The sequence below is a fragment of the Haliotis cracherodii genome, unplaced genomic scaffold, assembly GCF_022045235.1.
Source record: "Haliotis cracherodii isolate W230 unplaced genomic scaffold, xgHalCrac1.p SCAF_12, whole genome shotgun sequence".
Taxonomy (NCBI): domain Eukaryota; kingdom Metazoa; phylum Mollusca; class Gastropoda; order Lepetellida; family Haliotidae; genus Haliotis; species Haliotis cracherodii.
The window spans coordinates 24,813,708-24,927,777 of NW_027266267.1; the positions used below are offsets into that span (position 1 = coordinate 24,813,708).

Sequence of the window (114,070 nt, forward strand, 5' to 3'; positions counted from 1 at the left end):
AATTACGACAGATGAATTTCTTGAAAGTTACTTTAAAAAAATTCATTAACAAAAGTGAACGGGACAAAGAACAATTTACACAACCTTTGACACATCCCTGAGAGAGCTATATATTCGTTTCAATGCAGAATTCGACTGTATTTTGTTATCTACTTATATACGTTAAGGGCCGGCTATTTAATATTCTTTGGATGGGGGTAGGATCTGTGATATTTCTTAAAGACAGAATATTCCTCTGGTCACTGCTTCGAGATATGTCATTAGTTTCTCTGTAAAGAAGACTCGGGCAGTGTTTCCATGTACATATTCACAACACATTTTGGTCTATATTCAGCATTTTTTTGTCCATAAAACTTGAAACAAAATTATATTCTTCAAATAGTTTCATCCCTCTCCAGAGCATCACATGGTCCTAACCTTCTGGTTCTGTTTGCTGTGAAATGTATATAAATGTATGATGATGATATTATTGTTTTTATTGATACAGCATTATCAACAAATAAACCACGGTAACGTCCTTTCTACATAACGAACCGACATGCCAGCATTATCAATCTAACATAAAATAAATATACATTTTAGTAAACCACCCTCTTGCCATTTATTATCAAGGAAATGTTAAACATGATACAAAAATAGACAATCGAAGAAAACAACAAGCTTTATGAAGAAAATGTCAAATGTGTTTAAATTGGCAAAGTATATATTTACAAATTCATTTTTCATGAATACTTTGTTTTATACTAGATGTTTCCTGTTGAAAGAGTATCCACCTGTTTTTCAATGAGACTTTCGCTTGTAAATTGCACACGTGTTTTATCTAATTGCGAGTAAAACCATTGATATTTTAACAAATCAATTAAATAATAGGAGGAGGTGACCAAATATGCCATGAATGTTTTATCAGATATTACTTTCAATGATCAAACATTTACAAGGAAGGAAACAATTTTGCAACTAAAGGTCAAAATAGTTTGTTTCAGGAACATGAATTTTAAAGTTTTTTAACCAGTAGATGTATAGCGAGTACATGTCACTCTTCCCTATATTCAACGCAAACCTATCGTTGTGTAGCACATGTTTTTTAGATGCTGTTTTTTAGATGATGACATATGCTGTCATTTATCATTGCATGTCTCGTTATCGCAATTCCGTCCTTTTAATATGTCTCTGTTCGATTGCCACGACTGTAACTGTGATAAACTTGGTTTGCTTCTTGTAACGTTTTATTAAATATATTCTTTACAAATGACTTCTTTTTTTTGTGGGAAACCATCGAGGCTCGAAACAATTGTATAATGTATCCATTGGCGGTGGGGTAACTGAGTGGGTCAAGCGTTCGCTCGTCACGCTGAAGATCCGGGTTTGATCCCCACGTGGGTACGATGTGTGAGGCCCACTTTTGGTGTCCCCTGTCGTGATATTGCTGGAATATTGTTTAAAAGCGGCGTAAAACCATCCTCACTCACACACACACACACACACTAGGATCGAGGAAGGACTAAGAGACGTACGTCCGCACGGCGAACTGAATGTGTCCCTCATCCCCCGCCTTGAAATATCTGGAATATTCACTTTGCCACACACAAAAAAGTTTTGTGTCTCATCTTTTGATAATATAAACGATTATAGACCATGACAACAAGCAGAATGGTGTGACAGGGAATGTGAAGGTAGCAAACACCGCACATATAAAATGCTGAACTACTTCAGAAGATATCCGTCACCAGAGTCTTATAGAAAAGTATAGAAAAGCAAGGTCAACATTTAAAACAATAAGAGACCCGTGAAGATTCCGGGATAGGATAGGTCTTCAGCAACCCCTGCTTTCCGTAAAATACGACTATGATCGTCGTAAGAGGCGACTAACAGGATCGGGTGGTCAGGCTCGCTGACTTGGTTTATGCATGTCATCGATCCCAATCCCAATCACTGGATTGTCTGATCCAGACACGATTATTGACAGACCGCCGTCATATAGCTGGAATATTGCTGGGTGCGGCGTTAAACATCAAACCGATTCACAGGCAGGCTTCGCAAATAGGGGTCATAAGAACCCAGCCTTCTTCTTTGAATTCGTTACTGTAAAGAAATAAAATAATATCTCTTCCCATAGCCACAAGAAAAGTAGGGTCGACTGTGTCATGAGCCTGTGTTTTTGAATCAATATCAAATAGTAATGATACCGGGTGTTCGTACCCTGCCCCACCGGTGATACTTGTCACAAATACATGTAAAGGCAAGACAATTAACCTGAACATATCACTGGGTGCAGGACGAAATAAGGAATTACATGGGACATAATTTTGGCCACCGATGCGTCACAAGAGGGTGTCCTCGACATGTCTACCATGCAACGTTTTGAAAGCTTTTTTGAGGCCTTGAATGTTGAAACCTTGATCAAACAACTTTTGACCAAGAGTCTTATGGCGCTCTGGACATAAAGGGAAAGTGGACCGCTGGAAAGTTAAACTGTCATCCCTCTTGTCATACAGTCTTGTGGAGAGTTTTGGTTCACTCTGAATCTTTATGCATAGATCTAAATATGAAACAGATGAGGCGCTCACTGGTCTCCCTTCGTCTTCCTAGTCCTGGTTCAGGTGGGTAAATCAGTGGATGAGGTTTGGCTAGTTCCTGTCATTGGACGATATCAGATACACCTGAAGCTAAAACGTCTTGACCAATCTTATTTTGCTTTTCCCAATTCGAGCAGAAATTCCGATTTATATGCATAAGGAAACACATCAGCAAGAAGGGGAGCACAGTTGGGGACCATGGGGATGCCTACTTCTTACCTAACTTAACCCCCAAATTTTATATAGGCGTTATCAAAGACCAAGTCCAGAATTTCACATGTTTCTCGGTATATTTTAGATGCTGTTTACTTTCATTATTGACAAATTGTCCACAGCCTCTGAGGACAGATATGTAACTGTATCTATGGTCACCCCGTTTTGTAACAAAGCCCCATGGATCAGTGAAAGACGTTTTTCATTAAAGTCCCAGAATTCAGAATGTAAAAAAATCCTCCTTCCCAACAAATTAACAATGCAAGATACATAGATACATGTACAAATACGTTTATTCGCAGTTCAGTGTATAGTTACAAATGTTGCCTGGTTGTTACACCATTCTGCTTGTTGTCACGGTCTTACAACGAGCATAGTCGCCTCTCATGACAAGCATGGGTTGCTGAAGACCTATTCTAACCCGGATCTTCACAGGTTCACAGCATGAGGAAAAAGTCAATTGATTCGTGGATAAGGACATCATATGCAAATTGTAAAATCACAATACAATTAGTTCAGATTGTAAACAGGTGGACAAGTTGCCCATGGTGCTGCACTTCTTTGAGTAGAGTTCCCGCCCTCAGACGAGCTAGAAACCTGAGGTTCAAGGTTTGTCAGGGCAATACCCGTGCTCGTGGGTTTAAACAAAGTTCGGGCTTTCCTCCCACATCAAACTGACACGCCTCGATATCACATATTATATTGTTTAAATTGGCGTTACACCAAGCAAAGCAATAATCCTTGTAACAAAGCAACAAATCCTTTTGATAGTATTACCTTGTGACACACCTGGTTGACGTTGTCATGGTTAGTTGTTATCTATATCAGACACATGCCTAAGCTCACTCAAATAGATCCGTTGTTAGGCTCGGCCATAGCGTGACCTCATACCCTCATAACCCGATCGCGTGGATCGTTGCTCAAATCGAACGTTTGATTGTCAGGTCTATATTCGATTATTTACGGGACGCCTTCATGTTTGTTTGTTGTTTTCTTTCTTTGTTGTTTAACGCCGCATTCAGCAATATTCCAGCTTTTTGACGGCGGTTTGTAAATAATCGAGTCTGGACGGACAATCCAGTGATTGATATCATGAGCATAGATCCACTCAATTGAGATACGATGACATGCATCAACCAAGTCACCTAGCCTGACCACCCGATCCCGTTTGTCGGTTCCTGAAGACCTATTCTTATCCGGATCTTCACGGGTCGCCGTCATAAAGCTGTAATATTTCTTAGCACGGCGTTAAACAACAAACACATATATATCTGCGCTAGTTTCTTCTCTTGCCGCACCTGCATCCCCAACGTATAAACGTGGGTAGAATTTCTCCTGAATACGTACCCATGCTCAATTTGTTGGTCTATGTCCTAACATTGTGATATTCATAATATGCAATTTATTACTACCCACTCCTGTGTCAAAAATTAATGCAACCATTGCCTCGTAGAACCAGCTATATTCGCATAAGTATCCTCGAACAACATACATCCAGTGTTTTTAATGTATTTTTACTCTTATTAATGTATTTACTTGCTATTTGTGCCTCAGGGGCCCTTTTGACTCAGGAAGACACCGTATATTTCCAAATACGACTGTCGTAAGCCTATGTTGAGGTATGGGAGTTACGATCACCTTAGCGCTACGACTGTCGTAAGTCTATGTTGAGGTATGGGAGTTACGATCACCTTAGCGCTACGACTGTCGTAAGTCTATGTTGCGGTATGGGAGTTACGATCATCTTAGCGCTACGACTGTCGTAATTCTATGTTGAGGTATGGGAGTTACGATCATCTTAGCGCTACGACTGTCGTAAGTCTATGTTGCGGTATGGGAGTTACGGTCATCTTAGCGCTACGACTGTCGTAAGTCCATGTTGAGGTATGGGAGTTACGATCACCTTAGCGCTAGGACTGTCGTAAGTCTATGTTGAGGTATGGGAGTAAATATTGATTATGTAAACACCTCTCCAGGTAATAACTTAACAACAGCAGACTGTATACACTATAGTGGTTAATATCCATTTTCAAAGTGCACAAATGAAATACATGAAGGAAATATATTGAAGCCAGTGCTGACACGTGGTTATCTGTAGGCTATCTAGACCTCTGTGTGTCGTCCTGAAAGAAGGTCACACTGATTACACTGACAGGCAAGTGAATCTGAAGAAGTTAGAGCAACATAAATACTCAATATATAAGCGATTATGTGTGCTATAATTGTCACGATTGCTTCCTGGTTGACATGGTAGATAGCCTGGCTCCGGTATTTAGGGCTTAAATATTTGTAACGCAAGGCAAGTATTATATTTTGTCTTTCTATCGATTATGGTATCTTCAACAAAATATTATGACGTTTTGAAGCGATGTGTCAGGCTACATCTGTATCATCACTGTGTCAGGCTACATCTATATCATCACTGTGTCAGGCTACATCCCTATCATCACTGTGTCAGGCTATATCCCTATCATCACTGTGTCAGGCTTCATCTATATCATCACTGTGTCGGGCTTCATCCCTATCATCACTGTGTCAGGCTTCATCCCTATCATCACCTTGTCAGGGTTTGTCCCTATCATCACTGTGTCAGACTCCATCCCTATCATCACTGTGTCAGGCCTCATCACTATCATCACTGTGTCAGACTACATCCCTATCATCGCTGTGTCAGACTACATCCCTGTCATCACTGTGTCGGGCTTCATCCCTATCATCACTGTGTCAGGCTACATCCCTATCATCACTGTGTCAGGCTACATCCCTATCATCACTGTGTCAGGCTTCATCCCTATCATCACTGTGTCAGGCTTCACCACTATCATCACTGTGTCAGGCTACATCCCTATCATCAGTGTGTCAGGCTACATCCCTATCATCACTGTGTCAGGCTTCATCCCTATCATCAGTGTGTCAGGCTTCATCCATATCATCACTGTGTCAGGCTTCACCGCTATCATCACTGTGTCGGGCTTCATCCCTATCATCAGTGTGTCAGGCTACATCCCTATCATCACTGTGTCAGGCTTCATCTATATCATCACTGTGTCAGGCTTCATCCCTATCATCACTGTGTCAGACTCCATCCCTATCATCACTGTGTCAGGCTACATCCCTATCATCACCTTGTCAGGCTTCATCCCTATCATCACTGTGTCAGGCTACATCCCTATCATCACCTTGTCAGGCTTCATCCCTATCATCACCTTGTCAGACTCCATCCTTATCATCACTGTGTCAGGCTACATCCCTATCATCACTGTGTCAGGCTACATCCCTATCATCACCTTGTCAGGCCTCATCCCTATCATCACCTTGTCAGACACCATCCCTATCATCACTGTGTCAGGCTACATCCCTATCATCACTGTGTCAGGCTACATCCCTATCATCACTGTGTCAGACTCCATCCCTATCATCACCTTGTCAGGCTACATCCCTATCATCACCTTGTCAGACTCCATCCCTATCATCACTGTGTCAGGCTACATCCCTATCATCATTGTGTCAGGCTACATCCATATCATCACTGTGTCAGGCTACATCCCTATCATCACTGTGTCAGGCTACATCCCTATCATCACCTTGTCAGGCTTCATTCCTATCATCACCTTGTCAGGCTTCATCCCTATCATCAGTGTGTCAGGCTTCATCCCTATCATCACTGTGTCAGGCTACATCCCTATCATCACTGTGTCAGGCTACATCCCTATCATCACTGTGTCGGGCTTCATCCCTATCATCACTGTGTCAGGCTTCATCCCTATCATCACTGTGTCAGGCTACATCCCTATCATCACTGTGTCAGGCTACATCCCTGTCATCACTGTGTCAGGCTACATTCCTATCATCACTGTGTCAGGCTACATCCCTATCATCACTGTGTCAGGCTACATCCCTATCATCACTGTGTCAGGCTTCATCCCTATCATCACTGTGTCAGGCTTCATCCCTATCATCACCTTGTCAGGGTTTGTCCCTATCATCACTGTGTCAGACTCCATCCCTATCATCACTGTGTCAGGCCTCATCACTATCATCACTGTGTCAGACTACATCCCTATCATCACTGTGTCAGACTACATCCCTGTCATCACTGTGTCCGGCTACATCCCTATCATCACTGTGTCAGGCTACATCCCTATCATCACTGTGTCAGACTTCATCCCTGTCATCACTGTGTCCGGCTACATCCCTATCATCACTGTGTCAGGCTACATCCCTATCATCACTGTGTCAGACTTCATCCCTATCATCACCTTGTCAGGCTTCATCCCTATCATCACTGTGTCAGGCTTCATCCCTATCATCACGGTGTCAGGCTACATCCCTATCATCACTGTGTCAGACTACATCCCTGTCATCACTGTGTCGGGCTTCATCCCTATCATCACTGTGTCAGGCTTCATCCCTATCATCACTGTGTCAGGCTACATCCCTATCATCACCTTGTCAGGCTACATCCCTGTCATCACTGTGTCAGGCTACATTCCTATCATCACTGTGTCAGGCTACATCCCTATCATCACTGTGTCAGGCTACATCCCTATCATCACTGTGTCAGGCTTCATCCCTATCATCACTGTGTCAGGCTACATCCCTATCATCACTGTGTCAGGCTATATCCCTATCATCACTGTGTCAGGCTTCATCTATATCATCACTGTGTCGGGCTTCATCCCTATCATCACTGTGTCAGGCTTCATCCCTATCATCACCTTGTCAGGGTTTGTCCCTATCATCACTGTGTCAGACTCCATCCCTATCATCACTGTGTCAGGCCTCATCACTATCATCACTGTGTCAGACTACATCCCTATCATCGCTGTGTCAGACTACATCCCTGTCATCACTGTGTCCGGCTACATCCCTATCATCACTGTGTCAGGCTACATCCCTATCATCACTGTGTCAGACTTCATCCCTGTCATCACTGTGTCCGGCTACATCCCTATCATCACTGTGTCAGGCTACATCCCTATCATCACTGTGTCAGACTTCATCCCTATCATCACTGTGTCAGGCTACATCCCTATCATCACTGTGTCAGGCTACATTCCTATCATCACGGTGTCAGGCTACATCCCTATCATCACTGTGTCAGACTACATCCCTGTCATCACTGTGTCAGGCTACATCCCTATCATCACTGTGTCAGGCTTCATCCCTATCATCACTGTGTCAGGCTTCATCCCTATCATCACCTTGTCAGGCTCTGTCCCTTTCATCACCTCGTCACGCTTCGTCCCAGATTATCCAAATCAAAGTTTTAAGTGATAAGTGTTAAATATGAATATGAATAATATGTTGAATAATAATTTGAAGAAATATCATTGTAGGTTGAGCGAATGATTCATTTATTCATATTGTTGACTGAATCAGTCAGTTCCGAGAGAACTCATCTAACTGCATATCTCTTCATAAGGTTATGAGGTTAATATATAGCAGTCTCCATTCAGATATATAACTGGTGGTATGCAAGTGTAATAGGCGCCCTCTGGCAGGCTTCCCAGTGACAGGATTGTAATCGGAGAGTACTAAGTTCGAACCCTGTTCATATGATTTCGGACTTTGCGTTGTGTTCTACTGTGATCAGTCATGAACAGTGTACTCTCTCGAGGTTCTATGGTTGGTCAGGTTCTCAACTTTGCCAAAACAAAACTAAGACAAAATCAGAAATTAAATGATTCATTAAACTTAAAAAATGTACAAATTAACAGTAAATCAGAAAAATACAAAAAGAAAACACTCACACACAATTGAACTTTTACTATTACAACTATACTAAATAAATACCTTACAAAACCTACATTTTAACTTTTTTCTTACTCTCCAACCTACCTAAGTCCTTATTTCTACATGTTTTTCCTACAACTACTTTTCCCCCACCCGACTACCACATAAACTAAACCTAAACCTAAAACTAGTCGTAAGGAAAACCTTATTGCCTAGAAGGATGTTCCCACGTAGTGGGTCTTGTGGACCTTCTTGTTGGGATACCCAAAACTTCAGACAACTAATCTCGGTCGTATCAGGCTTTTATACCCACGGAGCTAACCATATTCATAGGTCACGGGTCATACAATCTTCTAAATTTCCCATTGGTCAAATGATAATTCCGAACATAGCGTGCTCGGCGCCACCTAGATCCGGAAACACGCTACGGCAGGAAGACATGTGGACCTCGCAACCGTCATAGGGAATTCCAATGGAATTTTACTGCCAAACGTCAGTAATAAATAGATTAATTGACTACAAGATAACGACTTCCACCAGCCCTGCTAAAGCACTACAAAGCCCTATGATTTACAACCCTTACTGTACATGAAAATTAAACTTGCCGCCATATTACCTGATAAATTACGATCTATTTTTAGCCCAACTACCACATACCTCCCCCCTTAAGATAAAAATTACCCAATTTTGTCCCCAAAATACTGCTTTCTTAACACGCTTTCATTCTTACAGATAAATAACAGATCAACAGAAAAACAGCAAAAAGGAAACATCAACAACAACAGCTTCAGTCTGAGTCCAGGTTGTTGATGGCTTCCAGCTCCTCTTCCTCCCGCTCCTCCCTAGATCTCCTCCTTGACGGCAGCCAGTGTCTCCTGTGCTCTGCAGCTTCATTGAGTGATTTCTGGCTGGCTGACAAACATGCTGCTCCTTGAGATGAAGACGATCCAGAAACGGAGGTCGAGGTTCCTGTTGTCCTTCGCCACGGAAACAACACTGAGCAAGGACTCAAAAAACTAGCATTTGGTAAACGGACTGGCTGTACTTCACCCAAAGAATGTATCTTGAGGTGCCGTCTACAGGAGCTGGATTTATTTAAAACCCTCTTGCAGGTGCTGCACTGGTGGCGGAGGATGTCCTCCTTATGCCGGGCCAACCAGTGGTCTAGATATTCTCCATACTTCGTAAAAACTCTGCTAATGCAGCCTGGGACTTTACAACGCATCCCCTCCTCCGTCCATAATGGCCACTCCTGATCCATAAAGTCCTTCAACTCCTCTGGTTTGACATTGACTTCGAACGTGTCCATCCTAAAACAAGTGGACGATAACTTCCAAGTAATCGATGTCGCCCTACAAACATTCTTTTTATTTCTTATGTTTAAAACCAACACCCAACTTTAAAAAAAACAAATACAACATAAATTAAGAGATATAATTTATTTTGGAAAATAACGAAGCATAACGACAAAACTTATTAAAATCAGACGCGATAATCAGAGATTTTACAAATCTCCTAGCACTACGGGGAAAACATTTTCCTTGGCTTTACAACCCTCCCTACTCTAGTTCTAACTGGTGATGGAGATAGACTACACTCAACACCATCCCCCTCTTCCTGCACAATAGATTCATCTGTTGACTCTGGAGTAGATTCAGTAGACAAAGATAACTCTGTCCTTGGCCTATCAGAATGTAACCAATTCTGGGGTGTATCTGTACCCTGGAAAGGTTTAAGATGATCCACATGCACATTGACAATACGACTACTACTGCTTTTCTGAATTTGGTAGGTTAAGTCTGAAACGTAACCAACTACAAGATAAGGACCATCCCAACCTAATCCCAACTTTTGATTTGCCTTTGGTGGATACCACCACCAGACAAACTCCCCAATTTCAAAAGACCTAGTCTTTAAGCCTTGTTCATAATTCCGTTTTCAAGCTGCAGCCGCAACTCCTAACCATTCAGAGGCAAATTGGAAGACTTTCTGCATGGTTTCCTGTAACCACTTGACATAAGCAACTGAACATTGTTGAACCTGAACTCCAGGTGGATTCTCCACCATGACATCTATCGGTACTCTTATCTCACGACCTAACATCATCAGATTTGGAGAACAATGTGTGCTTTTATGTTCGCTGCAACGGTATGCCATGAGAAGATATGGAAGGTGATCATCCCAATCCAAAGGTTCTTGCTGGACATAAATGGATAGCATTTGCTTAAGCGTACGATTAAAACGTTCTATCATCCCATCAGATTGGGGTCGGTACGGTGTAGTTTTGGTCTTCTCTATTCCCAACAATGCACAGATTTCTGCAAATAGATTGGACTCAAACTCCCTTCCCTGATCGGTATGGACCTGTAAAGGGCAGCCAATACGACAGAATACTTCTGAGACCAGCTTATCAGCAACAGTAACGGCAGTATGGTTTAGGATTGCAAAGGCCTCTTTCCACTTTGTGAAATAATCCCCAACAACCATAATATATTCATTGCCTTGTCGACTGATTGGTAAAGGACCCATAATATCGATGGCAATGCATTCAACGGGAGAGCGAACTTGAAACTGTCTCAATCGAGATTTGCCCTTCCCAGGACCAGGTTTGCATCTAGCGCAAAATAGGCACGCTTTACACCACAATTTGATGTCCTTTGACATGCCTGGCCAATAAAACCTGGACTTGATAGATTGCAGTGTTTTGTCTCTACCAAAATGACCTGCTGACCTATTACTATGCAGATGTTGAAATATGTTATCCCTAACCATGGCTGGAGCAACCAGCTGTACCCGGGGACCAAAGAAGTCAGATTATATTTTGCGGTACAACAGTCCATTTTCAATAACTAGGCTATCCCACTGACCCCAAAGACATTTAGCCTCTGCAGACAAATCTACTATTTCTGTTCTGGAGAGTCTATCTGTACTCGTTTTCAGTAACTCCAAAATTGGACCTATACCCTTGTCAGCTTTCTGTCCTCCTAATAACTCATCTCTTGTCCAGATTGGTAACCAATTAGGAACACTAGCAGAGTTTTCCACAGAGGTATGCGATGGGATATGCCCACCTTCTGCGGAACAATCACTACAAGTAGCCATTGCACTATCGCTAACGGAAAGTGGAGAAATTCTGGTGGAGTCCATGACCTGAGAGTGGGAACCATCATTTTTAGAAATACTGTCCACCATCCCAGTGTGTAACACCTGACATGTACTACTTTTAACTGATGACAGTCATTTGAAGAGCATGAAGCACATTCCGAACATTCCTCAAACCCACACTTTATAACTGGTTTACGTGATAAGCTATCAGCATTTTGATGTTTGGTGCCCGCTCGATTTCAAAACTATATGTCTCAATGATACTTAACCATCTTGCTAGAATTCCTTCAGGATCCCTGAAGTTTTTCAACCATATCAGTGGAGCATGATCTGTTGCTATCAGGAATTTTCGACCATACAAGTAGTGTCGAAATGATTTCAGAAAAGTGACTACTGCTAACAATTCTCGCTTGGTGGTGCAATAATTTCTTTGTGCCGGACCAAGAGTTTTACTAGCATAAGCTAAGACCTTTTCTTTCCCATTCTGCACTTGTTAGAGAACAGCTCCCATACCGTATTCACTAGCATCCATATCAAGTATAAACAGACCTTCATCCTGAGGAAATGCCAGTACTCGAGCATCTAATAAACATTGTTTCAACTGACAAAAAGCACTATCACATTCCTCAGTCCAAATGAAAGGAACACCCTTCCGTGTTAGTCTATTCAAAGGAAAAGCTATCTCCGAGAACTTTGGTACAAAGTGTCGATAATAACCAAAGAGTCCTAGAAAGCTACGGACCTCTGTTCGGTTTTCAGGTTTGCGCCAGGTATTGACTGAACTAGACTTTTCAGGATTACATCTTATCCCTTCTGCTGAAACTATATGTCCAAAAAATGAAACTTCAGTTTGGAAGAGTGTACACTTCTTAGGTTTGAGTTTCAAATTTGCTAACCGTAACTGCGTAAATACCATCTTTAGATTTTCCAAAGCACTACTAAAATCTGGGCCAAAGATGATCACGTCATCCAGATAGCAAAGACATTTCTTCCACCTTAATTTTCCTAACACTCTGTCCATAAGCATTTCAAATGTAGCCGGTGCATTTGTTAACCCAAAAGGCATGACATTGAAATGGTTTAATCCTACATGTGTAGCAAAAGCAGTTTTGTGTTTATCTCTAGGATCCATCTTTACCTGCCAATATCCGCTTGCTAAATCCAAAGTGCTGAACCACTTAGCACCCCCTAAAGTTTCCAATGTTTCATCCATACGAGGTAACGGATAAGCGTCCCTCTTACTGACAGAGTTCAGTTTCCTAAAGTCAACACAAAATCTACAGGAACCATCTTTCTTGGTCACTAAACAAACTGGCGCTGACCATGGACTGTCGCTAGCCTCTATGACACCATGAGCTATCATCTTATCAACTTCTTCTTCAATCACTTGTTTCCTACTTAAAGGTACCCTTCTAGCTGGAAGTTTGATTGGAATCACCCCAGATGTATCTTTTGTGTGGGTAACCACATTTGTTTGTCCTAAAGATCCATCTTCTCCTACAAAAACATCCTCATACTCTAACACTAACTGAGTCAATGCTAGTTTCTGCTCAGCGGTAAGCTCATTAGAACTACTGTCTACCAAAGGCTGCAAATGAGGAGGTAACTACTTTTTGACAGATTTCTGCTGTTGATCTCCACAACACTCAACTACCTGACTGACACTACTAACAGTACCTATTAGTGATGAACTGTTCAAAGAAACTCTCTTATTACTAAGGTTTAAGACTGACACTATGACCTTGTTATCTTTAGGCTTGACTAAACTTTTAGCCACGAAAATGCCTCTACTGTGTAACTGGTCATTTGGCTCAATCAAACCATACTCTGAAGAAAAGGGACCCATTAGCCTACATTCAATGAACTTTTCCGAACCTTCAGGTACAGTGACCTTGTCAGCAATTTGTATGCGAGAACAGTTGTAAGTTTTCTGTTTATGCAACTTCAATTTGCCTTGTGAAGTTTTAAGAATCTTACACCTAATCATAATGTCACAAGCATAGGTCTCCAGGAAATCCAAGCCAATAATACTACTCAAATGTCCTAGGTCTGCAACAACAAACTCTTGCACAAACTGTGCACTACCAACAGTAAACTCAAATGTTGCGCAACCATACACATTCACCAGACTACCAGTAGCTGTGAAAAATTCCTTATCAACCTTGCTGAATGTAACACCTTCTAGGCCTAACCTTAGAGAATCTTGGTATGACAACAATGAAACAGGAGAACCTGTATCTACCAATAGTTTACAAGGTACCTGCCTTAATTCAACATCTAGAAAAAGACAAGATTTCCCATTGGTATCAGCGTGTAACACTACCTGTTCTCGTACATCAGAACTACTAATTTCATGTTGTGAGGATAACACTGTCGTACTTCCTTCAGTTCTACCCCGGCAGAAATCTCAGCCCCGATCCCAGCCTGACTCAGTTTCCCAAGTTAGTCTTAGCCCCTACAGATCCTTTAGATCCCGTGGATACAGAAGATCCAGGTAAACCCAACTTAGCCAAATAAGGACATTTGTCCCTTGGATGTCCAGGATCTTGACAAATGAACCAACTAAATTTCGTAGATTTCTGTGGGACTCTAGTACACTTTTCCAACCGCTGATCTATCAATTTGCTTACTGCATCTACAGTTAAACCTTCGTCAGTACTTGTCTGAGATACTACAGCAACCCTATCGGATGTTTCTGGCTTTTTGCTTCTATTTCCCTCAACTGCATCGTATTCAATACCATGTGCTATATTGCTTCCTCTAAAGTTTGTGGATGAGCGAAAGCAATATGCTTCTTCATAGTGAAGTTTGTCAATCCTGTCAGAAATTGATCAATCACGTGCAACTCCAGTGAGGCAAAGGTGGCTTCCGGATATGCCAAAAGTGCTAATCTGCGTAACTGATACCCAAAGTCAGTTACTGACTCGTCCCTTCCTTGTCTAGGGTTTCTAAACTCAGATCTGAAAGCTACACTTCTTTCCTTTGGATTAAATCTCCTTGTAAGCACACTTTTTATGGCATTGTAATCACTCAACTGCATTAGTGTAAGGCTACTGAGCAACTTTTGTGCACTTCCTCGTAGACACATGGTCAAATTGCTGTGCTTTCTCACCACTAGTCCACCCATTCCATGCAGCAACTTGTTCCAAATGAACTAAAAAATCTTGCCAGTCGCACGTTTTGCCATCAAAAACATCTGGTCTAACTTCCCGACGGATGGGTTTAGTCAAATATGGTTGAACAAACGGAGAACTAGTGCCACTTTAAAAAATTGTATCACCTGCCAAACTGGAATCTAGCAAAGAACCATTACCAGACGGACCAAAAGCAACTCCAGCTGCAGAGGATGACCTCTGCTTGTGCCGGGAAAAATCTACTGGGACCCTTGGTTTGTCTACGTTTTGATTAGGTGTACCAAAATGTACTGAACGATTTTCCTGTCTACTGCCCCCATCGTAAGCAAATCCATGGTTTAATCTATATTTTGTTTCTTCTGGGTTTAGGCCTAACGTTTCAGTACCTATTGGCCAATCAAGAATTGAATGTGTAGTAAGACTATGCAGTGGTGACTGTGAATCAACATTTCCAGTAGTTGGACACGGTGTTGATGTTACAACTCCTGTGGGATGTGTTTCAGACAAATCCATAAGATCAGTATCCAAACCGGATGTTTGCTCACCCTGACTTGCTGATAGGGAAAATAATGCACGAGTTTCCTCAGTCATCATATTTCACAACTAAATCCTGACAGAAGAATAAAGATTTTCCACACAAAAATAACAATATGGCCTTGTTTGTTCAGAAGAAAAAAATCAAATCTACAACAAGTTTATCTGGCAAAAAAACAAAAAAAACTAGACTATTTCATTTCAGCATTGTCAAGATCACATGCCATATCCTGGTCTCGGCACCAAATCTGTAATAGGCGCCCTCTGGCTGGCTGCCCAGTGACAGGATTGTAATTGGAGAGTACTAAGTTCGAACCCTGTTCATATAATTTCGGACTTTGCGTTGTGTTCTGCTGTAATCAGTCATGAACAGTGTACTCTCTTGAGGTTCTATGGTTGGTCAGGTTCTCAACTTTGCCAAAACAAAACTAAGACAAAATCAGAATTTAAATGATTCATTAAACTTAAAAAAATGTACAAATTAACAGTAAATCAGAAAAATACAAAAAGAAAACACTCACACACAATTGAACTTTTACTATTGACCTAAATTTCTTTATCGTTAACTGCCTAATTTACTGCCTATTTTCTCCTACACCTACATCTCCCCCACACCACTATTCCAATAACTATACTAAATAAATACCTTACAAAACCTACATTTTAACTTTTTTCTTACTCTCCAACCTACCTAAGTCCTTATTTCTACATGTTTTTCCTACAACTACTTTTCCCCCACCACTACCACATAAACTAAACCTAAACCTAAAACTAGTCGTAAGGAAAACCTTATTGCCTAGAAGGATGTTCCCACGTAGTGGGTGTTTTGGACTTACTTGTCGGGATACCCAAAACTTCAGACAACTAATCTCGGTCGTATCAGGCTTTTATACCCACGGAGCTAACCATATTCATAGGTCAGGGGTCATACAATCTTCTAAATTTCCCATTGGTCAAATGATAATTCCGAACATAGCGTGGTTGGCGCCACCTAGATCCGGAAACACGCTACGGCAGGAAGACATGTGGACCTCGCAACCGTCATAAGGAATTCCAATGGAATTTTACTGCCAAACGTCAGTAATAAATAGATAAATTGACTACAAGATAACGACTTCCACAAGCCCTGCTGAAGCACTACAAAGCCCTATAATTTACAACCCTTACCGTACATGAAAATCAAACTTGCCGCCATATTACCTGATAAATTACGATCTATTTTTAGCCCAACTACCACACAAGAAAGGCTTCGAGAGTAACGCCATGGCAATGTCAGTTATGCTGGGAGGTTAACGTTATTTGTGACTGAGTAAAAATAAAGATGGGTGTTTTTTGTAACTACAAACACTGTGGTGGCATTATAACTTCGTGATTCCAGACCGGCAGTGACAGTTGGCGGCAGTGGTTGGATGTTCGTTATTTCACAGATATTATGTGAATATGTTTATATGTGAGTATTTGAGCCGTGCTGTGACATTAATACAATGACATGATTAAGATGGAACTTCATCTTCCCGAGTTTAGAGCGTCCACAAGCCTTTTATCAAAGTCTTGTTGCAACATCAAACCCACTTTCCTATGCTAAATATGATTGGGCAATCACTTATATTGATAGTCCAATCAGAAAACGTTTCACAAATCAACATCCACGACTGGTACACCTTCGTATGAAAGTGATTCACCGCTGAATGCATTTTCTGTTATATGTGTTTTCATATTTTAAACATCCAAACGAATGCCTATGTTTTTGTGTCATGGATGAAATCGCGAATGTTTTCGTTATCTGATCCACAAAGTCGTCGCCCATGGTAGTCGCCATCTTTGTGAGCTATACGAGATGAGAACAGTGATCTGATTGGATATCGCGTCTTCATTACAAGGGGCACAACTCGAGCAATCTCGAGCCAAGAAAAGTAGCCTTTGTGTGGCAAGGGTAGAAATTAGGCTCTGATATAGGCTAGTGGACACGCTTGCCTCGGGAAGATGAGGAACCTTAGCTCTGTAATTTAATTTGTGAGGGGGCATTAGTGACCCAGTCGGCTAAGGCGCCGCGATTCGCTGTGCAGAGTTGCGTCCCTTGGGCACGCCAGAAACCTATTATTGTGGGTTCGAATCCCGGTTCGCCCCGATTATGTTTCTAGATTTGTCAGCACCATGCCTGTGCTCGTGGATTTTACCGAAATGGTAAACGTCTGAGATCTGCATCACTTCGGGCTTTTCTCCCACATTAAGCTGACACGCCGCAATATAACTGAAATACTGTTAAAAGCGGCGTTAAACCCAACTCATTCACACTCACATCGTTTCCCAATTGCGTAGATTATAGCTCATGATATCAACCACTGTATTGTCTGTTCCAGACGATTATATACAATAGCCTTCATATCGCTGGAATATTGCTGAGTGCGGCGTTAAACAATAAACCAACCACCCTCATTGCGTCAATCTCTTTATGCAGTCTATATTCTAAATCCCTGATCTGACAGCTGTTGAAACAGTTCCAATCTTTCTTGTTCTATGTTTGCTTATGGGTTTTTGAACTTTACAGGGCCCAAAGTAAACTCCTAATTTCACTACATAATTCAGAAATAAATTATGAACGTACAAATACAATGTATACAAGTGAAGAAGTTTCGACAAACAATGTTGTAAGCACACACGCACACGCACACGCACACGCACACGCACACGCACACGCACACGCAAACCCACACGCACACGCAAACTCAGTTCGGATATTTAAGGGGGTAAACATCCCCACAACACAGGACGCCTTCATGATTCGCTGATTTGTTTCACTGCGTGTAATTAGGATACAAACCTGCTAGAGCGTTTAGCATCTGTATCGAAACGTCGCATTGAAGGAATACAGAATTTAAATTAAATTCTCTTCGTCAACTTTGACTTCGTGTATTGGTTAGCCCTTGTGACCTCTGGTTATTTGATAACAGGTGCGTAGCTTGGGGAAATTAATATGTAAGATCAGATAAGATACGTATACCTCACATGATATTTTCAGGTTACGTGCTTCTGATATGATAAACAATTGTCGTGCATAGGTCGGTTTCTAAGTTGTTTACAACCCTGTGTCTTAGTTGTGCTAGTATGGACAACCGTGAAACCCCCCGGGTAGAGCAAACTGACAAATTCAGTAATTAGATTATAACATCAATAACTAATGTTATGAAATCATATCACAAACACAATAGATGCCATGGAAATATTTCTCACAACACCATACATACTCTTGGTCGTCGTTTATCGTGCAATAGGTGAGGTGAAATTGGCTTTTAACGTCGCGTCCTAGATTATTGGACTTAAATAGTTATTCCACTTATATAGCGATGTGCGTGTGTGTGCGTGTGCGTGTGCGTGTACGTGTGTTGTGTGTGAGTGTGCGTACGTGCGTGCGTGCGTGCGTGCGTGTGTGTGTGTTTGGCTGCTTGAACTAGTCCGGACTGATGCCGATTTATAGGGCTAGCCCACTGAGATACCATGCCGAAGTTTAACACTGAATACCCTACTCAGACACAGTATACTGACTCCGAGCCGACCAGTCCTTGTTTTAGCCCCTTAATGCCTAGCGCCAGACAGGGTAACAATAAGTACCATCTGTTAACGTCTTTTGGTATGACGCGGCCGGGGATCGAACCCCGGACCTTCCTCTCTCCGGGCGGACGCTCTACTCACTAGACCACGGAGGCGGTCTTATCGTACAATAAACTACGAGACACGCAGGACCACGAGTCGGTTATTTCTAATTGGAGATATAATTGATACACGGCCAATATATGTACATAATCTCGTTCGTTGCGACTTTATCGCCTGTGATTCCGAATATGATTCCTAGGTGTTACAAATATCATTAAACTGATTAAGTGAGTCCTTGTTAGCAATATGTCAAACTGATAGAGCTGTCAATGATTGTACTCATTCAACATTCCAAACGTGTCAAGATCAGGGTTCCACATGACGTTTTTAGCCATTGGACTTTACTCACGAGTTTGATTTTTTTCTTTTGGTATTCACTATGTTTCCTTCTTGACGTTGACGACAAAGGTGTGGTCATGACGGTTCAGTCAACAGGATTTGCGGTTGCTGTGTATGCGAGTGTGTGTGTTTGACTGTGTGTGAGTGTGTGTGTTTGATTCTGTGTGTACGTGTGAATGGGTGTTTTGCTTAGCGTACGTGTAAGGGTGCGTGTGTGGGTGTGTGAGTGTGTGTCTGTGTGTGCGAGTGTGTGTTTGACTCTGTGTGTACGTGTGGGTATGTGTGTGTCTGTGTGGGTGTGTGTGTATGTGTCTGTGTGTGCGAGTGTGTGTGTTTGACTGTGTGTGAGTGTGTGTGTTTGACTCTGTGTGTACGTGTGGGTATGTGAGTGTGTGGGTGTGTGTGTATGTGTCTGTGTGTGCAAGTGTGTGTGTTTGACTGTGTGTGAGTGTGTGTGTTTGCCTGTGTGTGAGTGTGTGTGTTTGACTCTGTGTGTACGTGTGAATGGGTGTTTGGCTTAGTGTACGTGTAAGGGTGCGAGTGTGTGTATGCACGCATGTTGTCCTGGTTGTGCGTGCGTGGGCGGATTTCCTTGTGTGTGAGAGTGTGTGTGCGCGCGTGTGTGTGTTGTGGTTACGTGTCTGTACGTGTATGCGTCGAATGGTAGTTGTGTGTGTGTGGTTATGTGAGTGTATTTGTATGGAAAAGATCATTATACAATTGAGAACCACAATAACAAATTTTGAAAAATAAGAAATATTTCGTTTAATTAGAATACTTGTGGAGATAAGAAAATGACACCCCCCTCCCAAAATCTCCAACCCATCCCTTAACTAAATACTGAGACGATCACAACAAATATCAAAACATTCGCAGCCTGGGGCTCACAATAACAACGACTGGTTCTTCCGTTCTCTCCTTCAAACCTCCAGCCAGGACAGAGCCTAGATATTACTGACCGCGATATCGCGAAAGCACTTACAAAGATAACACCCATACAGTGTTTAAATATATATATAGTGTCTATCATTCCATCTGGCTCGTTCTCTTGTGAACTTTGTTTCCCAAGTTCTAGGAAACTTGCGCAGGCTTAATTTGAATGACTGCCTTGTACGGCGTAGCGGGTCACACCTCAACTCTTCAGCTATGCCATCACATCAAGGGTTAAAGCTCAACACGGAAGTATATTCAAGCTCGCTGGTGAATCAGATTAAATCGTTGAGCAAGGTTAGACGACTGTTGGACCTCCATTAATAGAGTCGTGTGGTAGTTGTATATGGATGATTACTTGCGGATTACATAACAATAAGGTAAGCTGCTTTTACTCACGTGCGAGGGTAAACAAAAGTTAAAGACTAAAAATAGTTTTAAACTTTTGTTTATCCGCTACCAGATTTTTACACCAGATTTGTCGTTGGGATCATGTTTTCTTAATGAAGGATGTTTCGTTTAGAATTTAACTACAATGAAAATGTGATCGCGTTTGTACTATTCATGTTAATACTGCATTTAATCAATTAATTCGTTTGTAAGACGTTACACTCAAGATACTAGGCAATACACCAAATGTGAATGTTGACTGTCGTTTTACAACTGACGCACCCATCGTCTGTCTGATCTTACACAGAAAGATCCGGGTTAGAATATGTCTCCAGCAAACCCATAGTTAGCGTGAAAGGTGACTAACGGGATCGGGTGGTCAGGCTCGTATTTGGTTGATGCGTGTCGTCGTATCCCAATTGCGTAGATCGATGCTCATGATGTCAATCACTTGAATATCTGACCCAGACTCTATAATTTACATGTTTATTCATATGCGTGTCATCGAACCCAAACGTCATGGATCGTTTGGTCAAGATATCGATCTCTGGATTGTCTGGTCCAGGATTGCTTACTTACAGGCCGCCGTCATATGGATGTTGTTGTATGTGGCGTAAACAAACAAACAAACAAATAAACAGAATGTGTCGCCTATACAAGATGTTGCGTGAAGTCCTGCTTCCATGCGTAACCTGCACGTCTAGTGTACGCCCTTCCAAACGCGTCGGCATTTGACATTAAATGTCTACCGCGAACATTTCATACAAAACGAGTAATGAAAGTTTCCTCTGGCTATACATTTGCTGTGAGACCCCCGCGGGCATGACATGTTTGCGGGTCTAATCCATTGCTTCAAACAACCGCAGACTCAAGCAGCGACCTTTTCCTTTGTTCACTCTGAATTGTCGAATATAGCCTGGAAGTACAAGTTGTTGGTTTCAAATCGGCTATAGAAGAAAGTGTACTTTGTGGGTGTGGATATGGTGTGGATATAAAGGAGTGGTGAATGTTTCATAGAACGCGACAGTAACTAAGTTGCCGTATTTAAACAGATAAATACTGGTTAACACTTTAACCGTTATGTGCACTATAGACGTTATGTACGCTATACACGTTATGTGCACTATAGACGTTATGTATTCTATACACGTTATGTACGCTTTACCCGTTATGTGCACTATAGACGTTATGTACGCTATACACGTTATGTGCACTATAGACGTTATGTATTCTATACACGTTATGTACGCTTTACCCGTTATGTGCACTATAGACGTTATGTACACATTTGAAGCTTTGAGTAGTACCCGTTATGTGCACTATAGACGTTATGTGCACCATACATGTTTTGTACGCTATACACGTTATGGTTTGGTTTGTTGTTGTTTAACGCCGCACTCAGCAATATTCCAGCTATATGACGGCGGTCTGTAAATAATCGAGTCTGGACCAGACAATCCAGTGATTAATTTCATGAGCATCGATCCACGCAATTGGGACCGATGACATGCATCAACCAAGTCAGCGAGCCTGACCACTCGATCCCGTTAGTCGCCTTTTACGACAAGCATAGTCGCCTTTTACGGCAAGCATGGATTGCTGAAGACTTATTCTACCCCGGATCTTCAGGGGTCTATACACGTTATGTACGCTATACACATTATGTAAGCTATACACGTTATGTACGCTATAAACGTTACGTACGCTATACATGTTATGTACGCTATACATGTTGTGTACGCTATACATATTGTGTACGCTATAAACGTTATGTACGCTATACACGTTATGTACACTACACAGGTTGTGTAAGCTATACACATTATGTTCGCTATACACATTATGTTCGCTATACACATTATGTACGCTACACACGTTATGTACGCTATACACGTTATGTTCGCTATACATGTTATGTACGCTATACACGTTATGTACGCTATACACGTAATGTACGCTATACAGGTTGTGTACGCTATACACGTTATGTACGCTATACATGTTATGTACGCTATACACGTTATGTTCGCTATACACATTACGTACGCTATACACGTTATGCACGCTTTACACGTAATGTACGCTATACACGTTATGTTCGCTATACATGTTATGTACGCTATACCCGTTATGTACGCTGTACATGTTGTGTACGCTATACATGTTGTGTACGCTATACGCGTTATGTACGCTATAAACGTTATGTTCGCTCTACACATTATGTATGCTATATACGTTGTATACGCTATCCACGGTATGTACGCCGTAAACGTTATGAACGCTATACACGTTATGCCCGCTACACACGTTATGTACGCTACACACGTTATGTACGCTATACACGTTGTGTACGCTTTACACGGTATGTACGCCGTAAACGTTATGTACGCTATACACGTTCTGTACGTTATACACGTTGTGTACGCTATACACGGTTTGTACGCTGTAAACGTCATGTACGCTATATACGCAATGAACGCTATACACGTTATGTACGCTATACATATTACTTACACTATATCTTTTTTATGCTATACATGTTGTGTACGCTACACACTTTATGTACTCTGTAAAATTTAGGTACGCTACACACGTTATGTACGCTATACAAGTTATGTGCGCTATACATGTTATGTACGCTATACACGTTATGTACGCTATACACGTTATGTACGCTACACACGTTATGTACGCTATACAAGTTATGTGCGCTATACATGTTATGTACGCTATACACGTTATGTACGCTATACACGTTATGTACGCTATAAACGTTATGTACACTATACACGTTATGTACGCTATACTCGTTATGTACGCTATAAACGTTATGTACGCTATAAACGATATGTACGCTGTAAACGTTATGTACACAATACACTTTATGCCCACTATTCTGCCACCGTATAAGCTCTATTAACGTGACAAGGTTTTGATGTTTTTGACATGATTGACCAGATGTATTTCGTTCATCATTGATTTTATTGATAGCTCTTTGAAAGTTTTATACAGATTCATGTTATTTTTCTTCAATCTACGATTTCAAATTGCTGGAACATTTCAGATCTCTTTAACTCTGATTAGATCTAGATAGATATATATTACCTGGGCAGTGGTATCACAATCGTCTAAGACGCCTCAATACGCTGTAACATTTGTCCAGGTGCCAGTATTCCCTCGGATGTTAAACGGGAGCATTGTATGTGGTGTGTATCGACAGTATATCAAACATCTAATTGATATAAAAATATAGAATCTCACCCGAGTGTCAAATATGTCAACATGAGTTGATAAAAGTGGAAAAACACCGAGGCTTCGGGTGGAATTTTATTTATCATCCAACATTATTCTTCCTACTTTTTTTGTAGACAGTAATAAGCAGAGTCTTAAGTTTAAAAAGTACTGCTGACAGCTTCAGTAGCAGAGCCATTTGTGATGTCGTTTAATTGTGACGTCATGTAACCGATGACGTCACATGTAACCAATTACGTCCAATATCTACAGTGTAGATATCTAGAATACTAAACGAGCTTTTATGAAACGAGTGAATGGTTGTGGTATCTGACGAGCGAAAGCGAGTCAGATACCACGACTATTCACGAGTCAGCCTAGCAGCAAAGTTGCTTGGGTCATCGAGTGTGCATAAGCTCCTCTCAGTGATCTATCATCTCCACAAGCAATGTCGTTGAATAAGCCAAGGGATGTTGAGAGCTTTCCATATTTGTTCGTGAAACGTGTTCCGAGAGTACAAAAGCACGCGTTTTGGTATTCTCTTCACGGGCAAGTAATAAATCGCTTGATCTCACCCACGCGATTTCTCCTTTGGGAGCCAGTTTTGGATGATAAATACATTTGTTCACCTTCCTCAATGCAATCACACAGCTTAAAGCTACTTCTCTTCCTTGTTCATTGACGCATTGTTGTCTGAACAGTAAGCCTTTGAAGAAACATTCTACCTTAATGCAATGTGACTTGATTTTAAATATAAAAAATATTGTGTTGCAAAATTTACAATGGCCACAATGTGCTCCCTGTTTGACACGAACAATGAGAATTGACTTTTGCCTTGTGTTTTATTAAAGAAATAAACGAGTCGTGGTCATTATTTTTTTATAATAAAACACTGCAGGGAAAATACGCCATGAGGGGTGTAGTGTTTTATGGTACGATAAACAACGACCACCAGTTGTTTATTTCTTATTTGAGATATCAAAATTATGTACATCCTCTTTAAGGATGAAAATACACAAGCTTTAAAAATATAAACCCGTATTTTAATAATTTTGACTCCCTCAGTAGAATCCGACCTCGGCAATTTCGAACAAGGCCATTTTATGCAAAGGTGGGTAGTTCCCCGAATATTCTCAAAATCCTCACGGCAATTATCTGTACCTTTTCGTCCAATGCCTATTGTCATATGATATCTCTCATGCTTTGGATGCGATCGTTCGGCCATCCCCCATCACTCATTCACCATCTGACTCATTCACAAGTCACCCCTCTGAAAAATGATGTCGTCCAATATACGACGTCATCAAGTTGCGAGCGCATGTTCGAATCTCCAGAAACAACGTCATGATAGAAAATTGTTTTGTCGTGAAATAAGCCATACTTCGTTCTTCATTGTTCTTTGCAATTTATCGCTTAGCTATCTTCTATATGCAAATACGTCCCAATTGAGTAGATTCCCAGCAACCTATGCTGGTTGTACGTGGCGACTTAATGGATAGGGTGGTCAGACTCGGTGACTTATTGATGCATGTTACTTGTTTCACTAAACATGGTTTTTTTTCAACCACACACAAACACACACACTTTCCCTCACCCACACACATACACACACGCGCACACACACAACACACATCCTTCCCCAACACACACTCATACCTCCACACACACACACACACACACACACACACTAACACACACACACACACACACTAACACACACGCGCACGCACACACACACACTAACACACTAACATACGCAGTATGTCACACTCCTCACACTTCCCCAACACACACTCATATCCCCACACACACCTACACACACGAGCGCACACGCACACACACACCTTCCCACACCCGCACACAAACACTCACACACACACACACACCCTTCCCCATCACATTAATACCTCCGCACACACCTCCACACATAAACACTCTCACACACACACACACACACACACACACACACACACACACCCTTCCCCAACACACACTCATACCTCCACGCACACCTCCACACATAAACACTCTCACACACACACACACACACATACACACACACACACACACACACACACACACACCCTTCCCCAACACACACTCATACCTCCACGCACACACATACACAAACACACACAAACACTTACACACCTACACACACACTCTTCCCCAACACACACTTATACCTCTACACACACACAAACACTCACACCTACACACACACAAACACTCACACACACTAGCACACCCCACAAACACCTTTCCCAGCACACACTGATACCTCCACACACACACACTCACTCTCTCACACACACACACCTCCACACACACAAACACACCTCCACACACACACACACACATCTACACAAACACACACACATCTACACAAACACCTACACACACACCAACACACACATCACGGTTTGGATGTGATATATCGATTCGAGTCTATTGTTAATTATTCGTTTCTCATGATCATATCACTCATGTCTCAGATATTAAGTGCCCAGGGAACAATTGTCGTTCGACAAGGGTGTACAGACTCGTATATTTTGAGTGAAGCTAGATCTCATTCTGCCGTCGTTTCTGGAGATGAGTAAAGGCTGTATGCAGCAGCGATTCACTTCTTCCCATTCACTGTCTCAACACAAACACCAGCTGTTATAACTATACAATACCCATTGCAATATTAATATTGCGGAAACCCTCTATAACTTAGCCCGCACGCTCCCATGTATCATTATTGAAGCCCAGCATGCGTCATTCCATACCCAAATCACATCCTATTCGAACATCTACAAACATCCAGTCAGATTTATCCGCCATCTCAACTCTTAAAACATCCCGTCAAATGTTGAGTAGATTAGTAGTAGTAGTAGCAGCAGCAGCAGCAGCAGCAGCAGTAGTAGTAGCAGCAGCAGCAGCAGTAGTAGTAGCAGCAGCAGCAGTAATAGCAGTAGTAGTAGTAGCAGCAACAGCAGCAGCAGCAGTAGCAGCAGCAGTAGTAGTAGTAGCAGCAGCAGTAGTAGTAGTAGCAGCAGCAGCAGCAGTAGTAGTAGCAGCAGCAGCAGTAGCAGCAGTAGTAGTAGTAGTAGTAGTAGTAGTAGTAGTAGTAGTATTTTTATTATTAGATAAATAACCAGACATTTCGTGAATCGTCATGACTATCTAATAATGCAAATATCGTGTCAAGTGCCGTTATATGACGAGGAAAATACCGTGTCTGGTGTCGTTTAATTACAACGCAAATTTGTGTGACGTCAACGCGAGGAAGTTGAAGTGATGTAAAGGAGGAAGTCGCTGTATACCGATGAGTACCGTAATTTCAATTCAAACGTAGCTACATAACTTTACATCGTGTGATGACAGATGACCACGTTCACGATATTGATCTTTCAGATGGAAATGATTTCCTTGCGAAACAAGGAAAGTTAATATCGACTAAATGATACCAAGGAACGTGTTTACGTTCCATAGATACTTGCATTGTTACTAAATGTCGCGCGAAAAGATCGGAAGTGTGTGTTTTATCTCGCGAATAGTGAGTGAGTGAGTTGGGTTTAACGCCATTTTAACAGTATTCCAGTTATAACGCGGCGTGTCAGCTTAATGTGGGAGGAAAGCCCAAAGTGATGCAGGTCTCAGACGTTTACCACGAAACCCACGAGCAAGGGTATGGTGCTGACAAACCTAGAAACACAATCGGGGTGAACCGGGATTCGAACCCACAGTCATAGGTTTCTGGCGTGCCCAAGGGACGCAACTCTGCACAGCGAATCGCGGCGCCTTAAACGACTGTGCCACCCGTGCCCCCTCTCGCGAATAGAAATGCACTAGTGTCTTTGATAACACATCCAATCTTGTTACTTCCCTGGTCACAACACCCACGAAATTTTGGTTGAGCTCTGAGGGAATTATAAAGATGACACGTAACACGTACGTTATCGAACTTTATGACAATACTTTGTGACATGAAGTTATTTCGTCTGGAATTCATTTTTGGGTCTCGCGAAAATATTTATGAAAACATATTTTGAAATAGTTATAGGACGTCAACGCCCGAAAGTTAAAAGGCTGTGACAAGGGCATGTTTGTTTTATTTGGGAATAGCCAGTCTCGACTGTCCGCCGAAACAGATTCCACTGAGCGTAAAAGACAGTGTAGTTGCAAAATTCATTGGAATGGATCACTGCAAAACAGGGATGACACCAGGGTGAACATATCCTGATATTGCGGTAGCATCCGCAGTTCACACTATTTGCATGAAACAGTAAGCGTTTGCGTAAAAAGTAACTGTTTGCACAAAAATGTGAGTGTTGCATGAAACAATAAGTGTTTGCATGAAAAAGTAAGCGTTTGCATGAAACAGTAAGTGTTTGCATAAAAAGGTATGCGTTTGCATAAAAAGGTATGCGTTTGCATAAAAAGGTATGCGTTTGCATAAAAAAGTAAGCTTTTGCATAAAAAGGTAAGTGTTTGCATAAAAAAGTAAGCGTTGTCATAAAAGTAAGTGTTTGCATAAACAAGTATGCGTTTGCATAAAAAGTAAGCGTTTGCAAAAAGAAGTAAATGTTTTCATAGAAAAGTAAGCGTTTGCATTAAAAGATAAGCGTTTGCATTAAAGGTATGCGTTTGCATAAAAAGTAAGCTTTTGCATAAAAAGGTAAGTGTTTGCATAAAAAAGTAAGCGTTTGAATAAAAAGGTACGTGTTTCATAAAAAATAAATGTTTGCATGAAAAAGAAAGCGTTTGCATGAAAAAGTATAAATAAAACTCAAACTACGTGCTTTCATTGAGAAGACATATTTGTCAAAACGTAACATAAAACATAAAATTATATTACATTAGTTAAATTTACTAGAGTGAATTATTGAGATTTCTTACATACCTATGGATGAGAGACACATTTGAGATAACTTATATTAAATACATGTGTGAGATCGGATTCCAGATCAGGCAGTGAGCCTGACCACCCGATCCCGTTATTCGCCTCCTACGACAAGCATGGGTTTCTGAAAAAAAAAATTCTCACCAGGATCTTCACGGGTCAATACATATATCTGACAGGCGCTTGTGTAGTAATCTCAATTTTACGCCGCGTTTTGATCGTTAATCGTTATGCAGGGCTTAGGGCACTAGCATAGACTTCACACGTTGGACAAAAGCTGGGAATATATATTGCGTGATATTGTCGTAAATTTATTGTTTACATCTGCGTAAAACCTCACTCACAGGAACTGAAAATATTTATCATACAATGGGTAGGTTTCTCGACAGGATAAAGCCAACGGATAAAAACGATATTCGTTTGGGTCATATGCGGATAGAGAAGCAAATATCAGGGGTCAAGTAGGGACTACTTTCACTGTTTCAGTCGCCCTTGTCATTCTGCGATTAAGTCAGAATTAACCATCGGGAATCTGGAGAAACTACTGAGATAATTGATATCAATTGTTGTTTTGCGTATATGTTGTTTCGCCACTGTATAAGAAACAAATTTCATTTGGAACTATATTGGCTACTGTCACTGTCCGACTGACACAGCACTTACCCTGTGACGTAATATATATTAATGCGCACATTCCAGGAATACTTGCAATGTTTCGGTAATGCTTGTGTGAGATGGAAAGCGATTTTCAAGCACAGAATAGAAGAATGGCATTATGTGATCAAGAGGTTATCACGCTTGTTTGTTTGGGGATGGTAGATATCCCGTATTAGGAATAAACAGTATGTATTTAGCTGGCTTGTTTATTCCTAATACAGGATATCTATAATCCCCAAACACACTCGTGTGATAACCTCTATATACATACAATGATTTGGTAAAATGAAAGGTAATTGTGAATGTTTTGGTTTCGCCTGACGCCATGACAGACGCAAAATCACGTTTGGTATTTTCTCTTGGTTACTGATAATTTATGCATGCTTTCTACATGTACTCAAATGTCAGCATGCAATTAAAGGTTGAAAGGATGTTCTTTAGAATGGCATCACATAGTTAATATGTCCTAGTTAGCAGTCATTTAGGAGATAAGCCTACAATGTTTTGAAATTTGATTTAGTCCCAGCAGGAAAAAAGGTTCCTCTTTTTAACAAACCAGAATCAATTATTTTTCAGTGTCATATTAGAATACGTGTATACGTAACAACATATATCTACCAGTGAGGATCCGGGTTGAGATTGGTCTTCAGCAACTCATGCTTGTTGTAAGCGGCGGCTAACGTATCCCATGATTTATGTTCATGATGTTAATCACTGGATTGTCTGGTCCAGACTCGATTTTCTACAGACCGATGGCATATAGCTGGAATATATCTGAGTGCGGCGTTAAACAACAAACAAACAAGGAAACGAAAACATCACTGTCTTTGACCGCGAGACCCATAATGACACGCCATGATGACACCCTGTTTCATCAACCTTTTCCTCACATCCATCCACTGAATTATATTGATCCGATAATCTGTATTTTGTTATTTATCCGCAGTAGTAACGTTAAAGTCTACCTTGGCGTTTGACATTTCAATGATGAGCGGACGCTCTGTATGTTATATCAGTGGGCTAGCACTATAAATCGGCATCAGTTCGGGCTTAGTACAAGCAGCTACACAAACACACACACGTACATGCAGGTCGCTATATAAGTGCAATAATTGTGGACGCGACGTTAAACACCATTTCACCTCACCTCAAACATGGTTGGGGTCATGTGGTTGTAAATTCATTTCTTTTCCCTGACTTCATTGAACCGACTTATTTTACACAAAATTACCCAGCCAAATATCACTTTTTACAAACTGTTGCAGGAATGAGTGGTGATTAAATTGACATAATCAAATTTAACAACGTTATTTTCAATTACAGTAAACTACGGTTATAACAAACTCAAAGGGACCTCTAATTTTTGTTCGTAATAACCGTTGTTCGTTATAAGCACATGTGCAACGTATATACAGCATCAGGCCGGGACAACAACAAAAAGACCAGTTCGTTGTATCCGCCAGTTCGTTATAAGCGTGTTTGTTATAAACGTAGTTTACTGTACATGAACACAAACTCGGTATGCTTTCTTTTGCCCCTCGGTTTATATTTGGCTGACAGCTGTTCGACTAGTTCACGCCATTTACGACACATAGACACGTGGCATCCTATCAGCGCTCTGCCCAAATAATTGAATATGACATCCGTTGTTCATGGCGACACAGGCAGACACTTGACACTTGTGTTCTTATTCTCGCTACTTTATTTTTCGAAGAATCTGGTTAATGGGGAATTCAGTGTGGCTTTGTTCTTCCTGGTTTGATGAACTTGAATAGGTTTGGGTGAGAAATAAACTTGGCATGGGAAGCACTGGTGGCCCAGTGGTCTAAGGCGCCGCAATTCGCTGTGCAGAGTTGCGTCCCTTGGACGTGCCAGAAACCTATGATTGTGGGTTCGAATCCTGGTTCGCACCTATTATGTTGCAAGTTATGCCAGGACGACACCGTGCTGGTGGGTTTCACAGAAGTGGTAAACATCTGAGACTTGCATCATTTCGGGCTTTCCTCCCACATCAATCTGACACGCCGGGATTATAACTAGAATGCTGTTAAAAGCGGTGTTAAACCAATCTCACTCACTCACTCACTCATCATGGAGTGCCAGTCTTCACTACTGGTGCTGAAGTGGTTTCACATGGATCTGTCAACTTTCTTAACCCACTGTTTGGTTACAGAGTCAGTAATACGTAGCATTGCTGAGTAAGCCAGGTCATCTCCTTCATGCGCATGCAGTAACGCATCATCAATGTCACAAGGCACAATCATGCATATATAAATTGTACGTGTTATTTAGACCCGTGAAGATCCGGGTTAGAATAGGACTTCAGCAACCCATGCTTGCCGTAACTAACGGGATCGGCTGGTCAGGCTCGCTGACTTGGTTGATGCATGCCACCGTATCCCAATAGCATGGATCGATGATCATGATGGCAATCACTGGATTGTTTGGTCCTGACTCGATTATTTTCAGACCGCCGTCATATATCTTGAATATTGCTGAGTGCGGCGTCAAACAGACAAACAAACAAACAAACAAACGTGTTATTGTTCATTAATTTTGTTATTGTAAACACATCACATGATCAAGATCAACTAACTTATATACATAATTGGAATCTTCTCGGTAGTTGTTGGATTGAGGAGTTTGTTATCGTTACATGTGAGTCTTCTGAATTCGTAGCTAAATTTTCCACCTTTCACATTGCATGTTTACATATACAATCTCACCCGAGTGTCTTTTGATATCAAATATTTTAACACTCGATGAATAAAGTTTGAGAGCGGAAGGTTCTGGTTTGGATCCCCGACCGCGTCATACCAAGAGACGTTAAAAGATGGTACTTGTTGTTACCCTGTCTGGCGCTCTGCATGAAGGGGCGAAAACAAGGACTGGTCGGCTCGGAGTCAGTATACAGTGTCTGAGTGGGGTTTTCATGTTTAACTGTGGCATGGTATCTCAGTGAGCTAGCACCATAAATCGGCATCAGTCCGGACTAGTACAAGCAGCCACACACACACGCGACGTTAAACCCAATTTCACCTCACCTCACCTCGCTACTGATACTAATACCAGTAATTCACGTGTTTCGAGCGGGATGTATATTGTTTTGTTGAAGCTATGTTGTGATTAATATCGGTATTATAACAATAATAAACAGATAAAGGCCGAGCAAATTCGTAACCAAATATTCGGTACTCAGATAAATAAACTTCCTTAACGCGTAACAAATACGCAAGGGAAGGCGGTGATCACGGAAGTGAATTAGATTCAGGATTGTGAAATATCCCGCGCGGCATGGCGATGTAATGTCATGTCCACAGAAACGTTTCATCAAACAAAGGATGTGACGAGCATCCTGTTTGTCCACGAGTTCCTAAACGCATTAAGTACACGAACGCTAACACTTACCCAACACTCAAAGATATCTCAAAAGGTTCGGAGTATGTACATACTAAAACAGAAAATGCAGCAAAGAGGGTTTGGGTGATCCTGGCACAGTCAAGCTGGTTAGGCTCATCATCAGCTCAGGGCCCTCATGGGACTTCCCAGAACTTTTCGGAGAATGTGTTGGACAGTCTCATTAAATTCATTGCATAATCTACATTTCATATTTTACATTTTGATGCAAAATCACAAATAGACGGTTTCGAGTGGGAAGTGACTGGTACTGAGCAGCAACTAAACTGACGTCCAAAAGAAACTTTACCAACTGAAAATATAAATTTCAGACAAAGTATAAACATTTTTTCGATGAAGTCTATCTAAAACACATAACCTAAATACAACAATAGTGTATGCAGAAAATGTTAATCGTCTGTTACATGTTTGCGAAAAAGTTAAAAACACGTGCACCACGGACAACTGCAAATGCACGTGCGAGTAAGGGTATAAAACGATTGCAACGGCAAATCAGACATCCACAGTGATAAAAAAAAACACAAAAGAAATGCCACGACTCATAGTCGAACAACGTGAACGAGCCTTGCGTATGGTACAGACGGGAGCCACCCACGCCATATTGCACGAACCTTCGGTTGCTCCCATGTTGCCGTTACCAACTTGACAGACAGACAGGGCGGACCGCTGACAGGCCAAGAACAGGCAGACCCAGGGTGACCACGCCCCATGATGACCGGTACTTGCGTACCTTGCACCTCCGAAATCGCTTCCTGACAGTGACGTCATCGGCGACAAATTCCTTAGGTCACAGAGTTAGTCGACAGACAGTGGCCAGGAGACTCAGGGCTCATGGAATCAGGGCTTTTAGACCATACAGAGGACAGCTATTGACAACGCAACATCGTCGTCTGCGATTGAGATGTGAACGGACTGTACGACGTTGGCAACGACGTGACTGGCAGAGGGTTGTCTTCAGTGACGAAAGTCGATTCTGTATGTTTAGGGCTGGTGGAAGACAACGTGTTTACCGCCGAAGGGGTGAACGAACGGCGGCATGTTGCATGCAGGAGGTCGTACCATATGGTGGAGGGAGTGTCATGGTGTGGGGAGGGATCTGTGGGCAGGAGAGGACACCGCTGGTCATCGTTGACGGAAACTTGACAGCTCAGCGTTACATGGATAACATTCTTCGTCCAGTTGTCCTACCATTTCTCCAACAGCAGCCACGTGGTGCCATTTATCAGCATGACAGAGCCCATACTGCCAGAATTGTCACTAACTTCCTCGCAGCCAACAACGTCAACGTCCTGCCGTGGCCTGCACGCTCACCCGACATGTCCCATATAGAACACCTCTGGGACTTGATGGATCGTCGTGTTCGACAACAATCACACTCTCCAGCCAACCGGCAAAAACGGATCTTGGCCCTCCAAGAAGAATGGCGTCAAATCCCACGTGACCTCATCAGACGATTGACTTTTTCCGTGCGTCGAAGAGTTTTTGCGTGAACAGACACACACGCTACTAATGCCTTGTTATTGAACATGAGCGATTGTTTATGTACTCTGCCTATTGTCCATGATTCTGAAAGCTCGAGTTTTGTACCACACCCAACTTTGGGGGGCTCTGACGTCATTCTCGGTCGCGGTATGATTGTCATTTTCAGTGTTGATTATGTTGATATAGTGATCTTCTCAATATACTTTACTTCATGCATGTATGTTTTGTTGTTTTTGAGCAAGAGTGATTTCAAACTCTGGTAAAGTTTCTTTTGGACGTCAGTTTAGAAAGCCTTCAGTTTCACATTGCAGGCCAGTCGACTTCATCCAAGCGAAGGACTCTACAGGGCTGCTGATCTTCTCAACACACTGAACCTAAACTCGATGCAGTGGTCGCTCAGAAAGCCTCTCCCTGAAAAAATGAGTCTGGGCCGACTTGATTTGGCACTTCGCTTGGTTCATACTCATGTCTGTATTTTATTATTATTATTATTATTATTATTATTATTATTATTATTATTATCATCATCATCATCGTCATCATCATCATCATCATCATCATTATTATTATTATTATTATTGTGACATCACCCATCCTTCATTGATGAAGGCTTCCTTCCTGGTCCTACACGTGACTTCATCATCGCCACTTCTATTGAATCGCAGATGTGTGCCGAGACACGTTTCCTCTTCACGTACACTTCGAATATTATGCGAATTTGAACGCCTCTGATGCGGATTTCACAGCTGATATATCTGTCAGTTGCCCGTTTAAACTTCTAACATTCACTGGTCCAAAGGGGCGGTCGGGTAGCCTCGTGGTTAAAGCGTTCGCTCGTCACGCCGAAGACCCGGGTTCGATTCCCGACATGGGTAACAATGCGTGAAGCCCATTTCTGGTGTCCCCCGCTGTGATATTGCTGGAATATTGCTAAAAGCGGCGTAAAACCATACTCACTCACTGGTCCAAATAAACCGGGACACAAATAGACATTCGGTCAAAAAATAGATGAATGTGATGTGAATGCGTAGGAACACAAAACCAAACAAACACACACACACGCTGTCACCGGGTCGTTATTTTCTCGTGTCATGGTCTCGCGATCTCTCCTCTCCCCGGCTTAATTTCCTACACTGATCGGCAAAGTCCGGCGGTCGTCGTTGTTCGACGTCATTACATTCTGTGTTCGGGAATTAGTGGCTCAACTATTTCATTCTTTTGTGATCTAATGGCTCTCTCGTACCATGTAATGACATGGTGTATGTTACCTCTTATAGGCTCGCTACCTTATTCATTGTATTGAAAATGTTTTTGTAACTTTGATTTTCAAACATAAGGGAAACTGCATATGTATAATGAGATATTTCTAATGTATTTATGGTCGTTTTTGCTTCCTCAATAATTGTGAAGAGCTTGTATATCTCTAATGATACCGTTGGATAGCTTATGTTCAGCGCTTTATTTCAATACTTACATCTTCAGGGTGGATATAGTAGTTAGTTTGCTATTCGTGTTTTCCCGGTGTTTTGAAACACAGTGTGGCTGTGCAGGCAACAATTGTTCTCTCTGAGGTCCGCGCGCAGCATATTTATACTTCTGTCAGGATCTTATGTTTTTACCCCCAGGCTTCGTTAAATCGCGTACGATTTACGCTATTGGGGTGGTCACGTTAAAAAAACTCGTTTCGTTAGTAAGTGGTTACGGGACACTGTTCGATCTTGGTTCTGACTTGTTCTTATTGTACTGAACTTAATTTAGTAGCGAGGGTTTGTAATACTCTTTTCTTTCTTGACATCAATGGATATCCAAACTTCCCGTGATTGTGTAGCTACTTAGAAACCCGTGTTTCTAATACTCCGTTTTTCTAGTAAACCGTGGATAACCAACATCAATGGATATCCAAACTTCCCGTGATTGTCTAGCTATTGGGTAATTTTAGTATTATCCTGTTCGGTCAAATGACCGAATGTTTAGTCGATCAGCCTAGTTTGATATTCAGACGTACTCGTCGTGACTGATTTAAAGGGATAGGCCCTCTGTGTATATTTCCTGTTATTTAACCCAGCCGAGGTTATTCACTCATTTCTTTTCATACGCACACAAACACACCCAACCAACGAACACAACCTCATTCTCCCAACCTAATGCGTCCAAATCCACTCTTCCAACCTCAATAACCCCTCCCACACATGCAACCTTCACACACACACACACAGAAACACAACACACACATCTACACACGCACACAAATACACACACACATCTAACACACACACACACAGAGAGAAACACAACACACACCTACACACGCACACAAATACACTCACACATTTAAACCTACGCACCCAACCTACACACCCAACCTACACACACAACACATACACATACACCCAAAACACACACACACACACACACACACACACACACACACACACACACACACACACACACACACACACACACACACACACACACACACACACACACACACACACACACACACAACACACAACACACACACACACAACACACACAAAGACGCCTAGAGACAAGCACACAATCATACACAACCAACACACACATCGCGCAGGCCTAGGGGAGGTAATAAACCTAGTTATAGTATTAATGTTGTTTCAAGCATGCACTGTTGTTTAGTATATGTCACCCGCCCTATACCCCGTGCCAACAGAAGCGCTTTGGCTAAATGCGACACCGCTCCTGTCCAAATTGAACTAGGATGGTATATTAACATGCCTTGAGAAGACAGGAAGTGTTTTCAATGTCTCAACGTTGGTGAAGATAAACGCCATGTCATTTTAAAATATCTGTGCACAGCGTTGAGCGACGTAGTCTCTCAAACAAGTGTCTCGAGTTAAAAGCAAACTTTATCAACATGGGGGATGTACAAAATGGCCTGTATTTCGTCAGATAATATTATATATCTTTTATCGACAAAACATGTAATGATATTTTACACACAAAAAAGGAAAAGCATCATTATATATGCTACACATGTGAATACATTTTCAGGAGAGTCTCTCCTAAATCTGAACGGAGCGGCTTATACATGTATTTTATAAAACTACACGATAAATCGCAAAGAACAATGGATAACAAAGTGAGGTTTATTTCACGATAAAACATTGTTCTATCATGATGTTATTTCTGCAGTTCCGAACATGCGCTCGTAACTTGATGACGTCGTAATTTGGACGACGTTATTATGAGAGGGAAGTGTCTAGCGCCGCTCGTGGTTTATTCTCCCTGCAATGTTTTATTGTAGGATAAACAACACCCACTCGTAGTTTATTTCTTAAACAGCTTTAAAATGATTTGGGACGAGACGGTTATACAAATCTGTCTGTCTGTCTGTCTGTCTGTCACATCAACCGAAAACATCCAACCTTCACATCAAACGCACACACAGACACACACACGCATATCAACCGACAAACCCAACCAACGCATCAAAACATACACACACATGCATCCACAACCAACACACCCAACCTTATCCTTCCAACAGAATACATCCAACCCACACATCCAGCCAACACAAACAACGCACGCATACGCACACGCACACGCACACACACGCAAAAACACACACACATCAAGACAGACACACACACACACACACACACACGCGCACACACACACATCAAGACAAGTCTACACACTCATATCTACTCTCCTGTACACATAACCCATTCACACACCCATGTCCACTTGGTGCTACTCGGCCGAGCTGTGTTAAGTAACAGCATCTAATCTCCCCGTGTCTCTCTCTCCCTGCTTGTGACACACACAATAACCTCCAGCTCTTCTTCCGCTACAGCTGGTTTTACATCCACACAAGCCACGCCAGAGTAGGAGGAAGGTGCTGGCTGAGGAAGGCGAGGAAGAGAACACTTGGACTGTTGACACTGAGGTCGCTCAAGATGACGCACTGGTCATGGGTCTGGCTGCTTACAGCTGTATTCCTACCAGGTAGGTCGTGTCAATGTTCTTGAATTTGTTGTGTCATCAAGGTAAAGCTCCAGACCAGAAATAAACTTGAGAAAATCCGCCATTGCCAAGCGTTTGAGGTGAAAAGGGGTTTCACGTCGCGTCCTATATTTTTGCACTTATGTAGCGTGTTAGTGTGTGTGTGTGTGTTAGTGTGTTAGTGTGTTAGTGTTAGTGTGTTAGTGTGTGTGTGTGTGTGTGTGTGTGTGTGTGTGTGTGTGTGTGTGTGTGTGTGTGTGTGTGTGTGTGTTGCTGCTTGTACATAGTCAGAAGTAATGCCGTTTTATAACGCTAGCCAACAGAGATACTATGTCACAGTTTAACATGACACTCAGACACAGTATACAGACTACGAGCCGACCAGTCCTTGTTTAGCCCCTTAATGCTGATCGCAAGACAGGGTAACAACAAGTTCCATCTTTTAACGTCTTTTCTTTTAAGCAACACTAAGCTTATCACCACAAAGGTGACAATGTTCGGAATCGAAACCGGTCTTCTTCGTGACGGCCAAGCGAGCGTTTAAACCTTTCCGTTACCCCGTGTCTTATGACACCTACTAATGCATGTCAAAATAATTTAGTTAAAAATTAGGTTTATATTTGGTAATCACGGGTGGCCCTGTCATCTAAGGCGTCGCGATTCGCTGTGCAGAGTTGCGTCCCTTGGGCACGCCAGAAACCTATAATTGTGGGTTCGAATCCCGGTTCGCCCCGATTATGTTTCTAGGTTTGTCAGCACCATACCCCTGCTCGTGGGCTTTACCGAAGTAGTAAACGTCTGCAAACAGCATCACTTCTGGCTTTCCTCCCACATTAAGCTGACACGAAGCGATATAACTGGAATACTGTTAAAAGCGGCGTTAAACCCATCTCACTCACTATATTTGTTAATCAATAACAGGAAATGAGATATGATGAGAAGGTTACCCACATACGGAGAAACTGCTCTGGCGCTCATTTCATTTTAAATTGAAATGTTTGATTTTCAATTTAAAATATCTTAAGTTAGTGATATTGTCCAAAAAGATTAACTGTATTGGCATTTATGTGGGCACTCTAAGAATACTTCAGCCAGCTTTTATGTTTCCACATATAATTTGATCTAAGACTTTTAATAAAATACAAAAATAAAAATGCGCATAACACACAAATGTTGATGGCTAACTTAGACATCTTATCTTTGAAAATCGGCATCTTTTTGGCAAAATTTAAATTTGAAACATGGTTGGGGTCTTGTGGTTTCACGTATGCACATGTACCAAGTTTGGGAAGACCACACACAGGGGTATGGTGCTGACAAGCACAGAACGTAATTCGAACCGGGATTCGAAGCTATGATAAGAGGTCCTGGCACACCTAAGGGGCACAACTATGCATCACTGAGTCAATTGGTTTGACGCTGCTTTGGGATCCGAGCATGAGCATGGGATTTTAGCGAACCGGGATTTGCCACTTTTAAGAGTATTCCAGTTGTATCACGGTGTGTCAGCTTGGGAGGAAAGCCCGAAGTGATGCAGGTCTCGGACGTTTACCATTTTGTTGAAAGCACGGGCATGGTGCTGACAAACCTAGAAACACACTTACAACAGAGGTACATGGACAAAACCCGCAGTGTTGTGAGATTTGTATGACAGTACCATTGATAGCACAGTAAACTACGGTTATAACGAATACGCTTATAACGAACTAACGGATATAACGAACTAACTTTTTAGTCCCGACTATATGCTGTAGTTATGCTGCATATATGCTTATAACGAATTACGGTTATAACGAACTAAAATTAGTGGTCCCTTTGAGTTCGTTATAACCGTACTTTACTGTATTGAACTTTCTCGCGTTTGTTTTATGGATATCAATAAAAACATGAAACCATCTCGAATAATGTACCCTAGTGTATTAGTTCGTTTGCAGATGGATAAAAACGAACCATGTACGTGTTTCCATCAATTTCGAATGTACAGTGACATTGATTTGATGACGTCATACGGAGCTTTGACGCACACAGACGTACTTCAGTATTATCACAGCGGATGGTCTGGGTCGGGGAATAGGCCAAAGTGACGTAAGCCCACGACAGCAGCTGACAGAACATGAATAGCAGAGACTAATAATATAATGACACATTTTCTATAGGATTTAAGTCCGGGCTGTAGCTAGGCCAGTCCAAAACGGTCACATTGTTGTCCACAAACCACTGCCGCGCATGTCTTGCGGTGTGTTTGGGGTCATTATCCTGTTGCAAAATCCAAGTATTTCCATAAAAAACATCTGCATTTGGGATCAGGTGAGCTTCCAAAATGTCTGTATACCTTTCACTGGTTAAATTACCCTTAAAGACACACATGGGCGTCGTTCCAAGTGAAGATATCCCTCCCCAAACATGAAACTTCGGACTGTACTTTGGTCTCTGGTACAATGGAACGGAATGACATTTTGTCCACATTTTGGAGCTGGAGAATCAACCTTCTTTTCTCCTCTGCACTCATTTCTGACATATATTAGGAATAGTCGTCTGCTCCAAAATCAAGGGAGATAACTCTATTTGCAACTTCAAAAATTGAAGAAGAGTTGCTTCCCTTTGACAGACCTCAATTCTAAACACTTGTCAATATTGATATTTTATGTATGCTTCCTTGAATATGACATTAAAATTCACAATAATTTTGAACCAGACTATACTTTCTATGATATTATTTAATACAACGTTTTATATATACTCATGTAGTGATGTAAAGCCCATATTCAACACGTATCATACCACAAAATAGCCAGCAACTGAGTCTCAAATGACAGGTACTTTGTTTACCGAAGTCGGTGAAGAAAATCACCATCGATCAATCCTCATTGACATGTCATAACAGTTTACCAAAGAGCAAGAAACATTTTGCATATAACATACTTAACAGGTTAGTAGTCCGGTAATGATGCTGGATAGAATAGGTCTTCAGCAACCCATCCTTGCCGTAAAAGGCGACAATGCTTGTCGTAAAAGTCGACTAACGGAATCGGGTGGTCAGGCTCGCTGACTTGGTTGATACATGTCATCGTTTCCCAATTGCGTGAATCGGTGATCATGGTGTCAATAACTGGATTGTCTGGACCAGACTCGACTATTTACAGACCGTCGTCATATAGCTGGAATATTGCCGAGTGCGGCGTTAAACAACAAACAAACACTAGGTTTGTTTGTTTGTTTGTTTGTAAACTTATTATTACATGAACTATGTGGCTGATTTATTTCATGTGTGTGCGTACTTGGAAATAAAAGTCTTCGAAGAGAATCGCACAACCAGCGCATCCTGACTCAGGGACGTAACCGTGTTTGATATACTTCTTAATACACCATTTAATCTCCTTCTTGGTATACTTTTTAATACGCTTCGATATACTTTTGATGTAATACATTTTGATATATTGTCTAAAATATCTGTTGATATACTTTTTGATATATTTATGATATATGTTTTAAACACAGTTTGACGCAGCATTTGAAATATATTTTGTGATAAACTTCAGCCTTATTTTCTATATAATTTTCAGGATAATTTTGTCCTTCTTTCAGGTAATATTGATGCCGCCACATTAAGCATCAGTGGATCCACGTCCGAGGCAGTAGTTTCAACGAAGGAAATAAGATTAAATTGCAAGTATACACTCTCGACCAATGAAACCGCCACCAAACTGACCTGGGAGGACCCAAGTGGGAAATCTGTTTTGACATGGAACATCCCACTTGCGCCTGCAACAAAATCTCCTTGGACCGCCAACAACACCGGCACAACTGCATCGGCAGTACTGCCCCCGAATCACGTTACCAAGACTTCGGGGGGGGTTTACACATGTCGGTTAAATTCCACATTGGGAACCAAGACTGAATCTAAAAAGGTTATCATCCAGTGTAAGTGGAGTCAGTTGATAAGCTTTTATACGCATCTGATAACTAAATAAAAGGATGTGAAGATGATAGAGAGAGGGTGGAGAGAGGAAGGTGTGGGGCGGGAGGGGTAGAGACAGAGGAAGAGACAGAGCGGTTGTTAATAAGAGGGAGAGTGGTAGAGAGACAGTGGGTACAGGGTGGGTGGAGAGGGTGGTGGGGGTGGTGGGGGGAGGGGGGGTAGAGAGAGAGGAAGAGACAGAGCGGTTGGTAGTAAAAGGGAGAGGGTAGAGAGACAGTGGGTACAGGGTGGGTGGAGATGAGGAGGGGTGGAGAGAGAGGAAGAGACAGAGCCGTTGGTAGTAAAAGGGAGAGGGTAGAGAGACAGTGGGTACAGGGTGGGTGGAGAGGGGGAGGGGTAGAGAGAGAGGAAGAGACAGAGCCGTTGGTAGTAAAAAGGAGAGGGAAGAGAGACAGTGGGTACAGTGTTGGTGGAGAGAGGGAGGGGTAGAGAGAGAGGAAGAGACAGAGCGGTTGGTACTAAGAGGTAGAGGGTAGAGAGAGAGTGGGTACGGGGTGGGTGGAGAGGGGGAGGGGTAGAGAGAGAGGAAGAGACAGAGCCGTTGGTAGTAAAAGGGAGAGGGTAGAGAGAGTGGGTACAGGGTGGGTGGAGAGAGGGAGGGGTAGAGAGAGAGGAAGAGACAGAGCCGTTGGTAGTAAAAGGGAGAGTGGTAGAGAGACAGTGGGTACGGGGTGGGTGGAGAGGGGGAGGGGTAGAGAGAGAGGAAGAGACAGAGCCGTTGGTAGTTAAAGTTAGAGGGTAGAGAGACAGTGGGTACGGGGTGGGTGGAGAGGGGGAGGGGTAGAGAGAGAGGAAGAGACAGAGCGGTTGGTAGTACGAGAGAGAGGGGTAGAGAGAGAGGTGTAGATGGAGAAGGGGAGGGGGAGAGAGAGTGGAAGAGACACAGCGGTTGGTAGTAAGACGGAGAGGGTAGAGAGATAGTGGGTTGGGGATGGGCTGAGAAGGGTGGGGTAGAGAGAGAGTGGGTAGGGTAGGGTGGAGACGGGGAGGGGTAGAGAGAGAGAGAGAGAGAGAGAGAGGAAGAGACAGAGCGGTTGGTAGTAAGAAGGAGAGGAGTAGAGAGACAGTGGGTAGGGGTGGGTGACAGGGGGAAGTGGTAGAGAGAGGGGGGTAGAGAGACAGTGGGTAGGGTGTGGGTGACAGGGGTAAGTGGTAGAGAGAGGGGGGTAGAGAGACAGTGGGTAGGGTTTGGGTGACAGGGGGAAGTGGTAGAGAGACAGTGTGTAGGGTTTGGGTGACAGGGGGAAGTGGTAGAGAGAGAGGGGGGTAGAGAGACAGTGGGTAGGGTTTGGGTGACAGGGGGAAGTGGTAGAGAGAGAGTGGGTAGGGGGTGGGTGACAGGGGTAAGTGGTAGAGAGAGAGGGGGTAGAGAGACAGTGGGTAGAGTGTGGGTGACAGGGGGAAGTGGTAGAGAGAGAGAGGGGGGTAGAGAGACAGTGGGTAGGGTGTGGGTGACTGGGGGAAGTGGTAGAGAGAGAGGGGGGGTAGAGAGACAGTGGGTAGGGTGTGGGTGACAGGGGGAAATGGTAGAGAGAGAGGGGGGTAGAGAGACAGTGGGTAGGGTTTGGGTGACTGGGGGAAGTGGTAGAGAGAGAGGGGGGTAGGGAGACAGTGGGTAGGGTTTGGGTGACAGGGGAAGTGGTAGAGAGAGAGGGGGGTAGAGAGACAGTGGGTAGGGTGTGGGTGACAGGGGGAAGTGGTAGAGAGAGAGGGGGGTAGAGAGACAGTGGGTAGGGTGTGGGTGACAGGGGGAAGTGGTAGAGAGAGAGAGGGGGGTAGAGAGAGAGTGGGTAGGGGGTGGGTGACTGGGGGAAGTGGTAGAGAGAGGGGGGTAGAGAGACAGTGGGTAGGGTGTGGGTGACAGGGGAAGTGGTAGAGAGAGAGGGGGTAGAGAGACAGTGGGTAGGGTGTGGGTGACTGGGGGAAATGGTAGAGAGAGAGGGGGTAGAGAGACAGTGAGTAGGGTGTGGGTGACAGGGGAAGTGGTAGAGAGAGAGAGAGGGGGTAGAGAGACAGTGGGTAGGGTGTGGGTGCCTGGGGGAAGTGGTAGAGAGAGAGGGGGGTAGAGAGACAGTGGGTAGGGTGTGGGTGACTGGGGGAAGTGGTAGAGAGAGAGGGTGGTAGAGAGAGAGTGGGTAGGGGGTGGGTGACAGGGGGAAGTGGTAGAGAGAGAGGGGGGTAGAGAGACAGTGGGTAGGGTGTGGGTGACTGGGGGAAGTGGTAGAGAGAGAGGGGGGAGATCATGTGAGGTGGTAGAGAGGCAGATGAAGGGTGGAGAGGGAACGAGGGGGAAAGGAGAGGAAGATGTATGAAAGGTATTTGAATGAATGACTGATGACACCACGTGTTCGCGAAAAGGGGAAGCATGTCCTGCTCTACCGGTAGCCCCTACCACTCACGCAACTTTCTTTATAAAAGTGTTCTTAGCTGCAAAAACGGCGCACTACTCCAGCCTGATAACCCTGCAATTTGGACGAGATAGACCATTGATTGATAGTGTTAGCAATGATCAACGGAATCTGGTTAAAACGCCCTCTATCAACATCTGTAACAAAACCTCTTTCCCCATGAAACTGTAATAATGCCTACAAAAAGGATATTATTTTATCCACAAGACTACACATGTAGAAGCTACCTTAGATCTGTGGTAACTACATCCAATACGTCTCCACGTTTTCGCCTTTGATATCTTTAGATAAACCAACCGTGAAACTGAATCATGCTGGGAGCTACGACGTCAACGAAGGCACACCCCTGTTGTTGACGTGCTCGGCAACTGCTGTACCGCCGCCATCAATAACGTGGAAGAAAGGGTCTACAAGTCTGAGCGTTTTCTCAGGTAAACTAAGGACCCGACTATTTGGTATTTTGGGGGAAGCTGGGATTTTATAGAAAATAATAAATTGTCTCCTAAAACTCTTGAAAACAATAAATATATCAAGTAGCCGGTCCCTAAAATCTCACAACTTGTCCAATCCACGACCTGTACAACCCACACGGGTCTTTTTGGATTAAATATGAAAATAAAATTTGCAAAGTTAATGTCACTGGAAGATTTTGTCTTGGTCAACAATTCTTTTAATGAAATATACGTTCCTTGGCCATGTCGTGAAAGACGCCGCAATTTGCGCTGAAGAGTTGAGTCCCTTATGCGTGACAGAATCCCATGTGGGTTTGTATCCCAGATTATCATGGATTTTTCACAGGTTTCAACAAATTGGTAAATTCCTGAGACCTGAATCAGTTTGAGCTTTGAACCCATATCAGCATATACGCCGGGAAATAACTGAAATACTGTTCAAGATGTTAAAACTCAGTTCATTCAGTCCTTGATAACGTTTAATAATTGATTATCTTTCGCAGTGAATAAGACCAGAGCTGTACGAGGCGACGTGGGGACGTACACCTGCACGGCTACTAACAACATGATCAGTGGAACAGGAACGGCGACGGCGACAGTAGCCGTAACCATAAACTGTATGTTTGAATAAAATTATGTAAACAAGACAAGAAAATATAAGTAGTATCACCCATATTCAAAGCAAAGCATTATTGCTTAAGTGATAGTCGTAATTCAACGTGACCGTTTCCCGACCGATGCACATAGCGAGAATACTGTGTAGATAAAGCACGAAAATCGCGTATGTATCCCAGGAATGACGCGTAGGAGGTCGTAAGAACTGTGTGAGATTCGCATGGGTATCGCGTTCGCATCGCGAGACAAAATGGACTGAGAGGAATAAGTTAACGTAGTTCGTGTGCTGCGAGAGTGACTGTGTTACACCTTAGCCAGAACAGTATCTATTATATCATGACGGATTAAGCGGCTCGTCAACCAGTGGTTGACAGTGCGGGTGTTAACGTTGATCTTTGCAGTCAGGTATGACGTCACAGTTCATCGCGCGCTCGACACAGAGCAACCTGCTTCAGCTTCTGCACGAATACGATCCACATCAAGCTGTCATAAACGCCAACATTTGCTTATATTTTGAATTAACGTCGTTTCTTACAGTAACTAGTCATATAAGTCGTGTTAGCTTTATGAAGGTGATACATTCAAAGTGGTGGAGGTCATAGACGTTTATTACGTTTGTGAAACCGGCGAACACGTGTATGGAGCCGACAAACCAATATTCAGGATCTAACCGAATAGGGATTCGACGTGCTGCAGTCTCTCTTTGAGTGAGTGAGTGAGTGAGTATGGTTTTACGCCGCTTTTAGCAATATTCCAGCAATATCACGGCGGGGGTCACCAGAAATGGGCTTCACACATTGTACCCATGTCGGGCATCGAACCCGGGTCTTCGGCGTGACGAGCAAACGCTTAAACCACTAGGCTACCCGACCGCCAGTCTCTCTTTGAAGTGTAGACGGTAACTGTCATAGTGAAATAGTGTGCAGTGCAAGCGTGAGTCTCACAACGTTAAGGCAAGTCCAAGGGAGACCACTATGACGTTAAAGTCTGGTTGAATGTTCGGTTGAAATGAGACCATTAAGGCGTTTATGTCTGATCCAAGTGTGAACATTATGGCGTTTTATGTCCGATCCAAGTGTGAACATTGTGGCGATAATGCCCGTTCCAATTGTGAACATTATGGCGATAGTGTCCGATCCAAGTGTGAACATTATAGCGATAACGTCCGGTCCAAGTGTGAACATTATAGTCATTATGTCCGATCCAAGTGTTAAAATTATGGCGTTGATGTCCGGTACAAGTGTGAACATTATGGCGATAACGTCTAGTCTAGGTGTGAACATTATGGCAATAACGTCCGGTCCAAGTGTGAACATTAGCGCGATAATGTCCGGTCCAAGTGTGAACATTATGGTGATTATGTCCGATCCAAGTGTTAACATTATGGCGTTGATGTCCAGTCCAAATGTGAACATTATGGCGATAATGTCTGGTCCAAGTGTGAACATTAAGGCAATAACATCCAGTCCAAGTGTGAACATTATGGCAATAACGTCCGGTCCAAGTGTGAACATTAGCGCGATAATGTCTGGTCCAAGTGTGAACATTGTGGGGATAACGTCCGGTCCAAGTGTGAACATTATGGCGATAACTTCCAGTCCAAGTGTGAACATTGTGGGGATAACGTCCGGTCCAAGTGTGAACATTAGCGCGATAACGTCCAGTCCAAGTGTGAACATTATGGCAATAACGTCCGGTCCAAGTGTGAACATTATGGCGATAACGTCCGGTCCAAGTGTGAACATTATGGGGATAACGTCCGGTCTAAGTGTGAATATTAGCGCGATAACGTCCAGTCCAAGTGTGAACATTGTGGGGATAACGTCCAGTCCAAGTGTGAACATTATGGCGATAACGTCCGGTCCAAGTGTGAACATTAGCGCGATAACGTCCGGTCCAAGTGTGAACATTATGGCAATAACGTCCAGTCCAAGTGTGAACATTGTGGGGATAACGTCCAGTCCAAGTGTGAACATTATGGCGATAACGTCCGGTCCAGGTGTGAACATTTTAGCGATAATGCCCGGTCCAAGTGACATCATTGTGGCAATAACGTCCGGTCCAAGTGTGAACATTATGGCGATAATGCCCAGTCCAAGTGTGAGCATTATGGCGATAACGTCCGGTCCAAGTGTGAACATTAAAGCGAAAATGTCCGGTCCGAGTGTGAACATTATGGCGATAATGTCCGGTCCAAGTTAAACTAATTTTCGGCCCCTATGTGGGAATATTCCGACATTAATATTTGGACCAGGTGCAAACACTATTTTATTATATATTTGTGTTGCGTCCCTTTGGCATGCCAAAAAGCTATGATTGTGGGTTCGAATCCGGTTCTCACGACTATGTTTCTAGGTTTGTCAGCACCATACCCGTGCTCTTGGCTTTCACCAAAATGGTAAACGTCTGGGACCTGCATCACAAGCTGACACGCTGTGATATAACTGGAACAATGTTAAAAGCGCCCTTAAACCCAACTCACTCACTCACTATTTACAGACCAAATGGTGGTTCTATTTTCTTCTCGTCTTGTTCTACAGACCTAGACACCCCTAGTATGTCTATAACCAAGACTACCGTGAAGGAGAACCAATCTATCACCATATCATGCACCGTTAGCAGCGTTCCAATTCCTACACTAACTATCAGCGGACCAGTCTCAAGTCATAACACGACAAAAAACAGCAGATCAGCCAACATCACTTTCAGGGCCGGGTGTTCAGATAAAGGAGCTCACCAGTGTCGTGCAACTAATGCAAAAATTTCGTCACCAAAGAAGACCGAGAAAACACTGCGTGTATTGTGTGAGTATTTAGTTCATAAATATATGGCGGTATGAGTGAGTGATGGTTAGTGGATGAGTGAGTGAGTGAGTCAGTCAGTGTATCAACCGCATCAACAGTTGCGTGATAAACTTGCAGCTTCACGTTTTATCCAGGGCCCACTTGCATGACAGATTAAGAGCTTAGTTTCAGGAGTAATTAAAAATGTGATCAGTACAACATTTGTTTAATGGTGACAAAGGCACTAATTCGGCATTTTCTCATATTCAGTGTATAAACATCTGCATCTCTTTCATGTTACTGATTCCATATCACATTGACAACAGGGAAAATAACTATTGCTCTTGTTAACCTTAAATCCTATTGAAACCAAAGAAAATAGTTATTGTTCGTCTTAACCTTAAATCACATTGACAACAAGGAAACTAAATATTGTTCTTCTTTACCTTAAATCACATGGACAACAAATAAAATAATTATTGCTCTTCTTCGCCTTAAATCACATTGACAACAAGGAAACTAACTATTGCTCTTCTTTACCTTAAATCACATTGACAACAAGGAAAATAACTTTAGTTCTTCTTTACCTTAAAACACATTGACAACAAGGAAACTAACTTTTGTTCTTCTTTACCTTAAATCACATTGACAACAAGGAAACTAACTTTTGTTCTTCTTTACCTTAAATCACATTGACAACAAGGGAAATAACTATTGTTCTTCTTTACCTTAAATCCTTTTGAAACCAAGGAAACTAACTATTGCTCTTCTTTACCTTAAATCACATTGACAACAAGGGAAATAACTATTGTTCTTCTTTACCTTAAATCCTTTTGAAACCAAGGAAAATAACTATTGTTCTTATTCACCCTATATCACACTGACAACAGAGAAAATAACTATTGTTCTTATTCACCCTATACCATACTGACAACAAAGAAAATAACTATTGTTCTTATTTACCGTATATCATACTGACAACAAAGAAAATAACTATTGTTCTTATTCACCCTATATCATACTGACAACAAAGTAAATAACTACTGTTCTTGTTTACAAGGTAAGCCACGTCAGCATTCTAGCAGTGCGAAGACTGTGATAAAGAAGGTGAACGAGTCTGCGTTATTCAGTGCCAGAATAACAGCCGACCCTCTCCCTCAGTTCACGTGGAGCCACAAAGATCTGGATACTGGCCTCGTTACTGAAATACAGAACAGCTCTGGTCATTTTGAAATAATAAACAATGATTTGACGTCATCTTTGAAAGTCACAGTTCAAAACGCTGACGATTACGCCGAGTATAGTCTGGAGGTCAAGAATGGAGAAGGGGAGACTACTCTGAAATATTGGCTAAGATCTCAAAGTAAGAGCATTTCATATATCATTTCTAAAACAATTTCGAAATGAACTTATAAAATCAAGCTGTATGGCAGAAACTTTGAACGAATTCTGAAGTGGACCAGGTTTATCAGTCGACCTGGTCGAGTGAATAAGTGAGTGAGTGAGTTGGGTTAATGCCACTTCCCACAATATTCCTGCCGATCACTGTCATCATGTACAGAAATTGATTTCAATCACTGAACCCGTGTGACGAATCGATGAACTAAATTCCGGCTTCTAATACTCGTGTAACCATCATATGTATTTCAGTATGCCAGCTCAATTGTACTAGCGGGAAGATGTCTTGCATTCTTACGCTGAAACACGATGGAGGGAAATCTCTATTTATCACAAGACACGCATATCACGACCAGCAATTACATTCAAACCGAATCGGACATCCGAACTGACCATTGCAGATGACAAAAGCGTTGATTTGTCGCGTCTTGAACGTACAGGATGATAACGATGACAGCTGCACGGCACATACTCTGGGATATCTTAGGGGTAGATCAGTAGGTGAATTGTTTGCGCGTTTCTAATACTCGTGTAACCATCATATGTATTTCAGTATGCCTGCTCAGTTGAACTAACGAGGAGATTTCTTGCATTCTTACGACTTGAACGTACAGGATGATAACGATGACAGCTGCACGGCACGTACTCTGGGATATCTTAGGAGTAGCTCTGTAGGTGAATTGTTTGCGCGTCCCTCCCAGACTAGGTTCCCCACATGTGATGAGTCTATTCCTGTTATCCCCTTTCTGATAGTATGCACCATTATACTCCCAAGGGAGCTGACCGTGTAACTTATGATGGCACCTGGTCCTGTGCACAGCGCTCTGCTCACAAATCAGGCAAAGTCTAGCAACGTCGTTCGAGAAGAATCCTAGGATGGATGCCCGTATTCGACTTTTGGAAGGTTTCTGGGGCTTCGGTCCTTCCCCGCACATTTAACACGAGTAGTATATTCTTGGAAATACGCATCTGTTCACCCAGCCGTGAATGGGTATCCGCTGGGATCAGATAGTTAACCTCCAAGCGCTTCACTGGCAGCTTCGGTTATATACTCCCCAAAATACCTTGGTTCGATTCCCATCATGTTCGGAGACGATTCCGACCTGTGATATTGCTTGTGAAAACAACACGTACTCTCACACACGCTATAACCAATTTAAAGTGTGGCTGGTAGCTCAGTGATTAAAACATTGGCTTTTCACTCCGAACACCCGGTTCATTCATTGTACAATGTGTGAGGCCTCTTTCTGGTGTCTGCCGACGCTATATGCCTTGAATATTGCTAAAAGCGGTGTAAAACACCACTCACTCACACACTCAAGATTCAAGCTACATGTAAGAAGACTGCATGTACATATATATGAACCCGTGATGATCAGAGGTAGAATAAGTCTTCATCGACCTAAAAAGGCGACTATGCTTGTCGTAAGAGGCGACTAACGAGATCGGGTTGATGCATGTCATCGATCCCAATTGCGTGGATCGATGCCCATGAAATCAATAACTGGATTGTCTGGTCCAGGCTCGATTATTTACAGACCGCCGTCGTATAGCTGGAATATTGCTGAGTGCGGCGTTAAACAACAACAACAAAAATATATATGATCATGTCTTCAGCTGCACCGTTCCGAGTGAGCACCTTGAAAAAAGCTAACGCGACAACCGACTCCATCACCGTGCTCTGGGCGTCGGCCTTCAATGGAGGAGCAACACAACAGTATTTCCTTCAGTACCAGACCACGGCGGACAGAGACAGTAGGGAGTGGACGCAAAAAACATCTGAAATTGAAGACCCTGGTCGGAAGAAATTTGTGTATGCCACCGTATCAGACATTCATCCTGCTAGAACGTACACCTTTAGAATATTCTCAAAAAACGCTTTTGGGAATAGTGAACATTCTAATTATATCAACGTCACAACATCAGGTAGGAACAGGATTGTTATTCCACAACTGATCGTCGTTACAAATATTAATGGTGGTTATACCTTTGCTTGGCACATAGTGGTTTTCCTCAGCACATAATTCCGTTGGCTTATCTGCAAAATGTTTCATTCGACCAGACAAACAAAGGGTTGATATTACGAGCAATCACGTGCACCTACGCCATCGGGGTACTATGACACGCAATCAACCAATTCACCGAGTCTGACCACCTTATCCAATAAGACGTCTCTTGGGACCAGAATAGGTTACCGGGAACCAGTGCTAACCCGGAGTCACATTTTTGTTTTTTGTGTGACCTTTTTGAGTTAGAACTCGAAGGATGTTATATACATCTACTTTGAAAACCGTTTAACTCGGAACACCATCAACTCGACATATCGCCTTACACATTGTAATCTTTAGTCCAGGCAGAATCTTTAGCAGCACCAAATGTACTTTTGTGTCGAACTACAGATAACTCGAAATATTTTCGATAATCTCCAGTACTTCGAAAAAACAGTGTGTTACTGTATCTTCGAAAGAACAATCAATGAATTGTCTTGGAACGATGATCAATAGGTCTTGAATTGGTAGTTTAAATGTTTGTATTCATTTGCTTTCAAAGTTATAATAATCGTAGTGCACTTGTAGAAGGACCCTAAGATGAATTGTCTTTCTGTTTGGAAGTCAACGATGATCAGTTGTTCTTGTATTGATACTTTGAATGTTTGTATTCATTTGCTTTCGAAGTTATATTAGTTGTATTGCTTTAGTAGAACGACCATAACATGAATTATCTTGCTGTTTGGAACGATGGTCAACTGTTCTTGGATTGATTGTTTGGATGTTTGGATTCATTTGCTTTCGAATTTATATCAATTGTATTGCTTCTCCAGAAGTACCACAGCAGTTAACGATCGGGGCTGGAATTGGAATAGGCATGGTAATAAGCCTCCTTTTGGTAGCAATAATCGCTGGCTGCATTGTGCTGTATGTTAAAAAGATTCGGCCAATGAGACGTAAGTGCAACGTATAATTTTACATATTACCATAAGGGGAGATTGGTTGTGTGTAATACTAGTAACTATCCGATATTTGCACATGTACATTATAGCAATTCTTAATGATGATTTGTCATTTAAATCCATATGACGTCACAGTGCTTCATTGTTGAAAAAATACGATATGACAAGTATTAGTCATGACGTCACAAAAAAACGATTCCATGTCGACGTCATCTGATAAATAGGCTGCTTTCAGTGAAGTGTCTCTTAAGGGTTCACATTTCAAGTCTCCTCATTTTCCCTCTTAAGTGAGTGAGAAGTGAATATGGTTTTACACCGCCCTTGACAATATTCCTAATAAACATGGCATCGCAGCATGTCATACCCAATTCTAAAGAATGGTAATGCGATATGTGGATCAACAATCATCAATGATAATTTTGGGGACTTCTGCTGAAATTTATATCTAACTTTGCCCATGCTTTGAAAGGGCTCCTATTATCTTTGCAGAACTGCGTCACTTATTCTTAAGTCTGTTGTGATCTTGTAATCTTGCGCCATATCTATGATCTGATTTTGTACCAACACTTACACCCGTCGGATTGTCTACGAGCATAAGTGTGCCCTGATATAACGGAAATATCGTTCAAAACCTACTCACTCATTGTTGGTTTCTCTACTTTTGCAGAGAGGGCAAAGGACAAAACTGACCTGTAAGTTCACATGCATATATAAATTTAATCCATGTTGTAGATGGAATGTTTCCTTTAACTTTAACCCATGATGTAGATGGAATGTTAAACCCATGATGTAGATGGAATCTTTCCTTTAGCGTTAACCAATGATGTGGATGGAATGTTTCCTTTAACTTTAACCCATGATGCAGGTGGAATGTTTAACCCATGATGTAGATGGAATGTTTCCTTTAGCTTTACCCCATGATGTAGATGGAATGTTTCCTTTAACTTTAACCCATGATGTGGATGGAATGTTTCCTTTAGCTTTAACCCATGATGTAGATGGAATGTTTCCTTTAGCTTTACCCCATGATGTAGATGGAATGTTTCCTTTAACTTTAACCCATGATGTAGATGGAATGTTTCCTTTAGCTTTAAATCATGATGTAGATGGGATGTTTCCTTTATCTTTAACCCATGATGTAGATGGAATGTTTCCTTTAGCTTTACCCCATGATGTAGATGGAATGTTTCCTTTAACTTAAACCCATGATGTAGATGGAATGTTTCCTTTAGCTTTAACCCATGATGTAGATGGAATGTTTCCTTTAACTTTAACCCATGATGTAGATGGAATGTTTTCTTTAGCTTTAACCCATGATGTAGATGGAATGTTTTCTTTAGCTTTAACCCATGATGTAGGTGGAATGTTTCCTTTAACGTTAACCCATGATGTAGATGGAATGTTTCCTTTAGCTTTAACCCATGATGTAGGTGGAATGTTTCCTTTAACTTTAACCCATGATGTAGGTGGAATGTTTCCTTTAACTTTAACCCATGATGTAGATAGAATGTTTCCTTTAACTTTAACCTGTGGTGTAGATGGCATGTTTCCTTTAACTTTAACCCTCGATGTAGGTGGCATGTTTCCTTTAACTTAAACCTATGATGTAGATGGAATGTTTCCTTTAACTTTAACCCTTAATTTAGGTGGAATGTATCCAACAACCTGCATCCCTCAGCGATCATCTGAGTGTTAATGGTTTGATTGGGTGCGACTCACTCTTTGTTTTGTGTTATTTTTAGAAAGATCAACAACTCGGAATACGATCCTCAATCAGTGGACAATCCAGGTATGTCAACACATGTACAACCACCTGATTCTCAAGGTATGTCAACACATGTACAATCACCTGATTTTCCAGGTTGTATGACAACACGTATACAATCACCTCATTCTCCAGGTATGTCAACACATGTACAATCACCTAATTCTCCAGGTTGTATGACAACACGTATACAATCACCTGATTCTCAAGGTATGTCAACACATGTACAATCACCTGATTCTCAAGGTATGTCAACACAGGTACAATCACCTGATTCTCAAGGTATGTCAACACATGTACAATCACCTGATTATCCAGGTATGTCAACACATGTACAATCACCTGATTCTCAAGGTATGTCAACACATGTACAATCACCTGATTCTCAAGGTATGTCAACACATGTACAATCACCTGATTTTCAAGGTATGTCAACACAGGTACAATCACCTGATTCTCCAGGTTGTATGACAACATGTATACAATCACCTGATTCTCAAGGTATGTCAACATGCATCAACGAAGTCAGCGAGCCTGACCACCCGATCCCGTCAGTCACCTCTTACGACAGGCATATGTTGCTGAACATCAAATAGCTGTTGACATGGGACGGTAATAAACCCTAGCAGAAGATGATCGAGTTTGGTGTATGTGATAAAATATATGTATGTATCTCGGAAAACACAAAAATAATGTGTCAGAAAGTAAACACAGGATGCTGATTACAACTGGCTATATTCCAGGTGTATATATGTATATTCTCATGTTTACCTAGGCATGTCCAATTATACTCACCTGGAGATGAACACCCGTGTCAGGGATTCGCCGGAGACATATGATGACTTAAATGGGGCTCCCGTATACCAGAACTTCAACAACGCACAAACTAGTAAGTGAGTCAATGAATGACTGGTCATTTGTTGAACGCCGTTTGGGCAGTATTTCACCTTCATCATATGTGCCAGTTTAATATTGGAGGAACGAGTAGTAGTTCTTAGACATTTATCACTTGTTGAAACCAACAAGAACGGTTTTGTGCTGACAAAGCAAAAATGTTAATCAAGACGAACCAGGATTCGAACCCAGATCAGAGTTTTCCGTCGTGCCTACGGGACGCAATTCGAATTGCGCACCTGATACGATTTGGCCTCTTAACCCCCTTCTAAGAATGCTAACTAGTCATACTAATGTTCATGATGATGACGATGATGATTATGACTATTATGACGATGATGATGATGATGATGATGATGATGATGGTGGTAATGACGATGACTATGATGATGGTAATGACGATGGTACTGATGCTGCTGATGATGCTGATGCTGATGCTGATGGTATTCATTGCAGATCCAGCAGCTGCTGTCTCGCCCGATGTTTATGAGAACGTCTCTCATTTTAAAGAAGCTGGTAAGTTTGAAACAAGAATGACATGGGTTTTTTTGTATCATCGTCATAGATTTCCTGAACGAAACCTAACGTCAATTCATTTATGGAACAGCTACATTTGCCAAAACGGAACTATACATGTTTCTACACATTGGTTTATTATCTCACAACCCAGCAGGGACGATGCCCTGTGCCTGCTGGGTACCCATGTCTATAAACATAAACATTAACGTACCCTGCGATTTGTAACTAGTAAACGAATACAATTGGTTTTGCAATTGTCGCTGCCGAACAAATTGTATGACGAGCCTTACGTTTTTCAGAAAAAATGTTTTCAGAATGTTTCGATGTTTTACAAGCTATTCACTTGACTTAAAACCAAATTCCAATGAAAAGTTGATTTTGTTGGGACGAATTCCTGCAGGCCTGTTATCCCTTTCCACCAAAGCATTTAGAAATGTATCCGTTCTTTAAGTTTTGAACCGGTTCCTAATGATGTCAAAGACTCAGAATCGTGAAGATCCGGGGTAGAATAGGTCTCCTGCAACCATACTTGCCGTGAAAGGCGACTATGCTTGTCGTAAAAGGCAACTAACGGGATCGGGTGGTCATGCTCGCTGACTTGGTTGATACATGTCATCAATCCCAAATGAGTGGATCAATGCTCATAATGTCAATCATTGGATTGTCTGGTCCAGACTCGATTATTTACAGACCGCCGTCATGTAGCTGCCGAGCGCGGCGTTAAAGAACAAACAAACAAACAGAATCGCTATATCCGTGCGTCACATGTTTTACGCGATGCACGTTTCACATGTGTTAATCGTATCATTCAACCGGTGTGATTTAAGTAAGCTACAGTTCGTGCAGAAGGTGCTTCTTGTGTGAATCATACACCTTAAACCTTCGGAGCATGAAATGGCTTCAGAACATGACTCCTCACTTGGATTCCCGTGTCTTTTCAGGCGAAACAATTGACTTGCCTTTGCATGTGTTTGTGGCCGGTAGGGCAGGATACGTTAAGTTTTTCGCGGACATCTGGTATAAGCACTATTCGGTCGTGATTCATAAACACAGTAACGTTTAATATCCTTCTCTGTCACTGTGTAAAATACTTTCTGTCCTTGACCTCGAGATTTTTAACAACGTAAATTGTAAGGTTCGAGTTTGCGTCGGCGTACAATTTTGAACGTACTCTCGGTATCGGGGTGTAACTACTGGAAAGATTATAACGTGATATTTCAAAACATTAGCCGTCCGTGTATATAAAATAGAAGCGGCAAAACCCTTTCCACATTCATAAGAAATTTCTGCTATAGGCAGAGTCGATTATACGATTCCGACTACATCATAAGCATGTGTTTGTGAATCAGTATCAGGGTTGACAGCAGGTGTTTGCGAAAAGGTGAGCGTATACTGCTCCACCGGTTGCACATGTCACAAATACACGCAAAGGCAAGCCAATTATTTACGGAGACATATGGTACAAGTCAAACTACTTATCATTTTTGTCAGTGAAAAATACAGGGACTGGTCGGCTCGGAGTCAGAATACTCTGAGTAGGGTATTCATGTTAAACTGGGGCATGGTATCTCAGTGGGCTAGCACTATAAAATCGGCATAAGCGACCTAGTACAAACAATCGCACGAACGCACACACGCACACACACACGCACGCACGCATGCATGCACACACACGTGCACTCACATCTCTTGAAAAGTGTAATAATATTGAAAGCGACGATAAAAAAACCCGATGAATGTAAAGAGTTTACCTCCGATCCACATTTTGTTGACGTTAATACACAAAGCTGGCTACTTCCTGTTGCACTTGACATGGCAGCAAAGGCCCAAGTAAGACCCTTCAACATTTCCGGTTTGTATAAATAATCGAGTCTGGACCAGACAATCCAGTGATTGATATCATCGATCAACGCAGTTCAGATAGGATGACATGCATCAACCAAGTCAGCGAGCCTGACCACCCGATCCCGTTCGTCACTTCTTGCGACAAGCATAGTCGCCTTTTACGGCAAGCATGGGTTGCTGAAGACCTATTCTACCCCGGATCTCAGTAAAACATGTTTTCCACTCATACGATTTTGATATTTCAGAACAAGAGCCAAACAAAAAACACCCGAAAAAGAAAAATAAGAAAGAGAAAAAAGGAAAATCAAAAGACCGACGCGAGGCTTACGAGAATACCGCTCCACATGGTAAAAGTCATATCCTTGAAATATATAATTCCCCAGATATACTCTCTACATATGCTTCTCTGTATGTATTCTACATATATTCTCCCCATATATGTACGTATAATAATCCAATCTTGGTATAATCCTGAACCTGTTGGTATGCACATACATGTAATACTAATCCCTCACATGATAACATTGTGTTTTGTAACGAGCAGAATAAATACCAGAATTTCACGATTTAATCATTTCATCGTTAATATGAATTTTATTCTCCAATTTTCCACAAACTTGCATGAGACTATAGCCAATAGTAGGTATTCGTAACGAGCAGAATAAATACCAGAATTTCACGATTTAATCATTTCATCGTTAATATGAATTTTATTCTCCGATTTTCCACAAACTTGTATGAGACTATAGCCAATAGTAGGTATTTGTAACGAGCAGAATAAATACCAGAATTTCACGATTTAATCATTTCATCGTTAATATGAATTTTATTCTCCAATTTTCCACAAACTTGTATGAGACTATAGCCAATAGTAGGTATTTGTAACGAGCAGAATAAATACCAGAATTTCACGATTTAATAATTTCATCGTTAATATGAATTGTATTCTCCGATTTTCCACAAACTTGTATGAGACTATAGCCAATAGTCGGTAACTGCTTCGTTTCTATCCAGACACTGTGGGTTACGGCGGGAGCCCCATGCTCTCTATGAAATTGTCTGTGTCAGAAAATCGTTCATGTCTGATGGATAAGACTAAACTATTCACTCCTGTTTTTCCACCTTGTCTTTCATCACTTGCCAATTTTTTTCAATCGGGTTTAGATCTGAAGAAGCAGCATGCAATTTCTAACTCTTAAGTTTGTATGTTAAACCAGGTACGGGTGGACTGCGAGATGCGAATGTGGGCCTATTCTTGTTGAAATTAAAAGCGAGTTTTCTGCTCGCTACTACATAACAATGTTATGTGTATTCATTCTAGTTAACAAAGCTTGCCATACCAGTACTATATAAACCAACGTAGATATGCTCATGTAGATATACCAATATTCACATGTCTGTTTTACATAAGCCACGAGTGACTGATGGTTTTAGCGATAACCGCCTTACTTAAAATGATTTCGAATGAACAGTCAGCCTAATCAATGAAAATGAATATTAAAATAACCTTACACTCTTGAAGCATGCACTGTATATATCCTCCTCAGTACACTGCAGGGCAAAAGACAGTATACACTCGTGTTGGTCGGAGGCTCAAATTGACACAAAAAGGAAACGGTTTTTCGTTGGTGATGCTATTTGGTACAGTTATCATAGTTGTGTTTTAACCTCAAGTTTGCAGAGTTTCGGCCACTGCTTTCAGACGTAAAGGATTTATAACGTTTGTATTTTTTGGTGAAATCCAATTTTAAAGTGTATACTTTTCTTGGTCCTATACTATCTCTGCCCCCCAAAAAGGTTGAATGTAATGTGGACATTGCATTATATTAACACGATTTGTCGATGTTGTCCTCATTAGCTCATAGGCATGTTTGGCACAGACATGTTTGTCCAGCGTCCTGGTCCAGCGCCCCTGAGCACGTGTATCCATCATGAATGTACTTTCAGGGTATGCTTCTGTGCACGTCAAACAAAAGCATCGGCGACGCCATAACTCAAGGCCGAGCGCATACCAAAATACTGAAATAAGAGGCTATACAGGTTTGGTGTGGCGATCTTTCTGCCATTATATAGCATGCATGCTGTAGACATTCTGCACCGATCATCACTGCATGAACGTTTTTTAAACTGAGGCTAAAAAGGAAACTATACCCCTCCGTTGATGTTATATTATATTTGATTTTAAATTGAAAATTGAAAAGTTAGCGATATTATATAAAAATGAACTGAACTGTACTAGTCAGCTATAAAAAAAATACTTATATTTCTATTGGATTTAAATCTAATTTGGTTTAAAAAAAATTTAAATGTTAAAAAAAAATATTCGCATGATGATGGGTATCTTAGACATCTTATCTTTGATAATCAACAACTTTTCATATCTCGGCACAAATTGTATTTCAAATTTGGTAGGGGCCATGCAAATTCATTTCTTATCCATGTCATCATTAAACCAATGTATTTTTACACAACATTATCCAGTCACAGATTACTTTTTACAAACTGTTGCAGGAATGAGTGATTGTAAAATAGACAATCAAAGTTAACAACAGTTCTTTCAATGTTCGGTGGCACGGGTGGCCCAGTCGTCGCGATTCGCTGTTCAGAGTTGCGTCCCTTGGGCACGCCAGAAACCTATGATTGTGTGTTCGAATCTCGGTTCGCCCCGATTATGTTTCTAGGTTTGTCAGCACCATACCCGTGGTCGTGGGTTTCACCGAAGAGGTAAACGTCTGAGACCTGCATCACTTCGGGCTTTCCTCCCACATTAAGCTGACACGCCGTGATATAACTGGAATACTGTTAAAAGCGGCGTTAAACCCAACTACACACTCACTCTTTCAATGTTCAATTACATAAAAGACAATCTCTGTATTCTTCCTGTAGCCCCTCAGTTTATAATCGCTATATGCTTTTAATGCATGGGCCAATGCCGCTATATTCACGGGTCTATTACGTTATTTTTGCGATCCACGCACCTTTTTCATCGTCCAAATGGATTGAGACGTTGCCTTCATCTTGCTATTTGTTTATCAAATCTGAAAGTGCATCAAGCTTATCTTTAAAACAATCTCTGACCCATTTATTGAACTTGAAATGCTTGTTTATTGTGTTTATTTTTTAACTCAGCGGTCAGCAATAATCAATCTATCTGATAATTTTGAGCACGAAATGTTTTGTCACTTAATCAACGACCTTAGTTTCCGTATTCAGTGGTTGACTGGTTTGTTTTTTAACGCCGAACTCAGCAATATTCCAGCTATATGGCGGGGGTCTGTAAATAATCGAGTCTGGACCGGACTATTGAGTCATGGTGTCGTTTCTCTACCGATGTTAAAGTCCAGTTTTTAATCTGAATTTATTTCCATTGTAGAGGACCTCTACGCTAACTCATGATCATCACTGGGTGAGAGGAAGATGCCAATTTCTTTCAAGTCAGATGCCGATATTTTCGGTAACTTTGCAATTACGGATGTACTGTCAGTATGCGATATTTGGTGTACTGTCAGTAATAGTGTATGCACTGTCACTATGTAATTACGGATGCGCTCCCTGTATGTAATAGTGGATTGGATGTACTGTCATCAGATGCGATATAATTGTTTTTAAGCTCCAAAATCTGTTTGTCAGTTTATGCATACAAAGTATGTACGCATACTAACTTAGAGTTGGTTGGTTGGTTTATTGTTTAACGCCGCACTCAGCAATATTACAGCTATATGACGGTCTGTAAATAATCGAGTCTGGACCAGACAATCCAGTGATTAATATCATGAGCATCGATCCACGCAATTTGGATCGATGACATGCATCAACCAAGTCAGCGAGCCTGACCACCCGATCCCGTTAGTCGCCTTTTACGACAAGCATAGTCACCTTTTACGGCAAGCATTGTCGCCTTTTACGACTAGCATAGTCACCTTTTACGACAAGCATAGTCACCTTTTACGGCAAGCATGGTCGCCTTTTACGACAAAAATAGTCACCTTTACGGCAAGCATGGGTTGCTGAAGACCTATTCTACCCCGCATCTTCACGGGTGAATAACTTAGAGGGCGGAGAGTAATGCATACACATATAATGCATGTCTATTCACTGTATCGAACGTGACAGGATGGGTAGAATGCATGCTTCTGCTGCAGTGCAAACGTGTAACGTTATAGTACAACTATAAAAGAAACAATGTACATTATTTATCACCAGGCGGAACAGCAAGGGGACGTGACAGCAGTTGTGACATTCACGGTTACCTCCCCTGTTTACATACAATCGATGAATGTTATATATTCCATATTTCTTCTTGAGTGCTTTTCTAGTTTTGTGATACTCATCTAGTCCTTTTACGTTTTTGTTCGTTTGCTTGTTTGTTGTTTAACGCCGCAGTAAACAATATTCCAGCTATATGACGGCGGTCTGTAAATAATCGAGTCTGGACCAGACAATCCAGTGATTGATATGAGCATCGATCTACGCAATTGGGATACGATGACAGCGAGCCTGACCACCCGATCCTGTTAGTCGCCTCTTACGACAAGCATGGTCGCCTATCACGGCAAGTATGGGTTGCTGAAGACCTATTGTACCCCGGATCTTCACGGGGTCCCTTTTACCCATGTATATACCAGACGTTCGTCTGTATTCAAAGACTCTTGAGTCAGTCATCGGATTGTCTGGTCCAGACTCGGTTATCTATATACCGCTAAGTGTGACGCTATAACTTACATGCTTTTCACTGCTGCTTTTAACTACATTCAGACAACCCTAAGGGTTGACATTTAATATGAATACATAACGTCAATTACACAGGGCGCGAAAGGCAAAATCTCGGTGCAAAAGTCCAAAATCACAGTGGAAGTATATATATATACTTGTATATATATCAGATCCCCTGCAAATGTGGCCACCAATACATTTGAGAAACCCTCAGAACCAGACCCCCCCCCCCCCCCCCCCCCCCCCCCCCCCCCCCCCCCCACCCCCTAAGTAAAATCAGATCTTTTACTCCGATACGATCCCCATGTGCGTGACGGTCACAGGAATGCCTTCATGGGACCTGATGTTAATGAGATTGGATATAGTTCACCACTGGATTGTTTACGGGCCGCCGTCAAATAGTTACAATATGATATAAACATATTTATTTCCATAAAGTGGAGGGATTGGCAAACAAGCAAATGATGCTTATTCGAATGCCTCTCCCAAACATGATGCATATACAAATTACAATGTATTGAAAGTGACATGAGAAATAGCATACATTGTATAATTGGCATTAAAGATAAGTATTGTTCTGTAAGTGTTTAATTACTGGATTATCTTTCATAACTACAGTTACATTATTATTTACATTCAGCACAACAACATGGCAGTATCATATAGCAAAGCCAACATCTCAGACAAAATCTCTAAATCGGCAAGAAGATAGAATAAAAGTGTGCACTGATTTCAAAATTTCAAGATTTGTTACTGTCGTTAACTGTGAATTACCATTTAGAATTTAATTTAACGAATTTTTACGAAAAAATACATATTTTGCCTTACTGTACTAGTACTATAGTTACAGTATTCCTAACTGGCGCGTAAATCAACAAATAAACAAAAACATTTTTATTTCTTTAATCGCCGACTTCACGAAATATATTACTACGTTGTGGCTTAAACGCTTCAAATGATTCATGTATTTGAGCACAACAGGACAGGTGAATGGGTAACTCAATGCAACCACGACACATTCCATGTAAACACGTTTACTGATAGAGAGTGACATGACAGCCTTGTAAATATATGCAGAATTATGTAAAGAAACTGAATATTTTTGCTTTTTAATTTGTTGTTCCAATAAAATGTTTTTTCACGTATATGCGATTTAGTCATTAATAAACAAGAGACCGGAGGGTCCACCGTTACTCACTCGGTTGGAACCAGGTTCCAAGAAGGTTATTGTTACCCACTTGTTGGACTCAAGGTGACAAGATGGCGGATATGCCAGTGCTTGGTTGGTTTGTTGTTTAACGCCGCACTCAGCAATATTCCAGCTATATATGACGGCGGTCTGTAAATAATCGAGTCTGGACCAGATAATCCAGTGATTGATATCATGAGCATCGATCCACGTAATTGGGATCGATGACTATGCTTGTCGTAAAAGGCGACTGACGGGATCGGGTGGTCAGGCTTGCTGACTTGGTTGATGCATGTCATCCACGCAATTGGGATCGATGACATGCATCAACCAAGTAAGCGAGCCTGACCAACCGATCCCGTTAATCGCCTTTTACGACAAGCATAGTCACCTTTTACGGCAAGCATGGGTTGCTGAAGACCAATTCTACCCCGGAATCTTCACGGGTCGATATGCCAGTGCACACCGAGTAAGAGTAGGGCGAACATATTCAAATACATCAGCAAATGAAACCAGGGAAGTTCATGGATTGATAACCTCTAAAATGGAAGTATATCCAGAATAGTCAAGGAAACTATTAGAAATGTTGCACCAGTACTTATCATTATTATATTATCAGTTCAGTTTAATTCTCTAAAAAAACCAAACGGTGGAACAAGAGTATGTATATATAATCAACATATAATATTTATTCAATGGAAATCAGGATGTTAAAATGCTTTAATAAGTGATTTATACACTTTAACGTAATTATGTGTTTAAATGAACAATGAATCTGGACAAATGAAGATATTGGCCAAAACATGTAAACAGAAGGATTGCAATTGTTTATACCCGACTGTTTTAAAACCTGATTTTGATTTCTGGCTTCTGGCATTGAACCTAAACCTGGATCTGATACATACCGATGATAATGTGCAGTGAAGAGGTAGACAGTTAACATTTTCGACTCAGGCAAATAAAATTACGACATCGACCATCCTCAATGTCTATGCTCATGATATCAATCACTGGATTGTCTGGTCCAGACTCGATTGTTTACACAGACCGCCGTCATATGGCTGGAATATTGCCGAGTGCGGCGTTAAACAACAAACCAACCAACCAACCAACGAAGCTTCTAACAAACACTTTGACAGAAAATATGACATCAATTAATTCCATGTTGAAAAGAATGTGAATCAACTCAAAGATGTGAACATCTTCCCGAGGCAAGAGAGTTAACTGACTTTAAAAGTCCAGTTTCCACCCTTGCCGAACTAGGCTGGAATTCCTGGGCTTGATCGTAGCGCCTTCTGTGCCTCTCCTATGGACCAATCAAATTCCTCCTCTCGTAGCACTTGCATTTGCTTCAAACAAAACGGCGGCGCCAAGTCAAGACGATCTGATCGATAATCAAGTCTATATTGTGACAAAACGTGTCTTACATCGCGAAGTGTATCAAATCATGTGAGCACCTTGATTAAAACCATGAAAAGATTTAGAAAATATCTGTTGACGACTAGCTAGCGGTGCATATGCTTCGCAAATCCTCCAATCGACCGAAATCTGCATGACAGTTTACGAACCGGATTTCGATTTCGGAGCGCGATTTTGATTGAACTATACATAGACTCGTTAGTCCAGCCAACATGTTGGTTGGTTGGATGGTTGGTTGGTTGGTTAACGCTGCACTCAGCAATATTCCAGCTATATGACAGCGGTCTGTAAACTATCGAGTCTGGACCAGACAATCCAGTGATTAATATCATGAGCATCGATCCACGCAATTGGGACCGATGACATGCATCAACAGTCAGCGAGCCTGACCACCCGATCCTGTTAGTCGCCTCTTACGACAATCATAGTCGCCTTTTACGGCAAGCATGGGTTGCTGAAGACCTGTTCTACCCCGGATCCTTACGGGCTATGTGACTAAGAACTAATCAAAACTAAATAATACACCGAAATAACCCATTATACTTAATTCATCAGGTGGTAAGGCTTGGTGGCCAGGTCGACTGCGTGTCATCGTTGTCCGATGGCGTGGGACGTGATCACACTATCAATCACTGGTTTGTCTGACTCAGACATGATTATCTACAGGTCGTCCCGATAGATTCTGGATATTGTGGACAGCACATGAGCGAACGCACAATCAGTAAAAAGTATCTTCAAATCTACGTGTTTAGTCAGTCCCGGCCCAATTGATATAATCAGGAACACCCACTGACAAGACAAGACGATACCATGTCACATACCGTGGAGACGTGACGTGACGTACACCCCACTCAGACACGATGTACGATGTCGGAAACAAAAAATTACTCTGAAAACATTAATATAGATATTGTTAATCCTGATATTTCAGAGGCGCTACGTACCGTGGAATACAAATTTGATTATGCTAACGACGGAGCCCAAGAATCTTCTGGATTTTTTCAAATTGATCAATATTAATTTCATCAGAACACTTTTGCTTTGATGCAGGCATTGTGGTTGGAGACATGTATATTTACCTCTGATAGTAGCTTAAAAACTCATTTCGGATTTGTTGCAAAATTTTTCATTTCCGGACTTTTCTTGAACAAATTATTTTTCGAACAAAATTGTAACCAACTCATACCAAACTTTATTGACTTTTTTCCATTTTACGTGTTTTTCAACGTTTCCTAAGCCAAAGGTGATATCGCTCATCACCTGTCAGTCATATACTGATTGGTTGATCATCTTGGGACTGACACGTAAAGATCCGGGGTAGAATAGGTCTTCAGCAACCCACTCTTGCCGTAAAAGGCGACTTTGCTTGTCGTAAAAGGCGACTAACGGCATCGGGTGGTCAGTTTCGCTGACTTGGTTAATGCATGTCATCGACCCCCATTGTGTGGAACGATGCTCATGATCTTAATCACTGGATTGTCTGGTCCAGACTCGATTATTTATAGACCGCTGTCATATAGCTGGAATATTGCTGAGTGCGTCGTTAAACAAACAAATTATTAGGGGCTACTTTTACCTTTCTAATCATCACTTCCATGAACACTGCACAATTCCACACAGAAAAAAACATTTCTGTGGGTGTATCTGGTCTGACTTCTATTATCAAGGGCTCTGATGATGGCAGGTGTGACGGATCTAGGGGTTCGATTAACCGGACATGGTGTCCCAGTTTGCAAATCCATCACAAATAAGGACAGAACAGGATATCCTTGTCAAAAATAACAATATCAATTTATTTACATCGATTAACAACTCAATTTAGCCAGCATACTATATTTATTTAAATTACACAATAAATATACAAATACAATACTGGCGCTAAAGATAGCTTTGTTGCAGCGTGGTTGGCTACGTTGAATACTCACAATATATCAGAATTACTGCGAGCCAACTGTATCCATCCAATCCTCTAATCACAGCTGATATCGATCTAACGGGATCTAACCGTAATCCTACCTTGGCGTCACGGCCACAAACAGATCATCGTCTAAACAATATTTAGCCATTCAGGACAAACTGCTTTGATACATAGAGGCTAATTCATGCTTTTTGTCGAATACGATTTATATTTCGTCGAGTGAAGCCTCAAACCCCATATTGTTTCGAGATCGAAGACCGAGAAACAATATGGGGTTTGAGGCTTCACGAGACGAAATATAAATCGTATTCGACAAAAAAGCATGAAGTAGTCTATATTTATTATATACATCTCCCATTTTTACATATTTTGAATTGAAATTTAGTCAGATCTTTCAACTACAAAAACCACGATGATATTTCTCGCGACGTGACCTGCTCACATACGACCTGTCGCTTTTACTACGATTAAGTAAATAGTTCACTCAATTTATACTCATTTCAAATTGTCAAAGAAAACGAAATACAAATGTGAATCAAAAACATTGATTCAAATTGGCATTTTATCAATTTCTTAATTTTTTATTGCATACAACTCATTGTCCAAACAATGTTTCGCACCAACGTCAATGCGTAGGAATACATAATAATCCATAGTCAGCTGATGCCATATTTCAAGATGATCTTGTCATTATATTGCAAGCATGGTCTTTTCAATGGTGGTAACTCGTCTTCACATGTGTTTGATGTTGTCGCATTTGCAGAGTGTTTTTCGGAGGACATTGATACATTGAACATGTCAGGTGATAGACATATGTTAACATTTCCGTTGATTGTATTTCCAGACAACAAGCTTGTCAGAAAATGTTGATTCTGAAGGCGGTTGGACACAGATTGCATCGCAAATCCACCCTGCATTGGTGCCGAGTCCGGATTTCGATCAGCTGTTGTGACTGTGCTGCTAGCGGTGTTACTGTTTGACAGAATGCGAGATATTCCCTTCTGCTTTTCAGTATTCATACTTGAGTAATTATTTATCGAATTCACGTTTTTGTGGCCTGAAATTTAGAAAACAAAATAATTCAAAATAACATTTTATCCATATTTTGAAAGATGAATGAATGATATTTGTATTTCTCTTAAGAGTATTTTATTATTCATTTGGTATTTCATTACTTTAATGTCTTAAAACAACAAGTTTATAGGATGAGGCCAATAGAATTTTCAAATGTTTATTTTTTTTACCGATATATGTTCTCATAATATTCAAAACAGCACATTTTAGCCATTGATATTATTAAAAAAGGAAACTAAATTTGTTATTGTTCCCTGACTTATTAAATAATTGTAGATAAAATTAATGTATATTTTCACTTCAGTGGAATACCAACCTTCAAAATTTATTTCTAAATATGTTTTTTCCATATAATTTTGTTGTTTTAATATATGTAGTATAAATATTTCATAAATTCATTTGTTTTTGTGTACAGCTGTCATCTGACCAGATATCTGAATGGTGTCATTAGGAGAAACGCCGCTGTCTGTTAACTTCTGGACCAGGTGCTTCCTAATACTGAAAAAACCCAAATGATTCAGGTATATTCAATATCATGCCATTTATTTGATAAATATATATATATATATATATATATTACCTAATTTATTTTGACTTACTTTATGGCTGATTGTCATTGTATTTCCCAATATTATATTTAAGTGTTTATCCAAAACTAATATAGCTATTGAATATTTACCTGTATGGTGTCAATCTTTTGTCATCAGCTATGTCAGCACCTTCTGTCATAGCCTTCATAATTCCATATAGCTTGTTGACACCTAGTGAGGCATTTTTGTACCAGTACGACTGTTCCTTCCTGTTGTTATTGACTGCTAGAAAAAATGGACTGTCTGGTGTACAAGAGGCTGGTGGTCGTCTTAGTCTACAATTTATATGCATTGACAGGGCATCTTTCCAGGTCTTCTGGTGTTGCATAGGCTCTTGGTTTTATTTGCCGTTTATTTTTAGGATTATCCCCAGATCTTGTTTTTGTTTGTCGCTCACTTATAAAGATAAGATACTTATTTGACTCCCCATTGTAAATTTCTGGTTTCCTTTCCGGTTCTCATGCCGAAGTTCAGACAACAAATCATCCACATGGTGTGAAGGAGGCTGTGAGAGTTATCACTTGCGAGGGTCTTGGCATCGTACATGGCATCAATATCCGTATCTGACAGCTCTCCAGGAGCCTTGGTTTTGTTGCCCTACCCATTGATTTAAGTTCTTTTTGTTTGCATTTGAGTGTTTCTCTAGATCTTGCAATTGTGATATCTAAAATGATGTTAAATGTAGAACCCATTTGTTTCAAGTATCTTTGTAGGGAAGATTGGTAGCTTTTTAGACTGACTGGTTCATATTCTGAACCATCATTCTTTTTTACTGACAGAAAAAATCTTGACAAATAGGAATCTAAAGATACTGCATCGATTTCTTCATTTTTTTTCTAGTTTCCCCCTCAACCATCACTAGGTACTCACTGATAATTCTAATGTCTCTATCTGTCTTCTTTCTTGTGTTTTGATTTTCCAGATCTCGAAGAAACCTTGACACATCATCATCACTGATAGATGGATACTTTTTATTACCAAGTATGCTGTAATCTATTACAGATAATAAATCATCCACATCATCTCTCTATGTTGTCGCTCATTTTGGCTAGCAGACGATCCAAGAGATGTAACCATGAAAATATGTCCCTTTGTATCAAAGGGAAGTAACTCGAGATGAAAGTAGTTCCGGTCCAAACCTTATATTTTCACTGCAGTGAAATCCCATTTTTCAAATTTATTTCACAATACTATTTATATTTTCACTATATATCTCATACTTATGTATATAATAAAACAACGTCTTCATTAATTTAGCACAGTTATTTAGTGAAACGAAATGTAATATAGGTTACATCTATGTAGGCTCTTTTTAATACTATTAGTGCTCATTTAATTATTTTTTTAAGGAAATAGAGTTGTATAGTAAATTTTGTTAATTTGTTTTGTATAAAATAAATTACTTTTTAACATTAGTAGAATAAATTTATATCTTTGATTGTTCGTGGCTGTGTCCTCGAAGGGGGTTAAAGTAGTGTAAAATTATTGTCCCCCTGTGAGGGGTATCGTAAGGCCATACCATTCGAAGTATGTTATTCCAACTATAGTTTTAATTGTAGAATATGTGTTATATTTGGCTAAATTTGTCAATAATTGCCAACACCCGAAGGGTAAATCCGACTGGGGTCCATGCAGGAAGCTGAAGTACTGTAAGTCCCCATGGTCCCTTGTATGGTGATCTACCTTCATGTGCTGGCGATCTATAGCCCGTTTTTATAATGTTAATGTTATGTATAGTGCTATTCATTTTATGATTACATACTAGTTTTAAATACATTTCTGTGATAAGTCTAGTTATTTTACTGTCCTACGTTGGCAGGTTTTTATATTGGTCACTATGTATTTATTATGTTTAACCTTTGATAGTCACGATATGGCTGAAATATTTACAAGGCTGTCATGCCAGTCATGATCAGTAAACGTGTTTACATGGAATGTGTCGTGGTTGCATTGAATTACGCATTCACCTGTCCTGTTGTGCTCAAATACATGAATCATTTGAAGCGTTTAAGCCACAAATTAGTTATCTATTTCGTGAAAGTCGGCGAAAATAATTCAAGAAACAACTCTCGGTTATATCTTTATATTCACTAAAAGTCCCCACGGTCCCCAGTATGGTGGCCATACTTTGGTTGCTGGCGATCCCCAGCTCGTTTTTATCATGTTTTCTTCTGCGTAGTAATATCGTTTTATCGTTCAACACTAGTTTTAATTATGTCTGTGATACTCTAGTTATTTTACTGTCCTTTGCTGACGGGTATTTTAGAAAGACTACACGTATTTCGTATGTCTGTTTAAATTGTTGCAGTCACGATATGGCTGAAATACTGCCGATGTGACTGTCAGTGTTAACTCACTCACTCACTTCAAGGCACTTGTTGAGGCGTTCTGGTCTCCGTGTATATGTTTTGGGTTCGACAGTATCCTACCAGTGCTCGTGGATTTCACCGAAGGACTAAACGTCTAAGATCTGCATCACTTAAGGATTTCCTCCCACAAATGGCATAACTGAAATGCCTTTAAAAAAGGTTTAAGCCTACCTCTAATAATCACTCAAAACAAAATTGTTGTTTTTCATTAAAACGAAAAAGGTGTCTGTCCCATACGAACGTTTAAAAAATCAGTTTAGTAATAGAGCTTTTTCTTTTGCCTCTGAACTTTATTGACGTTAGCTGTTGCAATATTATCATGATATTGAATCTGGAAGATTGAAGCTTTCTATATTTGTGTAAAAATTATATCGCTGATGAATTCAATGATCAGCTATATGACGGCGGTCTGTAAATAATCGAGTTTGGACCAGACATTCCAGTGATCAACATCATGAGCATCGATCCACGCAATTGGGATCGATGACATGCATCAACCAAGTCAGCGAGCCTGACCACCCGATCCCGTTAGTCGCCTTTTACGACAAACATAGTCACCTTTTACGGCAAGCATGGGTCGCTGAAAACCTATTCTACCCCGGAATCTTCACGGGTCGTACACTGATAACTACAAGAATTATGCATCAAGTATATGCTATGTGTTGTTTCCACATGTCTTTGGTTATTTATGGAAATTTAAAGCAGGATGATATAAATAGCAGGTTGATGCATGTCATCGATCCCAATTGCGTGGATCGATGCTCATGACATTGATCACTGGATTGTCTGCTCAAGACTCGATTATTTACAGACCGCCCTCATATAGCTGGAATATTGCGGCGTTAAACAACCAACCAACCAACCAACCAACCAAGTTATCAGTGTACAAATGCATTTTAAAGAAATAGATCGTCCTGCCCTTCGACACGCTTTAAGTGGTGTTTTAATGTGTTAGACAAAGTAACGAGTGTATTAACCGCATTCTCCATACACTATAAATTTTGGTATCTCGGGAGCCACAATAATCTTCCGCATGCAATTATATGTACACTTTCTAGTTTATAAACCTGCGCCTAAAACAACAAGTTCATTGATGTTGGCTGATGAAGCGAGCCTGACCACCCGATCCTGTTAGTCGCCTCTTACGACAAGCATAGTCGCCTTTTACAGCAAGCACTGGTTGCTGAAGATCTATTCTACCTCTGATCTTCACGGGTTGATGGCGGTATGTAATAGGACGTGTCGAGCAGTTGTTTCAATCATTAAAGTTTGTTTGTCGTTTAACGCCGCACACAGCACTATTCCAGCTATATGACGGCGGTCTGTAAATAATCGAGTCTGGACCAGACAATCCAGTGATTAATATCATGGGCATCAACGCAATTGGGATCGATGACATGCATCAACCAAGTCATCGAGCCTGACCACCCGATCCAGTTAGTCGCCTTTTACGACGAGCATGGTCACCTTTTACAGCAAGCATGGGTTGCTGAAGACCTATTCTACCCAGGATCTTCACGGGTCCAGTCATTAAAGACCAGGGGTATTCGTGATTTTTTAACCTAACCTATTATGGCAGATGGGTACAGTTCTTAAAATAACAAGAATATAGCACACTGGTAAAACGAGGATGACACACGAGATATGAACAGCTTTTGAATAGTGGCGTGTCAAGTGGAGGGCGGGTAAAACGACATGGTCTTAACCTTGGGCACAATTCGGCCTCAGCGCTCACACACTGAGCCGGATACAGGTCACGGGACACTGGAGCATCCTCGTATCCCGGATCTTGTATTTACGTTTGTGGGGTGTCTTTGAAACATTGCCTCTACATTGTGGGGATGCCAGCGTTCACACAGGACGATCTGAAGGTACGTTCGCAATTGTACGAGAATATGAAAACTTTTATACATACATACATGTATTTCTCTTTTCCTGTCTGCCACCTAGCTCTCTCTATCTTTAAAGTTTATACGAAAACTTCAGTTTTAGTTATCCCAACTTCCGAGTGTTTTGTTTGTTTCTTTGTTTGTTTCTTTGTTGTTTAACGCCACACTCAGCAATATTCCAGCTATATGGCGTGGGTCTGTAAATAATCGAGTCTGGACCAGACAATCCAGTCATTCATATCATGAGCATCGATCCACACAATTGGGTTCGATGGCATGCATCAACCAAGTCAGCGAACCTGACCACCCGATCCCGTTAGTCGCCTCTTTACGACAAGCATAGTCGCCTTTTACGGCAAGAATGGGCTGCTGAAGACCTATTCTACCCCTGATCTTCACGGGTAGATATAAAGAGAAAAAATAGTAGCATTATTAATTTGAGTGTGATGGAATTTTAAACATCAGTTTAGAATCAGAAAACATACAAAGCAAGGCCTATTGAAAATAAGAATGAGCAATATCTATAATCGTATGATCATAGGCAAGGCAAACTGGATTTAGATAATAATACAACCATCATAAAAGCGATTGGTATGAATATATTGTTTTCAATTTGTAAGATGAAAGATTGCAGAGTGCATATGTATCCTTGAACAGGTATTTAAACTAGGAGGACCAGACGAGGGAAAATATTTGATAAAAGTGTAAAAGAAACAGGCACTGACAAATTATGTCATTAACTACATATTATACAATGTTCAAAATACAAGAAACGGATTTGAAATCACTGCAAAACATTCGGATACTCGTAAGGGTTCATTTGTGCAGGTTGTATAAATAATGGTGGCTATTTGCTGCCAATGACTATAATGATTACATACATATCAATAATGATAAATAATAGATAGATATCATTATTGCATTATTAAAGTTTCAAATATCCGGAATTTTTTTTATACACATCAGCGCATAATAAATGTTAGTTTGAATACCTGTTCAAGGATACATATACCAACTGCAATCTTTCATCTTACAAATTGAAAACAATATATTCATACCGATGGCTTTTATGATGGTTGTATTATTATCTACATCCAGTTTGCCTTGCCAATGATCATACGATTTTAGATATTGCTCATTTTTATTTTCTATAGACCTTGCTTTGTATGTTTTCTGATCCTAAACTGATGTTTAAAATTCCACCACACACAAATTAATAATGCTATTATTTTTTCTCTTTATATCGACCCGTGAAGATCCGGGGTAGAATAGGTCTTCAGCAACCCATGCTTGTCGTAAAAGGCGACTAACGGGATCGGGTGGTCACGCTCGCTGACTTGGTTCATACATGTCGTCGATCCCAACTGTGTGGATCGATGCTCATGATATCAATCACTGGATTGTCTGGTCCAAACTCGATTATTTACAGACCGCCGTCATATAGCTGGAATATTGCTGAGTGTGGCGTTAAACATCAAACCAACCAACCAAAACCAATCTCTTTACATCAATAGATATGGCCATTGCACAATGTTATAAATTCATGTGATGTTTTTGTATAATTGTCCTTGTGTATTAGTATTAGTTTTAGATTACACTACCCGGGCATCCGGGGTAGAATAGGTCTTCAGCAACCCATGCTTGCCGTAAAAGGTGACTAACGGGATCGGGTGTTCAGCTCGCTGACTTGGTTGACGCATGTCATCGTGTCTTTCGTAAAACAAACCAACCAACTAACATTTTATTTCTATGGTGAATACCCCCAGATTTCTAAGTAAGTTTTCTCTGTGATAGTTGGGAAAATAAAGTTGGTTGGTTGGTTGGTTGTTTAACGCCGCACTCAGCAATATTCCAGCTATATGACGGCGGTCCGTAAATAATCGAGTCTGGACCAGACCATCCAGTGATTGACATCATGAGCATTAATCCACGCAATTGGTATCAATGACATGCATCAACCAAGTCAGCGAGCCTGACCACCCGATCCCGTTAGTCGCCTTTTACGGCAAGCACGGGTTGCTGAAGACCTTTTCTACCTCGGAATCTTCACGGGTCTGTGAAAATAAAGAATATGAGAAGAAAATATTACATTGAATATAACAACATCGCTCATAAGACAGTGTTTAGGTATATATGGGCAGAGTACAGATGGCGGCTTGAATAGTCAATTATTCTATAGGTACAGTGTGTATGTTCGTTGTACCATCTTCCTTTTTGAGTAGTCATAACGGGAATATTCATACTGTGATTGAACCATTTCAGTTATATCACAGCGTGTCAGCTTGATGTGGGGGAAAGCCCGAAGTGATACAGGTCTTATCAATTGTACGAAAAACCTTTCAAATTTATGTTCCTTTCCAAACTAAATCCAGTTTGAATTTATCAATTATGTTGAATCCTGAATTTTATTCTGCGAAATTAAACATTAAAATATATATTCCAGTTTCCACGGTCTGATACAGCTGTGTGAAGGTTTCTTTTTGCTTATTCACCTCGAAAAATTCGTTTCATTTCAACACGGTCAAACGTTTGGTTGTGATATGAAAAGAGGAATTTGTCAATCATTTTGTATACAAATAATATTTATCTAAAGGTAAACCTTCAATATTTACTTCATGTACACTGTAAGAGGCGAGGCATTAATATACACTATGCCTGTCTCTGATGACCACTGTATCAATGGACTTCCCACGCTATAGTTGTGAAAGAAATTGTTTGGGGCGTACATCAATGGTCATGCCCGAGTGATGAGTGATGATGTTGGACAATCGGCCAAATACCTGGTAACCTGCCGGATCTTATATACCTACATAGTGTACCGATTCTTCCCCGAAATCACAAGTGCTTAATTCAAGTTCACTCGGCGTCGATAAACACAGAGATTTATCCTTACTTTGCCACCACACCTCATGTTTATACAAGCACAGGGATCATTAAATATTCGCTTCCTCTTGGGAGCCATCACAATTCCTTGGACCGCCTCCATGGTCTAGTGGAAGAGCGTCCTCCTGGAGAGCGGAAGGTCCGGGGTTTGATCCCCGACCGCGTCATACCAAAAGAGTGAGTGAGTGAGTATGGTTTTACGCCGCTTTTAGCAATATTCCAGCAATATCACGGCGGGGAACACCAGAAATGGGCTTCACACATTGTACTCATGTCAGGAATCGAACGCGGGTCTTTGGCGTGACGAGCGAACGCTTTAACCACTAGGCTACCGGACCGCCCCACATACCAAAAGACATCAATAGATGGTACTTGTTGTTACCCTGTCTGGCACTCGATTAAGGGGTTAGAACAAAGACTGGCGGACTCGGAGTCAGTATTGTGTCTGAGTGGGGTATTCATGTTGAACAGCATGGTATCTCAATGCACTATAAAATCTGCATTAGTCCAAATAGTACAAGCACACGCACACACACACACACACACACACACACACACACACACATGCACGTAGCTATATAAGTGCAATAATATGGACGCGACTTTAACCCCCGTCCCACCCCACCAGAATCATGCTTATGATCATTCGCGACACTGAAATCACCATCAGCTATGTTCTGACAGGTGGATGTTTGTCTATAGGGTGTATGTGTTATTTGAGTATTTTGCTTGAATGACATGAATATGAAGAACACATATTCTGACATTATTAAATGGCATTTTTCATTATATACTCTTGAAAAGAAGTAGAAAATCATGTACTATAAATGTCAATACCAAATATTAGAACAAAAATTAGTGTTGACGACAGACATCCGATGCAAGAACGTTCACGTTACACGGCCTGTCAAATCAAAACAAAAAGCAGTTTCCATTTTCCGGATACCTTCGGGATACCTCCGGACAATTACCCAAAATGCATCCGGGTATCCGGTGGCGGATACCTTGCATGATACCATATCCGTGGTATCCGCTACTGGACACCACAGCGGAAAGCATGACTCCTGGAATGCGGGTTTATGACGATCAACCTCGTTCAGGACGTCACAGGTCAAGGAAATCGAGCTAAAATCAAATGGCTGCAAACTTTCATCAGGCTACTGGAGTACGAGTCACGGATTTGAAATCACCAAGATAAAGCTTATCTCCATGCTCGTGAAGATTCCGGGGTAGAATAGGTCTACAGCAACCCATGCTTGCCATAAAAGGTGACTATGCTTGTCGTAAAAGGCGACTAACGGGATCGGGTGGTCAGGCTCGCTGACTTGGTTGATGCATGTCATCGATCCCAATTGCGTTGATCCATGCTCATGATGGTGATCACTGGATTGTCTGGTCCAGACTCGATTATTTACAGACCGCAATCATACAGCTGGAATATTGCTGAGTGCGGCGTTAAACAACAAACCAACCAACCAACCATGCTCGACAGACACGTGTTGTGCCGCCCCTTACAAATCTTCATATTGCGGACAGACGTCTATGGCGTACACAACGTCCAAAACATGTGTAATCGTCGCTGGTAACGTGTCATGTTTTCCGATGAGTCCCAATTCACTTTGTACTTCCTTGACGCGAGGTCGTGTCTGGCGACGTCGAATGAACATCAAGTCAATGTCAACCTGAGACCCAATGACAGATTTGGTAGTGAATCGGTTGTGTTGTGAGGTGGCATCTCTATACGACTGGGAGAACCCCACTTCGTGTTGTGCAAGGAAGGGTCACCGAATATATACTAAAGGGACAACATACTGACACCCTTTGTTGCCCAGACCTTTCGCCCATTGAACACGTCTTGGCCATGAAATGGAGACGTGTAGTCAGTGTCATAGGCCGCCGACCACGTTTGCTGAACTTGGCTAGGCGCCGCGAGAGGAGTAGAACAGACTCCCTCAAATCGCCATTGGAAGACTCATGTCATGTCACGCAGTATTTTTGTCGAGTGAATGAATGTTTAACAAATCGTGACGGTTTTCACGCACTACTGATAAAAAAAGTCAGTTTGAAATTTCCCAGCTTACCCTTGTCGTCCTTAAAGATAGTTGGGAGCGGTCGCCCGAGTTTGATTCCCGACATGGGTACAATGTGTGAAGCCCATTTCTGGTGTCCCCCGGCGTAAAACCTCACTCACTCACTCATGAAGATTCCGGGGTAGAATAGGTCTTCAGCAACCCATACTTGCCGTAAAAGGCGACTATGCTTGTTGTAAAAGGCGACTAACGGGATCGGGTGGTCACGCTCGCCGACTTGGTTGATACATGTCATCGATCCCAATTGCGTGGATCGATGCTCAGGGAGCGGTCGCCCGAGTTTGATTCCCGACATGGGTACAATGTGTGAAGCCCATTTCTGGTGTCCCCCGGCGTAAAACCTCACTCACTCACTCATGAAGATTCCGGGGTAGAATAGGTCTTCAGCAACCCATACTTGCCGTAAAAGGCGACTATGCTTGTTGTAAAAGGCGACTAACGGGATCGGGTGGTCACGCTCGCCGACTTGGTTGATACATGTCATCGATCCCAATTGCGTGGATCGATGCTCATGATCACTGGATTGTATGGTCTAGACTCGATTATTTTGCAGACCGCCGTCATATGGCTTGAATATTGCTGAGTGCGGCGTTAAACAACAAACAAAAACTCACTCAAGATCGTTAGGGGCCATAACATCTATTGTCATACTTCACTACCGGTTGTCACGTGTTTCCAATCGTTCATTATTATCATTACTGGAAACTAATATGTCTTACTGCTTTTGAAATTATATCATATTTTAATTTCATAAAGTTATTTCCGAGTATCCCCTTCTGTTTTAGCGAATAGTAATATAGGATAGTAGTCACATATGATAGTAGCTATATAAGATGGGGTAGTTTTGTGGAAGTGTAAAACTGTTAAATGTTGAGACGACCCCTGGTGTCTGCTAGTGTCCTGCAATCACCACGCATGACTGCTTTACCTAGGTGATGGCAAAATGAGGAGTCAAAAATACAGAGCCTTGAGGGTACTCTGACGTACTGGTAGAATAGGTCTTCAGCAACCCATACTTGCCGTAAAGGCGACTATGCTTGTCGTAGGAGGCGACTAACGGGATCAGGTGGTCAGGCTCGCTGACTTGGTTGATATATGTCATCGATCCAATTTGCGTGGATCCATGCTCATGATGTCAATCACTGGATTGTCTTGTCCAGACTCGATCATTTTACAGACCGCCGTCATATGGCTGGAATATAGCTGAGTGCGGCGTTAAACAACAAACAAACAATGTCATTTTAAAGGTCAAGTTCTAAATTAATTAATACATAAGTAGTATTAGAAATGCTGTAAATGCACATACAACTTCCATTACTGGTTCTGGGTATGGTTGGTTAAGCCTTATAGAATATACGAAGAAACAAACAAAAAATGTACAGAAGAAGATCAAAACAGCTGCTCCCTCTCAAAATGGAGAAGCGGATTATACTGTGGACTCAATCTCAAGTGAGTGAGTGAGTGAGTTGGGTTTAACGCCGCTTTTAACAGTATTCCATTTATATCACGACGTGTCGGCTTAATGGGGGAGGAAAGCCCGAACTGATGCAGGTCTCAGACGTTTACCACTTCGGTGAAACCCACGAGCACGGGTATGGTGCTGACAAACCTAGAAACATAATCGGGGTGAACCGGGATTCGAACCCACAATCATGGGTTTCTGGCGTGCCTAAGGGACGCAACTCTGCACAGAGAATTGCGGCGCCTTAGACACATAGAGGTACATGTATATAAGGAAAAGAATTTATGGTCGTTAACTTCTTTATTATGAGGAACACGTTTCTGAGTGTATACTTTCTCTACGAAGCAGAAAACATACTAGTTTATATTTTCCAGTTAGAACAACAAAAGTAATACGATAACAAAGAAGTTAACCTCACAAGGGAAGCCAACAGTTAATTTGCGCTGATAGGTGATTAGCAATGGACAAATAGAACAGTTAACAGCCTCCGGGCTAAAAGCAGGGGCACCAGCAACACAAGTTCCAACCCCAGAGGATGTATAATTGTATATACAAGATCCCTGGAACCGTGGCCACCAAGACATTGGTAAATTCCTCAGATCCCTCGACACCAGACTCAAAGAACATCAGACCTCAAACAAACAAACAAACTAGACCTGAAACCCTTGTTTAGTTTCCACCTTTGTTATTTAATTACTTTTGTTGCTCTTACAGGTACATATATATGTTCTGTGCTTCATAGCATTAATTCACCTGATGAAGGAGTAAGTATATACTCCGAAATGTTGTGTTCCTCATAATAAAGAAGTCGACATCCATAATTTCCTCTCTTTATGTGTATCTCTGTATGTTTGTCCATATGCCATTCAAAGACCACACAAGAAAACATGGATGCAGAGCATCAAAGTTCCCCGCCATATGTGATGCCTGACAAACGCATAATTATGATGTTACTGAAAGGCATGATGGAGCATAATTATTTTAACCACAAATAACACAACGCTGTTGTGGAAAAAAAATATTATTTATTTTGAGTATTGGGCAATTCAGTTGATACATGTGCATAGGGTAGGTCTATTTAAAAATAGTTTCTTGTTTAACGCCGCACTCAGCAGTATTCCAGCCATATGACGGCGGTCTGTAAATAATCCAGTCTGGACCAGATCATCCAGTGATGACACCAAGAGCATCGAACTACGCAATTGGAATATGATGTTATGCATCGACCAAATCGGCGAGCCTGACTACCCAATCCTGTTCATCGCCTCTTACGGCAAGCATGGGTTGCTGAAGACCTATTCTTACCTGGGTCTTTATTTAAAAAGTAGATCGAAGGAAATGGAAGCAATTTCTGACACAAATGTAAACATGTGGAAATAGTATCAAAACTGCCAACATTGGCAGATGCACATACTCAAATAATAGATCACATTCTTTTTACACTTGGCATTTGGTTATAATAATGTAAATGAAAATACTAAAGGCTCTATATGGCAAAAATAAGTCATACTAGATAAGGTCTTTTTGTCACAACCACAGATGCACATACTCAAAATATTATCACGTAGTTGGAGAACATTTCAATACCGGGACTAATCAATTTCGGAGATTCCTCGTCTCTTGTTTTACGTTTTTTGGTCAGTTTCTTTTTTGTATTTCTTTCTTTCAAAGAATAGTAATTGTGATCATGATGAGTTGAGTTACTTGGGTTTTTTCTATGTGCTGTTTTTTTATCCAGTGTCAGTAACTGTTGTGGAATGTGGTTTACTTGTAACAATGACTGGTTTGAGTTCATATGATGATGATTGATTGGTTTGTCGTTTAACGCCGCACTCATCAATATCCCAGCTATATGACGGCGTTCTGTAAATAATCAAGTCTGGACCAGACAATCCAGTGCCTAATATCATGAGCATCGATCCACGCAATTGGGATCGATGCCATGCATCAACAAAAGCCTGACTATCCGATCCCGTTTGTCGCTTCTTACGACAAGCATAGTCGCCTGATATACTGTTACACAGCAAAAAAATGCAGTTTCCGGTATCCGGATACCTGCCAGATACCTCCGGACACTTACCCAAAACGCGTCCAGGTATTCGGGGGCAGATACCTTGCCGGATACCAGATCCATGGTATCCGGCATGGACACCTCACCTGAAAGTATGCCGGCACCGGATACCTCACCGGATACCTCAATCTGGGTGTCCAAGGATCCGGCACTGGATACCAAGGATCCGGCACCGGATACCTCATTCTGAGTTTCCAAAAACATGTCACAATTTGGGGGGTGCATTTTGTTCAATTAAGTGTGAAACACCTAAATTTATATTGGAAACTAACCAAAAAAATTGAACATTGCTGAAGGTATCCGGCAGGTATCCAGATGCAATTTTTCGAGATGCCTTATTTCTGGTAAATAATGTTAGTCTGGGCATATCAGATAGCTGTAGTAATATTCTGTGTCATTTTAGTTGTAAATATCCCCTTAAAGTTGAGATCTATGGGCATGTAGTTTTGGAGAAGACAATTTTTTCAATTTCATCTATAATTCTCTTTAGATGTTAAGCTGTTTAATGAACAAACATAAGTTCTAATACATGTATGATGATATCCTTAAATTTCATGTTCAGACTTCCAGATTGTTCTGAGTGAAAGTATAAACTCATCGACTGTGTGCTCACTTGGGCCTTTGGTCCTAGTGAGATGATAATATGATTATTTGTAAAGGTATACGTACTTGTTACGAGCATACCAGCTTCATTTAATTTTGAAACACAATATTCCTCACTCTGAGGGTGACATCTACCAGATTTCATCACACTACAGAGAGCTGTTCCTCAGTTACTGTGAACATTTTTACTGAAAGACATTGAAAGCTAATTTGACCTTCAATATCAGTTTCAACAACAACTGTAAAGTGCTTCATTCAGTGTAATATTGACAAACATATGACAATGATATACAACTATGTGTATAAGAGTTATTTAGATTTCTGCAGGAAAAGGCACATTAGAGAACAAGAGTCATCAGAAAGATGACATATCCCTCCGGCAGCTGTCTGTAAAGTAACCACTAGTAAATGTGCAATTCTGTATGTAATGAGTCAACAGTTTAAAGTTCTTTAAGAAGCATACATTGTTTACCCACAAAAGATCCACCATGGTCGCATCCATATGAATGCCAAGTTTCGATCAAATACACTGAATGGTTTTCGAATTCTGCCCCAGAAACGAACCTCATCCCCAATTGAGTCTATGTCCAACTTCATTCCATAAAAATTTAAAAAAATAAAAATTATAAAAATCCCAAAATATCAAAAGGCACCACTTAAGTATGTATGTGCCTGATAGCTTTGCCAAGTTTCGATCAAATACATTGAATGTTTTTCGAATTCTGCCCCGGAAACAAACCCCATCCCCAACTGAGTATGTCAAACTTCATTCCATAAAAATTTTAAAAAATAAAAATTAGAAAAATCCAAAAATATCAAAAGGCACTACTTCAGTATGTGCCTGATAGCTTTGCCAAGTTTCGATCAAATACATTGAATGGTTTTCGAATTCTGCCCCGGAAACGAACCCCATCCTCAATTGAGTCTACGTCCAACTTCATTCCATAAAAAAAATAAAAAATAAAAAAAATAAAAAAATATCAAAAGGCACCACTTCAGTATGTGCCTGATAGATTTGCCAAGTTTCGATCAAATACACTGAATGGTTTTCGAATTCTGCCCCGAAAACGAACCTCATCCCCAACTGAGTCTATGTCCAACTTCATTCCATAAAAAAATTAAAAAATAAAAATTAGAAAAATACAAAAATATTAAAAGGCACCACTTCAGTATGTGCCTGATAGATTTGCCAAGTTTCGATCAAATACACTGAATGGTTTTCGAATTCTGCCCCGAAAACGAACCTCATCCCCAACTGAGTCTATGTCAAACTTCATTCCATAAAAAAAATAAAAAATAAAAAAAAAAAAAAAATATCAAAAGGCACCACTTCAGTATGTGCCTGATAGATTTGCCAAGTTTCGATCAAATACACTGAATGGTTTTCGAATTCTGCCCCGAAAACGAACCTCATCCCCAACTGAGTCTATGTCCAACTTCATTCCATAAAAAAAATTAAAAAATAAAAATTAGAAAAATACAAAAATATTAAAAGGCACCACTTCAGTATGTGCCTGATAGATTTGCCGAGTTTCGATCAAATACACTGAATGGTTTGGGAATCCTGCCCCGGAAAAGGAAGTGATTACGGACGGACAGACGGACGGACAGACAGACTGGCTGATCGCTATATCCCCCCGCATTATATGCTGGGGGGATAAAAAGTAAGTGTATGACCTTTTGCCAACTTCTATCCCTGCCCTAAGCTGGGCCCCCGTCTCTAATATCACAATATTGTTTGGCGCAAGTTGACGACGCGCATAGGGAGCCGGGAACCAGTTAACACGACATAAGCTGGTTCCCGGCTCTCTATGCGCGTCGTCAACTTGCGCCAAGTTATATAAGAGACGAGGCCCAGTTTATACACTGAACACGATCGGTCATTTCGTCAAAATTGGCCAAATATTGAGATTGCAGCTGAGGTCATGCTGGCAGCTAAAGTGACACATTAAGGTAAGGAATATGTGAATATTACAATGATCACGTATTAAAGTAATTTACCACATGTAAGCCTGTGACACATTAACTTGTATAGCCAACATGTAAGTAAATGTATAATTATTTTTTTATAGGACTAGTAGTCTGTCTATCATATGTTAGTATTTGCTTATGTATATAATGTAGAAATATGTTTACTTTAACTGGATAATTTGTATGCTAATGTGACTCACTGTCTTATTTCATAAACTCACTTTACTCTGTGAGAATGATTAATAGCTTCAACATATTTTTCCAGATGTGAAGAATCAAGAACAGCTTTAATGACAGCGAAGTTTTGCATCAGAGATCATCGTGAAGTGGAAGATAAGACATTTTGAGGGTATGAACATTTTCACTTGAACTAGTTGAACAATAACCATGATGACAACTTTATCATGGGGGAATTTTTGGTGGTGGGGTAGTCTAGTGGTTGAAGCGTTCACTCTTCGTGCTGAAGACCCAGGTTTGATTCCTGCCACATAGCTGCGATATTGCTGAGTGTGGCGTTAAACATCAAACAAAGCTAACAGCCGCATACTTACTCACGTGGGGATTCCAGGTTGAAGTTGGTCCCCATCAACATGATCAACCTATGCTAGTTGTAAGAGATAACTTAATGGATCGGCTGATCAGGCTCGCTGACTTGGTTGATCCATGTCATTGTATCCCAATTGTGTGGATCGATGCTCATGATGTCAATCACTGGATAGTCTGCTCCAGACTTGATTATTCACAGACCACCGTCATATAGCCGGAATATGGCTGAGTGCAGAGTTAAACAACAAACACCAACATGATTCTACAACCTGCTCTTGTAGATACCATTTTGAGGATCCTACACATAACTTCTTTTCAGGTCTTAACTATTGCAATATGTTCTACTACATGTGTTTTAAGCCAAAAAAAATTACAATGAACTTGATTTGCAATCAAGCCGATGGCTTATCTAAATGATGCTCAAATACAAAATAAGTATTAATATTAATACTAATTCTATACTATTGCAAACTATCAGTTGAGCAATAATGTAATCATCTGATAATAAGTAGATAATGAAGGAGAGAAGTCCATATTGATTAAATCTACCAGATTCTGAGATAAATGCACGTATTGATTGATTTATTTCAATGTTTTCCTGTACATCATTTTCAACAATTCCCTATAAAGCTTTCTTATTTCATATCCATGCTGTATAATAATACCTATTAATTCTAATAATAGCATAATTTGGACACACAAATAAGTAATGAATGTTATTTTTATAACAAGTGCCACACATGCGGTATAGGTCATTTCACATGAATCAGTTTTATGTGAATTTAAATCACTACAAGCTGATCTGAATCATGAAAGGATATGACTTCGATTCTGTGAAAATGGAAATTCTAAAACATCTCCCAATATTAACCATGCTATTACAGAATCTATTCACTTGTATGTAAAATATTTTTGAATAATTACATCCATCTAATGACTGTTTGTATGTGTGATATGCCAGTAGAGGTATATGTGTACAAGCATGTGCATACGCGTAAAAAAAATATGAATGTTTGGCTAGGTACCAGTATATGAATGAGTTGTTTTGTTTGACTTGTATATTAGCATCATCATAGATTCAACAGACAGTTTATGTATATCAAATGTTAAATGTCTTTGTAGGGAGAATTGCATATCAAAACTGTCATTATTTTAAAACTGATGAGTAGAACTTTATTAGAACTTTAGTAGAAGTATCTGGCATGATACATTTCCTTGGTCCACAGAAACATGTTACCAGTAAACTGACTTGATAAGTAGCATAGCAGTCAGTATGGTTGGAAACTAACTGAGCCGTCAGTACTCAATTAAGTAATTAACAGACAATTGCTAGTGATAATACCCACCTGACACTAATTGCCCTGTTAATCCCTAATCCACCATGAGTTGACATTGCTAATGAGCTGTTGTGAGCGTAACGAGATGATAAACATCAAAGGTGGGGCAGGCTTTGATCATGTGTTCTGTAGAAGAGATTATGTCACTTGTTTAATGTTTATTTAGGATTAGCTACATCCCTTGATGCTACCAAGACCATACTTGAGATTATCAGACAGTTTGTGTGGATACAACCTGATGTCTCAACTGAACTTATTGGATTCTGCCTTGTAGCAAACTATGTGTGTGACAAGGACTTTGACCACTCTGTGCAGATGCATAACAATGCATAATGAACTTGGGGTATGATTCAATTATGTCACACAAGTCAAAGATGGGTTCCACTGTATTTAGAAACAGACGATAGATGCAATACTGTGTAACTTTATAACAATCAAATGAGTATTCAAATAGGAATACACATATATTTACAATTACCCTTGAAAAGTTCCAAAACCAAATAGAACTACATGTACTTCTTAAAGGGGCACTGATCTAACGCCATTCCCCGGACTGGTTGTTGCCTTTGTTATTGTTTTTTCCCCCGTGAGTACCCGGATGATACGCAACGCAACTGAGCGTGACCAGAGACTGGGCTACCGTCTGCAAGGACAGCTAAATAAACTTGGAGGCTGGAGGCAATATTTGTTTTACGCATTTTTGCATAAACACTGATTGGTTAACTGTGATCTATAAAGATTCGACAAAGGGCGCATGTTAAATAATTTCTTCAGCCTAAACAAACAGACAAAAAGAACGGCGGAGCTCATCGGAAGTCGTCATTTGGAAATACCCCAGATGGTTATAGTTTAATACTAAAAAAAGTATCCATGCAGTGAAAGCATTTTCGGATTTCGGATTGTGTAATACGATTACTACTCCCTTGTTGTCATACACGTTTTCTCGTATAACCCTACACTTGTGTATTTGTCGTCATTCACTTGATGCTCAGTTAATGAATTTATTACAGGTACAATTAGTGGTAGCACCACTTAGATTACCTGACAAAGGTTCTCATTTGGCATTTATTGTGTCTGGGGTAATTATTCAATCTAAATCCAGGTTTGAAGTGAGGTTATGTAATATGCACGTGGCAGCCCAGCAAGAGATGAATGATCAGTTGATTTACTTTTTTTGTAAATCAACGGATCGTTCCTAGTCATCAAAGGATTAACAGAAAATACGTTGATTGATTAACCACTGTGGATATGTCAAAAGTGAGTGTTTACATGTCTAGGTTTACTAAAACAAAGGGAATCCACTCATATCATGGCGTGAAGTGCCGATGTAAAAACAACATACAATTTGTTCAAAGGGTTAACTGATAATACGTTGATTGGTTGCTCATTGTTATCAAACTCAATGGATTTTTTAGGAACCGTCGACGTAATGAAAATAGTTGTCACGTGGCCTTTCTCAGCCGACCCTTGAGACTTGACACCCGAAACGATATATATCTTTTAGAATACTTGATAGTTACAGAGACACGTGACATCGAATAAGTTATTTTGTATAGCTGCAGACGAGTGGGATATTATTCCTTTGTGTGGATATTCACGGATACATTCCTCGAATAAGGAAGCTGCCTATTTATACACATAAATTTGGTAAGTTGTAATCATGGTATTTGCATTTTGTTTTCCTTCATTTAAACCGATTCGTTCTTGTTTTTCTACCTCTTGGTTGGGAAATTCTTCAATGCGCGATAGACGTTTTTTTCACAGGTCATTTCCTTTGTAAGCGTGTATAGATTACCGTCAATTTGTAAAATGTGATTCTCTCAGGCATTTTTTAAAATGTGTAAATATTTCAGTCATTTTGAATAAAAAATATGTCCAGATTAATTAAGACGATCAAAAGGGCCTACAAACATCACAACAGATTATTATGTAGGATTCGAAGCCAAACAACAACTTTTCAACGTGACATTTTCAGTCTCTTGGTGATGACATTAAACATCAAAATGATTGGAATTCGTTATCATAATAATACAGATGGAAATGTTTTTCAGTCACTTTGTAAAATAACTGAATATTTAGGCGTTTAATAAATATGTTACACATTTTGACAGTAAAAAAATATACACACTATCAAAACAGCAATGCTCAGGTGAAATATTTACTTTGTGTTGCAAGTCAAAATAGTGTAAACGAAAATCGCAAAATTACCAAGCAAGTGACTTATCAAAACTTCGTCACCATTACCGATGCTACCCACAAAGATGCCTACATTTCCTTATTATCTCGAAAATTGTATTTCATTTTGTTGATCAATGTGACCATACGCTCTTATTACTACCGGTATCCATAAAAGTGACTAATGCGCTTACGAATGGCGCAACAGAGGTCGCGAGCTAGTCTAGATTTCTGCTCTACATCCGGGTACTCACTGGGAAAAAACAATAACAAAGGCAACAACCAGTCCCGGGGAATTGCGTTAGATCAGTGCCCCTTTAGATTATGATTACACTTGACCAATATATTTGGCAGTTTTTCCCGTTATTGTTAATCTTAATTAAAGATAGGATAAATGATGAAAATATGATAATGATTTTACTCATGATTAATCATGGGCGGATACAGCTTTTTTGAAAAGGTGGGGAGGGCGGGTGCACAATTAAGATCTATTTATTGCCTTTGGTGGTAATTTATACAGAAATAAAAAGGGGTGTGTGCACCCCCGCCTCTGTATCCGCCCATACTATTGCCAGTAGCCGAATTAAGGTCCCTTAAATGTAATATACATAGTTTTTAGTCCATTGTTCAGGTGGTTCTTTTCAGTTGATTTTTTTGTATCAGTGTCTATTTTGGCCTACCAATTAATGGTAGATATTAAATATCAATAATAAGTGAGATAATTATTTTCAATATGGCTCCCATTGCAACTAAAGCAAGGAACGATTCAAATTAATCCTGATTCAGCTGCTACATTGAAATGTATTTGCTCCTCTAATCTGTAATTCAATCAGTTGTATAGTGACTTGATATTTGGCAAAAATATCTGTTGTATGAAATCCTAATGTTACTTACTTTTGTATTTGAGATGATATTTGTATTTGGTAGCCTAGTGGGTAATGCGTTCTCCGAAGCACTGGGTTCTGTTCCCCACATGAGTACTGTGTGAAAAGCCCATTTCTGGTGTCCCCACAGATATATTGCTGGAATATTGCTAAAAGCTGTGTGAAACTATACTAACTTGCTCACTCATTATATACTATTTTGAGATCACTTACATGACTTGTGTGATTGAAAGTTTTGATAATTATGAATACCGTATTCGACGTAATAAGTGCCCAGGGCGCTCTCAAAATTTCGTGGTTTATGCTGGCAGCCTGAAATGTTTATGTAGGACAAATATATTTTTCCATAATTTAATTCCCCATAATTAAGGGTGCATATCACACACGAGTGTGTATTATATGCAAATAAATAAGTCTTGTATACATTGATCAATTGGAAAGGGTGCTAATTGGGATTGTTCACTAGCCAATATATTAGCAAATATTCCCGTGGGCGCTTATTAGAGCGAGGCGCTTATTACGTCAAATACGGTAGTTCTGTTTTTATGTATAAGAACCTATTTTATGCAATTTTGCATTGCCTTGTTTACCCTTCCTTATATTTTGATGTAATGCAAACATTTGAGAAAAATTCAGGTGAGCCTTTTGGCACTACAGGAAATGTTTTCAGAGGATCAATTACAATTTTGTATTTTCTGTAAAATGTACTGTTTGCTATGGCTTTTTTACATTGGTTAACATGGTTTGGTTAACAGTTGCTTGATAAAATTGTCATTACCTTACTCATTGAGAAACCAACCTATACCCTTTGTCAATATATGTGTGTTTCTTATATTTTTAAAAACAAGCTTTTAAAGTTGTTATAAATTGTTTCAGGTACCTGGATTTCACAATGACACCAGATCAGACAAGTCATACAAAGGACTCTCCGGATGATGAATAATCCTCCCCAGAAAAACTAACAGGTTCACCTCAGAAAGTGATGATTCTGAATGAATAATGCCACATCAGTGTGATTCTGTAGGTTGTTGTATTATGACATTAATCAAGTCAAAAGGAATTAATACCACAGCAGTGAGACTATGTTTATGTGGTGTACACTGATGCTGACTATACAAATCTGAATGACTTTTGTGGTTTACTGCACAAACATAATTGACTTTAGATATTCTTCTACCTTGAAATTCTTCTAAGATTTGACTAATTTGTTTATTTAGAAAATGGCATTGAAGCATCTGTTTCTGTTTTTGAATGTTCTTGCAAACACCTCTGGTTACAGAACCAATGACATGTCATAAAATCAATAAATATGATTTTTTTCTCTGAACAAATTTTTTGTTTTACTTCTTTAAGAAATATGATATTGATCATTCATAACATAGGTGCTAACATATATCAAATATACTAATGCCCTGAATGTTTTCCTACAATACAGCTCACTGAACGGGTTTTTTAGTTCCATGTCAGTAGAAACATTACATTGATATTATTATGCACCCATTTGGGTTAATGATATTCTGTTTCAAACTTCAGTGAAACTCGTCTGTCAAGATGTAACAAGTACTGATACAGTTCCAAAATAATCTTTTAATCTAACCAGGAACAAAGGCCCAAGTGAGCACATAGCCAATGACTTTCATTATTTTGTCAGAGTGAGTATGGTGTTATGCCACTTTATGAGCAAAATTCCAACAATATCATGATGGGTGACACCAAGCAATGTACCGATGTGGTGAATCGAACGCTTCAACCACTAGGCTAGAACAAACTGGGAATATGAAGATGTAATGTAAGGATACCATCATACCAGGACTGAATGCTTTTCATTTAATACGCTGAACATCTAAAATGAAATATATATGAACTTGCAAAATGTTTTCACCAAAAGTACATGCCCATAGATCTCAACTTTAAGGGGATATTTACAACTAAAATAACACAGAATATTACTACAGCTATCTGCTATGCCCAGGCTAACATTATTTACTAGGAGAAAGATATCTCGAAAATTTGCATCCGGATACCTGCCGGATACCTTCAGCAATGTTCAATTTCATGGTTAGTTTCCAATATATTTTTAGGTGTTTCACACTTAATTGAACAAAATGCACCCCACAAATTGTGACATGTTTTTGGAAACTCAGAATGAGGTATCCGGTGCCGGATCCTTGGACACCAAGATTGAGGTATCCGGTGAGGTATCCGGTGCCGGATACCCGGATTCCAGGTGACATAATTTCCGGCGAGGTGTCCATGCCGGACACCACGGATCTGGTATCCGGCAAGGTATCTGCCACCGGATACCCGGACGCGTTTTGGGTAAGTGTCCGGTGGTATCCGGAAGGTATCCGGAAGGTATCCGGATACCGGAAACTGCATTTTTTTTGCTGTGAATTAAGATGTAACATAACAATTCATCCATACTACTAAACAGAAGTAAAACCGCTTGTCCATTCGGATCAATCTGACCCAAACCATTCCGCTGATGAGAGTCAAATAATGCATACAAATCGAAATCCGTAAAAATTGAAATGGAGACATCATTAAAAGTTACCAAAAGTGACGGGGATAACAATATTGCTTGTTGAAATGATTCTATGAAATTTGTTTTCCCTGCGTCAATATTTGGAGCACCTGTGACGGAGCCATAAACCTGATCTGTTGAGTAGACAATATCGCTTGAGGCAGTGGCTGCTGGGAGCTGATTATATGACCTAAATACCCCTCATAGCCTTCGGTGTTAACTATGTGACTGTAGAGAGCTGTGCCTTCATCCAACAGATTATCGAGGTCAGTGGAACACGGTTCAGACGCAAATAGATTTGAGCCATGGGACATAAAATATATGAGTGACCAGAGCTACGGCTGTACAATGAATTCCATTAAACGGTTGAAAAGAAAGTACTACAGCCTTGATGCAAATTCGCTGACACACTACTCCGATTTTGCTTTGACTTTGCTACCAAACGTTTCACATGTGGCTATGTGCGGTGCACTGATAAAAAGAAACACGGGGGACTGGGTTATTTCAAAATACGGAATATAACTATTCCAAATATTTCCAGTGAACATGAGCATCCAAACAATCAAAAGTGTTGTATGTAGAATATGGAATTCAGCCATATCACATTTAAATTGAGATGTCGTCGTTGTTCATGAATAAGCATATTCAGAACATAATTTTTATTATGCTGTTATTTACGATCTCCGGAGCACAGTTCTTCTTTTGTATACACCGTGAAAATCAGAAAATTAGTCCTTGAGGAAAAAAGGACATCGGATTACACATGAATGGTTTAATAATGTCAGCTAATGACCAGAAACGGTCAGATGCATCAATTAACTACATAAAGACGATTTTGAAGTATATCTTATTGCTGGAAAAGAATAGCATCAACATTCCACGCACATGATTTGTATGTTTTGTTTCCGTAAATGCGTGGCTTGAAATTTCAAATAAACCAACATGTCGACATACATGCCACAAAATTAACGTTTCCCGTATACTTCCCCGCCTATAGGGCGGGGAAGAATAAAGGTAACTCAACCTCATAATCTGACATATATCAGAATATCTATGAATACACTGTTGCTCTCAATACCCAAGGAGTGTATTATTTGATTATATTTGTAATTACATACATGATTCTTCATTAGAGGACGTTACTTAAACCACAAACCGCGTACAGTTCGGTATGACTAGACTTATAACAACAAATGAATAAGACCGAGAAATATCTTTACTCATGGCATAAAAACAATATTGTGGCTATGTAGCCATGCTGCGTTCCAAACACACGTCTGCACTTAATTAATAATAAAGAAAAAATAGCAGACTTAATTCAAATGAATATTTCGGTTTTTAGTTTCCACAGTAAATACTTTATCGTGTCACTGGATTTACTGTCTGGTCCATTACTTGATTCTCTGGCCACTTTAAAGACAGCTGTCCAATGGAAGCCAACATACAACGCAGGTGGTACTGGTAGGGCAGGACATGTTAACCATTCTTACTGATTTTCAGTGTTCTATTCATATAGTTTTCACGGTTATTTTGCTGTAACGTCCAATAGAATCTGTATTGGCGGATATTCGAGACTGGTTGTTCTATGGTGTTCACGTTTCATAACTATTCAAAAAATATTTCTTGCTGTTGTTATCTGCTGCAAAACTGAATTTTAAGGGTCGTGTCTATAAGATGTTACGACATTTGCAGACCATAATAATGTGTTGTGGTATAAGAAAAAAAGTTTTAATCATATTAAGCTGAAAACATGCTTTGGATTTATGTCGCTAAAAGTAACAAAGTCTTTGTGTGTTTTAACTCTACACGTTAATGACATGAAGGACTCTCTATATCCCAAAAGTGTGGAATATAGTTATTGGGTTCATTTATTAGTTACCCCCTACGGACCCTTGAAGATCCGGGTTAGAATAGGTCTTCAGCAACCCATGCTTGCCGTAAAAGGTGACTACGCTTGTCGTAAAAGGCGACTAACGGCATCGGCTGGTCAGGCTCGCTGACTTGGTTTATGCATGTCATCGAGCCCAATTGCGTGGATCGATGCTCATGATATTAATCACTGGATTGTCTTGTCCAGACTCGATTATTTACAGACCGCCGTCATATAGCTGGAATATTGCTGAGTGCGGCGTTAAACAACAAACCAAACCAAACCAAAAGTTACCCCTCCCACTTGACAGTCAACACGAGGTACGTTTACATATATCTACTGTCGTAATAATCGTTATATCAAGAGTCAAAGAAAAGTCAGAAGAGATGTCAACTGTCTTGCGATGTCAGTCGAAATACATTTAGACATTGAATACTTGATTACCTGAATATTTCATCATTTTGCGTTGATAAATACAGCAGCAAGCAAGAGTCGAGCAAAGCTTGTAGAAATGTACAAAATGAACATGTTTATTATCTTACTTTGTGTTGATGTTGTCATATTGTAAGCATCCCAGAGCAAGAGACACCAAGTACTAAAACTGTTTAAACGGTTTAGAGGGTTAGAGGGAGGGATGGGTGGGTCGGTGGGTCGGTTGAGTGTGTTCACCTCTAATGTGATCACAGAGATCATATTAGATCACTACAAATTAGCTGAGAGAATGATGAGGATAAGATCTTATAAAAATTATTTGAACTCAAATTCTTGTGCCACTTAACGATACACTTCTTGGGACCCAAGTTTCAATAGCGTAATAGCACTGAGCTGAGATAATCAAGACTGGTATTTTCTGGATCGAGAACATTGTGAAACGTGATATTCTTATGGTGATGTCTTATCATAAATTCAAAGAAGACAGCTTTCTCAATATTGCTGACACATGTTGAAATGTTGAAAAACTTGTCAGTTTGGATTGAACCCCCTAGAAGTGTCCCGAAACTCGGCTTGAGCGTTCGTCCTCCTGCTATACTTTTGAACACCCTGGAGGACCTAGGCTATGACCAGGCCTCACACACTGACAAGGCAGCTACAATGTTCCCACTAGAAGATGCCTTCAAGCAACTCATGTTGAGAGCCATGTTTCAGACGACAGTATGGCTGCATATGTATCGGTCATTTCGTCTGCAGTGAGAGATCTGGACTGCCACATACTGAACTCTGCACCTGCTCTGGTTTGCCAAAACTCTGCAGACGATGATGAACCGGAAGGCTTGAGTGACTAAATGTTTCTTACTGTATTGGAGAACAATAATGGAATAGTGAATGAGTTACTGACAATATTGAAACAACTGCATATAAGTGCTTCACACTGACACTTCAAAGTAAGTCAATATGATCAGCAATTTTTATACATAACATAGGCGAAAATGATCTTGTATATTACAATAACACGAAAGATGGAGTTCCTGGTCGAAACCTAAATTTTGACATTTAAATTTCTCATACATTCCGATGTGAAGACGAAATATTGTCATTTCCCTGTATTGGTGGCCATCTTGGGGGCCATTTTGTCCGCCATATTGAATAAATCAAATTTCTCGAGCTCATATATGTAAGATTCTTAAACGATTCATGTGTTCAAATAAAACAGTTTGGTGTACAATAATGTTGGTGGAGTCATTGTAATTTTTTTAATATGCTATTATATATTTGTGGGTTTTTTTTAACAGGATTCGGGGTGGGATCATATTTAGTAAATTTTCATACATCATATTATACCTATATTTATTGTGGAATTTCTTATTAGCTCCTAAAGCATTCAGGCAGATTTTGAGATATCACACGACATGATAGTCAATATGGAGGGTACATTATCTTGACTCTTTTGCTCCTTGTTTATTTGTTCTATTTTAGGTTTTCTAAGTCATTATACTGATTGTTTATAAAATGAGCATCGCCACATGCAAACTGACTTGTTTAGAGCCAGTCATTTGATTTATTTAATTTTGTCATACAAATGTGCATTTTCAACCAAAAAACATGTCTGCCACCAAAGGAAATCACTACAAGCATCATTTTCTAATGCATAAATGACATCTTGTGGCTGTTCTTTGATCTGCTGTGGGGGATCTTACTCCTTAAATAAGCCCCTTTTTAAGGGTTGGCCGCTACTCTATCTGTCATATTTGTTGTTTCCAAGACTCCCGGACTGAGACCATTGATGGCCGGCCCTTCCTTTTTTTTCTTTTTTTTTCTTTTTTTTTCTGTTTGTTTTTTGTTTGTTAGTTTGTTGTTTAACGCCACACTCAGCAATATTCCAGCTACATGACGGCGGTATGTAAATAATCGAGTCTGGACCAGACAATCCTTGATGATGGCGAGCACACCAAGATCCTGGCCTCCTCTACCATTGACCATCTACAGTCTGCTGATACTGTGTACATGGATGGCACCTTCACCTCCTGTCCCGATCTGTGGAGCCAAGTTTACATTCTTCATGCCTGAGCTGTGGATGGTATTAACAGTGTCTAAGGCATATGTCTATAGGCATATGGGTCATTCCATTATTCTCGCTCTGCCGAGTTACGTCCCTTGGGCACGCCAGAAACCTATGATTTTAGGTTTCTATGTTTGTCAGCACCATACCCGTGCTCGTGGGTTTCGCCGAAATGGTAAACGTCTGAGACCTGCATGACTTCGGGCTTTATTCCCACATTAAGCTGACACGCCGCGACATAACTGTAATACTGTTAAAAGCAGCGTTAAAAACTCACTCACTCACTCATTCCATTATTCATCTGAGGTAACCGTATGAAGCCTTGCTGTGCACTCAACCAGAAAAGTTGTTGTTTTAAGGGACGTTACCACTGCGGGGTATTTCCGAAACTAATTCTCCCTTTAATGGGACCAATTAGTTGTATGACCCCAGGGCATCGGTACAATCGTGGTGTTGGAAGACAAGTTCTACATGCACATCCCATAAGGTGACGGTCTTCACTACTCATATTCTAACTTCATTTATAACACCATACCATTACAGTACACCTTGAAACTTTTAAATGATTTCAAATGTTAACTATAACTGTTTCAACGGGAACAAAACATATGTTACATTTTGATTATTCAATCATTGTCGCTTTTATCAGCCGCTACGTTTGTATTGTTTGCATTGTACAAAGAAGGATTCTGTCTGTCATCTTGCAGAGTTGGACTCGAAAAATTGATTACCATGGACATATGTTTTCAGTTTAAAGTTATACATATATATGTACACTGTAAATGTATAGTGTTTCATCGTATACGACGTACGACCTTCGCGATCACATAATAATGCAACATACACACATGTCATTTTGAACATTCACAAACCACAAACATGCAACATAAGCATGTTATTGCGAGTAAATCGTTTGAAAATAAGGAAGTCGAGCGGTTGGTGAGCGTGGCTGAGCCAGGTTACATATAAAAGAGGAGTCGTTAAACGAAATAGGATTTGAAACGTGTCAAACTACAGTGATACAAATCTACACCTGTCCGACATAGCTGTATCTAACTTTATAGGAAGATAGAATGACACAATATAAGGCATGAGGCTTCAAGCAAGTACGTTTAAAAAAGCCATTTCATTTTCCTCCCACATCTCAGATGTGCATTCAGATGAAAATCTCAATTGTGTGGCCGGGCGGTCAAAATCAATTAAAACAAAATATATGTATAATCAAATATCTTAAGATCTACCCAACAATATTTAATCTACGTAATTACTACTTTAAAAGACCACAGTAAATCGTATATAAAAAGGACTCGTTCGTTAAAGTGAAACCTTATTTTCTCTACACTCTCAACATAGCCTCCATCAGTATCAACTTGCACAGATGTATCTTTAATATAAAGAAGACTTTTATATGTACCTAATTGCCACTCTATAGTGTCATAGATCGTGGCATTTAAAACAAACACGTTGATAAAGTTCTCAACATAACCTGAATCACTAGTGGTTGGAAGCTGCTTTGTACGGTTGAAAACATCGAACACCTCACCGATCTATCACCAAATGTGTTTTCATCTATAGACTAGTACCATATCTACTTAAATACCACTTTATGTTCAATGTCACTGTTCATCGTATGTAAAGCATACACGTTGTTTAATGTGAAGCCGTTTTCCTCGACCTTCTCAACATAGTATCTGTCAGAAGTGTTTGGTCTGTGTTCTGTAAGGCTTGGCCCGGGCAGTCAAAATCAACTTAAACCTCGCATAGGTATCATCAAATTTGTTAAGATCTATAGACTGGTATTATATCTACCTATATAGATATAGGTCCTTTATCCCCCTTATTCGACTGCTTGTAAAAATTTCTTATCTAAACTCACAGCTGATTAATATATTTTCTGCTGAATATTCGAAACAGAGTGAGTCAAAGTCAACTTCATCGTCAGAGATGTAACATCCAATGTGTTAGCATCTATGGGCTAGTTTTATATCTACCCAAACACCAAGTTATAATGTCGCTGTACACCATTTAAAGCAAACCCGTTGCTCAAAATCAAACCGTTTCCCTCTAAATTCTCAACATGGTATCTGTCAGAAGCGTTTGGTCTGTGTTCAGTCCGGCTTGGTCGCTGGCTGTCATAATCAAATTACACGTCACAGATGTATCATCAAATTACATCTATAGACTCGTACTATATGTATCTTAATACCACTGTATAGTGGCACAGATCGTAGTATTTAAAGCAATCCTGTTGCTCAAAGTGTTGCCGTTTCCTTTACATTCGCAAAAAAGTATCTGTCAGAAGCGTTTGGTCTGTGTTCGGTCCGGCTTGGCCGCTGGCTGTCATAATCAAATTACACGTCACAGATGTATCATCAAATTACATCTATAGACTCGTACTATATGTATCTTAATACCACTGTATAGTGGCACAGATCGTAGTATTTAAAGCAATCCTGTTGCTCAAAGTGTTGCCGTTTCCTTTACATTCGCAAAAAAGTATCTGTCAGAAATGATTGGTCTGTGATCAGTCCGGCTTGGCCGCTGGCTGTCATAATCAAATTACACGTCACAGATGTATCATCAAATAACATCTATAGACTCGTACTATATGTATCTTCATACCACTGTATAGTGGAACAAATCGTAGAGAACTTTACCTCGTGATTGTTAGACTATACGTGCACAGCTGGTACACGCTTATAAGAGCAAAGTATTAAGCTGGAGGATTGTTTTTAATCATCAGGGCTATCCAGAAACATAAAATCGATGGATTTAGGATCTGTAGGTTTACAAATAAATATATTTGATTATTTCACAGAGGAACATTTAGTAGATGGTATTATATATACAGAAGTAAAGTCACGAGTTTTAAAGTTGGAGAATATGGAACGGTATTGTAGTATGTTCGAGAATAGGGAATTGTATTGCAGTGTTTGGAGAATATGGAATGGTATTGTGGTATGTTCGAGAGTATGGAATGATATTGTAGTATGTTGGAGAAAATGGAATGGTATTGTCGTATGTTGGACAATATGGAATGATATTTCTGTATGTTGGAGAGGACGGAATAGTATTGTCGTATGTTGAAGAAAATGGAATGGTATTGTTGTATGATGAACTATATGGAATGATATATTTGTATGTTGGAGAGTGCGGAATGGTATTGACGTATGTTGGACAATATGGAATGGTATTGTCATATGTTGGACAATATGGAATGGTATTGTCGTATGTTGGAGAGTACGGAATGGTATAGTAGTAGGTTGGAGAGTACGGAATGGTATTGCAGTAGTTGGAGAATATGGTATTTTAGTATTTTAGCTTTCTATGGTTAATAAACAGAACGACTTGCTATGTACATCTTGCGTTTGTCTTTATTTGTTACATTCTTTCTTCCAAGTTTGGAGGTTGCATGAGCGGTGCACTCGCCTCAGGCCCTGGAAATCGCTGCGCTCGTGGGTTTCACCGAAGTGGTAAACGTCTGAGACCTGCATCACTTCGGGCTTTCCTCCCACATTAAGCTGACACGCCGCGATATAACTGTAATACTGTTTAAAGCGGCGTTAAACCCAACTCACTCACTCACTCTTGTAACACAACTTTATTGTTCATCAAAAAGATGGTATAAATTAGGCCGTTTTAATTAGACAAGAGGAAATATTACTCATTACTGAAATGTTGAATTTGATAGTTAAGCTATCATGGCATGACAGATTAATTATAATTGTTATCACATCCATCGTCAGCTTGTCAATATGCATTGTGGTATACGGCGACGAAGGAATTTGTCCTTAGCAACCTAAACTCATGATAGAATGGATTGGATTTGGGGCGTGATTCGTTGCTCTCAGTATCAATCATTGATTAATATTGCATGATTTGGACTCGATTATTTACGGACCACCGTCTTGTAACTGGAATATTGCTGAGTGCGACGTTAAACAGCACACACACATACACATAACTGGAGCGCTGTAGCAATTTCATATGCATATGGAGGAGGCAGGGTCTTGCTATATTGCTGCCCCACTAATTATGACAGATTCTTCCCCAACAAATCATACACTATTTCAAGGGAAATGTAAATCCTACCAGCAGATGGGACAACGACACAGCTGTGTATTGACAACAAGCCAACAAGGCATTATTAGTGAGAGTGACTAGTCCCGGGTCAATACACAATGTATTTAATCAGAGAATTAATATTTACACTTAATACACTCGATACATCCACGTCAATAGTTCTGAATGAATAAAATGTGGTATTGCTAAAGCTATCCACAGCTGGACATCTAAATGTGTTTAATAAATAAATAAATAGATCAGCCGAACTTGTGTTGGTATGGGCTATCAACGCTCAGATCACCAAACTCTAAGTGTGATGTATGTCGTTCAAACCAGGAGTGTTATATAGGTAGATATAATACCAGTCTAAAGATCTTAATACATTTGATGACATATATATGAGGTTAAAGTTGATTTTGACAGTCTGGGCCAAGTCCAACCGAACACTAGCCAAAAACTGATAGAGACTATATGTTGAGAATGTGGAGGGAAAAGGGCTTCATTTTGAGAACCGTGTCGTCTTCAACTACCGCGATCTGTGACACTATAAAGTGGTGTGTAGGTATGTAGGTAAATATAGCAGTAGTCTTTAGATGTAAACACATTTGATGATATATCTGTAAGTTTAAGGTTGATTTTGACAGCCCGGGCCAGGTCGCGGCAAACACATGTGACAGAGAAATTTGTTGAGAAAATACACTAAAAGTGCTTGACTTTAACGGACAAGTTTTCTTTAAATGCGATGTACTTTGACATTATAAAGTGGTATGTACGAAGATATAATACCAGACTTTAGATGTATTTACTCAGTTACTTTGACATGGCTAGTTCATATTGACCGGGTCACACATTTAAGCTAATGTGTTTTAAATAATATTTTATTCAGGAAACAATAGTTAGAACCAGTTACCCGAACAGACTGAATGTTTATATTTCCCTTTAAAATAGCACGTGTTTTAATACACACAAATGTTAAACAAACACAAGTTTGTGTTTACCGTTATACTTGCCCATGTAGCCGTCCAATACAGGTAAAATATATAAATGTTGTGTACAGTCATATGTGGAATGGAATACAATATTGAAATAAGGAACGTGTTCATAAGGCGAGACATTACAAAACAATATGCAATATAAGGTGTTGGAGATGTTCTTCTTCAGTTAATACACGTGCACACACCTTAGCTGCATAATACATAATAAAGTATATATATTTGGTATTATTTTGATATCATTAAATACCCACATCGAAGATCAATCAACATCCTTGAAATACAATTTTCGTAGTTATAATTATAAACCACTCAATGGGATATAAATGAAGCCCACAACAATGCTTGATTTCAGGACCAGAACTGAGGCAATCTCGACTTGTCAAATCATTCTTGACTTGGGGTCCGTTTCAAATGTATTCTCTAGGATCTGGGGGACAGACTACGTTGTGATGTCGCATGGGGAACTGACAGATTCCCGCTAGGGTCAGCCTGGGCCAGTGTAATCTGACATTTTGCTGAGTCTCGAATTTGGACTGTTCGCATAAAAGAACACGCTTGCACAGCAAAAAAAGTGTATGTTTCCGTCTTCTGGAAACCTTCCAGATGCCTTCAGAAAACTTCAAATTTCTTGGTATTTTCAAGATAATTTTTTAGGTGTTTCCCACTTAAGTGAACAAAATGCACCCCCCAAATCTTTACATTTTTTGGGGGGGAAGGTTTCTGGAAGGTATCCGTTATTCGGCATTTTTCATTTACATGTATACATCAGTTTGTTCATATGTAAAGGAGGGGGCACGGGTGGCACATTCGTCTGAGGCGCCGCGATTCGCTGTGCGGAGCTGCGTCCCTTGGGCACGCCAGAAACCTATGATTTGGGGTTCGAATCCCAGTTCGCCGCGATTATGTTTCTAGGTTTGTCAGCACCATACCCGTGGGTTTCACCAAAGTGGTAAAGGAGCACCATACCCATGATCGTGGGTTTCACCAAAGTGGTAAACGTCTGAGACCTGCATCACTTCGGGCTTTCCTCCCACATTAAGCTGACACGCCGCGATATAACTGTAATACTGTTTAAAGCGGCGTTAAACCCAACTCACTCACTCACTCTTGTAACACAACTTTATTGTTCATCAAAAAGATGGTATAAATTAGGCCGTTTTAATTAGACAAGAGGAAATATTACTCATTACTGAAATGTTGAATTTGATAGTTAAGCTATCATGGCATGACAGATTAATTATAATTGTTATCACATCCATCGTCAGCTTGTCAATATGCATTGTGGTATACGGCGACGAAGGAATTTGTCCTTAGCAACCTAAACTCATGATAGAATGGATTGGATTTGGGGCGTGATTCGTTGCTCTCAGTATCAATCATTGATTAATATTGCATGATTTGGACTCGATTATTTACGGACCACCGTCTTGTAACTGGAATATTGCTGAGTGCGACGTTAAACAGCACACACACATACACATAACTGGAGCGCTGTAGCAATTTCATATACATATGGAGGAGGCAGGGTCTTGCTATATTGCTGCCCCACTTTTATGACAGATTCTTCCCCAACAAATCATACACTGTTTAAAGGGAAATGTAAATCCTACCCGCAGATGGGACAACGACACAGCTGTGTATTGACAACAAGCCAACAAGGCATTATTAGCGACTAGTCCCGGGTCAACACACAATGTATTTAATCAGAGAATTAATATTTACACTTAATACACTCGATACATCCACGTCAATAGTTCTGAATGAATAAAATGTGGTATTGCTAAAGCTATCCACAGCTGGACATCTAAATGTGTTTAATAAATAAATAAATAAATAGATCAGCCGAACTTGTGTTGGTATGGGCCATCAACGCTCAGATCACCAAACTCTAAGTGTGATGTATGTCGTTCAAACCAGGAGTGTTATATAGGTAGATATAATACCAGTCTATATATCTTAATACATTTGATGACATATATGTGAGGTTAAAGTTGATTTTGGCAGTCTGGGCCAAGTCCGACCGAACACAAGCCAAATACTGGTAGAGACTATATGTTGAGAATGTGGAGGGAAAAGGGCTTCATTTTGAGAACCGTGTCGTCTTCAACTACCGCGATCTGTGACACTATAAAGTGGTGTGTAGGTATGTAGGTAAATATAGCAGTAGTCTTTAGATGTAAACACATTTGATGATATATCTGTAAGTTTAAGGTTGATTTTGACAGCCCGGGCCAGGTCGCGGCAAACACATGTGACAGAGAAATTTGTTGAGAAAATACACTAAAAGTGCTTGACTTTAACGGACAAGTTTTCTTTAAATGCGATGTACTTTGACATTATAAAGTGGTATGTACGAAGATATAATACCAGACTTTAGATGTATTTACTCAGTTACTTTGACATGGCTAGTTCATATTGACCGGGTCACACATTTAAGCTAATGTGTTTTAAATAATATTTTATTCAGGAAACAATAGTTAGAACCAGTTACCCGAACAGACTGAATGTTTATATTTCCCTTTAAAATAGCACGTGTTTTAATACACACAAATGTTAAACAAACACAAGTTTGTGTTTACCGTTATACTTGCCCATGTAGCCGTCCAATACAGGTAAAATATATAAATGTTGTGTACAGTCATATGTGGAATGGAATACAATATTGAAATAAGGAACGTGTTCATAAGGCGAGACATTACAAAACAATATGCAATATAAGGTGTTGGAGATGTTCTTCTTCAGTTAATACACGTGCACACACCTTAGCTGCATAATACATAATAAAGTATATATATTTGGTATTATTTTGATATCATTAAATACCCACATCGAAGATCAATCAACATCCTTGAAATACAATTTTCGTAGTTATAATTATAAACCACTCAATGGGATATAAATGAAGCCCACAACAATGCTTGATTTCAGGACCAGAACTGAGGCAATCTCGACTTGTCAAATCATTCTTGACTTGGGGTCCGTTTCAAATGTATTCTCTAGGATCTGGGGGACAGACTACGTTGTGATGTCGCATGGGGAACTGACAGATTCCCGCTAGGGTCAGCCTGGGCCAGTGTAATCTGACATTTTGCTGAGTCTCGAATTTGGACTGTTCGCATAAAAGAACACGCTTGCACAGCAAAAAAAGTGTATGTTTCCGTCTTCTTTAAACCTTCCAGATGCCTTCAGAAAACTTCAAATTTCTTGGTATTTTCAAGATAATTTTTTAGGTGTTTCCCACTTAAGTGAACAAAATGCACCCCCCAAATTTTTACATTTTTTTGGGGGGGGAGGTTTCTGGAAGGTATCCGTTATTCGGCATTTTTCATTTACATGTATACATCAGTTTGTTCATATGTAAAGGAGGGGGCACGGGTGGTCCAGTCGTCTGAGGCGCCGCGATTCGCTGTGCACGCCAGAAACCTATGATTTGGGGTTCGAATCCCAGTTCGCCGCGATTATGTTTCTAGGTTTGTCAGCACCATACCCGTGGGTTTCACCAAAGTGGTAAACGAGCACCATACCCGTGATCGTGGGTTTAACCAAAGTGGTAAACGTCTGAGACCTGCATCACTTCAGGCTTTCCTCCCACATTAAGCTGACACGCCGCGATATAACTTGAATGCTGTTAAAAGCTGCGTTAAGCCCAACTCACTCACTCATATGTAAAGGGTCGCCTTGCAATCTATTTTCGTGCTTAAGCCTCTTTTTCTACGTGACGTTATGGAGTATATCATATTGGTTATATCACACTAGAGAGCCCGGTCCATGTGTGAAACCAAAAGGGCTGGATATAGCTGAACGATATATATAAAGGTATCTCTATAAGATTCCAAATGGCCACAGTTAGTTTACCCACAACCTTACAGCTTTGGGAGCGAGGGGTTTTATTGGAGTGATCGACTTTGATTGATTCATTACACAGCATTCGTGTACACGTGTACAGGAAAAGATGAAAACTGAAAAACCTATGAACACTGAATGAAAATATATGTACTTGATAATACATGTGTACATGTATATACGTAATGATAAAATGACAATACATGTCTATAATTGTACTTGGAAACTATTACTAAGTAACATGTAACTGTGGCGAATTAATGTTGCATAATATTTGGTATGTATAACTTCAAACTAATTACTTTGGTTGCACTTTGTGGACCAAGCTGGGTAATTCTATCATAACCATAACTGGAATGTATGGTAGTTGCCTGATATAGTTTGAATATTGTTAAAAGAGCCGTCCAAATCACCTCACACGCTGTCTCACTATTGCGAAATCACTCCTTGATTTATCTACCCAAGCTAAACATATGAAATTTAGCAATCCAATGTAAGATGTAGGAATAAACTCTACATATATAAAATACATTGAAACATAATTTAAACGTTCGAAAAGAAGACTGTATTGTAAAACATATGCCATGGGCCACCTTTGAGGGGGGTGGGGGGGGGGGGATTCATGGAAAAAAAGTTACATCATTAAATGGGGTGTGAGTTTGTAAGTTTGAAAGTAAATTACATCTAATAGTGGAATGCGTCATTAATTACTCGGGAGTAACAAAATGTACATCTCTTGTGCCCATTTGGATTTTTTTTCCCACCGGCCTGTTAAGTTTGGTAGTTTATGATAACTGGTTTTTAAGATATAATATAGGTTTAGTAATATTATCAGAAAGAAGTAAACATTTCTCCAAGTCTGGAGAGTTTAATAATCCGCCGCCCAAACTGATTTCTGTAGGTGCTATAGAAACGGACAATGTACGCCCATCACTTTTTTAGGTATTTACCCTATACACCATTCAATATTTCTTCATTAAACTTTATACACACTAGACATGCACTTCGATAATCCCTTCGCTTCACACATTTCACATAGTGGCTCACATTCACATCAAATTTGAAAAGTCCGAAAGTCCTTAGCTTGTTACCATTTGGTTTGTTCTCATCATCCCACACTTTTTTACACCATGATTCACTATCTTTCTCTTTCAAGATATCCTTCAGTAAGTTCACTTTTTTCTTGTTATTGTCACTGTCACTGATAATCCCATCCACATTTAAGTCTCGTATCAGCATTTCAGTTCCTATTATACACATTAGACATGTACTGGGCTGGCACCTTTGGCTATTAAGGAGGTCTTAAGAGATTTTTTTCATATTGCGTTCCCAGGTATATGAGGGTAGGGACGATCGTTTCTGGAGCTTACCTCATAAACTGTTTACCGAAGGCATATTAGCGTTTTGAGTAATGTCTAGAATCACTTAAGTCTTTGATTGGCATTTGGAAGTTGGAAGAACACGAATGATGAAGGGGCAAGAAGTAGTCCTGAAACCTCGTTACAAAGAATAAAGAACTTGTTATCCATAACAAAAGTTTTGTTTTCATTGAAACACTTAATTGCCTTTACTTATAAGACGTTAATCCCCATTGTTAATCCTCATCACCATTGTAGTGTACGTTACTGTCAATCAGCCTAGTGTCGGCTCGGGAGCGACAAATTTGATATTCGGGAGGAAAACTCCACGTGACGTTCCCGGGACTAGGAAGTGCTCAGACACGGTTCTCTGACACGGGGTATAGGAGAACCGCTCATCAATCGTCTTTAAATCCTAAACGGAATACACATTTGGTGTCTAAACACATTTAGTGTCTAAACAGACGAAATAAAGTGCATACCATCAGAGTACGCCAATAATCTCGGCAGATGGCTACACAAACTGCTCTCGCTATGCTATATTTCGTTTTTAGCTCAGTCACACGTGTTGTCTTTAGAAGAGTGGCTGATACAATACAATAATCATTCATTTGGATCTGGCCTTCAGAAAAATATATATGTTCATTATCATCGTTATCGTAACTCTTGGTCGACAAATTAAACATGTTTACTTTGTTGGCATCGTGGGAATGAACCTTGCTGGCTGGACACACTGTTAACATAACTTGTTATACCCTGAAAATGTTAATATATTCAATTGAAGTGTATTATTTCGTTGCGTATTTATTCATTACATTTGGAAGATAATGATTTATCATTCACCAGATTGTATGAAATTCCAAATTTCAAAGTATATGTATTTCTTATTCTTTGGCCTTTTCTAAGTCTGAACGTTTTCTAATGATTTTTAACTAAAGTTAATGCAACTTTCATCAATATCTTATATGTGAGGGAAATATTCAATAATTGAATTTGACATAACGCCTTTTAGCTACTTTTTCCTGACTTGAAAATACACGTTGAAACATAACTGTGTGAGATAATATGTAGTATTCTGTTACACTGCCATCTGACTATTTATCATACAATTAGCCCCCTGTCTCCATAATTGCAAGCAGTATAAGAGACGAATTATCGGTACATTGTCTCTGGCAATATATACCAAACGGTCACCATCTACATGTACAAAGACAAGTTGTGAAGGCCAGCAAGTTATTCAGTTGCAGTTTACAGATTTGTATTCACTTGCTGGTTATATTTGACTAAGAAACGGAAAGACATATCTACGTGTGGCTGTTTGTCAACATTCACTTTTCTAATAATTTTGACAGGCTGCAACAGTCGCGTTGGCTTAGATCAATTACGTGCTGTAAATAATCTGCGATGTTGAAAACAATCTGCGTAAACTCTACCGGTAGTATTCATTGCTTCCACTGGGAGCCACGTGCCCCGCGCCAAACTCAGACCCGTAATGTCACACGCGAGACCTGGCCAATGAAAGCTCGACAATGCCAATCCAGCAAAGGGAGGAGCTTGATGAAATCTCTCTCTCGCAGTAAATTCCAATATCAAATAACGACAGATTCATCTGATGTCCATATACGGGGCAAACGATGTGTTCGTATTTGCAGTGTGTCTCCCACTTCGTTATATTTGATTCGTGCATACCGTGTTCATATTAAATGAACATTCGAATTGGTCTGTTTTAGGAATGAGACTATAATCGTGTTGTTTGTTTGTTTGTTTGTTTGTTGTTTAACGCCGCACTTTGCAATATTCTAGCTATATGACGGCTGTCTGTAAATAATCGAGTCTGCAGTGATTGACATCATGAGCATTGATCCACGCTATTGGGATAAGATGACATGCATCAACCAAGTCAGCGAGCCTGACCACCCGATCCCGGAAGTTGTCTCTTACGACAAGCATGAAGACCAATTCTATCCCGGATCGTCACGTGTCTGTTCTTATTGCAAGAGGGCATATTGTGGGACTAAACCTTGAGATACAACGTACTAGTGAGAAAAAGGGAATCATTAAAATTTCTCATGAGAAAGTTGATGTTTTTCTCAACTGTTCTCGATTTCAAACCGAAAACGGGAAACGCTTTAAGATATTCCATTCATGTCACAGTGATGACTCAAGTTTTGTTTAATGAACGGAATATCATATCAACAATTCGAGAGCATAAAAAAAACCATTGCCACAGTGGTATTTATCAAACTACTATATGCATGTAAATACACAAAAAGATTTGAACAAGACACAAGAGTCACAATGTAAGTTGATCATAAATCTAATATCCATGTCAAAAAGAATATGTAAAAAGAAAAATATTATGACAGGAATTAGCATAGTATAGCATGATACATGGAGAGTATTGTCTTGTCCTATAACACTCCTAAATAGTGGCATAAAACAATAATAATGATAGATTTCGCACTTTTACTGCAGGACACGAAGACAAGCTTGTGTACTGTGGTGTATTTAGATATTAAGTGCAGTGGCACATCTGTAGCAATTGATGTTTGTGAGCTCACAAGGGTGAAGCTCACAAGGCAATATTGAATAGCAATGACAGCAAATTGAGGCGCCAAGGCGACTGGTTGATATCAGTGGAACAGACACGTTTGTGCGTTGAGTTGTTTTCAGTGAAGAGTTCACACATACGTATTTATATCAGCGGGACGAGGGTAGGTATATTTCACCTTATTTGTTTCTGTGGTGTGAGGCATAGTAAATTACATAGAGACACTGGTCTCCAGCCTTTCAAGAAGAATAGAGAAGTCCATAAACTATGTATATATTATTAAATGACAAACAGTAGTGATCCAGAATATCTGTGTAGAATTGTTGCGCGCCAGATAGATATAGAGAACCATTACAAATTAAGAAATGGTATAGTTACAAGAAATATTTTGTAAGACTTCACTTTGTAGTTATTCATTTCTTCCTGCTATTACCCGCCATTGGGATCTGTTACCAGATAATGTTAAGCAATCCAGCACGTACGCTGGTTTTAAAAAAAAGCTTTTTATATTTCTGGAAATTGTATATATTTTGACTTAGATTACGGTATTCGATATTGTCCATGCTCGTTTAAGACTTGGATGCAGTGGTCTCAACAGTCATAGAGTTGCAAGACATATTTCAAATATTGCGGAATGTCAGTGTGGTCTCCACTTTGCTTTCTATTTACCTGTTCTACTTATCATAACATTAGAAGCATAATGTACTACTACATAAAGAATTATGATCTGAAAACAGCATTGTATGGTAACATGAATTTAACAAGAGATGTTAACCACAACATAATTATGTCTGTCCGTGATGTTAGAGAAAGTAGTGGTAGGTTTGTATATTTAGCTAGAATAAATACATATTAAGCTTATATGTATATAACTGTAGTGTTGGTAACATGAGTGGTCTTCTTATTATGTAATTTGTATTGTTTCTTTACCTTAAAATTTTGATGTTACCATTAATTGATTTATGTAACAGGGAGTGATATTTACATAAACCAGTTAGGCCTGTTTACCACTCCCTTTCAAGTAAAGTTGTATTAAATATGTTTAAACTATATGGCGACGAGAACAAATTGATACACATACAATTGAGTTCTGAATACAAAGTTATATTGAAATGAAATATAAGAACGTTCCTGAAACTGTCAGGTTTTAGTTTTTCTGAACATTGTGTTTTGGATAAAGACCAATTGGCCTTTGTAAAGTTTCACCTTGAAGCTGGTTCGCCTTTCGGATTGGTAGTTGTGGGTATGGGAAAAGGGTCTCTACTCCAAAGATCATCATCGACTGACCATTCAAATTCGTTTGAAGTATTTGAATCTGTAAGTGAAAGATTAAGGGCAGAGTGTGTGTCAGTAGCAGGGCGCAGATAAGTGTTAGGGCAATCACTATGCATAGATCTTTGTTTGAGAAAAATCTTCAAGGGCTTTTCCCTTTCTTGTATCAGTACTCCCCCATAGGGGATTATGACCGTTACAATCGTCAATTTTGATACAGGACTTTGGGAGCTGATCATAGTAAGTTTGAAGATAGCGCATAGTTCAGGAAGGTGGAAGATCTAGATAAGGTGAACATAATGTGAACCCTGTAGAATTTTCTCCTATTTTGAAAGATCCATTCGTCTAACTGTCCCATGCACTGGCTCGAGTCTCGTAGCACGACTTTTGGAATTAAAAATATACACATTACAATGTCTGAATGATCAGATAAATTCCATAAAAATCGTAAATATTCCGTCCAATTTTCTTGGTTACATTGGAAAACATAAAAACAAATATCAGATTGTCAGAATGTTTCTGATTACTTACATGACACATTTATGTATACGATCCCCGAGTAAACGAAAGCGTCTCCTCTGAAAATCCCGCGTACTGTTTTCAGTCACGATTGTGACGTCATGCGGAAGTAAACATTGTTGTACATATTTGGTCATTTGTTTTAGGTGAAATGTATTATTCTTATCGACATCTGCCTCAGAAAAATAACTCGGCATACAGTAGGGCATTATCAGTGGTTCATATTGGGAAAGGGAGGTCACTTTAATTTCAAACGGGAGTTATCTCCGTTGTTTTCGTATTTGCGAGTAATGGCATCACCCACGCTGTACGTTGTTGGTCCAGCTATTGAATGCCCAGCTTATCCCTTAGGTAAAACGTATTCTTAATTAAATGTTTGAATGCATTATGTATTTATGTTTCTAAGATTGGTTTAGTGCTGATAACCATTTTCTAAAATGTTGGCCCACATCTTTACCGTCATCTATGGTGATCGAAACAAGTGGGCCAAAAATTTGTATTTCGCCTAGCTTAGTTAGGCTGTTTTGTTAGTTCTGATAATCAATTCCTAAATGTGGGCAGACGTTCTTCCGTCATATTGTTTGCAACAGGAGGGACCACATTTATTAATCGCGAAATTCTACTTAAATATTGATATTAATCATTTTCTCAAATGTGGGCCCACATTGTTCCCGTCATTTGCATGTCGCCTAGTGGGTAGACGTTCTTCCGTCATAGTGATTGCAATAGGAGGGACCACATTAAAAAATTGCTAAGCTTCATTAGCTTGGCTTACTTATAATCATATTCTAAAATGTGGGCCCTCATTGTTTCCCGTCTTATAGTGATCGAAACAGGTGGGCCCACTTTTGTAAATCGCTGGATTTCATTGGGTTGACGAAGTCATTTAGGCTAGTGGGCTCACATTTGTCATTACCTTGCATGGGTATGTGACATTATATATTATTCATATTTTGTAATATTGATGGGAAATATCTTTATAAATAATTTCGTGTGACGTTAATTCCACGAAAGGCACAAAAGTCTTTGAAGTTTGAATAACGTCATCACAGCTGAACACACTAGTTTTACAAAAAGCAAGAAACTTAAAATCTACTTCAAATTAAATTTACTGATCTAGAGGCAATACCACTCATTCTACTTTTTCCAGTATAACACATCAATCTAATCATGTGTTGGTGGCGATATAAGCCTGAAAATATGTCTACTCTTGATACACTCCTTAAACGTTTCCGAGAACTTGTTCCATAAAAGGAATAACTCATGAATATTAATGACCCCACGACAAAATAGCAGTTCAAACTGCGGGTTTGTTTACGTAGTACATATTCTCAACAACAGGTGCGTTTAGTTTCTAATGTGGGCCCACCTCGAACTTTCGATTAGGCAAACGGAGTTAGCTCCCTTCTCGAACCACCGATAATGCTGTTTCGCCCTCATTGTTCTTATATAGTCTGCATTACCATCATCGCCTTGATAATCCACCGATATGGTGGAAACCATTTTTGTACAGGGTCACATTACTTATTCTTCCCCGCCCTGAAGGCAGGGAAGTACAGGGGTATGTTTGTTTTGGACTTAGAAGACACTGCAAACACGAAAACGTCGTTGTTTCCGTATATGATTGACTACAAACTACAGTTTTTACACGTGCACATACCTTAGCTACATTATGAATAATTAATATTTTGTTATCTTTAAATACCCACATCGAAAATCAACCAACGTTCCAGAAATACAATTGTCGTAGTTAAAATTACAAATCTACTCAATAGAATACAAATGGATCCCAGAATGATGCTTGAATGATGCGCATATCCTACACCTAGAGATCTGACTTGGTTGTGGTTCAGGAAAATTTGACGGCAAATCGCTACATGAATCAAATTCTTCAACCTCACCTTCTTCCAATCATTGACCGCCAGAGGGAGCTGTTTCAACAGGACATCGCTCCACCGCACACAACTTGTGTCACGGTAGACTACCTTCTTATGCCAACATCAACGGTTTGCCCTGGCCGTCGAGATCTCCAGATCTCAACTTAACCGAACAACTCTGGGATGAACTCGATCGACGTGTACGTCAACGTCAGAACCGCCGCAGACACTCCACAACTGGCTAACGGGTTACAAGTAAAATGGCGCCGAATTCCGCAAGACAGAATTCGTACGCTTCACCAGTCAGTGCAGAGGAGATGCAGAACCGTGATTGCTGCCCCTGGCGTTGACACGAGATAATGAGTTTAGCGCATCCTCGTGGCCTTATGTGACATAACAAGGAACAGTTTTCAATGCCTTTGTACAACGACAACATGTGACTATCGAGGTTCAAAATTTCATATTTGTATCTTTGATATTTAATTAAATATATCGACTTTATCCAGTGAGAGGATTGTAACCGATGTTACCCATCACAAACACATGCAAAGACATGTCAATCCACGGAAACATGATGGTACTATTCACACGAGAGATGGGGAATCAGCTCGCTTAGCAGAGGTACCACGTGCACTATACACGACCAACCCACATAACAACACAAGATGTGAGTGAATAAACAGCGAGTTTATTAGACAGCCATAGAATGATATGTGACTGTCTGTCGTCCGTATTTATACCTATTCTAGCAAGTACAGATAATCTCATTGACTGATTAAACTGACGATAAAGTTGTCATTGCGAACTTTAGTGACGTTCTCGTGCTTTTGAGTCAATTGCCTAATGTATACAGTTGAATATAAATATTTTCAAAAAACGCGAGAACGCGAGATCGCAACACTTGACCAATGTCGCGATCTCGCGTTCTCGTGCTTTTGTGTCAATTGCCTTTACAGTTATAGGCAACTATTTTCAAAAAACGCGAGAAAGCGGTGGCTCAGTCGTCCGAGGCGTCGCAATTCACTGTGTAGAGTTGCGTTCCTTGGGTGTGCCAGAAACCTATGATGGTGGGTTTCGTCCCATTTCAAGCTGACAAGCCAGGGTATAACTGAAATATAAATTCTGTTCAAGGCGGTGTTAAGCCAAACGCACTCACCTATTCAGAGCCATACCGGTCCCTCAGGCTGGATATTGGGGGTACTTTTCCAGTATAAGCAAGCCCACCATGTGGATGTCAAGGCCGCAGTGAATTATTAGTTCGAGTTTGATTGAATTTTAAAATACATGGGAGACGGAACGCATTTTATTTTTAACATTTTATTGTTTTCTTATCTAACTATTTAATACATCTGTGTACAATTGCTGTCGAAGGGTGCGATTCACATGTATCATGCTGTTCAGATGGGCTGTACGGAGTAGCAACACACATGTTAGCGATGTTTCTATTTCTACTAACTTTGAGGCAATAGAAATATGTAAGGCGGGATGTTTTGTAGTTAGGCGGGAGATGATGAAGATCTATTAATTAATTTTGTATGGCCTAAACTAGCGACTATGATGTCGTGTAAAAACATCGGACAATCTCATTTTAGCCGAATGCTACAAATTGATCTTTGAGAATTTTGTTTTGATGAATAT

General features: G+C 40.3%; 3 protein-coding genes, 1 long non-coding RNA gene and 2 pseudogenes across 6 annotated transcripts in view; 4 read left to right on the forward strand and 2 right to left on the reverse strand.

Annotated features, from left to right (window-relative positions):
• LOC139458283 (fibrocystin-L-like) overlaps positions 1 to 1,193 on the forward strand; it is a 104,763-nt gene extending 103,570 nt beyond the window's left edge. For both annotated transcript variants that reach the window (XM_071239661.1, XM_071239662.1), the window contains one exon: positions 1 to 1,193. This exon is cut by the window's left edge and continues 1,449 nt beyond it. The gene's annotated coding sequence lies outside the window, so the exon portion shown is untranslated.
• A 1,352-nt stretch (positions 1,194 to 2,545) lies between these two features.
• Positions 2,546 to 8,066, forward strand: LOC139457221 (uncharacterized). Its single transcript, XM_071238636.1, has 2 exons — positions 2,546 to 2,600; positions 5,194 to 8,066. The coding sequence occupies exons 1-2, from the start codon at positions 2,546 to 2,548 to the stop codon at positions 8,064 to 8,066; spliced, it is 2,928 nt and encodes a 975-aa protein (XP_071094737.1).
• A 5,993-nt stretch (positions 8,067 to 14,059) lies between these two features.
• Positions 14,060 to 34,042, reverse strand: LOC139457222 (uncharacterized; annotated as a pseudogene).
• LOC139458284 (protein sidekick-2-like) lies at positions 20,328 to 61,496 on the forward strand. 2 transcript variants are annotated; one of them, XM_071239663.1, is made up of 16 exons: positions 20,328 to 20,598; positions 38,122 to 38,273; positions 41,856 to 42,191; positions 44,945 to 45,088; positions 45,613 to 45,726; positions 48,265 to 48,528; positions 49,568 to 49,870; positions 51,523 to 51,831; positions 52,727 to 52,849; positions 53,523 to 53,547; positions 54,598 to 54,644; positions 55,396 to 55,509; positions 55,971 to 56,030; positions 58,124 to 58,225; positions 59,826 to 59,918; positions 61,252 to 61,496. In XM_071239663.1, exons 2-16 carry the CDS (start codon positions 38,225 to 38,227, stop codon positions 61,272 to 61,274), a joined length of 2,106 nt encoding a protein of 701 aa, XP_071095764.1. In that variant the 5' UTR covers positions 20,328 to 20,598; positions 38,122 to 38,224; the 3' UTR covers positions 61,275 to 61,496. The 2 variants fall into 2 exon arrangements, with proteins under 2 accessions (XP_071095764.1, XP_071095765.1); XM_071239664.1 differs by lacking the exon at positions 59,826 to 59,918 and having other exon boundaries at positions 20,330 to 20,598.
• Positions 61,497 to 67,773: 6,277 nt separating this feature from the next.
• LOC139457223 (uncharacterized) lies at positions 67,774 to 69,473 on the reverse strand (annotated as a pseudogene).
• Positions 69,474 to 84,006: 14,533 nt separating this feature from the next.
• On the forward strand, positions 84,007 to 90,349 carry LOC139457703 (uncharacterized). Its single transcript, XR_011652621.1, has 3 exons — positions 84,007 to 84,101; positions 84,385 to 84,468; positions 89,938 to 90,349. It is a non-coding gene; the product is annotated as an uncharacterized lncRNA (long non-coding RNA).
• Positions 90,350 to 114,070: the final 23,721 nt, after the last annotated feature.

Coding starts and splice junctions, on each gene's coding strand:
- LOC139458284 (XM_071239663.1), top strand. CDS start 38,225: ATGACGCACTGGTCATGGGTCTGGCTGCTTACAGCTGTATTCCTACCA. Junction 38,274..41,855: donor TACAGCTGTATTCCTACCAG/GTAGGTCGTGTC, acceptor TCCTTCTTTCAG/GTAATATTGATGCCGCCACA. Junction 51,832..52,726: donor TATCAACGTCACAACATCAG/GTAGGAACAGGA, acceptor TTGCTTCTCCAG/AAGTACCACAGCAGTTAACG.
- LOC139457221 (XM_071238636.1), top strand. CDS start 2,546: ATGAAACAGATGAGGCGCTCACTGGTCTCCCTTCGTCTTCCTAGTCCT. Junction 2,601..5,193: donor TCTTCCTAGTCCTGGTTCAG/GTGGGTAAATCA, acceptor TCACTGTGTCAG/GCTACATCTATATCATCACT.